The following is a 144179-nucleotide window of genomic DNA, read 5'->3' on the forward strand; positions in this document are numbered from 1 at the left end:
AACATAACTTAATGTAGAAAGATCAAGAGGAATCCCTTGAAGGTTGGACGTGGCATTTTGGAAAGGTAACAACGCCTCCCGACTCTAGTTACTCCCCAAGTGCCTCGCATATGTATCTACTAAGGTGAGCATGAGGTCGGCCAAGCTACCCAGGACATCAACCGCCAAAAATCACAATACTTCTGCATAATTAATCGGCGAAGTACCTTCAGCATAAAGGAGAAATGCTTTTTTCTGAGAATAGCATGGAACAGCAAAATGGAGGTCACTACTACCGTGGAATCACTGTATATTCTCGGTCATCCCTAGTAATCGGTAAGCTCATCCGCGTCCTATACATATACAGTTCGCATCACATCCTGGATAGACCATTGTTTTCAAGGGTGGTAAGTAGTTCACAGCCTATAGGAGGAAGCTAGAACATATGTATGGGAAGGGGAGATTTCCAAATTGATTACCTTTCTAGAAGGAGCTCGCCAAGGAGGAGTTCTGAGCACCGAGCTCTATAAAATCTTCACTAAGGAAATCCCCGAAAGGTAAGAATTGTCGACCATCGGTGACGGAGTCTCTATACGATCTCATACGGGCATTGTTAACCATTGAAACAGATTACGCAAAGTCACACCAAATACGAACTCAAACCAAAGAAACGTGTCATACTTCCTCCATGAATTGAAAGTATAGATACAGGAATGGGCCGTACATCTCTGTATTCTAAATCATATGAACGGAAACTGTTCCTCTGTCTAGTCTCGACTCTCCCTTTGGGAACTCCGTATAAATACAGTTAGCCTGTCGACAGATGGTGTCGAAGGGAATCGATACAAAGGACAGTGTTGGTTCTCCGGACCTCAAAACCTAGCGCTTCAGACAGACATATTGGAGCAAAATGCTTATATTTTTGGAAAAGTCTATGTAACCCTGGTAAATACTAGCCGCAATATACCGCTCGGCTAGAGAGATCTTCTCTTTAGCTCGATCGGTTGAGCGTAAGACTAGTAAGCCAGAGGTCCCGGGTTCGATCCCTAGCGGAGGCAGTGATTTAAATTTATATAATTCCTGCGCTCTGTTACATCTAGCTACATCTAGATACACAATTGTCAGAATTTAGAATTCATCACTTAGGGCTTCATATCCGCCGCATCATCTCGGGCTTCAAATTCATTTCAATCATTTCGGTTTACATAGTCACCCCCTATAATCTCTGTCTTGGCAGATTTTAAAGCCACAATATTGAGGACAAAATTTAAGCTGAAACGACAGCAATTTTGTTGCACCTTTTCCAAACTTTGACGTGACGTCATTTCCATATTCATCCCAATAATTTCGGGCTTCATATTTCACCTTCAACACCTCGGGCTTTATAGGTTTTAAAGTCAATATGTGGAGGGAAAAATCAAGCAGAGACAACAATTTTGTTGCGCCATTTCCAATCTATATATGACATGACGTCATTTTCGATATTATGACATCACAGATGATTTCTGACTGGTACAGACAATTAAAAACGATCCATGGTATATTACACTGGTGACATATACTGGAGAACAGATTGATTATATTATAAATGGTTTACTGTTCGACCCAATTCTATAGTTTATGACTTGGGGACTAAAACAAGTCTACATTTCAGGAGTACTCCGTAAACTTCCTTAGTGATCCCATGGCTTTTCCAACTGCCGGTATGGTTTACATACACGTGTAATGTAATCCAGATGTGGTTTTGAAAATATTCCAAGCAACACATACGAATTGTACTTGTCAGAAAACGGTTTTAATTATTCTTTACGTCAGAACTTTGTCTGCCAAGAAATGATTAGGTTATTTTACGACTTGCTGCATGGCCCAGATTTTTGAGGCTGCAAAGTACTTGACCCACAAAAATCGCTTCCCTGTGTCTCACTGACCAAATTCATAATTATTACGAGCAGCCCATGTGGCACATAGCGTGTGTTCATTATCTTGTCTGACTCAAGCTTTTCGTTAATTATAGGTTTTGTTTTACTGGTACATAGCAGGGTAATAAAACCAAGCTTGTCGAAATCCGCAACTATAACGGAACGATTGAAAACTTTACGAAACAGTCGCTTAAAGTGTGGTGCTTAATTGTATTGACCCATGCAATCCATAAGAGCTTAGGACCAACCCAGAAGAAAAAACCGATCACACATGATTATACATATTCTAAAAAGACCATTAGTTAAAAAACCATGATCATGATTTGTCTAGCCATTTGAATGGAGAAGTCTTTTAACCCTTCCCACCTCGTCACCGCAACATCACAGAACGGGATATTGGCTGTATGCATATAAATCTCAACCCTGTTTATCAATAATATGATTGCTATCTTCTGTATATTTTACATGTAATTCATATTCAAGAATAGTTTAAAATTGCTTTGCAAAATATCTTACATAAACCAATAGTAGGGAATCTTATATATATATAATTGTTATGTGTATAATTCTTAATTACTTTTTTAAAGAAAAATCATAGATTGAATTTTGCAATTGATTTTGTGTAAGCTGACGGGGCTTTCAAAAACAAAACCTTGTCCTACATGTACATGTATTGACCTAGATAGCTATCCTGGCATCAGCATTGATACTTTTACATATCAATTATTCGATCAGCATCTACCAGCATGTTAAGGTTGGGTTTGAGTTCGGGTTATGTACGGAGAAACCTTATAAGTTTATTGAGTTCTCCTGAAAATCTCGTTTGGCAAAACATGAACATTTTTTTTTTTTTTTTTTTGATTTTCGTAATAATTATATCATTTGAAAGAGTTGGTACATTTTGCATACCTTACGTTGTAAACATTCCCTATCTGATTGAGAACAGACATGTACTTTACTCTAGTAGGCCACTGTCTGGAATATGACCAACACATGATGTTTACTAGAAGAGATAGTCAACCTTTGCGTCGGTACACGTTGTTTTCCGCGATGAAAGGGAGGTCGGTGCATATTTTCTGTATTTCCCCGTGTCATAGGGAAATTCAAATAATTGCACAAAATCTTTATCCAATAGCTACGTTTTCATGCATGCTATAGTATAATGGAAGCTGTGCGAATTTCATTTGAAAAAAAAGATGGCGAATGAAACTAAAATGCAGAAATGGCCGAAAACATGAAAACTTCCGGGATAAACGAAGTCGTCTACAGATTTTCGAGATTAATGAATCTTAGAGATATGCATGTTTATTAATGGTTATTCAATAGTGTTTTGCTAATATCCAACAAGATGGCTTCCAGATACGAGGAAATTCTCCCGGATTTGTCGAATTAAGTAAACTAAAAACATCCACCGAATAAACTTGAAATTGAGTTATCCCCCCTGTTCGCTCAGTTTGATATTTTGTTAGTCCAGTTAACCCAATACGGTCATTTAAGAACAGTTATCTACTGATATTTCTCATATACGTGTAATTTTTTTTCGTTATTGCTATCGTTGGATACTATTGGAGTTATAAATGTACACATGTACGTCCCATGTTTCTGTGTAATTAGAGTTACTTCCCCTGAGTGATTTCGTTCGCAGCTCTGATTGATTACTGGGTGTACCAGTAAGGTTATACTCACACTCATGACCCGTTCAGTGTTTTCTTTCTGTGTTAATCACTAAGGATGCTACGTTACAGTGTCTGGTAACATTTTTTTTTATCTCTAGGCTAATGTCACCATCAATGTCAAAGTAGTATCCCTTCCGGTATACACAAGAGTTATGTCCCTTTCAATGTTAGGTCTCGGTGTCTGGTTTCTCTATCTATTAGTAGTCACATGACACAAGAAACGTAATCCGATACGACATATGCATGCTTATATTGAAGATGTGTTGGGTTTTGATGAATTAACACTATACGTTAATCATGTGTTACATGTATATATATCTATAACTTAATGTTAGTCCTTATATGACCATGCCCTGCAGGTAGGGCGTAAGAATTGTACCTGCTGCCCCCATTGCATGATCGTAAGAGGCGACTGAATTTGGGATCTTATCTTTTCTCTTCTTTCTTATCAGCTTTCTTCTTCCTAATGTCTCCCTTGACAATGCCTCACTTTTGGCCTGTAGTTGAGCGTTCGCCGCTGTGAGGAATGCTTTGGGTTCTGTCTCCTGGCCGAGACATACCAGAGTCATTAAAAATGGCAGTTGCTACTCCTGCTTAGCGCTCAGCATATTAGGAGTGAGACGACTGGTTCGCCCGTTGTCAGTATAATGTGACCGGGTGGGGTGTCCTGCTGGGCGTCTTCGGCAGTATGCTTCAGTGAGGTAGCACTTATAAATCGGCAAAAGTTCCGGCCTATCACAAGGAGACTTAACACGAACATACCGCAGCCTCCCAAAACACACATACGCACTCACCACACACATGCATATCGCACGCACGGGAGGCCGTCCTTAAATGACCTTAGCTAGGACGTTAAACAAAATAAACCAAACCAAACGTTATATGAGCCTGGCTGTTGCGAGGACGTTATACATAAACACCTGGAAAAAATACAATACGTTTTGTTAGGTTTCGGTATGGGATATTTAACTTTTCACTTGAGTTATGTCCCATTACTAGAGGTATGGCCCCTTCACTGCTAATTTTCTGTGTTAATCGCCAGCCTAATGTTCCGTAAACGGTTCACCACTCAAGTACCAATACCATTTTACGTATCATCCTTTGCTTCGCTGTAGAGCTTCCGACTAATGCCACTTCAGATATACATCTTAGGAAGCCGGCCATAATAATATTATCACTGACTGCCTCGTGCTGTCTTGGTTGTGTCTCCGAATGTTGTCCAGTGACCTAGCCAGCAGCTACTACAAGGATACCCCGCCTCAAACTGACATTAACAGGCATAAACTATAGTAGCTGATATTGAATGAAAACTATAACACAAAGAACAACAACAATAGTCAAAATATTAAAGATTTGGTAACAGTATTTTTATTTTCGGTCATTGCATCACATGGCGTATACATATACAGGTAGATACATTTTGTGCATACGGAGATGGTGGCGTACTGTGCTGACCCGACGATATCCTCAGGGGGTCGGGTTTCTTGTGCAGGAGGGTCGGGCCGGTGAGTACCACCCAACGGACGTATTTTGTTGCAGAATTGATTATTTTGCATAGGAATCATTATAAATTTAACCAGAAAATCTTAGCTCGTGTAGAACTGACACGTACGCATTAGTCATTAGAATGAAATTTGCTGATACAAAAAGTTTTCGCGATTTTTTAAGCATTGCCCTTAACTTTCTACCATAGCAATATTTGGTAAGCATTGTTAGTTTTAACAATAACTGATTTAGTTTTTATTATCTATATTACATACACACACCTACTAGTATAAGATTAGGATTAACCGCTTGTATGAGTATAGGTTGACACTAACACTGTACTAACTATTCACTTGTATACATGTTCCGACTAATACGCAATACATTTAAGTGGCTTCGCATTTTTGGAAAAATTCTTACCATTACTGTAAACGTACATATTTTTGCGGTAATCTTATTTTAGCGTTAATCTTATTTTATCATTTTTTTCGCGCTGGAAACATTCCGTTAATTAATATTGTGCGAATTGTAGTTTATCTCATTGATTTCTATGGCAACCATTGCTGTTGGGCTAATTCATCGTTCCGCTTATCTGTTTTAATACGAATTTGGGTGTGTCAAATTAAGTACGTTTGCAGTATTTTCTAATTAGTTTTATTTTCCCGCACGTAAATTGAAAATCTAGACAGATGAAATGGGGTTCTCGACCTAAATTTGAATTTAAAATAACAACGTTTCTGAAGTTTTTCACAAAAATTGATAAAATCACGGTTTCTGTATCTTTTCAAATATTATCTATAAACTAGCTAGATTCGAATATTGTAATATGGTAAGATTCATAAAAATGAAATGAAGAACTATGAATGTTTACTTGTCTCATGTTGGACATTCGAATCGGTAGACAGATATTTGTTTTCATCATAATTTCAGGCTTAATGGCACAAACAATATGCATCAATATTCTAGGTCAGGCACCTAAAATTTGGGACGGTCGGGTGTCAGTAAACAAACATACATATTTTCATAGCCTTAAAGGATATCTGGAGAACACTGCTGTACAGTCTTCGTAATTTTCTCATAGTTTAAGTTGAGTTATACACGTGAGAAATACAAAAAAAATTGCATTTTTATTACATATATGAAAAATTATCCATACAGCTAGCGAATACTATCAGTCTCCTTCAACTATGATGATATTGCAATTGATTCAAATCCGGAAAATGTTGAAGAAAATGTCAGCAATAAGTTGGTCAATTATCTTAAATTATTCCGTTAGAAAGTATTTTCTTAAATTTTTAAATGATTTTAAACCTGCTTTATTTCATTTGTAAAGAAATTAGTAACATTCAGATACCATTATTATTTTAAGCATTTCTCTATATAAGATTGTATGAACTGTGGTCAAGTAATCATTGAATTTAAACTACATCTTATACCTGTTTTCACATGATGTAAGTAAATTCAGCTGTTATAGATATCGTGTATCTCAAATGGTTGTCTCGTTTCAGTAGTTAATCCTCTACTTAAATCCACTACAAATTTGGTATAATAGCACTAAAAAATCCATATAATGCCGCTCAACACAATATCATGCCAATGAAACATAGATGTCACTAAATTGATTAAAAATACACAAATTCAACGTCACTTAAACCTATGTATTCCATAAATGATGCATTGATATAGAATACGATAAAGTACCACTAAAACCTCGATACAATGCCATTAAAATATCGACATAAAGCCACTAAAATATCGATATAATGCCACTTAAATATTGATATAATGACACTAATATATCGACATAATGCCAATTATATATCGATATAATTCCAATACAATTTTGACGTAATGCCACTAAAATATCGATACGATGCCACTAAAATATCGATATAATGCCACTAAAATATCGATATAATGCCACTAAAATATCGACGTAATGCCACTAAAATATCGACGTAATGCCACTAAAATATCGACGTAATGCACTCAAATATCGACGTAATGCCACTCAAATATCGATACATTGTCACTAAAATATCCACATAATGCCACTCAAATCTTGATATAACGCTACTAAAATATCGATACAATGCCATTGAGATATTGACATAATGACACTTAAAATATCGATATAAAGCTTTATATAACTCCACTTCAACCTAAACACAATGCCAATAACATATCGACATAATGCCACTTAATTTTCTCGGTATATTGCCATAAAAATCTCGATACATTGCCATTTAAACGCGATAAAATGATGCAAAACCTCGATATCTTGTCACTGAACATCGATCAAACATCACTTAAACCTTGATGTTACTGAATACTCCGTATAACGTCACTAAAGCTCGATATTTCAGCATTAATCATTAAAAACTCGAAACTTCTCAGCATCAATATAATGCCACTTTATCTTGATATCATGTTTTTGTGCTAGGCAATAGCTGCCACGTGCATTATATGGTATTTTTTGTAAAACTATTATGAAATACTCGTCTTTATCATAATACATTTGCCAACTCGCTTTACCGCAGATAAATGTATATCTATTTTCAAATGTTTTTTTTTCTTTTCTTCTGACAAAGGCTTGAACGTAATGGCAGTATAACAAGGTTTAAATACCTTATAAAACCTTTATTGTGGCACCAGGACAACGCCATGCTACAGGCATTCTTTATAAAATACTACAACATTAAAAAAATCAATTTTACCGTCAACAAGAACGAAGTCCGTATTTACCATAATGGGTATTGCAATATTACACATACAATGTACACAAGACTTTCTTATTTTCCATCATTTGTATACAAAAGTATAATCTATAGATTACTTTAACTATATTTTCTCTAAATTTGAATTACGTGTACGTTATTTATAACCACGGTATCTAAATTACTAATGATCCCACCTTGTACAATAAATGACGTCATGCAGTCGTGACTGACTCAATACAGACAAACTAAACGCATCAGCCAGACCCGAAACAGTGAAACTTCACAGCCTGTATGGAGCTTTGCTCTTCTTTCTTTATTCCAACGGAAATCCCAGAAGCAGAAAACATCACTTCCAGCGGTGGCGTGACGTCATGGGCAGATCGATGCGTTCGATAAGGAGCACGCTAGCTCATGGGATGATTGATAGTCATTGTACTTATGGCTGAAGTTTACACAATGTAGGTACACACTGCTGTTCGAACGCATCTGCTTGTCCTGTCAAAACTATTAAACCATATTGGACTGTCTATCGACGGAACAGCTTTCATAAAATATTACAGCGATATCGAAAACATGCCATAGTATATCAGTATTGCTAAGTTTACACGTATACGAGGTATGCAAAAGCTTGATTACCTACTAAACTACATATTATATGACACTAAATTATCTAATTAAGTACATATTTACATATACACAATCCGTAAATGTCACCAATCTGTCGCATCCGAAATAATAAGTTATAAAAAGGAATATATTAAATTTCATCAGGAATGACAATCAACTAATCATGTCACGTGACCTTTGCGACATTGCTGAGAATTTCATAGGAACAGGAATGATTATTTGTAGTAAAAAATGATAATAATTTTCGGTACAAATTATCAGTGGACGAGTATTACTTATGTCGTTCATAGTTTGCTGAGAACTAGATATCATGTACATTGAATATCCCACGGTCGCTTCAAGTTTTTTTCTGAAGAAACACATACACGCATGATGTTCCTCCTCGAACGCGCCCACACGCGCGTGACGTCACTACAATACCACACACTTGCGAGTCTCAGTCCAGGGATTTTTCTTCTTATCTGGAGTAACAACTAGACCGTCCTCCGGTGTATTCTCTTCAATGAAGGCTTGTAACCTAAAAAACAATAAGCAAATCAAAATGTTATTTAGATATGATTTTGTCTAAAACAACTACACGGCCGGTTCACGTTGTATCAGGTTAATAGGGGAAATTAATTTTAAAAAGGCGATACAAATGCCGACATGTATGTTTAAAACATGTGCTCTGTTTCTTCTACCAAACAACATCAAAACAAGCAATAAAAAAAAAAAAAAAAAAAAAAAGGCTGAAGGTTATATTTTGTAGGGACGAAAGCCATCTTGAAATCTCGCGTGGAGTTCAATTGCGTTCCATTGTATAAGACCGTATCGATTCGTTAGAAGAGGTGCGAACTCGGTTTAGAAACAAACGAAGCGAATTCATTAAACAGCACGTGTACAGGTACATGTAGTGAAGGGGTTAACGATTCTAACAGTCACATTGCACTTTTTTATGAAACGCACATCGTCGAAGAATAACGTTGAAATATATGCAATATCTGTAGCGCATGAAACTCTAAAAACGGTCAACACCCAAACACATGGCACGTGCTTGCACCAATACAGATACTTTTTTAATTGGTGAATCGATATCAAATACACTCAGAAAATGTGTTTGTCAAACTGTCATGAGAGTAAAACTAAACAAGAAATGTTTTGTAAAATTAGTTGGTCGGGGAAGAGTATATAGTAGTAACACATATTTCATCTAGGGAACCGGGGTTCGATTTCCAATCGAAAGGTATAGGGTTAATACCCGATCACGTGGGTTTCGGGTACTCCGGTTTCCTCTCACAGTAGGACCCTTGCGCGATCTTCCGAGGCAGCTAGAGAGATTAATATAAGTTTATATAACTTAAGTTGCTTCGCAATATTAATTGAATTAAATAAAGTTAGAGTTTCCTGTAAAATGACAAAGCAATGAGTAGATAAAACTCAAAGTAACATTTAAAACGTTGTAAAAAAAGACAAATTACAAAAAATGTACATCAGTAACGAACTAAAAAAAAATCAGTTATAGTCGAAGTTCGAACGCGCCTCATTGTTCTAGACTGATATCGACAGGGTATCTTTGGCATGGTGCTATCTAAGACACATTCGAACGCGCCGCCTCCTATATAGAGTCTAAGACAGGTCAATGGTCTCCATTTATGGGAACGCGAGTCAATACAGATACATTGAACAGGAAATTAAGGAGCATATTGCTAACATAACGAGACAACTCGTCCCAAGTGACTGCCCCCAGCCCTAACTCTGATATAAGTGTCCGCCATCAGACACAAGCTATGATTGGTCTACACATTAATGGAAGGAGCTTGTAGACAATTACTGCAGCACATGTCAGCTCTCGGGGGACCTTGATGCTTTGTTGGTAAACCTCTTAATGTATACACTGTTTACTGAACAGTGTAAAACTGGAAAAAAACATGACAAGATCCTAATTACATACCTATAATAGCTACTGCAAAACCTCGATACAATGCCACTCGTTCACAAATACGCTCAGTAAGGCATTGAATAATATGATTATGTTCCTCGTTTATTTTACGTCAAGACTCGATATAATGTCCCTCTTTATCCAAAGTATGGTCTTGATGTAATACGTACAGCCCAGTTTCCTAAATAACATCTAAATATAATGATTAATGTGTTAATATGATATGATATATGATAATGTTTATTAACTGCAAACTTTCTATATACAGCGTAATTCAATTCAATGCATATGATATATTTTAACAAAAAGGACTACTTTTGATCTGAAAACACATGCTAGGATTTTTTCTGTAACTTTAAAATTATATAACTATTGCATATGTGGACACGTACATTGTAATGTTCCGTCGATATTTATGGGTTAATAGAGAATTGGTGATATAGGCCTCGCAGGAGAGCTAGATATAGGCCTCACAGGAGAGCTAGATATAGGCCTCAAAGGAAAGCTAGATATAGGTCTCACAGGTGAGCTTGATATAGGTCTCACAGGTGAGCTTGATATAGGTCTCACATGAGAGCTTGATATAGGTCTCACAGGAGAGCGTGATATAGGTCTCACAGGAGATCTTGATATAGGTCTCACAGGAGAGCTTGATATAGGTCTCACAGGAGATCTTGATATAGGTCTCACAGAAGAGCTTGATATAGGTCTCACAGGAGATCTTGATATAAGCCTCACAGGAGAGCTTGATATAGGTCTCACAGGAGAGCGTGATATAGGTCTCACAGGAGATCTTGATATAGGTCTCACAGGAGAGCTTGATATAGGTCTCACAGGAGAGCTAGCTATTGGTCTCACAGGAGAGCTTGATAGAGGTCTCACAGGAGAGCTAGCTATTGGTCTCACAGGAGAGCTTGATATAGGTCTCACATGAGAGGTAGATATAGGCCTTAAGGGAGAGCTTGGTATAGGTCTCACAGGAGAGCTAGATATAGGTATCACAGGAGAGCTAGATATAGGTCTCACAGGAGAGCTTGATATAGGTCTCACAGGAGAGGTAGATACAGGTATCACAGGAGAGCTAGATATAGGTCTCACATGAGAGCTAGATATAGGTCTCACAGGAGATCTTGATATAGGCCTCACAGGAGATCTTGATATAGGTCTCACAGGAGAGCTTGATATAGGTCTCACAGGAGATCTTGATATAGGTCTCACAGAAGAGCTTGATATAGGTCTCACAGGAGATCTTGATATAGGTCTCACATGAGAGCTAGATATAGGTCTCACAGGGGAGCTAGATATAGGCGAGATGGATATAGGTCTCACAGGAGAGCTAGATATATGTCTCACAGGAGAGGTAGATATAGGTCTGACAGGGGGGTAGATATAGGTCTCACAGGAGAGCTAGATATATGTCTCACAGGAGAACTAGATATAGGTCTCACAGGAGAGCTAGATATAGGTCTCACAGGGGAGCTAGATATAGGTCTCACAGGAGAGCTAGATATAGGCCTCACAGGAGAGCTAGATATAGGCATTACTTTATACAAGAAGTATCATAAGACGTTTACGATAAGGTAAGCTAGCTATAAAGGCTATATATCGATGTTTTACTTGAATCAGAATTACCATGGCTATTCGTTCACACTTACGCCTGGCAATAATTGTTTCATGGAATTAGATATTTCAAAGCTAGCTACATAATTAAAATAGATTGGGTTTGAAATCAACTTTGCTTACAATTTACCGCTGTTCGTTTGGCCATCTCCGAACCCGGTCGATGGCAGCCATTTGCCCGCGATTGGCCAAAACGGTTCTTGGTGTGGTTGGTCACTCAGTCCATCGATTTTACCAAGTCTAGATTAATGTCCGTGCTCTGCCCCAGCTATAGCTTTCTGCCCTGGGAATTCGAAACTTAACTGAACCTTTTATATTGTGTTATGTCTCAGAGAAGAACCAAAGTTCTCGCTTCTAGCACACCAAGGAAGCTATAGGGAATTCACAGTTGGTCAACAATCAAGTGCGCCCCTTTATATCAACTGTCAGATTTGGTTAGGTGTTCGATTAGAAACTCTCAAGCTAGTACCTCTGACGTCACGTTGGACGTGTCTTTTATATTTAGAGTTAACCAGTCGCACGTGCTTCTACATCTCGCCTTACTTAGAACAGAGAGATGAATAGGTCTCTGAAATACTCTGTGAATAATTCCTAAATAAAAGTCGACCGCTTCCCAATAAATCAATGTCGGATCTTCTCTTGCTATTTGTAAACACTGCTTGTGAAATTCATTTCCTATAGTAAGAAGAAAAGATCATGGATATTCAAGTTCCCAACGGTTTAACTTAAAATCTTGAAGTCTGCGAATGGCGTATACGTGGAGAGGGGTTTTGGCGCCCGGACACAAAATCTCTGTAAAGCTAGATTGCCCAGGAAGCATGGCAACACACCGATCGGATTCTGGTATTGATTTCGTCAGAGAATAACACGTAGCTATCTGTTTGTAGGACTTATGTCCTATTTGAAAATAAATGAAACAAATTCATCATCCTTATTTCATATCTGTTCACACGAGAGAGAGAATCAACCGGTTCTCGTCAATCTGTTGGTATCGATCTCTCGAGTAACATTTTAAAACACCTTACACTAACATTTTTGGATACACTTGGTTAGCGTTGCTTAGCAACACAGACGCTATCGTATTTCGATCAAATCATATGCTTTAGATATTGTAGTTTGTTGTATTGATTGATGGAATACGTCACTGTTTTCCCCGTGAGGTGACCTCCAAATCTCTTACCTAAAACAATAAGCAGTTTGTATGTTACACCTATTGTGAACAACGTGAAATTTTATTCAACAACATTTCTCCATATTGTAATATCACAATCAATGTTGTTCTTTGTGGTTCTCCAAACCTGTCAGACGAGCAAAACGGATATATTTTTAAATCCGTACAGACCTATATTAAAAATAGTAATCGGTTCTAGGGTCACTTAAAAATAATTCACTTCAATAGACCCCCCCCCCCCCCCCCCCCCCCCCTTTTTTTTTTTTTGTTTGTTATTGTTTTCTTCTTCCTGGCTTTACAGCTCTCTTTTTCTTAACAAATATCTAACTCTAGAAAACTTAATTGGTGATAGTGTATATTATTGTAGATATGTTATAGATATACATGTACAATGTATTTTGGGAGAAGGCGTTTCTAAATTGAGATAACTTGTGCCTTATCCTTGTTGTTATATTGAACATTAAAAATATGGTTAAATCAACCTATTGTCTAGTGCTTTTAGGGTCCCTTTACATAAACCTAAAACATTGTATATCAAAACTTACACTTTTTTGTCTGGGAGCCTTCTACATAAAACAACATGCATGAGGGACGTATTGAATACATCACGTATTTGAGTAGAACATACTATTACTTACTATTATCCCAATACATACGGGTGACATAGTCATTTGATATCGCTTAAAAAGTTTTAAAACTGAATTGTTTATAATACTTGTATCACTAAATCTCTCCCAGAATGTGTTTATAAAACATTATTTTGAAGGAAACAGAGAGCTTATTGTTATCAGTTTCTGTGGAATTTTGCATGTTATAACACCAATTCAAAATTGGACACATTTTGAATAAAGGATTTGATTATGTTTACTTTTACGTCCGTATGTAGACTATGAGGAAAGGTGACATCACCCTTTAAAATAATTAGGATTGTCATATGAGAATAAATTGTATAAGGACACTAATAAGTATATCCTATAAATTGGAGTCCCTTTGTTCCCCACTCATTACAATGTGTGAGCATACCCCCCCCCCCCCCCCCCCCCCCCCCCCCCCCCCATTCCCGTACTAATTGTTTACGGGTCCCTCAGATCATATTTGTCTTTCCCTCCATTATACGCTGTACCTATCTTAAAAGGGGTTCCCTCTTTAGTACAGCACGCACTCGCACTTAGTAGTTGGTGACTACTTCACTGAGCATCATACGAATGGCCCGTCACATGCCACCCAATAGTAAGTAGGGTAACGTGTCTTGCCAACGGACACAACTACGACAACACGGCGACAGACCATCCCGTTCTCAGCTTCTCGAGAAGTACAACCCGACACGGGTGGAGACCGTCGAACAACGCACCTCGGATCTTCACCTGCATGAGGTCACAAGACCGGCGTATAACCGACTGAGCTACATGGAGTAGTTCATTTCTTCCAACTTAGGAAGAAAAGTTCCAGTTAGTTTAATTGTATGGTTTTCGTCTAACATGGAGTTGCTTTGACACTTATTAGAACTTATAGAATTAAACTTACAAAAGATGCGAAATCAATACATTTACAAGTTTTCACGAAAGAAATATATTAAGTATGGGTTTCATGAGGGAGTCATACTGTATTCACTACATATTGCACGGCGAAATATAATTGATATAAGTTTCTAAAATGAAATATAGGTTTCAGGAAATAAATATATTCTGAATCACTGAAACATTCACGAGTGAAATATATCCACTATAAGTTTCACTAGGGAAATGCTATTTAAAAAATATTCAAGATAGAGTTTACGAAAGAGATATATTTCACTTAAGGTTTCACACGTGAAATAAATTCAAGAAACGTTTCACCAGAGAAATAGATCATCGCTAGGTTTCAGGAAGCAAATATATTCATTTGAAATTTCACGAAAAAGAAATGCTCTATATGTTTTAGAGGGCAATATATTCGCTATAGGTTGCACGGGCAAAATTATATGTTTCGAAAGAGAAATATATTTGCTATCTATTTCATGTGAGAATATATTCGTTATACATGTAGATTAAAAAAAAACAAAAAAACAAAAACGAAAACAAACAATAAAAAAACATTACAAGTTTCGCGAGGGAATATATTCTTATACATATAACGAATAAAATACAACTGTACACTGACACGCTGTATATTCACTTAAAGTTTCACGAAAGAAAAATATTCACAATAGCCCTAGGTGTAACGAAAACCACATTTACTTAGAGGAATATATTCGCTTTATCTTTCGAAAGAGAAATGTATTCACTATATGTTTAAGGAGGGAAATGATTTCACGATATACATTACAAGTTTCTTCTTCCACAAAAACAACACGGCTACACTACGTACCTAACATCTGAAGTCACCCGTGCACTGAACCAATACTGCATGTATTGTCAGTGCACTCAGAGTTCATACTGGATATAAAAAAGTGATTAACTGAGTGTAACTTTGGGGCATTTGTGGTCAAGGCCTACGGGCATCACGCGGAAAACACATAGTAATGCTGATGGGATAGTCCGCATGGGATTCCTGATTAGCTGTCGATGATGAACGAGAATGGAAACATGTATAAACGCTTCAATAAGGGAGACAAATATTGCTTCATTTCCACAAGGGGGAGCATTAAAGACGACCCAGCCCAGCCAATCACCCTGTCTAATCCCATAAAAATATTTAATCTAACTCGAGCACGTGCTGGAAGCGCCGGATGGCCTGCTTACATTGTAGTATATCATGCTTGACAGAATACCTCGATCAGTGTCAGGCTTTAACAAACACTTTTAAGTATTGAAAGAACCAATATTTAAACTGTAAATTGGTCAATGTTTGCTATTACGCGAAAAGAGTACAGTGCATATATATAATAATAATAATACTCTGCGTTGTGTCAATGGTAAAAACCACATACGGGCGTTTCCGAATGGCCTGTTCCGAATATTGAGGGATTCGACTCGTTTTAATTTTGCTTGGCCACATGCACTGCGCTCACCAAAATCTTGATATAACGCCATTGCCCCTGTATTTTTCAAGTAAAACTTCCCTTCGATAGGATGGCCGTCTTTTTACACGGTAAAACCTCGATATAATGCCCGATGTTTGTTCACTCTACAGTAAAACCCTATTGTTATGGCCATATTGTTTCATTTAATATAAAAACCTCATTATAATTTTCCTCGTTTTTCACTACAGCGAAATCTCGATATAGGGTCACTCAATCCACTGACATCGCTTAAACATGTATATAATTATAAATTACCGAACACTTAATTAAATGTACCATTTCTATCGTATTTAAACTTTTTGTTTGTATTGTCTCGACAAACAAATATCGACAAACACATGGTATATACTATCAATATTTGACCGAGAAAATGGCGTGGCATGGATTTATTGCGACATATACGGCAGGGGATATTAATGATGTTTGGCAGGGTTTGATTAAAGATGTTTACGGTAGAACTTTAAGTATATTGTTTGTGGCAGTTTTTGTATTGTCCCGTGTTGGAGAATGAAGGGTCGAAATTGTTCTAGCACGCCTGATTCAATGACTAGGAAATCCGGATCAATACTCATCCCGGAATCGACAAGGGTAGACCACTGACCGTTGTTAACAGGACAATTCCGGACATTCCTGGACACAATCTGGTTTAGGTCGACATAAATTGAACCATGCAAGTCTATGGTACACTGTACAAACACGCCCTGGCCTATTTAGTGTAATGGAATGTGCCATAAATATTGTATACGGATACAGATCTATAGCGCCACCTAGCATATGGAGCGACAACTCTTGAAAGATATTGCCCTTTTGTGCATGTGTGTTAATCTTTGGAATACAGTTTTGCCTAGTCCCGGAGAAAAATTCTTCGTTAACGAGGAAGAATGACCACAAAGATTGTTTGGTTTTCTTGTTTTGTTAAATGTCCATAATCAAATGCGTAATACACTGTGTAATTGGTAATAATCGCGGACGAGTTAATTTTGCGAAATTCGCGGTCAATAAACATGGCGGGAAAATAAATACCCAGCGAATACTTATTCAATTACACAGAGGCATATATGCGTTTGCTGCAGAATATCTACAAAGGCGTTGTTGCAAGAAATGTAATTCCCGAGTACTAGGTCCGACTTGGACAACCGCGAAACATTATAAGCCTGTGAATTTTAACATCTGCGCAGTAAACTACCACCACGACACGAATGCCTTTACGAGCTACGTTGTAATGAGTTGGAGATTTATGTTGTGCTAGTCAATGACCGACCGGTCAGATATATAGCTGATAACCCTGTTTTTTAGAGAATAGAAAATGGCCAAATATATAGACACAACAGAAAAAAAAATAAATAAAAAATTAGAGACAGGGTATAAAAGCATATTTGTACGTGCATTTGATTTACATGTATTTTCATTGTTTTTAATACTGTTCATGCATGCGCAAACAATGATTATTATATGATAACAAAACATAAGGTTTGAGCCCTTGGGACTTGCACTGAACCCTGAAGGACAAATATGTTATCAACGCGACGTTTTTCATCATGGCGGGGCTGGATTTTCCCCAAATGACAACAGAGATTGTATTAGGTAATTAAGACATATGCTACAGTTCCCGAGACCTTGATTAAAATATGATTCATGGCACTGAACCCTGAAGGACAAGTATCTTCAGTTTTCCATATGTCATGGGAAGGTTGACCTGAAATGACTTCGAGGTGAACTGGCGCCGTTTGTCATTATCGCTACACCAAATCGACCTCTCTCCAAACTCCCAGACTAGGCCCGCCATCCTATATACAATCGTGCCACCGATTCTCGTAAATTCTTCAACCCACGGTATTCCTCTTATTGTGTTTAGGGCGATCTTGTTTCATATGGTATCGCTTACCATAAATACTTCTTCTTGTTCGATATTCAAGGTGGAGGTTTGTATTAAATGGATGTTTCCAGATCAATAAAAAAATATTAGCCGTGATAGAAAGCTATCTTTTCAGTAATTAGAGATGTAATACCTTTCGTATCATGTATATTTTATTAAACCAGGGCTTCATTTTCAATTTCCCGTACAAACGTCCTTCAAAATAGCTTTATGTATATGCAAAAATGTAACCCGAAAATGATGGCAGTCTATCAAGGTGCTGCTGCATTGTTTAATTGTTTACGCGTTTGGAGTTTGTTTTCATTTTAAAGCATACGTCGTTAATGACTTGTTCGGATGATAATTCAAGCAACAGAAACGTCAATCAAAAACACATTAAATGTTGGCAACTTACGTAACTCACAGGGGCTCGGCACCATTCTCTGTCCACGGTTAAAACTATATATTCAAACCGTTGGTCGGGATTTTGTGCCAACAGGCCAAGTCCCTGTGTCATAGAACTCGACAGATAATGTACCGAATCACACGAATGTATGACGTCACGCTGGATATCGGAAGAAATATGAGCGCAGTGACCTTGCATGGATCCAGGAATGTGTCGACTTGGATTGATTGTAATCAATTGAAGTGTCGTTGAGTCCAAAGAGCTTTACAAACCATACCTTACAATTGCTATTCACACCGTAAGCCTGATAAAACGTTCAGAAATGAAACTCAAGTCAGACATTTATCCATTTGATACGTGGAAACCAATAGTATGTATTAATTTTCCATCCGATAGAACCGCTACTCTTATTGGTTTGGTGTCTGCTAAAAATAGAGAAAGCTGATTCAGGTATTTACACAGGAATTTCATTTCCATTGTATTTCTTGCGTTAGATTTGCATATGACCTTGCCTGAAGCACCGCTTACAACATTGGTTAGGGCATAGCGTTTTGATTCTTTAAACTGTTCAATACTCACATCAATATGTCACTGTGTTTCAATCTTTAGTTTAGCGGAAGAATATAGCACCGTTCATGCGGATTTTGTCAAATCAAATTCAAGGCCTTTTCAATGCTTTTTCAATGTCTTAATTAAATATTCAAGGCCCATTTTACCCGTCATCTAAGTCATCTTGAGAGGGAACAAGAGAACAAAAAGGAAACTTATAACTATCCACCTTGATAAAAATACAACTTGACATGGAACATAATAATGTAATTATTAACGTCTGTAGGGGAGGCGACATGGACGAAGTGGAATCCAAATGATCAGTGGCCAGGGTTTCACTTATCCTATAATGAAACCTTAATATTCAATGCTTTTTCAAGGCTGTCAACAAATTTTCAAGGCTTTTCAAGGCCCGAGGTGAAATTCAAGGCTTTTCAAGGCCCAAGGTGAAATTCAAGACTTTCTCAAGGCCCGTGCTAACCCTGTATAGTATAAGCCGCATCTGTATTGTGTCCTCACGTAGAATATACAATTTATATATATATAGAGAGAGCAGAGTCAGAACTGTCCCAGGTGAATCAATTCTATAAAATCTAATGGATTTCATAATGGTAGATCTCGTAAATTTCAGACTATTATCTCAAGTGAATTTGTATTAAGGAGTCCGGTCCCGTAAATCAGACATGTCTAGCTACTCTGTCCGTCAGACAAGTTAATAAAGTGTGCTTATGAACCATTTAAAGAGTTGTAAGCATTACTGGAAAGGCCAATACGATTGGGTAGTGTGATTGTGGGGTTTGTTAATCGGAAGGTATCTGATGTTTCATCGGCCTTTCGAAAATCTGATATTGTCCGAATAACATCAGAACTCCTGCCTGATAAAGATGTAGAAAGTCAAGCCGCCATATACATCAGATCAGCACTTTAGCGTACAAATGTATGAATACGGTCGTGTAGAAAGAAAACACAAACATATACAAACATCTGTTATTTTTCGACATACCTGACCATGCAGACATGTCACCACACATAAACAGGTCTGTCGTCTGAGTTTCCAAACTTTTCTCCGCCATATTTGTAATGTGAATCACGTGATTATAAGTCTCACAGGAGACTGTTTTCAGCGGAAGGTGGTCCCGTGTCACGCGAGATCTCTTGAGGTCACATGAACCCGGTAATTACAAATATGACTGAGAAATGTTTGGAGACTCAGATTTGTATTATATGTGATGGCATGTATGTCTGATTAGTCTGGTATGTCGAAAAATAATCGATGTGTTTTTCTATACATACGACGGTATTAAAATCATTCCACGACACCCACGACTGTTTTTTTGTGATTTGGCAATGTCATGGTGGGGGTTTGTGTGACTGGGTAGTGTGACTGTGGGGCTTGTGTGACTGGGCAGTGAAATTGTGGGGGTTGTGTGACTTGGTAGTGTGACTGTGGGGTTCATGTGACTCGGCAATGTGTTTTTGGGGGTTTGTGTGACTAGGCAGTGTGACTGTGGGGTTTGTGTGACTAGGCAGTGTGACTGTGGGGTTTGTGTGACTAGGCAGTGTGACTGTGGGGTTTGTATGACTAGGCAGTGTGACTGGATATGTCAACGTGCTTCTGACTGTGAAAACAATCAATGTGACTTGATAGTTAGACTGTGGTGTCTGTTTTCGTAACTGTGAGAGTGACCAATGTGACTTGGAAGTCTGTGAGTATGACCAATGCGACTGGCCAGTGTGACTGTGTGATTATATGGCCTTGTTGAGTAATATTATTAATGCCAATTCAAATATCTACACCTTGTTTGAGGAAGAGGTAGCATTCATTTCAAAATGAATCAATGATTGAAATTATAGCGTACTTTGTGATAAGCCTTTAAGCATGATTTAAAGCATTTTATCTCGCGCGAGTGTAATACAATAGTTTCCTATCTCATTCTGGCCTAGAAACGTGCTTAATGAACCGTTTTACCCCTGAGATTTGGAGTTTAAAATCACTCCGCGCTATGACGCCACTATCCCTCCCCGGGGCCCTGAACCTGTTTACCGCTTATAGTAATATCAATATGTTCACAGTCCCGTCATCTATATGTAAATTCCTATCAATTTAGGTTTGATGAAAACGACAGTTCTGAAGTTTACAGAAATGGCAATTGTTTACACGCGGATCAATACTGTACCGACTTGGGATGATACAGTTGTGTACAAATTCTTCGCTATAACAACAATCTGCGGTTTCAGATGATCCGATTAACGACAACATGATGGAATGACCGGTCTGTCCTGGATAACGAAGTGTTTTAGGCAGCTTGTATCTTCTGCTTAACGCTATCTGCTGTTCTCGATTAGAGATTGCGTGCGTTACAGGGTGTGGACAAGGTTTGATGTGAATGGACTTTGAGGAATGGGTGCGCGTGCGGTTTGGTACTGTAGAGCACGGTTATAGATAGGAAATAAAGGTTTTACAAAGAATACTTCGTGTGAAAAAAGGCGACAAGTGGCGGAAGAGTGCTGTTAAATATTTACATTTATGTATATGGATCTTGGGTCAACATTCGATTAAAATGTCACCTCGAATCAAGGTGTCATTGCTTACCGAATGACTATTCGTACAAAATATTCATATCTGTGTTACGAATACCATTAATACAAATTCTTCGTGTTTTGGAAAACAAATTAAAAAACAAAAACAAAACGCGGACGGCATAATCACAAACCATAAAGATCCTTAGTTCCAAATATACGTAATAACTAAATAAATAAATAAGCTAATGAAAATGTTATAACCTTGTCTTAAACTAAAGATGTAATAATAAAATATTTTATCCCGATATTAATATTTGTTTATAAGTCAGATACTGCAGCAAGAGACCAATGCCGACTTTTGTGGTAAAAATACGACGCAACAAAATTTGTATCCATGGATACGTTAACAGGTGTCATTTAGACATCCACAGGCAACAAAACTTATCAAGATATCAGTACACTTTTTATCAAATGACGTCACTCTTTTAATTCTGATAAGGATGAGAACCTTACTAAACCATTTAACCACGTGACGTTTCTTTTCTGACACACAATGAACCGAGTGTCTTTACACAGTGACGTCCCTATCAACCACTGAAAACGTATGCCAAGTGACGTCATCATTACCAAAGTAATACATATATATAATATATATAGCCTATCACGTTTCCACTTAAGGTATAAGATTGACACGTTATGAATTCACTTTTTGGATTCTACATAGGAACGCCATAGGCATTAATATGTCGAAAACCGCCATTTTTGTTAAGACATTCTGATCTCTCTGACTCTTTCATAACTTTCATACTGTATGACTTTTGTAATATACAGTAGTATTAAGTAAATCATTATGATATTTGAACACTGATATTTTTTATGTTTATATATTTTTTCGTAAGGTAAATAGCTGAAACAAGTACAAATTGCTTCAAACCCAATGTTTAGGTAAAAAATCTACCACTAGGTTTTTGGCGTATATATATCAAATTCAATGGTAAGGTAGAAAAGCTACCACTAGGTTTTTGGCAAATATCCATCAAACCCAATGTTTAGGTAGAAAAACTACCACTATGTTTTTGGCAAATATCCATCAAACCCAATGTTTAGGTAGAAAATGTACCACTAGGTTTTGCGAACATCCTTCAAACCCAATGGTAAGGTAGAAAATCTACCACTAGGTTTTGGCGAACATCCATCAAACCCAATGGTAAGGTAGAAAATCTACCACTAGGTTTTGGCGAATATCCAGTTCTGTGACATCATATCCTGTGATGTCATGATACACTCAACAGTGACGTCACTATACTTACTGCCTGATCGCCTCGGACACCTTCAGCCGTTCCACGTCACGGTGGAACTTGAGACTCTCCACCTGTATCTTAAGCTCGTCTCGATCCATTTCGGACAATATCGGATTTTCACTGTAACGTATAGCTCACGCCCTCAGATGACCAGCGCTGTCCAGAGAGATGACCAACGGACATTCGGCGCTACAACCCAAACATTACTATACACGGCTGCTTCCTGTCCTAAACCACTAGCAAGTATTGTCTGAAGATCAATCCACTCCCGTCAAACTTTATGAAGTGGTACAGCAAAAATATCGGTCCTCTGCCTCGCGATTGTTGGTAGGTCTTGTTCTATGTCTGTGCAGTCTGGTTTACGTTCAACAATAACATTGTTTCTTCGTCATACAATCAATGGGATAAAAGCCGATTCGGCTAGGTTCATACAATCACTCCCAACGAAAGCATTAGCTGTAAGTATGTGGAGCACGCAGGCTGTTCCCTGGCTAGGCGCTCCAAGCACGCTTCGTGTTGGCTCGGATTTTATCTGCACATTGACGCACATCAGCTTCGGAAAATTAAGCAAAGTTAGTAATTGGGAATGAAATCGTGATTTTGATACTTGCCGGGGAGAGAGTGACGATGGCTGAGGTGGGCTGGCACACTGTCGTGGTCGTATGGCTTGTCAGGTTTAGGTGGGGCGGGACCACCCATCTGCGCAATATCTTCTATTGATTTTACACACATTTTGCCCTTTCTGGTGATTTTATAGGTCATCTAATACAATCGAAGTAGTATTCTTCACAATAAAATTTTCCAATAGGATTTTCCTCTCATCGCTAGTATAGAGGCGGGTTGTTTACCTTTTTTGTTTGTTTTTAATTGTTTACATCAACACCTGTGTGATCAGTATACGGTCACTATTTCTACGCTGAGGATAATGTGCTCTGTCTGGAAAGTTCCACTTACGTTATCTTAATTAATGCCATAACTTCATTAACTTGTGTATTCTTTTTCAACCATTTCGCTACGGTTTCAAATGATATATTTTAAGTAAATATATACACGTAAACAACTTTAAGTGAATCGGTTAAACGGTTTTTGATTTTGCCTCGTCTTTAATTTTTTTTTTTTATTTTATTTTATTTTTTTTATTTTTATTCATATTGAAACAAAAAAGCCAACAATTTCTGTTGGGGACTTGACAACGAGTGCCTTTGGCGCAAATTTTGATTCCAGCTAATTAGTCAAATCTTTGCCTTGACAATGCAATCTTAAGTATGTGACGTCATGAGGTTTTGATGTCTGAGACATTCTTAAATATGAGTGCAATCTGCTTATCACAGCTCTGCCTTGATTGATTAACTGTTTAAAAAACATTTGTATAGGACGTTATGGAATTGATGAAAGGGTAGTTATGTTATGGTTTTATTGTACTGATAACAGGATGATTATGTAACACGTGTTATGATACTGATAACAGGATAATTATGTACCACGTGTTATGATACTGATAACAGGATAATTATATAACACGTGTTATGATACTGATAACAGGATAATTATGTACCACGTGTTATGATACTGATAACAGGATAATTATATAACACGTGTTATGATACTGATAACATGATAATTATATAACAAGTGTTATGATACTGATAACATGATAATTATATAACACGTGTTATGGCTCTGATAACAGGATAATTATGTAACACGTGTTATGGTACTGATAACAGGATAATTATGTAACACGTGTTATGGTACTGCATGATAACAGGATAATTATGTAACACGTGTTATGGTACTGATAACAGGATAATTATGTAACACGTGTGCACTTATTGATAACAGGGTGGTGTTATGACTCTGATAACAGGGTAGTTATATACTGGGTATTATGACTCTGATAACAGGGTATTGGTGTACTGGTTGTTATGTAACTGATAACAGGGTAGTTATGTAACAAGTGTTATGACACTGATAACAGGATAGGTATGTCCTGGGTGTTATAACAATATATAAACAGGTATGAGTGATATGATAATATTAACGGGTGTTATGTCATGATAACAGGGATATTATGTACGGTGTTATGAACTGATAACAGGGTATTATATAAATGTTTGATACTGATAACACTGTAATTAAACAGGGTTATGGCTTGTACAGGTATTATATACTGGGTGTTATTACACTGATAACAGGGTAGTTATGTACTTGGTGTTATAACACTGATAACAGGGTAGTTATGTACTGGTTGTTATGACTGATGACAGGGTAGTTATGTGATGGGTGTTACAACACTTTGATAACAGGGTAGTTATGTACTGGTTGTTATGACTGATGACAGGGTAGTTATGTGATGGGTGTTATGATACTGATAACAGGGTAGTGATGTACCGGGTGTTATGACTCTGATAACAGGGTGGTTATGTGAGGGGTGTTATGATTCTGATAACAGGGTAGTTATGTGATGGGTGTTATGATACTGATAACAAGGTATTGATGTACTTGATGTTATGACACTGATAACAGGGTAGTTGTGTGATGGGTGTTATGACACCGATAACAGGGTAGTTATGTGAAGGGTGTTATAACACTGATAACAGGGTAGTTATGTGATGATTGTTATGTCACTGATACCAGGGTAGTTATGTACTATATAGTGTCATGATACTGATAACAGGGTAGTTAAGTACTTGATGTTATGACACTGATAACAGAGTATTTATATACTGGTTGTTATGACTCCGACAACAGGGTAGTTATGTGATGGGTGTTATGATACTGATAACAAGGTAGTTATGTACTGGGTGTTATGACTCTGATAACAGGGTAGTTATGTACTGGTTGTTATGACTCTGATAACAGGGAAGTTAAGTACTTGATGTTATGGCACTGATAACAGAGTATTTATATACTGGTTGTTATGACTCTGATAACAGGGTAGTTATGTACTAGGTGTCATGATACTGATAACAAGGTAGTTATGTACTGGGTGTTATGGCACTGATAACAGAGTATTTATATACTGGTTGTTATGACTCTGATAACAGGGTAGTTATGTACTAGGTGTCATGATACTGATAACAAGGTAGTTATGTACTGGGTGTTATGTCACTGATAACAGGGTAGTTATGTGATGGGTGTTATGATACTGATAACAGGGTATTGATGTACTGGTTGTTATGTCACTGATAACAGGGTAGTTATGTACTAGGTGTCATGATACTGATAACAGAGTATTTATATACTGGTGTTATGACTCTGATAACAGGGTAGTTATGTGATGAGTGTTATGATACTGATAACAAGGTAGTTTTGTACTGGGTGTTATGTCACTGATAACAGGGTAGTTATGTACTGGTTGTTATGACACTGATAACAAGGCAGTTATGTACTAGTATTTACGTCACTGGTAACAGGGTGGTCATGTAATTTTAAATGTCGGTACTGTTGTTTCCAAATTTTGTGAAAAAATAAAATAAAAATAAATTTTTATTATAATTTTTATGCATTTACTGTGAATCCTTTTCCCTGTCAATAACTAGCTTCTTCAATATAATATAACCCCTCCCCGTCCTGTGGGAAACTCATGAAAAATCTCAATCAATCTTTCTGTATCGATATTCTGGGCCAGAGCTGTACACGTATCTCCCATATTTCCTGAGAAAGAGGGATGTTTACGTATAAAATCCGCATTTCAATAGAAGCGAAGATTGGGTTTCAGCAGCTGATAAGTCCAGTGGTGTTCCTGTACCAGAGTGGGAGCTGGTGGACAATGTTAGCGCACTGGTCGGGCGATAAAGGAACGAAAAACACAGTCTTATAACCGGAAGGATCAATAGGATTAACACAGCACCGTAACATCTTAAACATATGAGGCCCATGTGGAGATGCTGCAAATTAACTCGAATATTCGATTTGGTCGAATGCCTATCATATCTAGAACATAACCATCCAAAATACGTGTGAACTTTCTTGCTCTTCATTTTAATGATATCAATTGTATTTGATTAATAAATTTATCGAAATCATTTTTGAAAAGTGTTTATTGTTATTGAAAATGTTCCATATTTAGTATTTAATTTTCGGTGTTTAGTAGTTAAAACGTAAATTAAGATGTGATGTTTTTTCCTACATGATGGAATGACGCACCTGTACACATGCACGCGACCCGAAATCTGCGCTCACGTAGTGCTCGCTGTATGGTATTGAGGGGACATAACCGATATTTTGCCAATCAAATAACTTTGTATGCTGAATGTTAAAGTATGCTAAGAGCGAACAGGTGCGCCATAAATTACCCATTCTATCGTAACTCTCGTGCAGACTTATGGTACTGTAGTCAGCCACATGAAATACTTATTTTATCGCTCCATGAGAGCTGAAGATACAGAATTGCAAGATTCCTGTTAAATGTACCAGTCGGACCTAGTTGATGGGTAATAAATTTCGCGCAACCACGCCTGCAGTAAACACTTCTTTACATTTGTTTGTATAAATATATATTCGACGTGCATTTATTCTCGCGATATATCTAATGACGGCGAATATAGCTAAATGAATTCGCCCGCGAATATTACCAACTGTTCATTAAGCAATTAAAGTTCTTTTTTAGGCTTTTGAGATGTTGCAACAGATGGATTGATACCATTTGATAAGGTTAATATTCATTTTAAAACTATAAAAAAGCGTGTGAGACCGCGGGTGACAACCAGAGGCCAGTTATATGGCTCAAATCTAGGTATGAAATACGTGTAAAATATTCTATGTAGTAGCGAAACGAAACGAAATCCCGATATCGTCAGCTATAAGATTGGCACAATTCTCTACTCATATTTGCATGCATTTACATTGTACATTGAACGATCGGAGACATACAGCATATAACTATTACTGGGTTTGTGTCATCAGTAATTTAACAATAGGGACCGTGAGTATTTTATGGTATTTTGAATTGACCAATGACCCTCAACCATTGTCCCCGATGTTTGACAACAGATTCAACGAATACAGCAAATGTTTATGTGCTCACTTTATCATAAGGTACTGTAGTAGTCCTACTTTGGGAAAGCTTTTAATTCTGGTTAGGTTTGAGCTTAGCTCCGTTATCGACAATGAGGTGTCGAGGTGTACTTATTCCGCAGCCATGTTGCAGTTTCCATCCTACGTAAAGATCAACTTGAAGCCTTCCTCTTCACGATAAACCCTTTTTAGCTTTACAACAAAAGGTCGTGTTGTAAAGGTAAAACAAATCGACATAAATTCTAACTAAATTCGATTAAAATAAGTGCAAAATATCATAAGAAATACAGATTTGCATGGACATCCTTGACAAGTACAAGAATAGTAAGACGTAGTGTTCCGGAAGGACAAGCGTCCTCTGCTTTTCGACGACATCCGCCATACAGACTTCTCAAAATGAGAACCAGGGTGACGATAACGGAACTTCTAGGCATATCAATAAGATCAGAACACGTCTGACGTCATATCTCACAAGGAAATAGAATATTTCCAAATGAAATAAACAAAACTTAACACTTTTTAATGGTCTTCATCCACCTCATCTCTTGAGCAATACATTGCATGTTGTTTCTAAAGGGACAATTAGCAAGAGACGTTTAAATAAACGAAACGTGCGCTTTTATTCAAACTTTTGCCATATGGATCATTTGAGGATGACTTCATGATAATTACAACATTTTCACTATACAAAAGGATTTTTTTTTCAAAAATGTTTGCCATCAGCTTTCTTCTGCTGCTTTTTATGTAACATATCATAAGTGTAATTAGAAATACATCCATGCGCATAAAATATATTCAGTTTTTGATGGAACAACCATTATAGTACGTACATGTATAATTATAATATTATAGCTAGAGTCATATCTCAAAATTACATGGACATTTGACGGAATCTCCGTTATGATGGACTTATGGTAACTATTTATCAACCAATCAAATAAGCGGTACCATGTGTCAGAATATAGAATTCAGAAGTCTCGGCATGACATATTATTTGAACGCTCTCTACGGTTGTTGCAAAACGGACAATTCTTACGAAACCAATATGGCCGCGGCTATGCCCATACTTTAGGAAGTTCTTTGATGAAATATATATAATTTTCACTTCCTAAAGTATTTGTTAAAATCACTTTCAAATCAGCTATTTCATAGAAACAAACAACTTTATTTATTTACGGAATAATTCGAAACAATATGATTGTTGTCTAATAGTGTATGTAGTCTTTACTTCTATAAGTACCTAGCTAATTCTTGACGTCAAACCTGGTTCGTTACCTTTCTCGAAAAGTGTACGGTGAGATTAGTTAATATAAATTGTTTGAGCCAAGACACCGGTCGACAGTCTCTAATCATCAATGCGTCTGCTGACTCTCGCTCCAGTTCAAATGTCTGGTGATATAGCTTCATGCCTTATCCGCTAGAGGTCACTGACAGTTCATCACTTCCGGTGACTGCCTCACGTTTAACCCAATGCTGTCAGGTGACTGTCATGTGACTCTGTGGGAGCTCGATGAATCTATTTTGATATGTTACCGGTTGGGGTAACAAAGGACGTAGATGTACGTATTTGTCTTTGACAAAACTAATGGTACTAATTACGGAGGGCATAGCTGACTGGCATTCAACTAAATGAAGTTTAACGAAAAGCTGATTGAATGGCCCGGATTGTTTCTGGAGTATTGATCTCAGTCAGAGTTCTATAAATCACCTTCCGCTCGCCGCCGTACTGGAATGGTGCTTGGATGAAGTACACTTCTCGGTCTGTCTGGAAGAGATGGCTGATCGTCCGATAAATGTCTGACTTGATTCAAGCCCATCCGTTTGTTGGTTCCGATAGTTTCTAACCTGACCCCACTATCTGTGGTAATTGACCAGAGTCGTACTTCATTGAATCCGCTATTGGTTGGTTGGTTGCTATATGACGAGTTTTTTGGTTGCCAACGTCAACGCTGCTATTATTTTGCTGTATTTTACCAACGATAGCCAGTTTTATGTCGGTCTGTGATATGTTCGTCCATTTGCAACGGAGAATACCGGCAAATTCACGAAACCATCATTCTCAAAACTCGATAAAACGAGAGAAAACTATGATAAAAATGTAGATTTGTATGGAGACCATAAAAATAAAGATAATGTGACCAGATGTTTCGGACGGTAAGCGTCTTGTGCCTCATCGATGACACCCGCCATGCAAATCTAGGTCACGACGACACCCGCCATACAAATCTAGGTCACGCCGACACCCGCAATACAAATTTAGGTCACGCCGACACCCGCAATACAGATTTAGGTCATGACGACAACCGCAATACAAATACTTCTCAAACTTAGAACTAGTGTGTGAACGCCTGAATCACTGGGTATATCAAGAAGAATCGACCACATCTGACTTTATATTGCACAAGCATTTTCCCCCAAAATTAGACCATGATTCAGTTTTTAATTTTATGCCATTATGTATTTTGAACGACTGGAGGGCAGCTTTCTTAATATTAAATTATTGTCGTGAATTGTACATTTGTAGATTGATTAATTTCTCCGTTTGTGTCTACCTTGCTCTCTCATTCTAATGTTGACAGTCTGAACTGATGTACATATCATCTGGGTTCCGTCTGTCTAGTACTGGATCTAGATCAGGTTGACCGGCCCCACTGTCGCTGAATACACCATTTCTGGCTTAAAGATAATTTTCAACGACATTTCTGCCATTCTTAGAGTCGCCGATGCAGCAACATTAAAAAGTCTACAAAAAAACGCATCGCGCTTCAAAGTCACCAACCACAACCGCCTTGTCCTAAGACAGCGAACAGGTGCGTACTCTATCAACCCAAGCTACAGTACTGCACATGGAAAGCCGTTTAACAACAAAGGGTATGTTTATGTGTTCCACAATGTCTTACAGCTTCTGAAGCCACGAACCGAGATAACCGTGACTACCAGTTATGTGCAGTTTTGCCTATAAAACCCCACATGCCGCGAAAACGCTTTTGTAAGATGTGCATTCTTGTATACCAAACATAACATACTTTATTGAAGAATCTCTGTCTTCCTACTTCTGAAAGGAACAAATCCCCCATCTTTTTTATTTGATATCCGAGCCTGCCATGCACAACTGTAATGCATTCTTGTTGTATTTCGTTCTTTGGAATTTTAAGCAGGGGCCGACGGTAATGCTCTCTTTCGTGCAGCCCATGAATTTACATGTAACATGAGTATAGCGTTTCACAGACTAATTCAGTAGAAAAATTGTAGTCTTTTCTTTCTTTATTAATCTTTCTGTTATTGTTCCTTGCTGTAAAAAAAAAACAAGAAAATCTATCTTCGTATCATGTCTCGAGTCTTGTACAATTGTAAATGCGCCATATCGCTGGAGATTGGTTTGCCTGTTTGTCTGCCATTACCGAATACTGCAGGTTGATGGCCGCCACGTCTCGGACCTCGGTCACGGAAAGTGTGAGCCGAGTTGGATCAGGTTGCAGACTCGGCGATCGTGCATGCACGACAGATCCGGGCCAAGTGGGACCGAATACGGAAGGCAAATGGGACGTTTAAACATGTCTAAACAATACTGGAACATCCCGCCACTACTTAAAGTACACGGACAAGACTGGAAAATCTATCGACTTCATGAACATAACCGGTGACATGTTCCGCCGTTAACGTCTGTGATTAATCCAATCGGTCTCGGCGTCATGGAGTCAACAATTGATTACATATTTTACATGATATGCTTCCGCTCAGCTTCCCGACCTCGTTATCTTTCTTTTAAACCTTATTGATTAAACCGGAATGGAACTTCAAAATTAATCAGAAAATGGCTATCCCTTGTAGCTGTTTTACTCGGGGTGATTTTTAATCATCTGTTACAATAAAACTGCAAACAATTCGTTTGTATATCATAACACTGCAAAATCAATCAATTAGGAAAAGAATTGGAATTTGATGAAATACGTTTGCATCGCATAATTTGACGATTGACAGGTCGATACAACAATAAATAGCCTTACATTAGTTAATGACGAAATATGAGAAATATCTATTGTCGAAGCTTATACCGCGTTTGTGTGGATCCTTCAAAGAGACGAAGTGCTCTTTAAGCAATACTTTGTAGCAGAGATCCGCCACTTAAGGTGTCCCGTGACATAGACGTAAAGAGCTCTAGCAAATGACATCAAAATTAATACATTGCAAATGAGGTCGATGAGGACAATAACCACATCTTAGATTTAACCCGATCGCAGAATGTATACTGACGTTTTAGCGATATTTTATAAAGGGTCACGAGAAAACTTCATGAATATAGACTTTAGAGATTTTTGATGTATAAAGACCATTAAACGGGCATTATTAACAAAGATCAGCACGCAGACATAATGCATGTACAGAACGAAATATAATATATATAGTGGAAACTGATGCATTGTAGGATTTACTTGTTTACTAATTTACTTGTGAACAGGTAATATGGGATGGGTGGGTTGAGGTTGGGGTTGGATTAGATTTGGGGAAAAAACTCCACAAACATGATATAGACATGTATGTAACATAAAGTCTTATGGGTCCAGGTAAAAACGTTAATTACAAAGTCTAAAAGACAAAAATGTAAACCGATAATTAGTTAATCGATTCTAGATCAAAGCAATCAGATAAACAGTGGGGACAATACCAATAACAACAGGACAAAAACCAAGCGACAAACATTGGGAAAAAAAGACAAACGACAATGTTGGGGACAAGAACCAGACGACAAACATTTGGGACAAAAACAGACGACATATATTGGGGACCAAACAGAGACGACGAATATTGGGGACAAACACAAGACGTCAAACTTTGGGGACAAAAACTAGACGACAAACATCAGGGACAAAAACTAGACGACAAACATTTGGGACAAAAAACTAGACGACAAACATTGGGGACAAAAAAGACGACAAACATTGGGGACAAAAACCAGACGACAATAATTGGGGACAAAAACTAGACGACAAACATTGGGGACAAAAACCAGACGACAAACATTGGGGACAAAACAAGACGACAAACACTGAAGACGAAAAACAGACGACAAACATTGGGGTCAAAAACCAGACGACAAACATTGGGGACAAAAACCAGACGACAAACACTGGGGACAAAAAACTAGACGACAAACACTGAAGACGAAAAACAGACGACAAACATTGGGGTCAAAAACCAGACGACAAACATTGGGGACAAAAACCTGACGACAATCATTGGGGACAAAACAAGACGACAAACACTGAAGACGAAAAACAGACGACAAACATTGGGGTCAAAAACCAGACGACAAACATTGGGGACAAAAACCTGACAACAATAATTGGGGACAAAACAAGACGACAAACACTGAAGACGAAAAACAGACGACAAACATTTAGGACAAAAACAAGACGACAAACATTGGGGACAAAAACTAGACGACAAACATTGGGGACAAAACAAGACGATAAACAATTTGGACAATATTACACGACAAACATTGGCGACAATATCAGACGACAAACAATGGGGACAATATCAGATGACGAACATTGGAAATCAAATTAGACAACGCAGATTGGGGATAATATCAGACGACGAACATTGGATATAATATTAGACGACAAACATTGGCGACAATATCAGACGACGAATATCGGAGACAATATCAGCCGACACACATTGGAGACAATATCAGACTACGAACATTGGAGACAATATCAGACGACAAACATTGGGGACAATATCAGACTACAAACATTGGAGACAATATCAGACGACAAACATTGGAGACAATATCAGACGACAAACATTGGAGACAATATTAGACGACAGACATTGGAGACAATATCAGACGACAAACATTGGGGACAATATCAGACTACAAACATTGGTGACAATATCAGACGACAAACATTGGAGACAATATCAGACGACAAACATTGGGGACAATATCAGACGACAAACATTGGAGACAATATCAGATGACAAACATTAGAGACAATATCAGACGACACACATTAGAGGCAATATCAAACGACAAACATTGAAGACAATATCAGATGACAAACATTAGAGACAATATCAGACGACAAACATTGGAGACAATATCAGACGACAAACATTGGAGACAATATCAGATGACAAGCATTAGAGACAATATTAGACGACAAACATTGGAGACAATATTAGACGACAGACATTGGAGACAATATCAGACGAGAAACATTGGAGACAATATCAGACGACGAAAATTGGAAACAATATTAGACGACAAACATTGGGGACAAAACCAGACGACAAACATTAGTGACAAAAACCAGACGACAAACACTGAAGACAAAGAACCAGACGACAAATATTTAGACAAAAACCAGACGACAAACATTGGTGACAATATGTGAACGACAAACATTGGTGACAATATCAGACGACGAACGTTTGGGACAAACATCATACCACGAACATTAGTGACAAAAATCAGAAGATGAACATTTACGACAAAAAAGTGAAATGATCAATTTAGTTAAAAAACAACAAGACACAGGCAGTTGACGTAATTGTAAGCTAAGATCATAAAGCAAAACAAAACTGAAGAAAGACAAAGCACATTGTCTGAAATGGTTTAGCACTGTCATTGATACATGTACAGTTGTGTAGGTCACATAAGCTTAATTAGCCCCGCCTAGCTATGCCAATCTGTTCGTGAGATGCAAATTAATTACCACACACCTGGCCACGCTGTTGGCTCTTATATATATCGGTGTGTGTGTATATATATATAGCTGTATTTTGTTGCCACGGTATTTTCCCTCGTAATTAACTGATTGATCCAAGGTTTAAATCAATACTACATCGAACGCGCCTTATGAAGTTTTACCGCTCGGATCCGAACATATATGAACTAGGATATGTTAATTGTATGACGTTTTAAAGGTCAGCACGTGCGACTGGGTGAAGAAAATCTTGACAATTTTAACGAGCCGACAACAGCTTTGAGTAGGTTTAGTGAGAAATAGTGAGGTGGGGCTCTGGGTGAGTTCCGGCTCTCGCGAAATTTATTTCCTACAACCCCCCCTGGTGGAGGCGCATGTATACCGACTGTATGTCAAGGTCAACGCCGTAAAGCCTAATCAGTACAATCAGTAAAAAAACGAAAGAGGCTTATGGAATGGATGTGGACATTGTCAACACGTGCGGACTATTGTAAGCATGACTAGTTCAACTAGAGCTTATTCCCTATAATTGCACAAACAATAACACAATGCAATAACTTTTAACCATATCACAAAACAACAACACGAAACAATGACATAAAACAATGACACAAACAATAACACAAAACAATAACACAAACAATGACACTAAACAAGGACACAAAACAATAACACGAAACAATAACATAAAACAATGACACAAACCATGAAACGAAACAATGACACAAAACAATGACAAAACACAGTAACACAAAACAATAACACAAACAATGACATAAAACAATGACACAAACCATGAAACGAAACAATGACACAAAACAATGACAAAACACAGTAACACAAAACAATAACACAAACAATGACACAAAACAATAACACAAAACAATAACACGAAACAATAACACAAAACAATGACACAAACAATGACACAAAACAATGACACAAAACAATAACACGAAACAATGACACAAACAACAACACGAAACAATGACACAAAACAAGGACTCAAAACAGTGACTCACACAATAACACAAAACAATGACACAAAACAATGACACAAATCAATAGCACAAAACAATAACACAAACAATTACACAAAACAATAAGGAAAAAATTACGCAAAGCCATAAGCAGGAACAATTATAAATATGAAACGGTAGAGAGGAAAATATTGCATGTTAATTTAGACTTATTCCGTGTTAACTAATCATAAAACTTTACACCTAGTCTGAGAAATAAGAATGAGCATTTTGTTTTATGGTTTACATAGTAACTAACTAGGCTTCAACACCATCAAACGACACGTTTAATTAGTTTGGTTTGGTTTGGTTTATTTTGTTTAACGTCCTATTAACAGCTAAGGTCATTTAAGGACGGCCTCCCGTGCGTGCGACATGTATGCGTGTGGTGAGTGCGTATGGGTGTTTTGGGAGGCTTCGGTATGTTCGTGTTAAGTCTCCTTGTGATAGGCCGGAACTTTTGCCGATTTATAGTGCTATCTCACTGAAGCATACTGCCGAAGACACCCAGCAGCACACCCCACCCGGTCACATTATACTGACAACGGGCGAACCAGTCGTTCCACTCCAACTATGCTGAGCGCTAAGCAGGAGTAACGTTTAATTAACTTAATCTCTCCGGAATTCAAGTTGATAGGCTGCAACCTCCTCAAAATAAAAAGAATCATCAAATGCATGTAGCTCGCACTAAATGGAAACCGTCCTTAAATGGCCATGTAGGTGCTGTTAGGACATTAAATACTATCAAACAAAAATAAACCTACGGCCTTGGATGTGCCTGGAATATATCGGCTCCGTTTGAAACGATTTATTTACATAATTTTAAAAAATCAATTTTATGAAATGATACTGATGAATTGGATCTGGGTTTTTTTTATCTTTTGCACCGTATTATCATACAAATCGCATGAGCTGTGTCATTTTTCAGTTACAGTGTCAAATTTCATGATACAGCAAGCTGCTCTTGGAAAGTACATTAGAGTTTAAAGTTAGAAATATATTCCATGACAACACAATACATCTGTAAATGCAATAAAGGTTACGTACCAAAACAATTTATGTTTTCCACCATATATTCAAATGTATCAGATTGTAATTATATACGTCCTTTCATGTCCGTTCCCAGCCACTGTGAAAATAATTAGAAAAAAAATATACAAAAACAAATAAACAAATAATGATAATAATAAAACGTTAAATTTGATGTAATGTGAAAATACATGTTAAACTTCATAAGTGGGAAAGTCTGGTATGCTACTACTGAGGAATGGAAAATTAATGATAATAAAATTAATACTAAACCTAACAAAAATGACCTATAAAAGACAAGCAAAAGACGATATGACTATAGTCATTAACGATAATTCATCTGGTATAATTTCCCCATGTTTTTCATGGCTTGGTATCCGCGTTGTGTGTCTGGCCTAGGCAAGACCACACAATGCATATTGTATTTCAAAAGTTACCAATGGAGGGGTTTGTGTCCCACTAAATATAGTTATAAAATGGTTAGTAGTAGTTCTCTTTAAACAAAATGCTTGTCACCTCACGTTCCCTTTTCACATGTGTAGAAATTAAATCAAGATGTCACAGTTCTATTTTTAGTTATGTGTTGCTAATATGCGTGAGAACAATACTGGGATTAAATGGGACAAGCAGAGCCAGTCAAAATGCGTTTTATGCACGGCTGCCTATCAACATTAAGGCTTTTTACTACATACATCAGGATCGTGAATAAAAACCGGGCGCTCGCCGACATACAACACCGAGTTACTGATAACGCTCAGTGGAATCACGATGACGTCACGCTGATTTGTAAATATAATGAGGTCAGAGGGCAATAAAATGTAGATTTACCAATAGTATTGAATAGTTTTGTCTAATTGTTATGTGTCTGTTTTGATGGGAGTTTTATCGCCAAGAAGTAATTACCGACACGTTTTCCCAGTTGAAGTGCGGCTGTAATGGGCAAACCCTCTAACTTTTTTGAGTTTACCATTTCCAACATGGTTTTTGGTCAGAAGTGAAGCGGTATATAGGTGTTTGGTTTTCCTCTACAACGACAAACATCGTCAGGCCCTGGTTAGAAATCACTTCGGGCCTAATCATTAGGGACGTCATGCTTTCATCAACCTGGTATTCATTATCCTTCCAAAAGGACGATGTCCAAATTCTGCGACTGGTCATAACGCTGTGCTTCAGTTTGAAGGTAAGATATAACACAACCAATTTTACATAATAATATCTTTTCACCTCAAGATATATGGCGATTTCCCCCTGGTGCATTTAACATTATTTTAGGTCATATGGTATGAAATATATCGATAATGTACTATATCTACATTAAGGGAGACATGTATTGTAATTATGCATAATTGACACCAGGTTATAAAACAAAAACACTTTTGAAGATTTCTTTTATTATTTTTTTTTGTCATGCTATCTATGAAGACTTTTCCACTTTCTGTTCCTTTCTGATAACACTACAAATTAGTGTATGGTAGGCAGTACTGCTATACTCAATTTATTAAATCATAATACTTAATTTGACTTAGCCGAACTTCGTAAAAGCGTCAATGTAGGCAGTTTCTGTTATCTCTTCATTCTAATCGTTTTGGAGTGTTTTACGACCCTCCACAGAAGCCACGAGTACACTTCTACGGTGTTTGGGGGTATAAAGTTACTGTGTGCACTTTGTGGCCCGTTCTACAGATCGTACAATAACCCTTGTTCTGTTTCTTTGTCCTGTTACATGTGCGTGCATCAGCACATCCATAGAACACAAATATAAACACTTCTCTGGTAGACTGGCAGTCTTAATCACCTGGTTGTGTTCTTCTTCTCTTGTTTTTATTGTCTTTATGTTCATCATAAAAATAACTTCCTTTGTTCAAGTTTAGCTTCAGTGTCATTAATTTGAGCTATGATCACAATTTTGAAAACGATATTTTGCTTACTTATATTTTGAAAACATTCACTTTTTTTTTAAATTTTTCAACGAATATGATTAACATACAATAACACTCAGATAAAAGTTAAACCGATTGATCTATTTTCATTTATACCCATCAAATATGTTTATTTCTAAAAATTGTCAAATGTTTTCAACTGAAGTTCTTCTGCATACTTTAAAAAAGAATAGAGTTTGACGTTGTTTTCTTTTACAAAATTCGTTTCCTTTTCCTTGGTGGTAATGCCCTGCAATGTACCTTAATTGAAGAAACACAATAAAAACCAACTAAGAAAACTGGAATTAAAATCAAACAGTTTAGATATCTTTATCAACACCTTTATCCTAATGTATTCTCAGGCACAAAAAGCTCCCCACAGATATCAGAAATTACTTAATTGAAAAATTTCCTCTTTCAGGTCGCCACTTCTGCTAGTATTAACAGCTCCAGTAAGTATTAATCATATTTTCATTTTGTTTGTGAACCTATCTGTAAAAAAAATTGTTTATGATGCTTATTCACACATTCTAGATAATATGGAACCTGCTAAAATATTTAGACTGAAGACAGTAAGAGGAAAATGACTAGATAGTGTAAATGTCAAAGGTCGGGCAGCCCAGACAGTGCAGTAACATTATCACAACACTGTTAATGAAGACAACGTCTGTCGGTAAACATCTTTAGGTCGTAAACAAGAGTAAAGGGAAACTGTGTTGTTTCCAAGTGAAGACATTTGATACCAATCAAGGTTGTTCGGTGTATGGCATATCATTATAGAGGGGAATCTCGTGGATTCTTCTGATACCTACGTCATAACAACACGTGTGCATATGACACGTGGCTTGAGTAGGCCTAAAACCCACAGTTTAAAATGGCATTATTTTTCTAATTTCTCTTGAAATGAACTAACATAAGTAATGGTAAATTAATTCTGCCATGTTTTTCGGATTATTTTTGTTGTACATATTTAAATACCCCGAGAAAGATATCAATACCGAAGTGTATTCATAAATGTAAAGGCTTTTATTTAATAGCGAAATGTACATGTTCCTGCGAGACATTTTCCCCCATACTTACTGGTAATGTCTAAAATTAAGAAATGTACATTTAACTTTCAGTCAGTCTTCGTATGGCGATTACTGTTGATATGAATTAATGACATCGCTATACAGACAAGTACAAGACTTAACACGCTAGGTTAATATAATGTGTGCCTGCTAATCAAAGCTGATAATATTATATATTTACATCAGCCGTGAATTTCAATATCAAGCCAGTGCAAAAATAAAAGACAGAGCTTGCTGCGCCGCTTTCGTAATATTTTGTACCTAAAGTGTTTTTTGGGTTTTATTTTCAGCAATTCACATATATGTACGCCGATGTACTGTCGTGCATCTGCCATCTATATCCTTATCTATAACTAAACGATAGGTATACACGATATATTATTGACATATATGAGTTCAAGGTAACATTTAATCCGAATGTCAATTAAAGAGAAATGTTAAAAACTGACATTATTGATTCAATTGTACATTTATAGATATTCTTTCATAAAATATATCACTAAGGTGTTATCAATTCTAGATCAATGTGTGGAAAGTGAGTAATCAAGTGGGTCGATCAGCTTCTCCAAACTGAACCCTCTGTGAACCGAAACAAATATCCATGTCCCGTGCATGTTCTGTTTAAAGAGGTTCCACTGTATATTGTAACTCTGAACACATTAGTTACTGTACAACATGAACTGTTTGCTGTATATACTGTTCGCGGTTTTCAAGTTGTTTTTAAGGAAACCATTTATGTTTTTACCACAAAATTATTTGAATATATTGAAACAGCTCAATATGTAAGTACATAAATAAATAAATAAACAGATAAATGAAGATAAATAAACTCGAATATCTCGTGCTAAACAATGATTTATGCTCTCATCTTGTTATATGGTCAGATACAAAGACGTCAATTACTTAATTACTGTGACACATTTTCAGCCATTTTCATTGGTTCTGATAGACTCAGACAATAAAACATGCGCGTGCGATGAGTTCACCGTGCGGATGACTCAACAAATCCAAACACGTGCGTCGATCTTATAACTTCTTTCCTCTTTTGAAAGTGAGAACGCAATGAACTCTCGTAGGAACTAAGGCAATATATGCATGTTCCAAAACGTACTAGCAATATCATCGCCATGTGTCTATGAAAATGAATAACTTTTTTGTTTTTCATTAAACAAGAGGCAACACTTTAAGTATATAGTAAGTCTAGAACACAGAAGAAAGTGTTGTCATTGACGCAATTCACTCTCAAATATAAGATTTTTCATTTGTAGTTTACTCGAAAACGCCTCATTTTGATGAGCTACTTTAGAAAATGAACAAAACACGTAATCGGGTAGGTTACTCAATCATTTTTCATTATTAGGTCGGGCTATTAAGATAATGTCTGAGATATCTTGGTGAAAGTAGAATAAGCGCCTATCCATTGCGCCATCAATATACCTACCATTTGGTGCTGCGTGTTAAGTTGTCTTTATATCGAAATGTCGTATGTCATCAAACATCAACCCGCTTTACTTTTAAACATATGGACATAAGTAATCCTCTACCATCATTTGGTGTCACGCGAAAATATACACGCACGTGTAACAATTATAAAAAAGAACTAGTGACATTGACAGATAAAAAATGCCTAACCAACATAAAAATAATAATATTTTTTGTTTAGATGAAATATCAGTTGTTTTGGATGTTATGACTTATGTTTTAGATTTTCTATTGACTATATATCGATCATTATTGCACGTCTAACATTATATACGATTTTAGATGGCTGTTCTAGTACAGTATATGTAGGTCATATCCTATATACTACATGTTACTGGAAATATAATGTAAACCCCAATAACAATTTTCTTTATTTGGAAGTTTTAACATAATTATACCCCGTACGTCTTTCCTAGGTAACAAATTATATATTTAAATTAATGATATAAACAATCGCGTAGAGCTAGCATATAATAAACAATAAAAAAGTTTCGCCAACAAGAAAAAATGAGACAGGTATCATACTGTATAGTTACATTTCACGAGGGTATTTATTTTGCGGTTGTCCCAGTAGACCTAGTTTGCGGGTATTAAAGTGCGCGTAACACTGCTTTACAAACATTTTGCAGCTAACATTTTACACGTTTATATATATATAAATATTCGTCGGGTATTTATTTTCGCACTATGTGTAATGGCCGTGAAATTAATTCCTCGCGAATATTACCAACTTTACAGTATTTGAAGCCCATGTACCACCAAGAAATCACTTTCCAAACTAGTTTCTTACTACCCGCTATAAATAATGTATTTATTTGGTAGTACTGATATCAAAAGAGAATGTATCAGTAGATGCATTTAATGCTTGGAATAAAATATTAACTTGAAATTGTACTTCGTTTCTTCATCTCAATCTGATGACTCAATCACGCAACCACACTAGTAAGTATTGTATCAGTTACATCTTTTGATGATGACGCCCTTTTGAAGCTAAAACTATATACATTTGTAATTTTGATATACAAATAATAGGTAATACCTACATAATAACAAAATTGTAATTTTAAGGCCCCTGAGAAAGTACAAAGAAAAAAAGATAATTTGTTGCTTAGAAGACCGAGTGTCCTCTGGCCCTCACACCATGTCTGGTATATATGGCCAGAGCGCACATCTATATGAAAACATGAAATTCTCCGACATCGTTTGATATCGCTAAGATTTTGATGCAAATACAATAAAAACGGGCGTGACATAACACCTACCTTACATATATGGATGAATAAGATATTTATTTACCCCTAAAACATCCATTTTGCCTCATATAGGTGTTCTATTCCATGTTCCAAATTGCATGGTGTAAACATCAGATGCATGAGCAATAAACAAACTTCAGACATTTCAAAAGGAATGTTTTAGTCTTATTCTTAAGCATATAAAGCACGATTTCTTTATCTAACTCTTCACTTATCAATGGATTAAGTAAATACTTGGCTGCTCTAGATGTAGAATTATGCAATACAACAGTCAGTTCCCTGTATTCTGATGTTTGCAAATATGCATTATGATTCAAACTGATTCCAGAGAGATTTGAAACATTTTCGCTATCGATTTCACAGCAACACGCGGCTATTTATCTTTGCATCATGCCTGCGGGAACACAGAATCTGTCGTATGATTATCAGAGTTGTCTTTCTTCCAATCTCCTTCTTCACATATTTATTGGAGGGTGTAATAGCTGATAATGAATTTCCACATTTTTGCTGTTTGTCAGGTTTTAATTAATTTAGATAATGACACGGTTCATAATATATTTTAGTACATGATGTTCTTCCGAATTAAAATCTTTGAAAATGATGCAATTTATTGAGTGATGGGGCTATTGAATCGCCCTAGATCTTGTCATTTCTTTTGAAAATTTGTATGTATCAACACTCTAGGCATGTGTCATCAAATATGAATCCTAGAAGGACGAAGCAATTGTATGATACAGTTATTTTGTTTTACTGTATTTAACGCATCTCAATTTGTATGCAAAGGTGCTAACATCTTGTAGGTCTTTTGCTCAATCTATATAAATTTACCAATATCTTGTTTTATGATTTACAGGTACTGGGACCAGCTCGTTTTGCCCGGACGCACAGACAGATCAGGTGTTTCCTTACCTAAGTGATTCCAATGGTGAATTTTTATCCTCCATATGGCGTCCTGAGGACCTAGCAGATAATATGTTTATCACGTTACCAAGGAAACGACACCTGACAATATTAGACATATCTCGAAGAGTCATTTACCCTAATTCTGGAAGTCTGTTATGGACAGAAGGAAATGAAACTTATTCAGAGGAATTGTCTGAAAGATGTCTTTTTCAAGGCAGTGTTGTTGGACACCTTGACAGCAGTGTGGCGGTCTCCCTTTGTAACGGTCTAGTAAGTTTCTTTTTATTCAAAGACTTATATCCTCAATATGTTTTAATAGATAATCTATGTTGATTATATATACTGTTGTATTAATGACGGTCTACGTTTCTTTTATTAAAAAAATAAAGATAATTTTAATAAAGGTGAATTTCTTCATTTTATTTTTGCATGCAAAATATGAGTCAATACGATCCTGCATTGTTCTCTCTTATGATCAGAATGGCTACATCATGACCGACCAAGAGGAGATAATGGTAGAAAAGCCAGCAGACGATATATACCACTCATTGACTGTATGTAATATAGAAAACGGTAGGTAATAAAATATACAATATGCCTGTCTACGTTTACGTCAATAACATAGCATGGTGCCTCACTAAATCTGGTATAGAAAAAATATCGATACGCGAACAAAGGTTCCCTAGCATAAAATCAGAAAATAAATTATCAAAATATTTCAGAAGTTCTTGATTTATTTATTCATTTGTTGTTTGTGTTTTGTTTGTTTTTATTTTTTTATATTATTAATTTCAAATTGGATGGTTTTTCATTATTTCATAAAGTAGTCTTCAACACTAGTCTAATTTCTACTTAAATAATAGAAATAAGGATAAAAGATCGTTTTTATTACACATTATGCATAAGTCGTTTATCTCTTAAAAATCTTTCTTTATTTCGTAACTATGCAAACTGAGGGAGGGGGTATAAAAATATGTGATACAAAATTCAACTCGCCTTTCAATGGTTCTTTATCATTGTGTTTGAAGTATCACTTCTACAATTCTGAAGGTAGATGTTTTATACATATCTAAATCCTAACGATATGCTCTTTGTCATATCTACAAGATGAAAAACGACAGGAGGAAAAGAGATCTCGCAGGCGCAGAGCTGCCCCTAGAAGCCGGAAGTACATGGAAGTGCTCGTGGTTGTTGATTCCAAGACAGTGGCCCTTGTAAGCAATGAGGCTGTTAAAACATACGTCCTTACCATTATGAATATAGTAAGTTGCTTACATCATAAAATCCAACGCAATGTTTTATTTTTCTCATATCGTAGGGAGTATCTACTTTAAATTGTATTTCTTCTTAATTCCGCTTCTTTCAAAAAATAATTGAAGTTGAAATTGAAGTTGCTAATATTATAAAATACAACAAATTGCCCTTTTGGCATTTATATTTAAAAACAATTCTTTTGAATCATTTTTTTTTTGTATTTATCTTCTGAATTAATTTGGTTTCAAAGATAAAATTAAACTTGGTAACCAGTTGCGTAAAAAAGTTAATATGATTTAAACACTGAACCATGACATTTTAATAAAAAATATCTCGTTTTTTTTGTCAGGTTAATTTGATATATCAACATGACTCACTTACTTCAGACATCGAAATTATCACATCTAAGATCATAATGATGGACAAGGATACGGTAGGTAGCATGAGTTTTACTGCAATGCATGCCTAGCAAGTAATGTAGCATAAACTTCCCTACAAAATAACGTATCTTTATTTTGGACATGCTTGAAAACCTAACTGTTGCTCGAAGACATATAACTATTGCTATCTACTTTGTGATATTTAAGTAACGTGATGTTTTGATTTGGCGTCAAAGTTAATATGTTCAGGCATACAAATTAAGGTTACAACCATATATAAACCTTCTCATCAATGCGTTAATATAAAAAGATACTGAAAGAGAATGTAAATAAAGCATGCTTAAAATATTTCATATTTGCTCCCTTTATGAATGAAAATACACACAATTATCTACGCTGTAAGTTTTAAAGATAAAACACCGGGGATAAATGAAACTCTATTGCAAAGATGAACGTGCGTTACTATCATGTATTGGGGAATTCTTTTCAAAACCATGGCACGAGTTTCTATTCTGTCCAGACAGTCCGGGCATATGTTCATTGTAATTAACAAAGACATGATAAACCATTTACGTCGAAGTGAAATCGGGATTTTTGTCCATGGGTATGCATCATTGGCCATCTAAATAAGTAAGAGTTTCGTGTTTATAAACAGCAGAGGACACCGACATAGTAACGAAACCGTATTTCTAACTCAAAATCGAAATCGAAAAAGCGATGGGGAACTATTTTTAAAAAAAATTACAGATTTTTTATGGCGTCCCTTGAAAAATTACAAGGAGAGTAACTACTTCTTGATATTTACTATAAAGGACTGCAATTGTAGAAAGGGAAGCTATCACGTGATTTCTTCCATTCATACAAATTGAGATTGATGGACTTTGTTGAGATCATGTGTTTTTCAGTAGAAGAAAATTGTTGATAACTGACATTGATTTATAGCTAATGCTAACGCGTTTAATATGTTGACATCAACATGAGCGTGGGTGTCTCAAGGTTTATTGATCAAAATCAACTTGACAACATTAATGCTTCAACAGATCGCGAATTCCCCTTGAGATATGGCATGGACATTTTCACTAAATAAAGATTAAGCGAATCGCGGTATCGAAAGGGATTCAAGGACATTTTGATTTTCTTTTACTTCCCTTATCATATTTTAATTTTCCCTGCGCAACTGATGAGTACAAGCAGGACGACGCCGCATTTTGATATTTATATACTCATATACTTTGTTTATAACCTGATTTGGATTTGAAGGTGTTTTTTCTTGTATGTTTTTAAAGACAAACTGCATTAAAAACCACAAATGCAATCATTTTATTGCAAGTATATGGAGCATGTCGGCACTAGATATAGGTGATTATGAAAATATATGAAAACATCACCGTAAAATCAGTTGAATGTTTGCTGTCTTTGACAAACGACCTTTTTTTGGAAATGTACCATTCTTAATACAAAAAACTTATATGTACATTTCCTTCATTAAGTGTTTACGTAAATACACACACAAATATTATATGCATGGATATTGGTAGTGGAATGATATTTGATTACTTGTGTGATATTGTAATATATTTGATTTGAGGGAATAATGCATATTGTTTGAGTACTGACACTGCCTATCACTGTAAACATATTGCATTTTTTGTGGAGTGAGATGGAATGTCTGATTATTCATCACTTCCTTCAGTATTGTTTTAACCTGAGCTTTAGCACGAGCAAAACCAAAAGACTTTGACAATTAGTTCATTTGTTCTTTGATTGAATACTTGGTACCTCGGATTCTTAATCCAACAAATCATAGCAGAATATGTCTCGATTGATGGACCTATCTCTAAGACTATTGAATTCCATTCTCAGGAAAAGAATGTAGTACGGGCGTCGGACGCAAGACGGACAGTAGATAACTTCTGTAGATGGACAACGGTTCAAGCCTACAACAACCGTTACTATGGCGGAGGAATTAATTTTGACGTCGCTGTCCTCCTCACGCGGACGGTCATGGGACCAGCAGGTGAGACGCACATACAGGATCGTTGCCTTATTGGTGCTTTAAATAGCATTTGAGACAAAATTATTTTAGGTATATCCAAATATACATTTTTAGGTGTTTTTGATACATTATTGTATGCATCATATTATCATTGATGATCACCTAAATAAGTATAGCATTCTTCAATATCTGGTTTGAGTAAGTGTGAAGAAATCTAGAACGCCAAACATGATACATTTGAGTGATCTATATAACTACACTGTAGCGACTCATTTGAAAAAGCGGACAAAAGTTGCAAAATCCGGAAAATTAGCTACATTTTATCTATATACAAATACTTGTAGATTGTTTATGTTACGGTATAATCTTAAGTATTGTCAGGAAACTCTAAAAAGATATATTGTATCGGCTTATATATATCTTTTATATTGCTAATATAGTATGTAAAACACAGAACAGGTAAAAAAAGTATTAACTGTTGCTTGGTTGGAAATATTCACTGGCGATATAATTTCACTATATTCGCGGTCATATATATAGCGTAAAAATGAATGTCCAGTGAAAATAAATACTATACAAACAAACGTACGAAAGTGTTGAATGCAAGGCATGATTACACGAAATTTAATACCCGCACACTATTTCCTACTGGTCAACCATGGACTATTAACCCCAACTATACCATATTAACCTTTTTTTCATATTCTCTAAATGAAATTGATTAAAATGAATGCACACGACACATGTTTCATAATTGTTTCCTTTTCATTGAACAGGTTATGCTCCTATCACGGGAATGTGTAACCCTGCTAGAAGCTGCGCGGTTGTCAAGGACGATGGGTTTACATCTGCCTTTATCGTCGCCCACGAAGTGGCCCACGTGTATGTTAACAAAAACAACAACGGGGGAATACCCTTTTATGTATAAAGTAATAAATAAAGCTAAAAATCGATAAAATGAAGACAAACACGTGTGAAAAGAAGATTTTGTTACCACAGGGACACAATTAACAATATAAGAGGAATGCCATAATACGTCGAGAAGAATCTGTGTCAAATATTTCATACGAAACCAACCACTTTTTTTCAAATAGATAATGATGCAGTTAGAAAACAAATGTTTGTATCAAAGTTAGATACGTCAATTAACCAAGCTTTCAAAACGCGACAATTGTGAATCTTCCTGACAATGATATTCCTAGTCTTGCTCCAGATTTCGGATGACAAATCATGATCTAATTATAATGTGTGATAAATGAATACCCAGAAGTAGTTTGTCTTGTTGCAATGGTCTTGCCCTGCTCTGACATTGAGAACGTGTCATTCTTTGCATTTGATCTAGAATTGTTATATGGTATATATGTCACAGAACTATATATGACGATATTCAATGTTGTATTCCACTTTCCACCAACGAATATATCTGACAAATCTTCTTTCCAGTGGTCAAATATTGAGACATCAAAGAAACAATACATAATACCGGAAAGTAACGTCCACAGCAGAAACTTGTCTGCAATGAAGGATTTTTGGTAAAGTCTCACTGGCCATACACAAAAATAACACAACCGCAAAAAAAATTTGATATACAGTATATAGTTCCTACGTTATGTACATGCACTGCTACCCACATTTTCCCATTACAGCATAGGTTTGTATCATGACGGGCATGGAAACACGTGTCATGGACGGCAGTATTCTACAGCCATCATGGCGCCAATGGTCCAGTCCAACCTCCAACATTATTGGTGGTCTACATGTAGCAACGACCGCATGAATCAAATGTTGCTGTGAGTATGAGCTAACAATTTCCCAATGTGATTACTTTTCTTTTTCGATTATTATAACTCAACAAATGCAATTCGTATTACTAGCTTTCGACAACGATCGCAGTACATCAATCGTGGTTGAGTACATATAACTTATATGCTGGATAACTGGCATTCTAGGTACTGAAACAAGCGTAAAGTTACTGAAACAAACACGTTAACACATTTCAGGTTTCAACGGAGGAAAGAAGGAAACTATTTCTTTTTTTGAAAAAGGCTTAAAGTAAAATACTTAAACCATAAAAGCAAATTTGTCTAAAATGTTGTATAAGCTCCCTAACAGACTGCCAACCCGCCGATATTTAAAAAAGGGTCGCGATATTCCCAAGATTTTTAATCATTTGTGAACCTAGATACATTGTACATGTCTGAATTACGCATCCCCCTAAATGTTTGAAATTTGCTCCTTAGCAAGCATAAAGCTCATATGTATATGTTGATTTTTTACAAAGTGTCCACGTGTCATACTTCTCTGAATAACACATTCTTCGATACGTTATCAGTATATTAAAACCAGACTTCCAATGATACACATATTGAACTGAAAGAACTTTGTAAATATCAACACGAGTCTGCGTAGGCTACACGGACGTCAATGCTCGTACAGTTAAAGATTCCACGCTGATTTCAGAACGATGGCTAAATAATTAAAAGATATCAGTCTCATTGTTATTTATAGCATATCACATATATCTGTATTTCGTCATATCAATCTCATCTTTTGCGTTTAAACGAGTCGTTACTCACACCTAAACAGTAATATGAATAGATATGGATATCGCGTTCACACGTTGAGCATAGGTAAAATGTTAAAACCCTCGCTTTTTAAAGTTGACTTGTCTTATTTCTTCTAAGAGCTTAAAGACGCTTCGACGATGTCAGAATTAAGTGCAATTATGCCACACAAGACAATGCGTGCTGCTTGTTGGCTAGATGACATTTGGGGACGGACTTTAGTAGCCTATGAAAATGCAATAAGATTGCGTCAAAATAGTGGTTCGAAGAAAATATACACTGTTTTATTGTAAAACAGGGACATTTATGTCAGTATTGATAACAATCATCCGGTACAAATGTTTATCTATGTAACTTTGTACCCGTGTGTGGCCCCTTCGACTTCAAATAGATTACCTTCCATGCCAAACAAACAGGTTAAACGCCAACACACTCCAAAAATAAACGAAAACGCACGGCAAACATTTGTGCTGTTGATCCGTAAAGGAAATATTCTGTCCCTTGTCGGAATTATATTACACTGACAAATTGTGTTACGGAGTTAACAATCAATATGACGTACATAGATAACATGTATACGCCGCACGCGCGCTGTGACGCACCTGCCTCGTCCCGGCATCTAATTGGATCAGACGTTCGTGAGAGGGACACACTCGAAGTCTAATTCGATTCCAAAAAATTCTGCCCTGACATCCTCGACCTCCTTCAGAGCGTCCTTCATATCGTGAAGCTATGTGGTCGATACCAATCGGACAAAACGCCAGTAAACAGTAAAATCCATCTGATGTCTGGATTGTCAGTCTGTCAGCACTTAATTTCAGATCAATTTTCTTTAATATGTTTGAACGTTTGAAGCAGTTAAAACGGCCATAGCCTCGGATTTACTTGACGTAGCTGACGTGGATCGTTCTGGGTTTGTACCCAGCAGTTATCCTTGTAGAAACAGGTTTAAACAGCCTCCAGAATGGTTAATTAAAGAGCTATAAATATTTATAAAACGGAGAGAACATAAAGGCAAACGCTGATGTGCTGTTATCTGTTTAACTGCTGAAATGAGAACGTTTTAATATTTTGACACGGTCCACAGCGAACCATGCATTAAACTTCAAAAGCTATTCGTCGTCTGTTCTGATTTGCGTAGATGGTCAAAGAATTGTACAAAACGCACGATATGTTTACATATCAATAACAATTATTTAAATCAGAGCTAAAATTTGAATTTGAATTTATCATACAACTTATTCGTCCTTCTATTTCTATTCAGTATTTCAAAGGGTCTTAAGTGATGATAAAAGGATATAGGAGTCAACGAAATAGATGTCTTTTTCGCAGCACATCAATACAAAAGTAACTGCTTGATTTATCTGTTTTTGTTTCTTTATAGGGGTTTGACATGTTTAAACAACAACCCACTGACCCGAGAAAATACGGGTCACGTGACAGATCCTATTGGCGACCTTTGGTCTTTTGACCAGCAGTGTCGGTATGAGTTCGGCGGCAGGCACACGGCTTGCAGAGCGGTATATAATTTCATACACGCAAATTTTCATTGTCTCCCCTACCTGTTACTCTCCTGTCAATCTTGGTTTTTGATGCTACCCTTAACCCTTTTCGGACAATCTCTCTTGTTTTTATTTGTAGTTACATATTTGTCCTGTTGATATATTTGCGACAATAGTTGTCACACTAAAAAAACCTAAAATTGAAATAATAAGAAAATTGTTATCATTATGTCACTATGTATGATATTGTATTATATTCATTGTGTAATTTCATAAACGACGATGTGACCTTCCCCTTCTGCATATGAATACCGGTATGCTACTCGAATTAAGCAATATTAGTTTATGTACTGTTCATGTGATTGGTCTTTTGTTTAACCAACAATAGTATTACGGTGACCTTTGCGCCCAGCTATGGTGCGGTGACCGCAGTGGACGCCGAGTTTGCAAGACCAAGAGGGCAAGAGCACTAGAGGGTACATCATGTGGCACGGATAAGGTAAAGGACATTGCAACCTATCATATAGACTATATTTAGTCCAGTTACACAACCATTAGCAGGTTAATGAATATTTGAACATACTATGTGGAAGATGATGCCAATATGAGGGTTTGGGGCCTGGGGTAAGGTGTTGAAATGAGAAAAAGATTTAACAAATAAAAAAAAAATTCTAATAAAAGATACTAGACGTTTTTTTTTTTAGTTTTCAAATCTCTCTAAAGCCGCCAGTGTCCTATCACAGCGCATGTGGTAGCGGTTTAGGGATATCTTTATACAACAATTATTACAAACTAATTAATCACTTGAGATTGCAGGTGGTAGCTACTGCTGTCGGTATTTATCACTCAAGGTTTACAGTAACCTGCATGACATAGCTCAGACAAAACACATTTGCTTGAGGGGTTTCATCCGATAGTGTAAATTATGAAACTTGCTAAAAACTGCCAGAATTTCACCTATCAATCCAGATTTTGAAATTTATGTCAATTTATTTTCAACTCACTCCATCACCTAGCAGTATCTACATATTAGTCCTTAGCATCTGCTTGGAATCATAGAAGAAGGAATGGCTGTACTATTGTATCGAAATCGCAATCTATATTGAGTAATGGTAATATTTTGTCCCTTTTGTACAATCCTTTAACCCGTGTATTTTCAGTCTTGTAAGGAAGGAGTTTGCACTTACCATGGGCGGAAGGATCCGGTCAATGGAGGCTGGGGTGAATGGGCAGCTTGGGGGTCGTGTTCAAACGACTGTGGAGTTGGTCTCAAACAAAGAGCCCGTAGTTGTAACAACCCTATGTAAGTTTAGCTAAATACATGTCTTAGTAGAGAATAGGATTTTTCGCCATATTAGGTTACATGTATCTGCCATGTTTGAAATCAGATTTATACTTTTGAATAACTTTTGTAAATGAAATATGAAATATATACCAACATCTATTTTAAAACAATACTAAGTATAAAACAATAACTGGTATATATATATATATATATATGGTATGTTGGTATGTAATTTCCAACATGCCAAAATAGTGGACAGATTTGCATGCATTTTTTAGGATATCTGACACGATCACGATGGTATCACACAGCATGAATTTTCACCGAACCGTCAATACTGTGTGTTCTTGAAAAGTTAGGGTATTCTGAAAAGTTTAACCGATTAAATTGGGATCTGTGTATCTTAAAGACATTGCGAGCTTAATATTCTGTCTTGTGGTACAATCAGTGTATGCAATATATGTTTATATTCTTCGGACCAGATTATAATATATCATTAAGACCGTTAAAGACAAGAATGGTTTTATGGATGATAGTTCATTTGTCAAACCATTCGGCTGGAGTGTTATCACGAAGGTGATTTTCGAAACAGATGCATTGTAGGTCTAGTACTTTGATTTGGGATAATGAGGCAATACATGCGTTCCTGTACCGATGATGCATAGCAATACCGATTTGTACAGGTCATCGGTTGGTCCTTTTGATGATGTGATTAAACCCAGATTTGACCTAGATTTCTATAACCGATGTCGTCGTTGAAATAGAGGACGCTTACCCTGCCGGAGCAGTGGGTCTTCTTCCTTCTTTTGTTTTTAAAAGTTTCTCTATGAAAATCATTATTTGTTTTTTTTTTGCCTATATCGTGCCCTTGTTTTATCGATTTGTTTTGTTATTATGTAGGTATGATGTATACTAAATTTTTTTAGAACTTTCTAAAATTTTAACAGACGTATCATTATCTGACATGTTCTCACGCAAAACCTTGTTACATGTACCCAAGGGCTACATACGGATTACATGTTTATATGTATAGACACGGCATTTAACGGTATTTATGTACCTAGTAATATCATTGCATCTAACATTCTGGATAAATCAGAAATATTTTGTCTGGCCATATGACAGCTGTCGTGTAAACCAGTAATTTATCACTTCTTCCTTGCCTACTTCGGACTATATAAGAACACGTATATATCTTACGAATCCCTCAGTTTCTTAGAACTGAACACTTCAGTCCTACGCCTGAATACAAGCTGGAGATGCACTCTACTTCGGAGTCCATAGCCCTTCTATAGTCTACGGCAACAACAACAGCAATACACATATAAAGATAAATTATATCATAGGTCGTCTTTAGTAGTTCCAAAATTTGACAAGGCAAATTCGTTAAATAGTAATGTTATTTCAAAAACATCACTTTTTTATTTCCTTCGCCTTTAAGCCTTTAACTCTAATTGTACGGATATTTCAGCCCTTAACGATTTAATGGAAAAGGAATTCGTAAGCTTAAAAATTGCATGAATAAACCATTAATTTAAATGGCATTATTTTCAGTTTTGATAACTTTGTGTGTCATATTTCTTAACATGCGTAATATTTTTTGTCGTGGTTTATGTTCAGACCTCTGTATGGCGGCCGTTTATGTACTGGTGAAGATGAACAGATAGAGACTTGTACAAGTGAGGTAGTATCGAGTTGTTGATTTTATATTCAAAAATAAAATATTTGTACACGAATCATTTCTCTGTAATTTTCTACTGTCTTATCTGATAATTTCGCATGGAGTTCGATTGTATGGTAATTAACTCATCATTATTTGTTTACAATAGAAAATCGTCGTTGCATTTGTATCCTAATATCATTTCACCGAAGTCATTCTTCCTTGATATTAACTGCAATAATTCTTTAAACGAGAAGACATGGATTTGTAAGGTGTTCGCAAATATTTCTTAATAAGGGTAAATACCCGTCAATGATACGATTTTTATTTCTACTCAAGATATATTTGTAACGCGTGGGTGTGTTATGGAAACAGGAAAAAAAGTACCTTCGTTAGATTCGTCCGTTTCTTTAACCTTTTTTTTTATCCCTCTGTATGACGTAAACATGTCACATCTGCTTTGCAACTCTAAAGTCTAATTGTGTATCGGGAATTTATTCGAAGTTGTATCAGTTAAGACATAAATTATAGTAGCCAGTGCTTCCTATCAGAGACGATCCAATGAACAAATGATTTCATACTTTCACCTACAGGTCTGTACGTCCTATTCTGACATCCGGGCGTTACAGTGTACAGTTCTAGATGCCCTGCCAGTTCGCTCGTCCCGGAATACCTGGCTCCCCTATCAGACGGACAAAGGTAAGACATTTGTCAGTAACCAATACAAATGATACAAAGGCGTTAAGCTACATTGTAAACGTGGAATACTTGGAATGAGCGATTTCAACTAATTCTTCCGAAATGTCGTCTATTCATTGTTAACGGTATGTGCTACAAAATCAGTGTTCATTTTATGAGTTTTGAACTTCAGATAAACATATCCCTTCTATATGAATGATTATTTCATTGATATCAACATAGTAATTGACACTAAACACAACTTACATGTACCGATAATAACAATGCCAAAATTGCAAATACATGATGTTCAGGCACAACACCATATATGTCAGAGGTAGAGGTACATATACAGGTAAAGTCGGTATATATGTAATAAGTGCAGATGTGTCAGTGCAAACCAACGCTGCTTATATCACATCCGGTACAAATAATCAGAAAAACCAACACATGCTACATAACATCCAGTACAGATAGCCAGAACAAACCAACACAGCTAACATCAAATCTAGTACAGATAGTCAGAACACCAAACACAGCTAACATCACATCTAGTACAGATAGTCATACAAACCAACACAGTTAACATCACATCTAGTACAGATAGTCAGAACAAACTAACACAGCTAACATCACATCTAGTACAGATAGTCAAAACAAACCAACACAGCTAACATCACATCTAGTACAGATAGTCAAAACAAACCAACACAGCTAACATCACATCTAGTACAGATAGTCAAAACAAACCAACACAGCTAACATCACATCTAGTACAGATAGTCAAAACAAACCAACACAGCTAACATCACATCTAGTACAGATAGTCAGAACAACCAACACAGCTAACATAGCATCTGGTACAGATAGTCAGAACAAACTAACACAGTTAACATCACATCTAGTACAGATAGTCAGAACAACCAACACAGTTAACATCACATCTAGTACAGATAGTCAGAATAAACCAACACAGCTAACATCACATCTAGTAGAGATAGTCAGACCAACAAAGACAGTTAACATCACATCTAGTACAGATAGTCAGAACAAACCAACACAGCTAACATCACATCTAGTACCGATAGTCAGAACAAACCAACACAGCTAACATCACATCTAGTACAGATAGTCAGAACAAACCAACACAGCTAACATCACATCTAGTACAGATAGTCAGAACACACCAACACAGCTAACATCACATCTAGTACAGATAGTCAGAACAAACCAACACGGCTAACATCACATCTAGTACAGATAGTCAGAACAAACCAAAACAGCTAACATCACATCTAGTACAGATAGCCAGAACAAACCATCACAGCTAACATCACATCTAGTCAAGCTAGTCAGAACAAACAAACACAGCTAACATCACATCTCGTACAGATATTCAGAACAACCAACACAGCTAACATCACATCTAGTACAGATAGCCAGAACAAACCAACACAGCTAACATAGCATCTGGTACAGATAGTCAGAACAACCAACACAGTTAACATCACATCTAGTACAGATAGTCAGAATAAACCAACACAGCTTACATCACATCTAGTACATATAGTCAGAACAAACCAACAGAGTTAACATCACATCTAGTACAGATAGTCAGAACAACCAACACAGCTAAGATCACAACTAGTACAGATAGTCAGAACAACCAACACAGCTAACACCACATCTAGTACAGATAGTCAGACAAACAACACAGCTAACATCACAACTAGTACAGATAGTCAGAACAAACCAACACAGCTAACTTCACATCTAGTACAGATAGTCAGAACAAACCAACACAGCTAACATCACATCTAGTACAGATAGTCAGAACACACCAACACAGTTAACATCACATCTAGTACAGATAGTCAGAACAAACTAACACAGCTAACATCGCATCTAGTACAGATAGTCAGAACAAACTAACACAGCTAACATCACATCTAGTACAGATAGTCAGATAAACCAACACAGCTAACATCACAACTAGTACAGATAGTCAGAACAAATAGTCAGACAAACCAACACAGCTAACACCACATCTAGTACAGATAGTCAGAACAACCAACACAGTTAACATCACATCTAGTACAGATAGTCAGACAAACCAACACAGTTAACATCACATCTAGTACAGATAGTCAGAACAAACCAGCACAGCTAACATCACATCTAGTACAGATAGTCAGAACAAACCAACACAGCTAACATCACATCTAGTACAGATAGTCAGAACAACCAACACAGTTAACATCACATCTAGTACAGATAGTCAGACAAACCAACACAGTTAACATCACATCTAGTACAGATAGTCAGACAAACCAACACAGTTAACATCACATCTAGTACAGATAGTCAGACAAACCAACACAGTTAACATCACATCTAGTACAGATAGTCAGACAAACCAACACAGTTAACATCACATCTAGTACAGATAGTCAGACAAACCAACACAGCTAACACCACATCTAGTACAGATAGTCAGAACAACCAACACAGTTAACATCACATCTAGTACAGATAGTCAGACAAACCAACACAGTTAACATCACATCTAGTACAGATAGTCAGAACAAACCAGCACAGCTAACATCACATCTAGTACAGATAGTCAGAACAATCCAACACAGCTAACATCACATCTAATACAGATAGTCAGAACAACCAACACAGTTAACATCACATCTAGTACAGATAGTCATAACAAACCAGCACAGCTAACATCACATCTAGTACAGATAGTCAGAACAAACCAGCACAGCTAACATCACATCTAGTACAGATAGTCAGAACAAACCAGCACAGCTAACATCACATCTAGTACAGATAGTCAGAACAAACTAACACAGTTAACATCACACCTAGTACAGATAGTCAGAACAAAACAACACAGCTAACATAGCATCTGGTACAGATAGTCAGAACATACCAACACAGCTAACATCACATCTAGTACAGACAGTCAGAACACACCAACACAGCTAACATCACATCTAGTACAGATAGTCAGAACAAACTAACACAGCAAACATCACATCTAGTACAGATAGTCAGAACAAACCAACACAGCTAACATCACATCTAGTACAGATAGTCAGACAAACCAACACAGCTAACATCACATCTAGTACAGATAGTCAGAACAAACTAACACAGTTAACATCACATCTAGTACAGATAGTCAGAACAAAACAACACAGCTAACATAGCATCTGGTACAGATAGTCAGAACATACCAACACAGCTAACATCACATCTAGTACAGATAGTCAGAACAAACTAACACAGCTAACATCACATCTAGTACAGATAGTCAGAACAAACTAACACAGCTAACATCACATCTAGTACAGATAGTCAGAATAAACTAACACAGCAAACATCACATCTAGTAGAGATAGTCAAAACAACAAACACAGCTAACATCACATCTAGTACAGAAAGTCAGAACACATTAACACAGCTAACATCACATCTAGTACAGATAGTCAGAACAAACTAACACAGCAAACATCACATCTAATACAGATAGTCAGACAAACCAACACAGCTAACATCACATCTAATACAGATAGTCAGAACAAACCAACACAGCTAACATCAAATGTAGTACAGACAGTCAGAACAAACAAACACAGCTAACATCACATCTAGTACAGATAGTCAGAACACATTAACACAGTAAACATCACATCTAGTACAGATAGTCAGACAAACCAACACAGCTAACATCACATCTAGTACAGATAGTCGGAACATCCAACACAGCTAACATCACATCTAGTACAGATAGTCAGAACAAACCAACACAGCTAACATCACATCTAGTACAGATAGTCAGAACAAACTAACACAGCTAACATCACATCTAGTACATATAGTCAGAACAAACAAACCCAGCTAACATCATATCTAGTACAGATAGTAATACAAACCAACACAGCTAACATCACATCTAGTACAGAGAGTCAGAACAACCAACACAGCTAACATCACGTCTAGTACAGATAGTCAGAACAAACCAACACAGCTAACATCACATCTAATACAGATAGTCAGAATTCATTAACACAGCTAACATCACATCTAGTACAGAAAGTCGGAACATCCAACACAGCTAACATCACATCTAGTACAGATAGTCAGAACAAACCAATACAGCTAACATCATATCTAGTACAGATAGTCGGAACATCCAACACAGCTAACATCACATCTAGTACAGATAGTCAGAACAAACCAACACAGCTAACATCACATCTAGTACAGATAGTCAGAACAACCAACACAGCTAACATCACATCTAGTACATATAATCAGAACAAACTAACACAGCTAACATCGCATCTAGTACAGATAGTCATAACAAACCAACACAGCTAACATCACATCTAGTACAGACAATCAGAACAACCAACACAGCTAACATCACATCTAGTACAGATAGTCAAAACAACCAACACAGCTAACATCACATCTAGTACAGATAGTCAGACAAACCAACACAGCTAACATCACATCTAGTACAGATAGTCAGACAAACAACACAGCTAACATCACATCTAGTACAGATAGTCAGACAAACAACACAGCTAACATCACATCTAGTACAGATAGTCAGAACAAACCAACACAGCTAACATCACATCTAGTACAGATAGTCAGAACAAACTAACACAGCAAACATCACATCTAGTAGAGATAGTCAAAACAACAAACACAGCTCACATCACATCTAGTACAGATAGTCGGAACAAACCAACACAGTTAACATCACATCTAGTACAGATAGTCAGAACAAACCAACACAGCTAACATCACATCTAGTACAGATAGTCAGAACAAACCAACACAGCTAACATCACATCTAATACAGATAGTCAGACAAACCAACACAGCTAACATCACATCTAATACAGATAGTCAGACAAACCAACACAGCTAACATCACATCTAGTACAGATAGTCAGAACAAACCAACACAGCTAACATCAAATGTAGTACAGACAGTCAGAACAAACAAACACAGCTAACATCACATCTAGTACAGATAGTCAGAACACATTAACACAGTAAACATCACATCTAGTACAGATAGTCAGACAAACCAACACAGCTAACATCACATCTAGTACAGATAGTCGGAACATCCAACACAGCTAACATCACATCTAGTACAGATAGTCAGAACAAACCAACACAGCTAACATCACATCTAGTACAGATAGTCAGAACAAACTAACACAGCTAACATCACATCTAGTACATATAGTCAGAACAAACAAACCCAGCTAACATCATATCTAGTACAGATAGTAATACAAACCAACACAGCTAACATCACATCTAGTACAGAGAGTCAGAACAACCAACACAGCTAACATCACATCTAGTACAGACAGTCAGACAAACAAACACAGCTAACATCACGTCTAGTACAGATAGTCGGAACATCCAACACAGCTAACATCACATCTAGTACAGATAGTCAGAACAAACCAATACAGCTAACATCATATCTAGTACAGATAGTCAGAACACATTAACACAGCTAACATCACATCTAGTACAGATAGTCAGAACAAACCAACACAGCTAACATCACATCTAGTACAGATAGTCAGAACAAACCAACACAGCTAACATCACATCTAGTACAGATAGTCAGAACAAACCAACACAGCTAACATCACATCTAGTACAGATAGTCAGAACAACCTAACACAGCTAACATCACATCTAGTACAGATAGTCAGAACAACCAACACAGCTAACATCACATCTAGTACAGATAGTCAGAACAAACCAACACAGCTAACATCACATCTAGTACAGATAGTCAGAACAAACCAACACAGCTAACATCACATCTAGTACAGACAGTCAGAACAAACCAACACAGCTAACATCACATCTAGTACAGATAGTCAGAACAAACCAACACAGCTAACATCACATCTAGTACAGATAGTCAGACAAACCAACACAGCTAACATCACATCTAGTACAGATAGTCAGACAAACAACACAGCTAACATCACATCTAGTACAGATAGTCAGAACAAACCAACACAGCTAACATCACATCTAGTACAGATAGTCAGACAAACCAACACAGCTAACATCACATCTAGTACAGATAGTCAGACAAACAACACAGCTAACATCACATCTAGTACAGATAGTCAGAACAACCAACACAGCTAACATCACATCTAGTACAGATAGTCAGAACAACCAACACAGCTAACATCACATCTAGTAGAGATAGTCAGACAAACCAACACAGATAACATCACATCTAGTAGAGATAGTCAGACAAACCAACACAGCTAACATCACATCTAGTACAGAAAGTCAGAACAAACCAGCACAGCTAACATCACATCTAGTACAGAAAGTCAGAACAAACTAACATAACAAACATCACATCTAGTACAGAGAGTCAGAACAAACCAACACAACTAACATCACATCTAGTACAGATAGTCAGACAAACAACACAGCTAACATCATTATCTAGTACAGATAGTCAGACAAACCAACACAGCTAACATCACATCTAGTACAGATAGTCAGACAAACAACACAGCTAACATCACATCTAGTACAGATAGTCAGACAAACAACACAGCTAACATCACATCTAGTACAGATAGTCAGAACAAACTAACACAGCTAACATCACATCTAGTACAGATAGTCAGAACAAACTAACACAGCTAACATCACATTTAGTACAGATAGTCAGAACAACAAACACAGCTAACATCACATCTAGTACAGATAGTCAGAACACATTAACACAGTTAACATCACATCTAGTACAGATAGTCAGACAAACCAACACAGCTAACATCACATCTAGTACAGATAGTCGGAACATCCAACACAGCTAACATCACATCTAGTACAGAGAGTCAGAACAAACCAACACAGCTAACATCACATCTAGTACAGATAGTCAGAACAACCAACACAGCTAACATCACATCTAGTACATATAGTCAGAACAAACTAACACAGCTAACATCGCATCTAGTACAGATAGTCAGAACAAACCAACACAGCTAACATCACATCTAGTACAGACAATCAGAACAACCAACACAGCTAACATCACATCTAGTACAGATAGTCAAAACAACCAACACAGCTAACATCACATCTAGTACAGATAGTCAGACAAACCAACACAGCTAACATCACATCTAGTACAGATAGTCAGACAAACAACACAGCTAACATCACATCTAGTACAGATAGTCAGACAAACAACACAGCTAACATCACATCTAGTACAGATAGTCAGAACAACCAACACAGCTAACATCACATCTAGTACAGATAGTCAGACAAACCAACACAGCTAACATCACATCTAGTACAGATAGTCAGACAAACCAACACAGCTAACATCACATCTAGTACAGATAGTCAGACAAACCAATACAGCTAACATCACATCTAGTACAGATAGTCAGAACAAACTAACACAGTTAACATCACATCTAGTATAGATAGTCAGAACAAACTAACACAGCTAACATCACATCTAGTACAGATAGTCAGAATAAACTAACACAGCAAACATCACATCTAGTAGAGATAGTCAAAACAACAACACAGCTAACATCACATCTAGTACAGATAGTCAGAACACATTAACACAGCTAACATCACATCTAGTACAGATAGTCAGAACAAACTAACACAGCAAACATCACATCTAGTAGAGATAGTCAAAACAACAAACACAGCTCACATCACATCTAGTACAGATAGTCGGAACAAACCAACACAGCTAACATCACATCTAGTACAGATAGTCAGACAAAACAACACAGCTAACATCACATCTAGTACAGATAGTCAGACAAACCAACACAGCTAACATCACATCTAGTACAGATAGTCAGAACAAACCAACACAGCTAACATCACATCTAGTACAGACAGTCAGAACAACACATTAACACAGCTAACATCACATCTAGTACAGATAGTCAGAACACATTAACACAGCTAACATCACATCTAGTACAGATAGTCAGACAAACCAACACAGCTAACATCACATCTAGTACAGATAGTCAGAACAATCCAACACAGCTACATCACATCTAGTACAGATAGTCAGAACAAACCAACACAGCTAACATCACATCTAGTACAGATAGTCAGACAAACCAACACAGCTAACATCACATCTAATACAGATAGTCAGAACAAACTAACACAGCTAACATCACATCTAGTACAGATAGTCAGAACAAACTAACACAGCTAACATCACATCTAGTACAGATAGTCAGAACAAACAAACCCAGCTAACATCACATCTAGTGCAGATAGTAATACAAACCAACACAGCTAACATCACATCTAGTACAGAGAGTCAGAACAACCAACACAGCTAACATCACATCTAGTACAGACAGTCAGACAAACCAACACAGCTAACATCACATCTAATACAGATAGTCAGAACAAACCAACACAGTTAACATCACATCTAGTACAGATAGTCAGAACAAACTAACACAGCTAACATCACATCTAGTACAGATAGTCAGAACAAACCAACACAGCTAACATCACATCTAATACAGATAGTCAGAACAACCAACACAGCTAACATCACATCTAGTACAGATAGTCAGAACAAACCAACACAGCTAACATCACATCTAGTAGAGATAGTCAGAACAACAAACACAGCTAACATCACATCTAGTACAGATAGTCAGAACAAACCAACACAGCTAACATCACATCTAGTAGAGATAGTCAGACAAACCAACACAGCTAACATCACGTCTAGTACAGATAGTCAGAACAAACCAGCACAGCTAACATCACATCTAATACAGATAGTCAGAACAACCAGCACAGCTAACATCACATCTCGTACAGATAGTCAGAACAACCAACACAGCTAACATCACATCTAGTACAGATAGTCAGACAAACAACACAGCTAACATTACATCTAGTACAGATAGTCAGGACAAACCAACACAGCTAACATCACATCTAGTACAGACAGTCAGACAAACCAGCACAGCTAACATCACATCTAGTACAGATAGTCAGAACAAACCAACACAGCTAACATCACATCTAGTACAGATAGTCAGAACAAACTAACACAGCAAACATCACATCTAGTAGAGATAGTCAGACAACCAACACAGCTAACATCACATCTAGTACAGACAGTCAGAACAAACTAACACAGCTAACATCACATCTAGTACAGATAGTCAGAACAAACTAACACAGCTAACATCACATCTAGTACAGATAGTCAGAACAAACTAACACAGCTAACATCACATCTAGTACAGATAGTCAGAACAAACTAACACAGTTAACATCACATCTAGTACAGATAGTCAGAACAAACCAACACAGCTAACATCACATCTAGTACAGATAGTCAGAACACATTAACACAGCTAACATCACATCTAGTACAGATAGTCGGAACATCCAACACAGCTAACATCACATCTAGTACAGATAGTCAGAACAAACCAATACAGCTAACATCACATCTAGTACAGATAGTCAGAACAAACCAACACAGCTAACATCACATCTAGTACAGATAGTCAGAACAAACTAACACAGCTAACATCACATCTAGTACAGATAGTCAGAACAAACTAACACAGCTAACATCACATTTAGTACAGATAGTCAGAACAACAAACACAGCTAACATCACATCTAGTACAGATAGTCAGAACACATTAACACAGTTAACATCACATCTAGTACAGATAGTCAGACAAACCAACACAGCTAACATCACATCTAGTACAGATAGTCGGAACATCCAACACAGCTAACATCACATCTAGTACAGATAGTCAGAACAAACCAACACAGCTAACATCACATCTAGTACAGATAGTCAGAACAACCAACACAGCTAACATCACATCTAGTACATATAGTCAGAACAAACTAACACAGCTAACATCGCATCTAGTACAGATAGTCATAACAAACCAACACAGCTAACATCACATCTAGTACAGACAATCAGAACAACCAACACAGCTAACATCACATCTAGTACAGATAGTCAGAACACCAAACACAGCTAACATCACATCTAGTACAGATAGTCAGACAAACCAACACAGCTAACATCACATCTAGTACAGATAGTCAGACAAACAACACAGCTAACATCACATCTAGTACAGATAGTCAGAACAACCAACACAGCTAACATCACATCTAGTACAGATAGTCAGAACAACCAACACAGCTAACATCACATCTAGTACAGATAGTCAGACAAACAACACAGCTAACATCACATCTAGTACAGATAGTCAGAACAAACCAACACAGCTAACATCACATCTAGTACAGATAGTCAGACAAACCAACACAGCTAACATCACATCTAGTACAGATAGTCAGACAAACCAACACAGCTAACATCACATCTAGTACAGATAGTCAGAACAACCAACACAGCTAACATCACATCTAGTACAGATAGTCAGAACAACCAACACAGCTAACATCACATCTAGTAGAGATAGTCAGACAAACCAACACAGATAAGATCACATCTAGTAGAGATAGTCAGACAAACCAACACAGCTAACATCACATCTAGTACAGAAAGTCAGAACAAACCAGCACAGCTAACATCACATCTAGTACAGAAAGTCAGAACAAACTAACATAACAAACATCACATCTAGTACAGATAGTCAGAACAACCAACACAGCTAACATCACATCTAGTACAGATAGTCAGAACAAACTAACACAGCTAACATCACATCTAGTACAGACAGTCAGAACAAATCAACACAGCTAACATCACATCTAGTACAGATAGTCAGACAAACCAACACAGCTAACATCACATCTAGTACAGATAGTCAGAACAAACTAACACAGTTAACATCACATCTAGTACAGATAGTCAGAACAAACTAACACAGCTAACATCACATCTAGTACAGATAGTCAGAACAAACCAACACAGTTAACATCACATCTAGTACAGATAGTCAGAACAACAAACACAGCTAACATCACATCTAGTACAGATAGTCAGAACACACCAACACAGCTAACATCACATCTAGTACAGATAGTCAGACCAACCAACACAGCTAAAATAACATCTAGTACACACAGTCAGAACAAATCAACACAGCTAACATCACATCTAGTACAGATAGTCAGACAAACCAACACAGCTTACATCACATCTAGTACAGATAGTCAGAACAAATCAACACAGCTAACATCACATCTAGTACAGATATTCAGACCAACCAACACAGCTAAAAAAAACATCTAGTATAGATAGTCAGAACAAACGAACACAGCTAACATCACATCTAGTACAGATAGTCAGAACAAACCAACACAGCTAACATCACATCTAGTACAGATAGTCAGAACAAACCAACACAGCTAACATCACATCTAGTACAGATAGTCAGAACAAATTAACACAGCTAACATCACATCTAGTACAGATAGTCAGACAAACTAATACAGCTAACATCACATCTAGTACAGATAGTCAGAACAACCAACACAGCTAACATCACATCTAGTAGAGATAGTCAGAACAAACTAACACAGCTAACATCACATCTAGTACAGATAGTCAGACCAACCAACACAGCTAACATCACATCTAGTACAGATAGTCAGAACAAACCAACACAGCTAACATCACATCTAGTACAGATAGTCAGAACAAACCAACACAGCTAACATCACATCTAGTACAGATAGTCAGAACAAACCAACACAGCTAACATCACATCTAGTACAGATAGTCAGAACAAACCAACACAGCTAACATCACATCTAGTACAGATAGTCAGAACAATCCAATACGGCTAACATCACATCTAGTACAGATAGTCAGAACAAACCAACACAGCTAACATCACATCTAGTACAGATAGTCAGAACAAACCAACACAGCTAACATCACATCTAGTACAGATAGTCAGAACAACCAACACAGCTAACATCACATCTAGTACAGATAGTCAGAACAAACCAACACAGCTAACATCACATCTAGTACAGATAGTCAGAACAAACCAACACAGCTAACATCACATCTAGTACAGATAGTCAGAACAAACCAACACAGTTAACATCACATCTAGTACAGATAGTCAGAACAACCAACACAGTTAACATCACATCTAGTACCGATAGTCAGAACAAATAAACACGGCTAACATCACATCTAGTACAGATAGTCAGAACAAACAAACACAGCTAACATCACATCTAGTACCGATAGTCAAAACAACTAACACGGCTAACATCACAGATAGTACAGATAGTCAGAGCAAACTACCACATGTAAGCCAAGTCACAAAACAACACATACGTAAGCACCGAACAACACAAACACAACCAACACAAACAAGTAGGAACAAAGCAACCGACCCTTAAATATCACAAACAGCAAAGGTAACGGTAAAGCATGAAGGAATGCCGTCGCGAGTCTTCAACAAACCTTGTTGTAAGTTCACATTACAATTAATGCAAAATTCAGACGTTTTCTTGTATGTAACCGAAATAAAACAAAGATTAATAATATTTCACTTAGATATATGATATGTAACTCAGATATATAATTTATACCTCAAATGTATAATATGTTACTCATATATTTGATATACTGTATGATTAAGATATATAATTTGTAACTCGGATGTACAAATGTATAATATGTAACTCTGATATATCATATGTAACTCAGATATATAATTTGTAACTCGGATATTTAATATGTAACTCTGATATATCATTTGTAACTCAGATATATAATTTGTAACTCGGATGTTTAATATGTAACTCTGATATATAATTTGTAACTCAGATATATAATTTGTAACTCGGATATTTAATATGTAACTCTGATATATCATGTGTAACTCAGATATATAATTTGTAACTCGGATGTTTAATATGTAACTCTGATATATAATTTGTAACTCAGATGTATAATATGTAACTCAGATCAATAGTTTGTAACTCAGATACATCATATATAATTAAGATATATAATTGGTAACTCGGATGTATAATATGTAACTCTGATATATCAGCCGTAACTCGGATGTAAACTATGTTACTCAGATATATCATATGTAACTAAGATATAGTATTTAACTCATATATATATATAATCAAATTACAATAAACAAGTACAATGCAATGTTTTCCATCTCATTCGTTTATCTGCGGTTGGGCTTGACGTGTGACAGAGGAACTTCTTTGTTCTCTAACCTGTATATCTAACACTACCGGGGAAATAGCAACATTCAGGGACATCCCCATGGATAACGGCACGCCCTGCAAATACGACCCACCTTACGGGATCTGCATGGATGGAAAATGTGTGGTACGTGACAAAATGTGTGTTTTATGTCACTACAAATTGTGTGCAGTACGCTTAGAAAGTTTGCAAAATGCTCCAAAGTATGTGTGTGTCGTAACTAAACACTGTGCTGCATGTCACATGGTATGTACGGCGTCAAAATTGCGCGAGTCATTTGAAATGTTCTTATCAATTGCAGAATGACAGCTTACAATTTTGACAATGATAAATTGATGTTTGTAGAGCAATCTGCTTAAGAAATTACAAAAATGTTATGAACCTGGTTTCCCCAAGACTGGTTGTATTTATCAACATCGGCCCATATTGTAATGGTTCGTCCCTGGCTTTTTATCAGTAGATATTTCCCGAGGACTTCTGTCAATCCTTTCAGCCAAGCGCTTAAAAAGAAATATAATTTAACTTGCTTCACATGATTTGTATAACAGGGCCTTTAATGATTCCCATTTTGTTTTTGTTAAGATTTTTTGTTGAATTTATAACCATTGTTTACATCTGGTGTGAAGCTAAGTACCCTTTAATCCAAAATGCGTGTGTTCATGCGATTGATTGATTTTTTTCCAATATCCCACTATAAATCATGTTTGGATTACTGCATTGTCCTTCCTTATCCATTACCTATCTATTATATAATGTGGTATTTTTTGCACCCTTTTCTATAACTGTTGATAGAAGAACAGACATAGGATAGCATGTCGCTTAAATTTATGCTTTAACAAGTTTTATAATTGACTAGGCATAATACATTTCTTTGTTTGGAATCACCCATTTGTTTGTGTAAGGCCATTTCGAACAATAGACTAATCCAACAAATAGTAAAAACTTACATATCTCAGACATGCCATTCATGGTAGAAATGATTTATAGTTCACAGGTATGATATATATTGATACTGGAGTGTGTAGCTTTGCAGTATATGTACATTCATGCACAACATCGAGGAAAATGAACAGGCAGTTCTCGGGGAAATATAACGCAATTACATTAAGGAAAGTGATAAAGTTTGGTATTATCATATATACATTCTCATTCATGCATTTTCTATGGTGACATTTGCAGTATGTACGGCATGAGAAGAAATACAATGATGTAATATTAAATTGATAAAAAAAAAATATCAAATTCAAAATATAATCAATCACTGATATTAATTTGATATATTCCGGGAAATATAATTTGTTTTATATATAATCAATATAATTCAATTCAATACAGATGTTGTAATGGAGTAAATGTTATTCCTTTGCCAGGCAGTCGGATGTGATGGAGTCATCAACTCTACTATAACTGAGGATGATTGTGGTGTGTGTGGCGGTAACGGTTCCGACTGTAAAACGGTCAAAGGTCAATTCCGCCGGAAGTTGGCATATGCCGGACGTACGTATCGCAGCGAATACGTAATTCTATTCAATCATATTATTTGTAATTTCCCTTATGTGTTAATTAGGACGTTATGTTTCTTGTGAAACAAAATAAAAATAACGTTCTTGTGACGGACATAAGTAATTTACACATGACAGAAAAGAGTAACGTCATATCATTTGACCGTATAATACGATGCCTCTCACATGGATGCAGTGCGTGGAAGTAGGTGTCATTCAAGAATCGACAAGACTAAAATCGCTGCTGCCTACTAATATAATAAGTAACATGTTCAAATGAATATTCAAATAAATTATTAAATTATTTCCAGGCAATGACGTGTACGAGAAAATCCTTGTCCTCCCAAAGGGATCACGCGGGATCAACGTGACCGAATCAAAACGGTCCCCACACTTCCTCGGTAAGATACAACAATGTAACCATGGTAACCTCACTCTATTGTTTAAATTATGTTTCAATGTAAATAACGCAAACGTATTAAAATCTAGCATGATACATTTGCATAAGTGATGGTAATAGGAAACCGTAACCTGGCACTGTATTCCTCATAAGACATAAATCTTAGACTGGAGTTGATAAACTAAACAATTCTTAACAAACCAGGAAAAATATTGAAGTATTCCGAAATCTCTGGAATATTCATTGTACTAATACTATGGCATTTGCTAGATAGGTTTAGACCGTATATAAACTAAACCATTCTTAACAAACCAGAGAAAATGTTAAAGTATTCCGAAATCTCTGGGATATTCATTGTACTAATGCCATAGCATTGCTAGATAGGTTTAGATCGTATATAAACTAAACTCTGAATAATTTTAGCGATTCTGGACATTAAATGAAATAAATTATTGAAGTATTCCCGATAACCCATATACTCGCCTTTCATATCCGTTTAGCTTCATCATGGTCATTCTATTTTACGAGTTTATGTAGTTTTGAATATGTCTTCAATGTATATTTCTCAACTGGTCAGAACACCTTACTCATAAACAGTTGAGATATCTATACCACTATAGTGCCAAGTCTATACCCCCATGGGGTCAACGAAACCATCGCCAGTCTATGAAAATCCACTTCATGGTCCTCCGATGATACCTTGCGTATAATACATACCATTATTTTTCACAGCTTTAAAAGACCCATATTACGGTTCGTATCCATTAAATGGATATGGAAAGCCAGGGTCATCCAAAAAGTTCGTCGCTAATGGCGCATGGTTTGTATATACGTCAAAATGGAATTTGGAGAGTTTGGAGTCCATTGGTCCACTGAGGAAGGAACTCCACTTGCTGGTAAGTTTAACTTAATGCTAAATATAACTACATAGCATAAACATTGTTAAATAATGTTTGGTGAGGGTAGGACAGTCTTGTAGGTTTAACTTACTTCTAAAGATATATGCAAAGTTAAAAAAAGTGGTTAAATAATGACTGGTTGGCACAATCTGCTAAGTCGAACTTACTGCTAAATATATGTGCATAGTCATAGACATTGTTCAATATGGTGAGCTACAGCTACAGCTACATTTATTAAAGGATTGGAAAAAAGCGGCGTAATGAAGACTATTTAAGAAAGGAGATCAATGGAATTTTATAGAGATATAGATCTCAACATACATATCGAAATTATCCCCTCTTCTCTATAAGGTATATCTGTTCTAACGTGGGCGTTGTATCAAGGTTTCGCTGGGTAAAACGGCGAACGTTACACAGAGGTGTTACTATGCAAAACGAGGAACGTTATATTAACGTTTTCATATGTTAAATGATGTGCGACATTTGTTTTTTGTATTTTGCCTGTGGAAAATGATAGACCTTGCATTAACGTTTAGCTGTATAACATTTTCAGAAGTGTTATAACAAGTATGTTGTGACAGCAACTTGATGACAATGATTTACTGGATAATGACAAAGCTAGACGCAGAGATTAATCGAGATCGGTCATTTTACTGACCCTTTACTATGTACTATACTCTTCTTTGATATCGTTCAATATAACAATCATACGTGTGAAAACACACAAATGCTCCAATATCAACATTGACATTTCTGTTTCGAATTTTTTGAGCCGGTATTATATTGTGAAATACAAGCTTCGTAGACGAGCATTTTACATCGACCCTGTAATATTCCAGTGCCTCGTTAAATATAGTATAGTATTATCATCCCCTTTTAAATGAATTTGCTTTGTTAAGGGTCATCTATATAGCAGAATAGTGTTGAATTTCAAACACGAATAAATACCTTAAGATTTGCACAAAAAATGTCATGTAATATACCAAAATGTTTGTTTGGACATGTAGCTTCTTACAATCACAAATATTATGCTATAGATGCTACCAGTTTCTTCTATAGAGTAACTTTGTGGTCAGATTTGGCATGGAATAATTCTAAGTCACGCAAATGATCAAACCTGAAAAATAGCCATGCTGTTATGTTCACAAGTGTCTATAGCACAGGATAGGAGCATTTGTTAGACCAGATTTTACTTTATGTACGTATAAATACTTATTTTGTTTTGACCTTGAAATGCAAATGGCGGCTGAGAATAATATTACACAAATATGGCTTACAGGAGGCATTTCAGTCAATAACAAAACTCCTATATCGTACTTTTAAGACATCTCATCAAAGTAACATGAACATTTTAATGTCAATTTGTTAAACTGGTGAGTTTGCAGCCTTTTTCAGAAATGGGCATATTTTACCCAAAACTCAGCGGTTGAACATTTTTTCATAAAAGCAGTCTTCTTGCCACTTCAAGAATACTTTATAATGTCTAATAAGAGCATTTTTGATGTTTTAAATACCTTCTTATATGCCATATTTGTGTGATATCATTCACGACCGCCATTTGCAATTCAAGGTCAAAATAAAAACAGCGTTTATACATATGATAACGTAAAAGCTGGTCAAACCAATGCTCCTATATTGTGCTTTAGATACTTGTGAGCAAAACGACATGGCAAGTTTGCGTAATATATGGGATACAAATTAGTTAATTATGTCCCCCTGAAACATGCATTTTTCTGACGTTTTGTTGAAATTTACAAACAGCTTAACAAATTACATGTCAACAGCAAGTCCCAGGGTTTACCATGATACATACTAAACGTTCATCATGCTACTTCTGTGACATTGCACCATAATAGGGATTTATAGGCCTGTAAAATATCAATGTTTTGACTGGATTTGCTGTTTAGATGCCCCTTAAGTTGGATAATCTGTAAAAACTTAGCAATTTGTCAAGAGAGTCTGAACTTATACGTCCTTAACCGTACGAATGATACATTTAAGTCGGAGATATCCTGATTTTCAGGTTTATCCACAAAATGCCAAAGAAGAGGCCGATATCCATTATTCGTACACTGTCATGAAAGACGATTATACTTACGAGAAAAACATTTTTGAATGGAAGTACGAGGGTTGGACGGACTGCAGTGTAACTTGTGGTACAGGTAAGGCTTTAGAGGTCACTACTAAAACGTTATACACCACATGATTTAGTATTCTGTATATCTGGTTACCTAGCGGGTGTATTCTTAAGGTTTGCTTTTTTCGCTTTGAAAACAGCTATTATGTATTTGTGTCTATTTGAAATCTATGCAAAAAAACTTATGTACGGTGGTTACATAATTTAACGCATATTTTAAAATGTCATTTATAACTACCTCATTAAAGAGTATTGTTATTAATGTAAAACAAAAACTGAAACATGTTTTAATGTAATCGCCTTACAGAGGTGTTACAAACTGGTAATGTTTCATTCCCATTGCGTTTTTTCACGCTTTTTGCATAACCCTGCTGTTAAATACTATTTGCGTGAAGCCATGTAACTGGGCTATATTGTAGAATATGCATTTGAGATTGTTTGGTTACATATTTAAACCAAATTAGGATATTGTTCCATTTGTATTTGTACATTTTAGCGAACAATTTGAAATTTAAGATATGTACATTGAACATAACATATCGTGCAATAAGATGTATACATTGAATAGAACATATTGTAATAAAAGATATTTACATTGAACTGAACATATCGTAATTGAGGATATTTACATTGAAACCACATTGCTGTTAATTGGGTATTGATGAATATTTCTTATATTTATTCCTGCTATTTAAAAGCCGCTTTCAACTAGTGTTTGTTATATAAAGTTGATACAATACGTTGAACACATAAACTCAAAGCTTATTACACAACACAACAAAGGTTGATCTCCTTCGGACATTGTTTTCTGCAGGTGTTCAGAGCCTGGTATACGGCTGTTACAGTAAAGAAAATGCAACCAAAGTTGACGATGAACAATGCAAATATTTAGAAGGAAAAGACAGCGAACCCGTTAAATGCGAAAGGATGCAATGCAGTGCATTCACGTAAGTCATTGTTATATAATTAACCATTGTTTTTTGAAATCATGTATTTCTAGCTCCCCCGTAAACTGTTTAGAACCTGTATCGTTTTACAATTTACAACCAATTCTTGCGACAGTGTTATGCATTAAATATGGATAGCAAGATATGACATTCAAGATACAGCACAGATAATAAAGGGCAAATATGGTTTATTCCTATTTTTAATCAAAGAAGAAGATTTACTGTTTAGTTCTCTGTGTTAACGACCTCGCCTCGCAACATGTACAGTCGTTCAAAGCCGGATACTTGGAGTGGCATGGCGGTAAAGAAAGGGCAAATGTAGAAAACAGAGATATTTCAAATATGACAATGCGAGCAGCGGTTAGGTTCTGATTTTGTTTCCAATCCGCAAATGTCTTTGGACAGAAAATGCAGATGATCATACCAAATAAATGGTAGGAATGGAGAAAGTAATGCCATTTGCCTCCTGACGTCTGGCAGGAGTAAGAATAAAACGCTGTAAGCCGGTATAAAAAAACCTTTATTGTCATCCTTACGTATAGTTACCGACTGTTACTAACTGTAGATAGGGATTCCACTGTTACCGATTTAATGTCGTGTACAAGTGTATTTACATAATATTAATAATGAATAAAGTAATTCTATGGAATTGCCTACCGCTTTATCAACTAAATTGTAACTCAACAATACATTTGTCTATGTGAGACGAGAATATTAAGTCCTATGTTCATCAGGAAAAACTCGTCCAGTATGTTTTCCGTGGTCATATCCCTTGATTTAACATTTGTTTACATGACGTGTGTCGTCGTTAGAGAAGAATGTGTTTACCATTCCGGATCACCTGGTCATAGTATCCTGGGAATTCGCCAAGGTTGTTCTTGGATATTTATATATTACAACAAGGCTGACATGTCGGTATCCCAATATTATTATTTTTTTTACGTTGTAAGTTCTATTTTTTAATTTGTTTATGCGTTTACTTGTAGATACTACTGGACGATGTTGGTTGAATGGAGTGAGTGTTCTGCCACCTGTGGAGACAATGGTACTCAGACACAGATGTATACGTGTGAAATGCGCAACTCTGACGGTACCGGAGATGAGGTAGATCTTTCAATGTGTAGTGGTCTGCCACATCCGAACTACACACGTGCTTGTAATCGGATACCTTGTGTGAACCCCACAGTTCCCGACATTTTTAAGTGGATCGTTTACAACTGGAGCGAGTGTAGCACCACGTGCGGTGACCATGGTGTCCAGATGGCCACAGTCGAATGCATCAGACTTGCCGTTGACAATATAACAGAGGTAGTTGATGATGGTTTCTGTTTGAATGAGTCGGAACCGAATAGGACACGATCGTGCTCCCTGGAACAATGTGTTGAATATACATATCAATGGATTTTGTCAGATTGGAGTGGATGTAGTGTTAGTTGTGGGGAAGGGGTGGAGAGATTGTGGTATGTATGTGAGAGGGAATCAGTAGGGGCCTTTGAGGCTGTATCAGGGACGTTCTGTGATAGTTTACCGAGTCCAAATTCAACTCGTCCTTGTGCAAGGGACCCATGCTATCACTACCAATGGAGTGCTTATCAATGGAGCGAGTGTTCCACCACGTGTGGTGATGACGGTGTGCTTGAAGTTATGTTTGTATGTGACCAAATATCACCTGACAATGAAAGTATCACTGTTACTGTAAATAATAGATATTGCAACAACATTCCAAGACCAAAGTCTACAAAAACTTGCAACCGAATACCTTGTTACACTCATGAATGGGTCGTAAACAGCACGGAGTGCAGCGAAAGTTGTGGTGACGAAGGAATTTTAGACATGGTGTACGCATGTCAGAAAATACATGGAAATGGTACGCTTCTAGAATACGTAGACAATGAAAATTGCTATGAAAATGAGCGACCGGAAGTAGAAACTGCTTGCAACAGAATTCCATGTCCGGTGCAGACATACACCTGGAAGACATTTGATTGGGTGCCGTGTTCACATTTATGTGGGTCCGACGGCATTCAGATCCCGATACTTAGCTGTCAGACATCAGAAGCTGAAGAGGTTGACCCTACACTGTGTGGACCTGTGACGTCACCACCGACAGCATTAGAGTGCAACAGATTTCCATGCCCTAGGGAATGGCAGTCTAGCGAATGGTCAAAGGTACGTAAGCTGTTTGCCTGTCGTCTCGGTCTAGATCTTGGGAGTTAATACTGTACTGTTAGTCCTTTATCTGTCCCACAGGGGTTTGACACGTTCCCATGACCTAGAATACAAAAAAAAAAAATAAAACTCTTGAACCCGACCCCTTGATCATATATTATTGACAAGGACAGGAACATCGTCTTTCAAAATTCAAGGCATGTTATTTTGTTTAAGTTCAATATTGACCACAAATGAAGTCCGACTTTTTCCATCTATGAGTGACTTGAACAATAGTATACGCCCTTCCAGTGAAACAAGACATGACATAAGTTTGAGTCAGAATTTTATATTTACGAGATTCTAGGTTGACATATGCTATACATAGGGCACCGGTGCAAAGTCCCTAATGAAAACACCTGTTTTTTTTTTTGTTTTTTTTTTTTGCACTTTGTCACACCAAATGAAGCTTGATATAGGAAAGTGTCAAGTCCCTGTGGTTTTACTGACTCATCAAATTTTGGCGCTAACTTCTTAACAATTTTCTGTTATTATTAGACGTCAAAGGGGCCTACGTAATAAGTAATTTGTCTGTCTATGGTGAGTGATAAGTTTGTGTACAAGAAATATCCTTCCAATAAGTTTAGTTCATAATCACACCAAGCCGTTAAACCATCAATTTCTTCATCTTTTATTAGGATTTGGCGGTCGTCGGTAAAGATAAGCGGTCAAACGCCACACTTGACTACTTTTAAGAGGGTTTTGGGATGTATCTACATGTAAATGAGCTCGCATTCACTTTAATGTTACAATGACCGTATAGGGATAAGTGGGATTTTACACCATGTATCTTCCGTCACAATTAGAGAATTTTTTTGTGACGTCACTCAACCTAAAAAGGATGACATGTATAGACTATAGACGCACATAGACACGTATATACACGTATTGATACTCATAGACACGTATACACACATATAGACACATATATACACTTATAGACACATATAGACACTTATAGACACATATAGACACATATAAACACTTATAGACACATATAGACACATATAGACACTTATAGACACATATAGACACATATAGACACTTATAGACACGTATAGACACTTATAGACACTTATAGACACATATAGACACTTATAGACACATATAGACACATATAGACACATATAGACACATATACACACATATAGACACATATATACACTTATAGACACTTATAGACACGTATAGACACTTATAGACACATATAGACACATATAGACACTTATAGACACATATAGACACATATAGACACATATAGACACATATAGACACGTATAGACACGTATAGACACATATAGACACATATAGACACATACAGACACATATAGACACATATAGACACTTATAGACACATATAGACACTTATAGACACATATAGACACATATAAACACTTATAGACACATATAGACACATACAGACACATATAGACACATATAGACACTTATAGACACTTATAGACACATATAGACACTTATAGACACATATAGACACATATAGACACATCATACAGACACTCATAGACACATATAGACACTTATAGACACATATAGACACGTGTAGACACGTGTGGACACATATAGACACTCATAGACACGTTTAGACACGTGTAGACACGTATACACACATATAGACACACATATACACATATAGACACGTATATATATACATATAGACACATGTAGACACGTATAGACACATATAGACACATATAGACACATATAGACAATCATAGACACGTATTGACACTCATATACACGTGTAGACACGTGTGGACACTTATAGACACATATAGACACATATAGACACTTATGGACACATATAGACATGTATAGACACATATAAACACATATAGACACATAAAGACACGTATAGACACGTGTAGACACATATAGACACATATAATTACCTATAAACACATATATACACGTATTGACACTTATATACACGTATAGGCACCTATAGACATGTTAAGACACGTAGAAACACATATCGACATATATAGACACATGGAGTACCATTATGTTTAACAATAAGGACAATGTATTATTATCTTAGTTAAGGCCTAATTGACAATAAAAATGATGTTTAGTTTGTACCTGATATGATGGCAATAAAAACAAAAAATATTTATGAATTATACAGTATCGAAAACAATTTAGAATTCAATGGCGAAATTTAAAGAAAAAAATAACGTTCTTGTGCAATTTCATTTTGGTTAATCTTAAGATTTTCCGATGTATTAATAGACCAAAAGCTCATTTCTTAGATAATCAGATTTTCTGGAATCCATACATAGTGAAACGTTATTGTTTTAGAACAAAATGCAACTGTGTATCTGTCTGATAACAGTACCCCAGTTAACTTGTCATGTTGTAGTGTTCCGTATCCTGTGGTGGTGGGGTTCGGACTCGCAATGTATTCTGCACTCAACCTGAGCCCGAAAATGATGACGTCAGTCAGTGTCCAGGAGATCGCCCCAGTAGAGAGCAGAAGTGTAACACTGGCTCATGTTCTAGAGGTAAGGTTGCTTACTTATCTATTCTATGTTGTTTAGTTTCATCAAACTTTTATTTATCTGTTTATTTATTTAATCAAAATATTACTTGATGGTATTTCATTGGCATCTCGTTTGTTTTGTGTCGTCTGTGACTTAGTTCATGAAGCTATTTAGCGTACTCTCTACTGTGCAGTTGCAAATTGTTTATGAACAAACTTACATCACTACAAAAAAACATTTAAACTAATGTCAACTTCCATTAATGCATACATCACAAGAAGCCCACCAAATACAATAATAATCCCAAATAGCTACCTTATTAAAGCTCATAGATAGTTTAAGGCACCAGCAGAAGATGAACCACAAGAGGTTGACCTGATCAACCGGTGAACAGTAAAAATTACTACATGTAAAAAAAGTTCCGTTTGTTTCACTCTAACTGTGATTGATGATTGTAACGTTTTTGCGATTTATCATGTGTCCCCTTCGAATGAACGTGGACATATTGAATTAGTACCGGTTCTTCTTCTTCTTCTTCTTCTTCTTCTTCTTCTTCTTCTTCTTCAAGGTCAAAGGCTAAATAAGTACCAATCTTACAATACTATTTTGTCCGGGCCATAACTTCTGAACTGTTGAAGATATGTTAATGAAAATTGAAGGACACTTGCATAACTGAAAAGCGATTTGTAGTAAACCACTGTTTATTCACTGTGACCTTGACTTCATAAACCGTTATAGACATGTTTATGAAACTTTGAGGATATTTGCACCACCTAAAGCTGGCATGCAGTGCACTGAATTTTAATCGCTGTGACTTCAAGGTCAAAGGTCACATGATAGCGAATTTTACAATTATTTGTTGGTTGTGCCTAAAGGTCAAATGTCAATTGGGTGCAAAGTAAAGGCAATGACTAGTAAAAACAATATCTAGTTATTTATATAATGAATTGCCTTTCGTTGCCGTATGGACATCGCTGACAAGCTTTAACAGCTGTAATTATGATAGTCGGTCTTCTATTATCTCTAGGGAGTGTCGCCTTTTGACATCAGTTATAATATGATTCACATTGTTTTGGTATTGTTAATCGAACAAAAATTGTCGAAAATATTTTTTTTTTAGTATTAAATTCATTTTATTGATACTGAAAAATTGAGATTAATAGCATTGTGCGAAACACATAAATTCCTCATTGCTTGACAAGCATCGTATTGAATGGTTTCTATTCAAATTTGTTATTCTAATTGAATGTATCGTTAGCAGTGGCGAAGCTTGTGCACCGGAAAAAGTGTCAGTATGACGTCATTTCCGTTTTGTCTTTTTCGGAGAGGTTACTCATTAGATAGCTTTTACGAAAAGTATCGTCATCACAAAGATCTCCTATTGATGGTTAACCAATTCCTGACGCCCAATATACACCGAATAAGAGGCTGCCATAGCGAATTACTCTGATGTTAAAATGAGGAAGTGAAAGTTTATTTGAATTAAAACTGTTCATAATTGGCATTACTGTGCATTGATATCAATATTTATCGAAACAGCACTAAACATTAATTCGGCCAGCCTTAAATTACGCCAGTCAGGTCTCCATGACATTATTCGATGAAGTTGTATCACTAATTGCTTAAGGCAAGAAACACTAAACGACGGGATTATATTGCCAATGTTCTTGATTACTTTTTCGCTGCAGATACCGCTGTAATTCAAGGCAATAATCGCAAAGAACATTCGTAAATACCTATACAGGTAGCAGCTACCAGTTGAAGAATGATTATGCTTATCAATTAAGGCAATAGTTAATGAGAAATTATAACATAATAGTAATCAATTTCAAGTAAGGAAATGAAATACTACGAAAGATGTTTCATTTTACGGTAAAGTTATGCAATATTAATTTTAATAGCACAATCAATATTAAATGATAAATAGATTAATAAATTTTCTGTTAACGACTAACATTTGTATTGACCTTTCATAGGTAACACAGATTAACACTGTGTGTAGCCTCTAATCTGTCACCTACCCGTATATCATATGTGTGTAGCCTCCGTGTCGGCGGATGCCCAGTATTGACGCCCAGTCTCATCTCCCACTATGTACAGGATTATAGCTCAGGGTGCATTAGTTTGTCCGAGACAGCTCAAATATTCTTCAATCGACAAAATGTTGTTTTTTTTTACTGGTATCTTATTTACTTTTAAAATAAACACCTTTATGATCCATTGTCTCTTTGATTATTTAGAAAGGCAACTGATGGTCTATTGTTGGCAATGCTTTATATATCTGCCTTTTAAGGTCAAAGCTTCATGTGAATTCACTTTTTAAATTTATATGACGCTCACTTATTCCGGAACACCTGATCTCGATTTCAAATTTGGGAACACCTGGTCACGGTTTCCCATTCGGGAACACCTGGTCACGGCTTCCCATTCGGGAACACCTGGTCACGGCTTCCCATTCGAGAACACCTGGTCATGGTTTCCGATTCCGGAACACCTGGTCACGGTTTCCCATTCCGGAAAACCTGATCACGGTTTCCAATTCCGGAACACCTGATCACGGTTTCCCATTCGAGAACATCTAGTCACGGTTTCCCATTCGGGAACACCTGGTCTTATTATCCTTATGTTTTTTCAAGGAACATCATTCTGTTATACTTTCATACATATTATTTCCTCATTCTTTCGATTTTTTAAAGTTCGAATTACGATTTTGATATTGTATATCGGTATTCTCTTTTGTTCTTGTAATTCAATGACCACACTGTCTAGTTTACAATAATAAAATCTTGACAATTTTCTTCTTTTACACACCATTTGTACTATTGTCTTGAACATTTTGTATAGATGCAAAATAATATTTCTTCTACTGTGATTAAGTTTTAAGATAAATCCGTACGACATTCGAATATTAAGATTATTTACGAATCGATCGATGGGTCATTACATTTTTTTTTCAAATTCGTAAAACAGTGTCAGTTGTAACGTGAATTATTACATGTACATCTACAATCTAGCTAGTGATGACCAGCATATATGTGTATGTCTTACTTACCACGTTTCCTAACGTAATTTCGTTTCTTAACATATTTCCAAGAAAAAAAATATTTGAAGATTTAAAGGGTTTACAGTGCACAGCTCCTCTTTGTATACGGGTTTAATGGTCAATCATTGTAGTAGTCTTACAGCGATTTTTCTCATCACTAATTACAGAGATAGAGACCTCCTCCGCTACCACTACCACAATCGCGTATTTTTCATGAAACTGAACGAGAAAGGTCATGTGAATTAGAGGTCTAATTATAGTTCTAGTGTTATTGATGGTGTCATTTCAGGTCGCCGGTGTGTACAAGATCGAATACGTTCATGTCCACGACGCGCCTCAAGGGCCAAGTGTTCCTACGCGAGCTACAGAAAAATGTGTTGTAGGACATGTCAGCGATTACTACGGCTCGGCTAGACATCAACAGACACCTAACAGTAGCTGCCAACGTAAGTGTTAGGTTTTTTTTTGGCAAAGGCTGTGTTTGAAAAGCTGTCAACGTTATTGTAAACATTTTGGCAGACAGTGGTTGAATGGCTGTCAACGTTAGGGTGAAAATTGCGATAAATGCAATAGGTGAATGTCATCGAATGTGAGTGTGAACATTTGGGTCATAGCTTGTAGTGTTAGGGAAGAATTTTGGGTAAGGCCAAAGTTTGACAGCCACCAATGATAGGCTTGACATTTGAGCAAAGACTATGGTTACATAGCTGTCAATGTAAGAGTTGGCATTTTGGCAAAAAAACCTGTGACAAAATAGGGGTTCCTATAAACGATAAGCTGGGCATATGGGCAAATGCAGATGATGACTACTGAGAATTATTTGCCTACGTTTCGATGGAACTTTCAGCAAACAGATGACTCTTGTGGAATAAACACCAGTGTTAAAGTAATTTAACAAAATCAGATTATAATTGCTGGACAAAAGGTGAACGTTAGGGGTTGATCTATATTCGGACGAAGACAGAGAGGTTTGGAATCGGTAACAATATATTAGAACAATTACCAAGAGAATTTTTGTCGATACAGGAATAATTATTGATGTTATTTATCTTTATTGTTTAAAGTGTTTCAAATATCATTAGATAAACAGGAAAAAATGACCCTGGTACTGTTTATTGAAAAATCAAAATGTTGCTTTGCTTTTTTTTTATTAATGACGCGCCTTTGCAGGCTGACAACGTCCTGTTTGCTAGTACAATGCGTTTTTTCTATCTGCAAAAGTGTACAATTTATTTGAGGAATAAATGTCATACCGGTATATTTAAATATGTGTTACTGTAGTTATGATTTCCAACGCTTTGCTTTAAACGTAAATTCTAACTCGATTTAAGCTCAAAGAAGTCGTTACCGAAAGTGTAATCCATTACATGGAGAAACCATTTGACTGATGTACTCCCGCCGTTCCAATGGTGGTAATTATAGCATGGCCATTTCTACGTCCATCAAGGAGGTTGATATATACAAAGCTGTCTTTTTCCTGTGTTTATGTGGGGTTATATATACTGTGTACATGGTTTGGTATGATATATTTATAGAGTCAATGTATACATATATACAGTGTGTGGTGCTATGTAAAATCCATATACATTTTTAAGGTTATACATTTTGTTGATGTTCACAGGAAAATAAATACACAGATACCAAACGAAACATGAAAATAAGGAATTGATTATCGGGTTTTATATAAAGGATAGAAAATATATAGATAATAAAGGAAATGCCCACACATCGCAAACATCAGCGTTAATTGTGAAATAATATCCTTGAAAATTGAAAACATTGACAGTATAATATATATCATGGTAATGCTTTATAACTCGATCAAGCATTTTCATTACATTATGTAGCTTAAAAATTATGTTATCAGTCCATAGCGTAAAATGACGTCACCAATTGTAACGTCGGCTTTGGCTGTCTGAAACAATGGCGTACTAATTTCTGGGGGAAAATGAGACATCATAAAAGTAGATTTCTACATAGATTGTGTAAAGTATATTAAATTATAAGGCCTAACTTGAATATATTTTGTTTTCATTTTATGGAAGTACAAAAAGGGGAGTACTCTCATCATTAATCACATCACGGTTTGTCGACACTAAACAATATCCAATCTGATCCTTAAATTACGATACATGGAGTATATTAATTGATTATCATTTTCTTATTAATTAACAAAAGTAAAAAAATATTGTCATCAATTGAGGCCTGATCCGGTATGAAGTGATTGGCAGACGTACCTGTATTTATTCTGTGATCAGAAAAAAAACGTTCATTAATTTCAATATATCGCGATCGTAAGTTTTCCATTGTATTACCTTGAAATTAGTTCCCATCGTCTTCTTAAATGTAATTCAATGTGAACGAGTTAGAATTTGTTTGACGATATATTACTTGGATTCGGGTAATTTGCGTTAGAAAGGTCATATATTCAAAATTTTGATACATTTAACATATATATCATGCAAAAATATCACAGGAAGGGCAAGATAACAAATAAAAAGACTACAAAAATAGGGTAGTGGTTTGTATAGACAAAGTGCTAGGGCCTTGAGCTTTGGGCAATATTTGTATACACATATTGACAGAACTACTGTTTTTAGGTTTTAAGACACAACTAGCATAGTCTTTATAGAGGAAATGGTTTTTCTTTAATTTTTGAGGTTCAAGTCGCATTGGAAAGACAAAGTCGTGCAGTTAAATATGATAGGGATACGCGTGGTATCATTACTGTCATACCGGCGACAATAAGAATGAATAAAACAATTAGCACGTTTCATACATATTTGAAATGTTTTGATGAAATCTGTTGGAAAACCGTGCTGAACACAAAATAGTGAACATATCTAACAAGATTTTATATTTGTTAGAATCCCTTAAAAATTGATGACGATATTGCATTGATTTTGTAAATTTTGTTTGTTATATTGAACATTTCGTGTACATTTTTATACGTTTTGTAGTAGAAGTTTACAATTCAACTATTTGTATGAAGTGTGGTGCTAAAGGGATTTTTGGTCTCGTGAAAGAGACAATATGTGTATATTTTGTAAATATTGATCAAATTTGAAATGATGCAATTAAAATTACTGAAATAAAACCGTGTTTCCATTATTATTAAGTAAATACAAAATCATATAAACCAACGACGGCATAAATTGTAATGGCAAAATAAGAAACAAAACTTTTTGTATTTTTGTTAATTTTAATGGCATTCATAATCGTAACAATCTTATAAAAATCAAAAAGGAAATTACATGTGTAATCATTAAAAGAATTGAGCAACTGGCCACCACCCTCTTGCTATCCCTTTCCCTGAAAAAGATTCCATTCTTCTTACCATCATATTCCTTTTTTTCTTTATTCTGTCTTTTTCTATCCTCTATCCGCCTTACTACAGTTGCATACTATCTCTATCCCTCACTCCCTCTCTCCATCATTTACACTTCAGTTAAATGAATGCATAGCTTTGGTAGTTGATGAGCGATGTTTACCGACATTACGCATAACCAGGTTATGTTATATATAACAAGTTTCCAAAATCAGAGTCCCGCGCGGCCCCATTAGCGGATATGGTTTTGTCTATATGAAACATGTACAAGAAATATAAGCGCAACACAGACCAGGAATACGCTATATAATGTTGTGCAATGGAGTCTGGTACGGCACGGCACCACGGATACATGTACAGTAACAATCGCTCGATGAGGCCAAGAACTTTTATGAGTTGTAGACACGAGGATAATAGGCCCAGTATCATTGATACGGTAACACCCGCTCGAAGAAGTCAGGGATTGTATTGTCTATGAATACAAGTACATAACACTGGACAATTGATATCACGGCCCAGTAGCATGTATACGATAACGACCGCTTAAATTAGTACCCGCCTATGATAGGCAAGGGTTCGTTTTGTAGACTCTTTGCTAGCGACGATGAGGGCATCAGTAATGCTCCCCGGAGATATCCCTTGCAAAATCGAAGACATATAACAAGCTACTTGATAAGTGTCAGGGAAAAAACCTTGACCAATCGTGAAGCTTATACGTTTCTTTTGAAGATCACAGAGGAGTAACACCCACGTTCAAAGTCAGCCATTTTGATCCTCGCAATAGTATTTTTCTTTCACTTCTCACGTGACTGTGACACATTCCGGAGGTGAAGAGAGCGAACGAAAACGTAACCTTCGGAATAGCGAGGATGAGATGAGAAGTGCGTATAGTCTACTATGAAATATGGCCAAGTACCATGGATATGTTAAAACATCTGATCCAGGATGTTAAGTACTTCCTTAAAACAATTATAAATTCTTGCTTGACCCTTTACTGGAATAAATTGACACCGTGCTACAAATTTATATCAAATTCCAATCGGTCCGTACCAAGTTTACTTTGACTCATTTAGTACGTGGCTACGTTTAACGATATGAAATGTACACATGGTCTCACATTGTCATGTACCGTCGACATGGCGAATCAACTTTGACTTGTTAGTGTAGGCGACGTAGCAAGGAGGCATTGAACATGTTCCTGTGACTGAACACCAAAGATACCGTAACATAGGTGTACATAGAAAATATTGTGATATAACCGTGGTTTTATGAGAACAAATGATAATGTACTTAATTTTTTCTTGCCTTTACCAGCTTTATGGCAATCCATTTGTATGATTTTCTTTCACGCAGCACGTTAACATTTTTTTTACGACTAAGTCTCATCCTCGATACTCAATAAGTTCAATTTCACTCCCTGCGCCATTTGAAATTGTGAGGGTAAAATTGAAGGCTCAGTCAGCGCCAACTGGTGGTAAAACAAAAAGACTAGTTTGATAATTTGATGTATGACAAACGACTATGATCTTGTTTGCCGCGCCTCTGTGCTCTTCAAAAGAAATACATCAGTTTAGTGATTGGTTAGGATATATTTCCAGACACCAATCAAATATGCCTTCGATTTGGTCAGGAACAATTCCAGAAGAACAGAGATCCTAAGTGAAGATATCCAATAGATGTATCTTAGAAGAAGCTGCTATTGCTGAAAATGTGTTTTTAGGACTAGCAGAAGTGCATATAAATACTGTGTCTTACATTATTTCTATGCGACGTCAAAATAATAAAATGATTTGTTATTACATGTGAATGCAACACTCTGAAGAACCGACTTTTTAGAGACATATAGCATTATGGGATGTATTACTCCCGGTTGCTTCCGGTAGAGACCACTACGAAACTGTTTTCCATGGAAATAGTTATACAGTAATAGTAAAGAAAAAAGATTTCTGTACTGTTTGACTGGGGCAAGGTAAACACATACATAAGGGTATCTAGATTTCTAGATGTTAAGTGGTCAAAATTTAATAAGTTAATTTTTTTAATAACTTATAACATTTGAGCTTTAAAAAATCGGAACAAAGAAAGAAAAAAAGACTTGCTGAAAAAAATCTACATTTTGTCTGCTTTCTGAATGTATTGCTCCTGGTATACTGTTTATATGATTGGGAAGCGGTTTTTTTCGCGAACGTAGCAACGCCGGCGAGCATTATACGGGAATACTGGAAACCCACCTTCATAATTATATATAATGCAAGAAAGATGCTTTTGATTATTCTCAATTCAATCATACAAAATGATTTTTTAACAAAAGTTAATGTAGATATGTACAAGAGTTGTTTTTGATTTCTCACAACATTCATTAGTTTATATACAAAGTGTATGATAAAATAGTTATTCATATTCATATGTAAGCATCATTGTCAATATAATGATATTGTGTCTATATTTGTTGGGCAATGAGACTCAATATTGCTGTTATACACAAATTATAACCTTAATATTGCAATTTAGATTTAAATATGTGTCTGTAAATACATACATATATATTATATACCATTTATATATATATATGTAATAGAAAACAAATGTTTGCTTCATTTTGGTATATTTTCTACAGTGCAAAGCGGAATATAGTAAGAATGTATTGCATTAAATATAATTTATAAAAAAAATCTCACACAGTTCACATGCGCGAAATTTCTTTAGATATTCATAAAAAGGAATAAAAATGTTGTTTTTTTTTCTCCATAAAAAAGGGAAAAAAGGTAGACTTTTCATTCAAAAATATCATTTTCGTCCATATATGTGACGTAATCAGGACTTGTGTAGGTTCTATGTCTAACGTAGTTTGAACCCGGGCTACGGGAGTGACGAGGATCTTGTGCCTTGTACAACCACACAAATGATGACGTAAAACACAGAAATACACAAATCCAGGCAAGCCCAAACGACCAGCCGAAGCTGTAAGTCCGGGATTCGTTGATGACCTTTTTGTGAGGTATGAGGTAGCCTGCCAGTATTTCCGTCCGACGAAGGATGTGACATTTACCATGGAACAGGGCTATCGCTAGTGTCAAAAGTAGACCTGCAAAAGAAGTCATCAGCATCATTTTAGCCAGTGCCTATGAATGTAGAGTTCAAAACATTAATCGAAACACAATATGCATGGAATTAGAATATTTCTCATTGTATTAGACACGCGTGGGCCCCCGTAGTGCATTGTTAAATCTAACTACAAATTAATCTTTGTCTATCCAATTTGAACACAACATTTATATAACTTCATTCATTACAGTACCGGTTTTTGTAACATTACCGGTGGCAGTTTCGCAGTTCGTTTATGTGAAGCCGTGGTTGGAGTACTCATTGAGAAATGAAAAAGTCGCAGCTTTGAACAGAATGAAGAGGATGTTAAACAATTTAAATTGTTCGTTTCGGGCTCGACGCCCTCACAATTGTCACTGCCATATGAAAGCTGGTGTCTAGGGGACAAGAGAATATACTACAAGATATAAATGAGAGGAAAGATCAAACTTAGGAACAAATGTGTTGTAATGAGGGCGCAGATTAGCATTCGTCTCTTAAATGTCCCCAAAATGTAGACACAACAGACGAGTCCGATTTTGCAGAGAGCCTCACATTAGTCGCCTCCTACATCGCACGCAGACGCTGTTATAGTGGTTACATGTGAACCTGCGTTTATATTGTTTTGTAGTGTTAACGTCCTATCAGTTACTAAGGTCATTTAAGGATGGTTTCCCCTGTTTGTCAGGTACAGGTGTGTGATGAGTTGGATGTTTTGCGGGCAGCTGCATGTGCGTGTTTCCCTGCAACAACACGGGCCCGATGCTGATTTGATAGTGCTATCTCACTGAAGCTGCATGCATATGGTGGGTGTGTGTGTGTTTTGGACGCTGTGGTATGTTTGTGTTTGATGTCGATTCTATAGTGTCACATCACTCAAGCACCCTGCCTGGTCACATTATACTGATAAGCAAGTGTCCTACTCCAAAATGCTGAGCGTGAAGCAGTAACACAAGACTTCAACGTCATCGCAAAAGTAGTCATCTGAGGACAAGTGTTAAAAAGATACTCTGTTTAAATCTTAAGATCAATTGGACTAACCCCTGGGTGTTAATTCAAGCAGAAGTCAATTGGCCTTCATATGTATTATATGAAATCTAAATTTAATTGCCCCAAATCCCTGTGTTGATCTCAAAGATAGTCTTGGCATCAACCTTAGCACAATGACCTATTCCCTGTGTTATAAACAACTCTCCTATTCACCGTGTTAAAATATCTACAAGATATATACCGCCTATGCACTAGTTTAATTTTATCTTATCTCCTTTTTGATCTAAGTCAACGTTTCTATAATTATAATTCCTGTGCGATGGTATCTAATAATGATTTCGCGATCCGTTCTGCACAGCTGCCAGTGTGAAACGGGAAAAATTCACGGCTGACAAGAAGATAGATTTTTCTATGCTTACTTTGCGGTTGAGGGAGTATGCTTTATATCGACCAGGGTCAAAACAGGTTTGACTATTTAAGGTAAAATTGCCTGCCATATATAGACTTTGATTAGTACAGTTGACTGACAGCGTATAACCGTGACGACTATCTGGAGATCTAAAGTACACTCGTACCGGCACTGTTCGCTATATATGGAGGTGACAGACTATGGACAAAAAACAATTAAAAAGGTTCAAGAGAACAAAGGTTTAGATCAATAACAGACACAAAAGAAAGATTAAACAAAGAAAAATGTTACAAAAAAAAAATTCAAAGAAATTAACAAAGACAGAAGAATAAACCGTAACTAAATGAAAGCAAGGAATCTAGTCCTGGTTTGCGTCATAGAACTAGCTAAGGTCATATAAACCATATATGCGTAAAACGACATTGGCGTAAACACTTTTCTTAGAACGTGCATGTCTGGTAAAGCCCGTTTCTTGTCAGATGTGTAATTTAAACACGAACAGACTGACAAATGATGAAACAAACCACACTCGGGTCGGATCGAAATGTCTCCCCAATTACGCCTGCATATTAAGCTCTTCTAGAAAAGGTAGAACAGAACTCCGACAAACTCTGCAATTGGTGATTGTAAAATATATTACACGAGGGAACGTTTCAAAAACATTTATGATGCACAAGCTCTTGCCAAGGGTCGTCTCCATGTGTATTTCTTCTGTGAAGAAGCAGATGTCAATGACTTTGATCACACGCCGATACATAGTCAGTCATGTATGTCTATTTTTATGTTTAATCCTCCTTCTAAATTCTCTTTGATTAAAAAGTTACAAATATCGACTGGGGTATTGTTATTCAGAATGTAAACTGCGTCATTTTGAAATTCAGGAATAACGGTGTATGTGCCAAGCGAATGAATTATGTATAACGCTGAGCCTGTACATAATATGCCAGACCTTAACAATCTGCCTGGATTCAGAAACTCGGTTGGCAATGACACTTTTTATTGAAGTTATCTGAAAGGAAACAATGCCCTCTGTTTCTAAGGACATCTGTGTTGGTAGCGTATGTACAATGTATACAATACAAACGAGAAGTTCTTCCTTTGTGCAAATTATAAGGAAAAGGCTTTCCCTTAGCCGTGTATCAATATCTGATACGATTACAGTAGTGATGTGCTCCCTACCTAGGACTTAATTTATTCTGTCTACCGATATAAAGTCAAATAATGCATCTCGGATGGGTGAAGATATGAATATTCGGTTTGGCCCATACCGTGAGTGATTTGGTCCTTACCTGGTGTGATTTAAATCCTACCCGAGGCGGTTTTGTGCCTACCTGAGGTGGATTTGTGCCTACCTGAGGTGGTTTTGTGCCTACCCGAGGTGGTTTGTGCCTACCCGAAGGGTTTTGTGCCTACCCGAGGTGGTTTTGTGCCTACCCGTTGTGGTTTTGTGCCTACCCGAGGTGGTTTTGTGCCTACCCGAGGTGGTTTTGTGCCTACCCGAGGTGGTTTCGTGCCTACCCGTTGTGGTTTTGTGCCTACCCGAGGTGGTTTTGTGCCTACCCGTTGTGGTTTTGTGCCTACCCGAGGTGGTTTTGTGCCTACCCGAGGTGGTTTTGTGCCTACCCGAGGTGGTTTTGTGCCTACCCGAGGTGGTTTTGTGCCTACCCGTTGTGGTTTTGTGCCTACCCGAAGGGTTTTGTGCCTACCCGAGGTGGTTTTGTGCCTACCCGAGGTGGTTTTGTGCCTACCCGTTGTGGTTTTGTGCCTACCCGAAGGGTTTTGTGCCTACCCGAGGTGGTTTTGTGCCTACCCGTTGTGGTTTTGTGCCTACCCGAGGTGGTTTTGTGCCTACCCGAGGTGGTTTTGTGCCTACCCGTTGTGGTTTTGTGCCTACCCGAGGTGGTTTTGTGCCTACCTGTTGTGGTTTTGTGCCTACCCGAGGTGGTTTTGTGCCTACCCGAAGGGTTTTGTGCCTACCCGAGGTGGTTTTGTGCCTACCCGTTGTGGTTTTGTGCCTACCCGAGGTGGTTATGTGCCTACCCGTTGTGGTTTTGTGCCTACCCGTTGTGGTTTTGTGCCTACCCGAGGTGGTTTTGTGCCTACCCGTTGTGGTTTTGTGCCTACCCGTTGTGGTTTTGTGCCTACCCGTTGTGGTTTTGTGCCTACCCGAGGTGGTTTCGTGCCTACCCGTTGTGGTTTTGTGCCTACCCGAGGTGGTTTTGTGCCTACCCGTTGTGGTTTTGTGCCTACCCGAGGTGGTTTTGTGCCTACCCGATGTGGTTTTGTGCCTACCCGAAGGGTTTTGTGCCTACCCGAAGAGTTTTGTGCCTACCCGAGGTGGTTTTGTGCCTACCTGAGGCGGTTTGGTACATACCTGAGATGATTTGGTCCCTACCTGGGGGAGGGGGGTTGTGGTCCCTAGTTGTTATGGTTTGGTCCCTACTGGGGTAGTTTGGTCCCTACCTGAGGCGATATTGTCCCTTACCTGAGTTAATCTGGTCCCTACCTAGAGTGGTTTGGTCTATAACTAAGGAGGTTTGCGATTCTCAGGAAGCTGACAACAACCGCCGTCCTTTGATTTGCTGGATGTTTGCAAGATACTCTACCCAATTGTCTATCAACATCATGGGAAGAGCCATTGTTGTTTAATGAGGAAGTCACTACCCTGTGCAAACAAACATCTCTTTATACGGCGGTGTATCTATTAGATCCATCTAGATGTATTATATTAGACAGTAAGTGTAAGTGAATGCATCTATTTTTTCAATATGGATTTTCTTCTTCTAAGCTGATAATATGCATTATATTCTACCAAGCAATAAATGTAAATTGTATTCTACCAAGCAGTATATGTACACTGTATTCTATCTAACAGTATATGTAGACTACATTCTACCTAGCAGTAGAATACAATATATTCTACCTAGCAGTAAATTTCACTATATTCTACCTAGCAGTAGATGTACACTATTCTACCTAGCAGTAGAATACACTATATTCTACCTAGCAGTAGATGTAGATTATATTCTACCTAACAGTAGATGTACACTATATTCTACCTAGCAGTAGATGTACACTATATTCTACATAGCAGTAGATGTACACTATATTCTACATAGCAGTAGATGTACACTATACTCTACCTAGCAGTAGATGTACACTATATTCTACCTAGCAGTAAATGTACACTGTACTCTACCTAGCAGTAGATGTACACTATATTCTACCTAGCAGTAAATGTACACTATACTCTACCTAGCAGTAGATGTACACTATATTCTACCTAGCAGTAAATGTACACTATATTCTACCTAGCATTAGATGTACACTATATTCTACCTAGCAGTAAATGTACACTGTACTCTACCTAGCAGTAGATGTACACTATATTCTACCTAGCATTAGATGTACACTATATTCTACCTAGCAGTAGATTTGTACACTATACTCTACCTAGCAGTAGATTTACACTATATTCTACCTAGCATTAGATGCACACTATATTCTACCTAGCAGTAGATTTGTACACTATATTCTACCTAGCAGTAAATGTACACTATATTCTACCTAGCAGTAAATGTACACTATATTCTACCTAGCATTAGATGTACACTATATTCTACCTAGCAGTAGATGTACACTATATTCTACCTAGCAGTGAATGTACACTATATTCTACTTAGCAGTAGATGTACACTATATTCTACCTAGCATTAGATGTACACTATATTCTACCTAGCAGTAGATGTACACTATATTCTACCTAGCAGTAAATGTACACTATATTCTACCTAGCAGTAAATGTACACTATATTCTACTTAGCAGTAGATGTACACTATATTCTACCTAGCAGTAGATGTACACTATATTCTACCTAGCATTAGATGTACACTATATTCTACCTAGCAGTAAATGTACACTATATTCTACCTAGCAGTAAATGTACACTATATTCTACTTAGCAGTAGATGTACACTGTATTCTACCAAGCAGTAGATGTACACTATATTCTACATAGCAGTAGATGTACACTGTATTCTACCAAGCAGTAGATGTACACTATATTCTACCTAGCAGTAGATGTACACTATATTCTACCTAGCAGTAGATGTACAATATATTCTACATAACAGTAGATGTACACTATATTCTACCTAGCAGTAGATGTACACTATATTCTACCTAGCAGTAGATGTACAATATATTCTACCTAACAGTAGATGTACACTATATTCTACCTAGCAGTAGATGTACACTATATTCTACCTAGCATTAGATGTACACTATATTCTACCTAGCAGTAGATGTACACTGTATTCTACCAAGCAGTAGATGTACACTGTATTCTACCAAGCAGTAGATGTACACTATATTCTACATAGCAGTAGATGTACACTGTATTCTACCAAGCAGTAGATGTACACTGTATTCTACCTAGCAGTAGATGTACACTATATTCTACATAGCAGTAGATGTACATTATATTCTACCTAGCAGTAGATGTACAATATATTCTACCTAGCAGTAGATGTACACTGTATTCTACCTAGCAGTAGATGTACACTATATTCTACATAGCAGTAGATGTACACTATATTCTACCTAGCAGTGAATGTACACTATATTCTACTTAGCAGTAGATGTACACTATATTCTACCTAGCATTAGATGTACACTATATTCTACCTAGCAGTAGATGTACACTATATTCTACCTAGCAGTAAATGTACACTATATTCTACCTAGCAGTAAATGTACACTATATTCTACTTAGCAGTAGATGTACACTATATTCTACCTAGCAGTAGATGTACACTATATTCTACCTAGCATTAGATGTACACTATATTCTACCTAGCAGTAAATGTACACTATATTCTACCTAGCAGTAAATGTACACTATATTCTACTTAGCAGTAGATGTACACTGTATTCTACCAAGCAGTAGATGTACACTATATTCTACATAGCAGTAGATGTACACTGTATTCTACCAAGCAGTAGATGTACACTATATTCTACCTAGCAGTAGATGTACACTATATTCTACCTAGCAGTAGATGTACATTATATTCTACATAACAGTAGATGTACACTATATTCTACTTAGCAGTAGATGTACACTATATTCTACCTAGCAGTAGATGTACATTATATTCTACCTAACAGTAGATGTACACTATATTCTACCTAGCAGTAGATGTACACTATATTCTACCTAGCATTAGATGTACACTATATTCTACCTAGCAGTAGATGTACACTGTATTCTACCAAGCAGTAGATGTACACTGTATTCTACCAAGCAGTAGATGTACACTATATTCTACATAGCAGTAGATGTACACTGTATTCTACCAAGCAGTAGATGTACACTGTATTCTACCTAGCAGTAGATGTACACTATATTCTACATAGCAGTAGATGTACATTATATTCTACCTAGCAGTAGATGTACAATATATTCTACCTAGCAGTAGATGTACACTGTATTCTACCTAGCAGTAGATGTACACTATATTCTACATAGCAGTAGATGTACATTATATTCTACCTAGCAGTAGATGTACATTATATTCTACCTAGCAGTAGATGTACACTATATTCTACCTAGCAGTAGATGTATATTATATTCTACCTAGCAGTAGATGTACAATATATTCTACCTAACAGTAGATGTACATTATATTCTACCTAGAAGTAGATGTATATTATATTCTACCTAACAGTATATGTACACTATATTCTACCTAGCAGTAGATGTACATTATATTCTACCTAGCAGTAGATGTACACTATATTCTACCTAGCAGTATATGTACACTATATTCTACCTAGCAGTAGATGTACACTATATTCTACCTAGCAGTAGATGTACACTATATTCTACCTAACAGTAGATGTACACTGTATTCTACCTAGCAGTAGATGTACACTATATTCTACATAGCAGTAGATGTACATTATATTCTACCTAGCAGTAGATGTACAATATATTCTACCTAGCAGTAGATGTACACTGTATTCTACCTAGCAGTAGATGTACACTATATTCTACATAGCAGTAGATGTACATTATATTCTACCTAGCAGTAGATGTACATTATATTCTACCTAGCAGTAGATGTACACTATATTCTACCTAGCAGTAGATGTATATTATATTCTACCTAGCAGTAGATGTACAATATATTCTACCTAACAGTAGATGTACATTATATTCTACCTAGAAGTAGATGTATATTATATTCTACCTAACAGTATATGTACACTATATTCTACCTAGCAGTAGATGTACATTATATTCTACCTAGCAGTAGATGTACACTATATTCTACCTAGCAGTATATGTACACTATATTCTACCTAGCAGTAGATGTACACTATATTCTACCTAGCAGTAGATGTACACTATATTCTACCTAACAGTAGATGTACACTGTATTCTACCTAGCAGTAGATGTACACTATATTCTACCTAACAGTAGATGTACACTATATTCTACCTAGCAGTAGAACGACACTATATTCCATCTAGCAGTAGATGTACACTATATTCTACCTAACAGTAGAACGACACTATATTCCATCTAAAAGTAGATGTATATTATATTCTACCTAACAGTAGAACGACACTATATTCCATCTAGCAGTAGATGTACACTATATTCTACCTAACAGTATATGTACACTATATTCTACCTAGCAGTAGAACGACACTATATTCCATCTAGCAGTAGAATAACTATATTCTACCTAACAGTAGATGTACACTATATTCTACCTAGCAGTAGATGTACACTATATTCTACCTAGCAGTAGATGTACACTATATTCTACCTAGCAGTAGATGTACACTATATACTACCTAGCAGTAGAACGACACTATATTCTACCTAGCAGTAGATGTACACTATATACTACCTAGCAGTAGATGTACACTGCTTTTCTCCAAGCAGTAGAGTACATTGTATTACAGTGTAAATACGCAGTTCATTGTTAATTTTACAAAGGGTTTTTATTAGTTTGTGCACTGGACCATGAGAGAAATAGATTGACGATATTAATCTATATGGTTGAGGTTGGATAAGAGAGGTTGAATCTAAGTGCTTGTCAGACCATGCAGTGAATTTTCCCTGTGATCAAAAATGTGCAAACACAAAAATGCATTGTGTGTGCTATACTGTGTATACATATAGCTATGTAACCTGCTTGCCCCCTGTCGCTTCTTTTACAAACATACAAGAACCATTGATGTCGTTTAGCGACTGTAAAATCTGTAGCTTTGTATTTGTAGCGGGTTCTGATTTCCACAATCTACATTTGGCGCACTACTGCGTTTCATGACAGATACTGGGGATACTAGTGAAAAAGAAGTTGGGAAGTGTCACTGAAAACATTCCAGTACATTTCAGGCGTTATTTGAACGGTGATACTGTTATTTGACCCGCTGGCATTAATAACATCAGATTCCGTACACGACGTCAAATCCAGCTACTCACCGGCGACAAGAGAGCAGCACGAGGCCAGAACAAGCACCCGGGTCTGTCGTCCTAGTAACCCGTATCCCCCCGTCACGAGACCCGTTACCATGGACAACATGCATAGCAACGCGAAAGCACTTGCAGCTCTCTCCAAATCTGAAACAGCAAAGTGTATAAATTACGAAAGTTAGTAACAAATAGGTGTCATGGCAAGATATTGCAATTGCAGACGATAGCATTGGTTCTGTACTCGCCTTTGTGTAGTCTATTTAACCAGAACGTGAATTGAATCGAGATGATCGTTATAGCTATTATTCGATAGTTTAACACGTGACACGATTGTCATTGTGACATACAGAACACGTGATCCAAACGTAATTGTATATCTGTAGACATCTTTCCTTAACTCATAATTATTGAACTTATAGAAAAGATACTTAGAGGACATTCTGAAGACACGGGACATATGTCCCAGATTAAAAGGTCAGTTTTAACACGTGACCTGTTATAGGTCATTGTTCACCGAAAAAAAAATGTGACGAAGTGGTCATCATGAATGTGCAGAACTTATTACCTAATTTTGATCCTAGAGAAAAAATCGTCAGATGGTAAAGGAAAAATATTACCGTTGGTCACTGTGGATAAAGGTAAAAGCGTACATAGTTTGAGGGGAAGTGTGTAACCCCCTTTTTTTTGACCAGGAACGTGACCGTTTCACACAAGTTCGAGCGGTAACTTACGTGGTACAGCGTACAGATGTGTCGTGTCCAACGCGGTCAGTCCGTCCCGGCCGCTCAGGTACTCGCATTTTGTCTTCCGCTCTTGCATCAAGTTAAGTCGGAGACGAACACCCTCTGTAAGTAATCATACATGTTCACGTTCGGCAAGATGAACTGACATTTTCTACAGTTTAGTTAAGAAATGGAATGGTATTGTAATCATATATAAAGGTAAACATTAAACCCGAAGTCGTACAAACAGTGTACCAATATGGAACGTAATTGTCATTCTGACTCAACATTTGATGAAGCAGATTTACAAATCGGTCATTGAAAATCACATTTGATACTAGCATACTGGGTATTTCTAAAGCAATGCATATCCCTGATCGCCCACAACTAAAAATACAATGTAATACCAATGACCTTGATCTAAAAAATTAAACTAGGACTTGTCGGAGATAGTATGATCCTTCATCACTGTGTAAAGGTTGATCAAAATCCCTCAAGGAATGAAACCGCTAGAGCTCGTCACGTTTATACATGTACATGTACGTACAAGACGGATGGAGAGGAAATAAATTGTCTCCCCGGGTTCACCGATAGGGAACCAAAACGAACAGCTATTCCGGAAGTATCACTGATTCCCATTTTAACAATTGTTTTACAAAATTTTTGACAAAATCAAACGTCTAAATATACATGTAGGTTAAATCCGGGGAATTTTGATCAGAACCTAATGGGTGACAAAGAAGAAGAAAAATAATAATCAGACAAATCTATGTATCAAGAGCATTCGACTCGTCTAAAAGAAAGGGACGCCATGTTACTTGGTTTAAAATATAATTGTTGGTTTCACTTATTATTTTTGTTGTCTTTTATTTGTAAGCTTTATTGTTCTTGCTGTAGCTTAGAGGAACAACCATTTCGGCAAGGAGCAAAGCTGTCGTTTCAAATTGTATGGTTGCTATTTTCGTCTAGCGAAAACCATTCCATTCTTTAACAATATTTCCATGTAAGAGATCTTGATTTTTCAAAGCAACATGATCACTTCCTGATTTTTGTATCAGAAACAACGGAAAGATCAGAAAAGGTCTGTCCCCAGCGTTTATAAAAAATCTTTGTTTAAATTTGTAATAGAAAATCAGTATTTTAACTATGGGGGAAAAAAACCTTATTCAAGACCCTTCCCTTAATCATTTAACTCCGCAATTCTTTTCAAGGTGAACTTTTAAGATAAGGAATTTCCTTAAGTTGATGGCCATTCGTGAAACTGGAACATAATACTTTCTCAGCACTACTTGTAGAAGGGTTATTTGTCGTCTTAAGTTTAAATGGCGCTTTGGTATGTCATACAGGAATTCGCTAATGATGTATCATCTATACATGCATATGATGTTTTCTAAAGCATGTAAGACTGCACGGGTACTGTGGGAAAACAATATTGGTTTTGTGATTTAATAAATGCTACATTTCTGCATGCTAGATTAAATATTTTGGAATCGCAATAATATTTAGTTAATGTAGTAATGTTTAGAATCGCTAAAATAACAAAATCGTAAATGTCTTGATGATTGATGTAATAATATGTTTTTATTCAAAATGAGTCCTGAATATGCGAGACAAAGTGATAAAAACTGACAGCGACAGCAAGCAATGACAAAGTATAGGCTGGCGTAAATATGCAGTCGCAAAAAAAAACTCACTCCCTTTGCTTGCAATGTTTAATAGACGAAATTGAAGGACATTGATATTTCTCTGTCATGAAAATCGCCTCAATAATTTTTTTTTTAAATATGGCTTCTACCGTGTCAAAACAAACGGAAAAAATGAATTATTTAGAGTCAATACACATCGACAAATGAATACGACAGTGTCAATACACATCGACAAATGAATACTGCAGTGTCAATACACATCGACAAATGAATACTAGAGACAATACACATCGACAAATGAATACTAGAGACAATACACATCGACAATTGAATACTAGAGACAATACACATCGACAAATGAATTACTACAGTGTCAATACACATCGACAAATAAATACTACAGTGTCAACACACACCGACAAATGAATACTAGAGTCAATACACATCGACAAATGAATACTAGAGTCAATACACATCGACAAATGAATACTACAGTGTCAATACACATTTACAAATGAATACTACAATGTCAATACACATCGACAAATGAATACTACAGTGTCAATACACACCGACAAATGAATACTACAGTGTCAACACACATCGACAAATGAATACTACAGTGCCAATACACACCGACAAATGAATATTGCAGTGTCAATACACATCGACAAATGAATACTAGAGACAATACACATCGACAAATGAATACTAGAGACAATACACATCGACAAATGAATACTACAGTGTCAATACACATCGACAGATGAATACTACAGTGTCAACACACATCGACAAATGAATACTACAGTGTCAATACACACCGACAAATGAATACTAGAGTCAACACACATCGACAAATGAATACTACAGTGTCAATACACATCGACAGATGAATACTACAGTGTCAACACACATCGACAAATAAATACTAGAGACAATACACACCGACAAATGAATACTAGAGTCAATACACATCGACAAATGAATACTACAGTGTCAATACACATCGACAAATGATTACTATAGTGTCAATACACACCGACAAATGAATACTAGAGTCAATACACATCGACAAATGAATACTACAGTGTCAACACACATCGACAATTGAATCCTACAGTGTCAATACACACCGACAAATGAATACTAGAGTCAATACACATCGACAAATGAATACTAGAGACAATACACATCGACAAATGAATACTAGTGTCAAGACACATCGACAGATGATTACTACAGTGTCAATACACATCGACAAATGAATACTACAGTGTCAATACACATCGACAAATGAATACTACAGTGTCAATACACATCGACAAATGAATACTACAGAGTCAATACACATCGACAAATGAATACTACAGTGTCCATACACATCGACAGATGAACACTACAGTGTCAATACACATCGACAAATGAATACTACAGTGTTAACACACATCGACAAATGAATACTACAGTGTCAATACACATCGACAAATGAATACTACAGTGTCCATACACATCGACAGATGAACACTACAGTGTCAATACACATCGACAAATGAATACTACAGTGTCAATACACATCGACACATGATTACTATAGTGTGAATACACACCGACAAATGAATACTAGAGTCAATACACATCGACAAATGAATACTACAGTGTCAACACACATCGACAATTGAATCATACAGTGTCAATACACACCGACAAATGAATACTAGAGTCAATACACATCGACAAATGAATACTAGAGACAATACACATCGACAAATGAATACTAGTGTCAAGACACATCGACAGATGATTACTACAGTGTCAATACACATCGACAAATGAATACTACAGTGTCAATACACATCGACAAATGAATACTACAGTGTCAATACACATCGACAAATGAATACTACAGAGTCAATACACATCGACAAATGAATACTACAGTGTCCATACACATCGACAGATGAACACTACAGTGTCAATACACATCGACAAATGAATACTACAGTGTTAACACACATCGACAAATGAATACTACAGTGTCAATACACATCGACAAATGATTACTATAGTGTCAATACACACCGACAAATGAATACTAGAGTCAATACACATCGACAAATGAATACTACAGTGTCAACACACATCGACAATTGAATCCTACAGTGTCAATACACACCGACAAATGAATACTAGAGTCAATACACATCGACAAATGAATACTAGAGACAATACACATCGACAAATGAATACTACAGTATCAAGACACATCGACAGATGATTACTACAGTGTCAATACACATCGAAAAATGAATACTACAGTGTCAGTACACATCGACAAATGAATACTACAGAGTCAATACACATCGACAAATGAATACTACAGTGTCCATACACATCGACAGATGAACACTACAGTGTCAATACACATCGACAAATGAATACTACAGTGTTAACACACATCGACAAATGAATACTACAGTGTCAATACACATCGACAAATGAATACTACAGTGTCCATACACATCGACAGATGAACACTACAGTGTCAATACACACCGACAAATGAATACTAGAGTCAATACACATCGACAAATGAATACTAGTGTCAACACACATCGACAATTGAAACCTACAGTGTCAATACACACCGACAAATGAATACTAGAGTCAATACACATCGACAAATGAATACTAGAGACAATACACATCGACAAATGAATACTAGTGTCAAGACACATCGACAGATGATTACTACAGTGTCAATACACATCGACAAATGAATACTACAGTGTCAATACACATCGACAAATGAATACTACAGTGTCAATACACATCGACAAATGAATACTACAGAGTCAATACACATCGACAAATGAATACTACAGTGTCAACACACATCGACAAATGAATACTACAGTGTCAATACACATCGACAAATGAATACTACAGTGTCAATACACATCGACAAATGAATACTACAGTGTCAATACACATCGACAAATGAATACTACAGTGTCCATACACATCGACAGATGAACACTACAGTGTCAATACACATCGACAAATGAATACTACAGTGTCAATACACATCGACACATGATTACAACAGAGTCAATACACATCGACAAATGAATACTAGAGACAATACACATCGACAAATGAATACTACAGTGTCAATACACATCGACAGATGAATACTAGAGTCAATACACATCGACAAAGGAATACTACAGTGTCAACACCCATCGACAAATGAATACTAGAGACAATACACATCGACAAATGAATACTACAGAGTCAATACACATCGACAGATGAATACTAGAGTCAATACACATCGACAAAGGAATACTACAGTGTCAACACCCATCGACAAATGAATATTTTAGACAAAACAAAATTGTCAGTTAGTCTATATGAGATCTCCAATAGCTAAGCCACTTCTGATTCAACCAGTGATAATTCCTCTCCTCTGAAGTAAAGAGCATGGCTGATGAATATGATAAAATTTAAAAGAATCGAATACTTTCTTCTGTCGAATAACTTTTGGTTATCAATTTTGGCATAATGTGTTTATATTATATCACATGACTTACTAGGGTCGAGTTGATATTTGGAAAATATGTAATCTACCCGGCATGTTATAACATGTTAGTAAAAGACTGAGATATATGGATTTGATATGGGCATTGGTCAAAACACAATTGAATATTACGTCATTTTAAGAATGACGTCATATCGTGCCGTAAATGTTTATAAAGTTAACTTAGACTAGTTGTCGGTTCTAATTACTCTACTCTTCACCAGGGCAGCGCTTTACTATGCAAAAAACGATCGATCATTTTCTAAAGATTCTCGTCACTTCCCGTTTTCAACAAGCAAATTTTAAAGAATAACAAACATAGAGAAATTGAGTTTTGTAGATCAACTAGATATTGTTTACACTGGTATCACTTACATTTACACTGGTATCACTTACATTTACACTGGTACCATTTACATTAACACTGGTATCACTTACATTTACACTGGAACCATTTACATTAACACTGGTATCACTTACATTTACACTGGAACCATTTACACTGGTATCACTTACATTTACACTGGTATCACTTACATTTACACCGGTATCACTTACATTTACACTGGTACCACTTACATTTACACTGGTATCACTTACATTAACACTGGTATCACTTACATTTACACTGATATCACTTACATTTACATTGGTATCACTTACATTTACATTGGCATCACTTACATTTACACTGGTACCAGTACTTACATTTACACTGGTATCACTTACATTTACACTGGTATCGCTTACATTTACACTGGTACCCCTTACAGTAACACTGGTATCACTTACATTTACACTGGTATCACTTACATTTACACTGGTATCACTTACATTTACACTGGTACCACTTACATTTACACTGGTATCACTTACATTTACACTGGTATCACTTACATTTACACTGGTACCACCACTTACATTTACACTGGTATCACTTACATTTACACTGGTATCACTTACATTAACACTGGTATCACTTACATTTACACTGATATCACTTACATTTACATTGGTATCACTTACATTTACACTGATATCATTTACATTTACACTGGTACCACTTACATAATGAATCCCGTACTTGCAAAATATGCATACAGATACATGTAACAGTGCAGTTTGAGACTGAGAAACAGCAAAAAAGATTCCAGACAGACAGAACGTGAAGGATAGATTGAGCACATGGTAGCGCGTGATTTTTCATTGTCTCGTATGCGAGAACATGAATCGCTGAACCTCGTTGTGCCGCCCCCATTCGACCATACAGTTCAATCTTGGCGACATAAAGGGTTTAATTATATAAAGAGAGATAGATACACAGGGATTGCTTAAAATAAACTGGGACACTGACAAATCAATGCTAAGACGTTATATCGAGGTTTCTCTGTATTCATGTACTGTACAATGTCACAGGATACACTAAATCCTTTTCAAACATCCTTGTTCGACACTCTTATGAAAACCTTCAATATAACGCCCTTTATCTGTCGCTCAGCATGATACCCTCGATATAACGTCATTAGGTGGTTATTCTAGGATAAATTATCAATATAACGCCTGTCCCCTAGAGATTTATTTGCCACTTTGTGTAACCCTAAAGATGCCAATAAATTTATTATTATTCACTAACAAATATTTTTCCATACAGCGTTATACATTTTATACTTACTGTATAATACCAACGTGTTAATGGACAAATGGTAGTTGATTAACAGGTTTTCTACCACAATACCCTGTGTTATTCAACTCTCAGACCATCAGTTAATCATTACAGCTGTTGATTAACAATCTGTATAAACTCTGTACGCATTTTGATTGGCTAACACGGTGAACTTTGACCCAAGCTGCAATTGTTATTGACTTCATCAATAATCTAATGACGTCACATCACCGGGTCCCGGACGTCACCGGTACACTTTATTTGCATACGCGAAATTATACTTGGCCACGTTTCCCTTTGATTCAAGCCGATATTATTGTGGTAGAAACAGGTCACACGACTCGAAATTGTTGGATATGGAATTTATTTCACACTCGTAAGTTATTTTTTAAAAGTTGCAAAAAACACTCGCTAAAGCTCGTGTCTTTTGTAACTTTTAAAAAATAACTTACTCGTGTGAAATAAATTCCATATCCAACAACCACTCGTTGTGTAACCTCTATTTCTACCACAATACCCTGTGCTATTCAACTCTCAGGCCATCAGTTAATCATTACAGCTGTTAATTAACAATCTGTTTATACCACACGTGGTATTAACTCTGTACGCATTACGATTGGCTAACACGGTGAACTTTGACCCAAGCTGCAATTGTTATTGACGTCATCAATAATCTAATGACGTCACATCACCGGGTCCCGGACGTCACCGGTACACTTTATTTGCATACGCGAAATTATACTTGGCCACGTTTCCCTTTGATTCAAGCCGATATTATTGTGGTAGAAACAGGTCACACGACTCGAAATTGTTAGACATGGAATTTATTTCACACTCGTAAGTTATTTTTTAAAAGTTGCAAAAAACACTCGCTAAAGCTCGTGTCTTTTGTAACTTTTAAAAAATAACTTACTCGTGTGAAATAAATTCCATATCCAACAACCACTCGTTGTGTAACCTCTATTTATTTAGACACATATTTGTGTAATCGTATGCTAGATAAATATAATGTCAGCTGAATATATATCACTCCATATTTCATCATGTACATGTATTATGTAGTGTGTTATTTCCATAGCAAACACCTTACTCATACATAAGTCTCTGTTTTCATACACTGCTAGTCCACGCAGACAGCCAATGCATAATTAAGGATGTTTAGATTTGTAACACTTGTTCCGTTGTACATGTATTTGTGTTTCCCGTTTTGTCGCCGCCGATTCGTATCTAAACGATGACGTTCTACGCATCTTGAAAGATCTCACTACTGACGAAATTCAGTTCGTTAGTTCCAAGGGACCATATTTGCTATCGATGCGAGTGAGTGGAAATTCACTAAAGGATCTACATATCTTCTAGGAATTCTCCTGCCCTACTGTTGGCCAAAATCAAGACACAGCATGGATTGTTTTGTAAACAACGCAATTTACCTCAGGTGTAGTGTCACACCAGCCCATAAATGTTTAAGTTGGAGAAGTTAAAAAAGCTTCACATTATAACTCCCGAAGGTGCTGTTAATACTATATTGAGATAAAGTGATGATTTATTTATGTGATCAGGTGCTTTTAAACCCACCGGTGCAGAGATGAAGGCAGGGCGTTCCGAGACTCTGTGGGACATGTACAGTTACCGGTAGTAAGACTGTCACGGGCCAACTAATGACAGGTGTAAAATATAATCGACCTGTGTGCCCTCTGGCGATACCTGAATTCTCCAGTTCCAATAGATACATATGATGCAATAAGCCTACAATACACACTTTATGTGTTGCGGGACTAGCTCATTTCGATCACAGTGGCATGGCCACTACTTTGACGTCATCAATACGGACCTTCGACGTCATCAGTCTGTGTATACTTGTGTCACAGGCAGGACCAGACCAGTAATTAAACCTGGGACCTTCAAAATCGACACTAAGCATTTGGCTATTTGGCTACCGAATTAAAGTTCACCCAAGTCCAGTTCTCATAGATTCCCCTCTCCTTCAACAAAGTCTTCGACCACACACGAGACACAATGACATCTTCCATGGGTGTTCAATTTGGTACCAAATGTAACAAGGGAGGGACATGCAGCGATCAGACCGGGACTCGAACCCGGGACATCCAAATTCGAGACGGATGCTCCGATCATTAGATCTACCTGGCCATCGGCGTTCAGCCCAGTCCAGTTCCGCTACACACTTGTGACAAAAACTTTAAAGAGAATCAAATATGTTGATTTGCCGATTATTGGCAGTCTTGTAGCCGGAACAATTATATTTCGTTGTTATTTTGCGCAACACCGTTAGTTTAACGTGTAGCATTTCGCACGAAAATGTAGTATACATTTCGTATTTTCATACGACCTATTTATAGGAATAAATGAAATATTCATGATTTCACTTTGAACAGAGTAACTCATCTATTACTTTCCTAACCAGGACATCCCGGAATCTTCACATCGGATCTTCAGCTATCAATATGTTCTTTTCGGACCCCTGGAGCGAAGCTCACAACCCAGGAATTACATATGTCATCATCTATAGTGAAAACCGGATACCCCGGAAGTAAACGTATTCTTGCACAAAGACCCGGATGTGAGAATGCTCATTGAATGTTTTTGTTGTCGTGTGTGACCCTGTCGTGAATAAGAGGAAAAATTTTAGAAGTATTTCAAATTAATTGACAGGTGATAAAGATCATAGAGGCGATAATCAATATTTCAAATGTTTTGGATGAAGTCTCGGAAAACAAGTTTTATTTTTCCCTATGTGACATTTCCCACGAGAGCTGCTCACCAACAGCGACAGACATACAATGTAGATGTATTATGCCTGGCTGGTTTGACCGAACGGCAGCATGATAGATTTTAATGTTTCATGTCATGTATGTAGCTGTTTTAAATCATTGATACATCACATGGATATAAATCAATTGCAACATTCTTCAATACAAACATTAACAAAACTCAAACTTTCATTAAAAAAATACAACTAGAAACAATAGCTATATAAAGGCAGTTTCATACGCAGTGAAATAGTTCCGAATAAATCTAAAATACCCAACGGACTCGCTTTTGAATTATTTCAATACAGAAATATTTGAAATATATTCTACCTGACAGAAATATTTGTCTCTTGAGATACCGAGATATCTGTGTTTTGTTTGACTGCAGATGGAGCTGTAGGGCGGGACATTGTAATGTTTTGATAGTTTGGTGCAGACGGTCGGAACTCGGTAGGCGCGTTCGATTGTACTCGTCTCTACAATTACGTAAGGGGCGAACGCACCGCTATTCATTACTCAACAATCAAGTAAAGTAACGGACTGGAAACAAGGGACCAACCATGGAGGATAATTCGACATGTCTAGAAAATGTCTTTCTTCCAAACTGAAGAGAAACATTTCCTAAGAACGCAAATAACTTTGGACATGCAATTTGGCTGTTGAAATAATTTACTGTCGTTTTGAAACCTGACAGACAGAATTATTCCCACTCCTAGCTCTCGATGGTATAGCTCGCTGTCCTTCTACCATAGTATAAAACACGTGGAAAGCATGGAAATAAAGCATCCATCTTTTGTAGATAGATATATGTATGATAGAAATTACATAACATAGCTATTATCTTGGCTCTGTGTTATTTTATTTCGGTATTCATCATGCCAGAACATAATGATGAACCATATACTAACCCCCCCCCCCCCCCCCCCCCCCCCCCCAACCCACACGTGTTGTGTATCGCGTGCACGTGCTACGTTATAAACACTATCGATATTGTTGGCAACAGTGATAGCTTAATGGCTCTACCGACAAAATTCATAAAAAAGATTGATACTAGTTTTAAGATCAAATAGTTTAATTATGAATGAATATGATCATATCTTTTCGCAGGAATATGAACAAAACTGATAGTGGAGACTATTTTTTGAAAATGCCGTTCACACATGTGAAATATAACAATATAACGCAGGAAAGGGATGAAGATAAAAGTAAATAACAGTGTTACAATATTCGACCGATACAAGGTACAGAAAACGCCGACATGATTTCATTCTATACATTTGTGACCTCGCCTAAAACCAATACATCAATGCAATAAAAAACAATTTATTTTAATGTCATTTTTTCCCATAATTCGTTTTCAAATTCCGTTTGCTTCATCCGATATATGGTGAAAATCCTATAATAATGTTATCATTTAACGGATTAAGTCAGTGTGTCATTACAACGATAAATCGTGTGAAAATCTCCCACAATCATATGATGATTTTATTGTATCATAACAATAATAAATGGAGTGTCATTATACCAAAAATTAATTTGTCATTAAAACGACAAATCAGGTTGGATTCCAATTAGGACTCAATTGTCGTTATAATGATACATAGGATGGCATTAAACAAGATCTAAAGAGCAATTACATACAGCTAGGAACCAGATATCATTATAAGGAGAGAGCATGTGTCATTGTAAAGAACAAGTAGTGTATCATAATGATAACTCATGCGTTAATATGTCAAAGTCTCATGTGTCCTTATAATGAGAAAGCAGATAACAATATAATGGAAACGTGTGCCATTATACTGAGAAACCAAGTACATGTATCACTGTAAATAATACTCAGTTGCTGTGATAACATGAATTCATTTGAAACAATATAAAAATCTTGTTTGTCATTATAAGGAAAACCGAAATGGCAATGTAACGACTTTTATGGTTAATTTATAATGCCAGTAATGTTGGAACGAGTGACACGTTTACAAATATTCCTGAGAGTAATATAATATGTCGTATACTTGATAACCTCGACCGTTCGAGAAGCCTCTCTATAGAGAAGGAGCATTGCTCTAATTAGATGCAATATGGGCCAATTATCCACGTACTTCTAATGGACCCGTATAATTATTAATATTTCACAGAGCCTTATGCCATTATCGACCCCACCTCCTCCCTACATCGCCGAGCATGACTTGCATTTTTTTAACTAAAAAAAAACTTAAATAAGTTGGCAGGCAGCCACTTGAAGAACACAGCCATTTTAGCTGTACGGTAGCTGGCCTATTGAATGATGAATTGAAGTGTGGCAGAATTAAGCGCCTCATGTCACCATAATCTCACTTAGGTTTTAAAGGCGAACACCAAGACAGACAATACCCAACGAATTAACACGTTGAACTCAAACGATTTTTTTAGTTAATCGTTTTGTTATATTAATGAACATCACCGCTAAACGATTCCTTCCCAATTGTTGTCGTCACAGGTTAATTTATTAGCACCGCGTCTCCCAGCACTGCTAGCTGGGAAACAATTGATCATTAGTTTTGAAACAGTATTGAAATTTGATAATGACGGCGTCCACGAGCGATAAAACTTCTTCACGAATGACTCCAGCAGATACAGTTGTAGATGTTCATAAAAACATCAAACCTCGTGCTTATATCCCAAAGTGGCAATTTTCACAGCTTTGAGTGTAGATGTGTGCTGGAATGTGGCGTTTTAGCACCACTGTCATACATCATATTGACAAAAAACCTGTAAGTTCCGTTAGAGTCAGCATATCTCTCTCCTCAGATGTCGATACACTTGGGTGGCTTTGCCATGGCTATATCGATTTGCGCGTGCTCATGTATTTGCACGTGTGTACCATTACAAACGGCACGTGGCACCAATATAATTATATCCCATTGTTTTTGTTAGAGTTGTAATGCTCACGCAACATAAGAGGTTATTTGAAGACGAATGTCTTACGAGACCCAAGCGGAACGGTAGTAGCAGGCACACGTTCCTATGTATAACTGGGTTTCATTAGAGCTATCCTTTATTATAATAAAGTCATATTATTAACCTCGGAGCTCGCCCTTAGTTAATATTTGATTCTTCCAGGTTAATGTAACACCATATTAACCTCACTAAAGGCCCATAACTGATGAGGACCTTCTCCAATATCTCGTATATCCAACAAAACCATGTCATATATCTTAACGTGTGATTCTGAACAGACCAGACCAGGGCAGACACTGAGTATCCCTTCAGGGGATGGAGAGCTAACGGATGTTCGGTGATGTTTCCTTCGACAACAATGTCAAAAACTTTAACCAAACAATAAACATAAGAAAAATCTGCGGTGGCCAAAAAGGGGTGTCAAGTATCATTGCAAAAAGGCGTACCAAGGCCTGGGGGACAGAACCCATGGGTTCCCTATAACAGGGGCGAGAGCGGAACGTGAGATTGTGGTAAGGAAGACATTAGAATGAAGTTGTTGTTGTTGTTTTGTTTTTTTTGGAGGGGGGGGGGGGGGGGGGGGGGGGGGGGGTTGTTGTTGTTGTTGTTGTTGTTGTTGTTGTTTTTTTTTGTTTTTTTTTGTGCGGGGGGGGGGGGGGGGGGGGATGAGAAGGGATGAGTATATCAAATTAAGTCATTTTATTTAAATCATGTAATGGGGTCGGTAGGTACACTTCTTGTGAATTATTTTGAAGTACATCAGAGATTGGTACCATACGTTTCAAAACCCACCTGAATTATGCTAAAAGCAAAGATAAATAATGTTTCATGATTGCATTGATAGGATGATCGAATATTTCTAATAATTCCCTTTTGTAGTCGAGTAGGTTTTGAATTAATACAACATAGATAAACAAATAGCGAAAACACAATGGTTATAGTTCAATGTTAACGTCACAAATCATTCTACTCACTTAATATAATGAGTAATTCAGAACAGATTCACTAGGGAATACATAGCCGTCCCAGAACATCAGTCTCATTCATACGAATGTTTACTTTACGAACTGATGTATTTCCTCTCCTACTTAATAACGATGTTTAAGCTACTACAAAGTCGTTGAAAATTCATTGTGACAAGAAAGCGTGGGTGGATATTTATTTGCACAAATCATATTTGATGAATTTTCAAAAACCAGTTGATAAATCAGGTAATACCCGTAAAGACATAATTAGACTTTTTTTTAGAATGGACGCAATTTGATAATGGGAAAATAACGACCAGATAATCATCGAATTACAGGCCATATACTGTTATTAATGGAAGATTAGAATTTACAGTCAGGAAACCAAGATGGCCGCGATTATGATCGTTAAAAATCATTTTTGAATAATATTCCAAAGAAAATTTGTCTATATCACCAAATCATCCATCGTGTTCTGGGGTCTTTTAAGGCGGTATCCACAAGTGACAAAACCCATGTGACATTAGACCGCTGAACTGTTTTTCAATGTAATTTTAATTTACAACAACTGCAGAAAAAAAAAGATTTATCAAGTTATATCAATCAAACTAGTTCGTCCTATATGGAAGACCTTTTCACGGCCGGTCGTTAAATCGAGAACCACCCGACCACCCGACCAGCTTATGATATATCATGCCCTGATAAAATAATACTACATTATATCCGGTCATAGCATGAACACGGTAACACATTATTATATCCGGTCATAGCCTGGATACAGTAACAAAGCATTATATCTGGTCATAAACTGGATACAGTAACAAAGCATTATATTCAGTCATAGCCTGGAGACAGTAACACAACATTATATTCAGTCATAGCCTGGATACAGTAACACAACATTATATCCGGTCACAGCCTGGATACAGTAACAAAGCATTATATCCGGTCATAGCCTGGATACAGTAACACAGCATCATATCTAGTTATAGCCTGGATAACGTAGCACATTATTATATCCGGTCATAGTCTGGATACGGTTACACATTATCATATCCGGTCATAGCCTGGATACAGCAACAAAGCATTATATTCAGTCATAGCCTGAAGACAGTAACAAAGCATTATATCCGGTCATAGCCTGGATACAGTAACACAACATTATATTCAGTCATTGACTGGATACAGTAACACAACATTATATCCGGTCATAGTCTGGATACAGTAAAAAACATTATATCCAGTCATAGCCTGGATACAGTAACACATTATTGTATCCGGTCATAGTCCGGTCATAGTCTGGATAGGGTAACACATTATCATATCTGGATAGACACAGTTCACACCGGATAGGGTACAAAAAACTAAACACAGGGGTGTAATTAGACTAGGCCCTTGTCTCAAGAATATTACAATCAAATAAAAGACCTTTAAGATTTTGGTTTCTAGGATATGTCTGATTCTAGGATATAGTGTACACAGAAAGAAAGAAAGTTTAAAGTCAGCGTCTCTAGTAGAAACATGAAATAGATACTTAAACTTTCGCGATAATTGTGTCCTTTCTACCAAAAGAGGCTGTGGAGGAGCTAGGAATGTGTGTACGTATTGTAGCTCGCCGGTTGCACCCGATAAAAACACCTAATGGTACCCTCCCCCCTCGCTTGCAGGATTGGACAGTGTTTTTTTTTCATCCGAAGTGTTTCGCTAAAGGCATTGGGCTACCCAAAAATAAGGTCTGCTGACTGTGAGAATGTTCTTCAGTGTCTTCTCCTGTGAAATCTCGCGAGAGTTTTCCTTTCAAAACGCCTACTGTTATAACACTATCCACAACGCTTTTGAAACAAATTATATGTTAAATGACTACAGCGTTCGAAATCGACACCATCCACATTTATCCAAATTGAGCGGAACCCGAGTTGAACCACACCGCTTCCTTGCAAGGAATACAATATATGATGTGATCTTGCGAAATACCACAGTAACTTCATCACCGAACAGGATCACAAATACATAATGATGTCCCTGAAATAGTGTTCAACTAAAAGCAAATACAATATCATCAAAGGAAATAGATATCAAAAATTGAAAAGTTAAAAACCTTTATATTAATACATGTTGGTACCATGTCCCCAAAGAGCCATTATAAACACCGACTATCTCTTCATTAAAAGTCTCCATATCATTCGCAATGGAATTTTTTGTTTCCGAACGGGAATATTTTCAATACACGTAAATAATGGATCCACACTTTAACGTTTTAGATACAATAAACGAGTTGTACAGGAACCCGGACGAAATTGTTTACACATGAGATTTATCATATATACTGTTATACATGTAAAGTGTCTTCAATGACGATCATGCGAAATGGAACGCTATGCTTTATTTCATTAAGACATTATGCGAATATATAGGCAACTATCAAATTGAACCTTTTATTTTTCGTCTTTTTTAACAGCTTTTCAATTTAGGTATCCCTTGTCACTACTTAACATTTAGACTTCAGTTGAGCGATCGGCCATGTGTTGAATGGTATGGGTTATTGTCCTTTTGCCATATCATTTATCAAAGTCCATGAAAACAGGGAATACCGACGTAATAACGAAACCGTATTTCTAACCCAAAATCGTTAAAACTAGAGAAACAGATGATTAAAAAGAATCCCAAGATTTGCATGGATATCCTTGAACAAGAGCAATGAGTAGACCACGTGATCCGGATTTTTTTTTTCTACTTTCCGTTTGGCGTTTAGCTTGAAAGTTTTCGGTAAGAATTAGTTCTCCCGATTTCAGTATAAAGTGTCCAGGTGTGACATTTCAGTGTGAATAAAAAGTTAAAATCAGAAAAAGGAGAGACGATATTTTTATATTCAATTTAGTCGCCTCTTACGAACCGTGCTAATGGGACAGGGGGTCCATTCACGACGCACTACCTGAAGGATACTACACAGACATGTCTACATATGATTTGGCTACTTATTGACCACTTCTCGTCGTTCTTAACTCATTTTAGATATATAATTGCCTAATGAAGAAAAGTCGGTAAAATTGATAAACAAGTTTTTTTTCTGCTTCCCACAATGCAGCATTTTGAGTTGAACCCTATATATTCGGTGTTGTCTTATTTGATACATTCGAGTAGAGCGTTGCTTACCCAATGTGACAGTACATGTAAAATGTAAAATGTAAAATGTAAACTTAGTTTATGACAACTTATTTAATCACTCTCGTTTGGCTGGATGGAAGCGGTCGAGGGGTGTTACTATGGAAGGAAATCGGAGTACCCGGAGAAAGCCCACGTGGTTGGGCGAGTGACTTGGTAAATGGCAAGTACGATACCATTGTGCAACTGGACAATCAGACAATGCATGACTTTACATGTCAGTGTCTGTCAAGGATACGATATATCACTGAAATGACAGTCTGCAATTTTATTTGCTCTTTTTTTTTTTGCAGACTCGGTCGTCATATTTACTTTGACTATGAAGAGGACGTCGAATATTCATTCAAATCGGTTCATCATTCTAAACCAATCAGAAAATCAACTGGCGCATTGGGACCAGAATGTAAACTGCACGAAACAGGGAAGATCATATCAAATAATAAACATTAGTACATTTCTATTTACACCAATAAATACAAGATAGCTATCAAACTACCGTTTGATGAATCAAGCGCACTTCCGGTCTCTCGATCACGTGACTTAAAAAGACCAATTATTTCCTTCGTGCTGTTTGCGTTCATGGACACATATTTTCCCTTGTCAGTACGTCTACATGTTCCAACAAATACAACCAACATGCCTACTAATCATTCATTCTATCCCGTAACTTCCCATGGGATCAATGCAATTATTGAATACCGTGTCCCCATTTCTTGATGAATGCCATCGTTTATATGCCACAGCGGGGCACTGTCCCATAGAGACTTTGGTGTGTGTGATACCATTGTCAGTCTTCGAAAGTCTGCTTCCATCATCAGCATCCGATATACTTCTACAAATGCTGCATATATATCGCGATTTCCTTGTCTTCGAGTGAAGCATTCCCATTTTTTATGACTCTATACATGTATATTCCATTTACGTTGTAGAAGTGTGCGTTCAAATTACGAAGTCTTTTGTATGGCTTAAAATCCTAGCAACAATTTGGTTATCAGATAGACGGGCATCTACTACATGTAACTATGGAAAAATGCTAGCAGGCAAGAGTAGGAATAGAGAAAGAAAATAGTCGGAAATGTAGTTTTTAAATTTGATTGAGGTTACAATTTTTTCGTAAAGGAGAATGCATCCATTCAGTTTTACTTGAATGCCACCGAAGCAGGATGGATTTGAATCGTTTTATAAATCATGAGACATTCTATAATCATTCAGACTGTACATAGCAATGGAGCGAACTGTTCTGTATCGTCGAAATAATTCTCCATCACAAAAAAATGTAAACAAGTTATTTCTTTATGTTAGAGTGTTACAAGAAAAATGTACATTTCATTAGCATAACTGACATGTATACAACTTTAAGTGCAATTTAATAATTTATCACACAAAAAAAAAAAAAAAAAAATCTACGGCTATAAATGTATTATCTTAAGTTTAAGGTTGGCGGAAACAGTAAAAATATAACTGCAACATTTATTATCACCTGCGTTGCATACACCGTATTGACGTCGGCGTCCGTTTTGTCGTTAGCAACGCCATGGTTCAAACTATAGATACATATCAAAATATGTGATGAGCAGATTTCGCTCCGAGATTAAGTAAATTTGTATTCTTGTATATAAGTATATCAGTAAATTCTTATTGAAAAAATACCTTGTTTTAATTGAAGTCAAAAGAATTCAATCCCGTTATAGTTAGACGTTACAATTCGCCAATGGAACTACGAGACAAGGTTTCCAGGAATCTTAAATCATGACAATGGATCGTTGAATGAATTACTTTGAAGAATGGGAACAAAGCCATAGTCTACTAGTTATTTGGATTTTATTAAACCTAGTTCGCGAATCAATGAAAATTTCCGTTTCCGAGATACAGCCATTTCTTTTTAAACAAATGATACATGCAATTAATTCTCTGTTTTTCATCAATATACATTCCATGTCTGTGTATGTTGGCTGTTTTTAGTTACAGTGTCTATACATGTTGATTAACGTAAAGTGATGCGTGTTCGCTAGTAATGGCTGAGCAGAAAATACGTACATTGTTTTATACGGAAGAGGTTCAATAACAAATAATGGAAAACAGACTACGTTTTTTTTCTTCTGGAAATTAAAGTACAATGTAAATATTAAGAGAAATATTTTCCTTTGGCAAATTCTTAAATAAGGAAATACACGTACTTCAGTTTGTACTTTAACCCCCAAATCAATTCTTTAAGATCGTAATGATGATTAGTTACATATAATTATGGTAAAAAAGTAGGTCATTAGGTCATTGTAACTGTAAGAATATCTTGGATACACATTTATTGCACGAAGCGATTGATGAAAAAAAAATTACAACTAACCCATCCCAAAATATTATTGAATGTTGTTTGAAGATATTTTCCCACAAGTTAGTCGATCTGCAAATATTGCATACGTTTAAAGTACCATTCAAAATGTATTGTCTGTACAATATTGTTCTTCTGATGTACAGATAGACGACGGCATGAAAACACACACATAGTCAAAGTTGAATGCCAATGGGTGTACAAGTTTAACCGATATATTTAAAGATTAGCTTGAGCAGTGTGGCATGTGCTAATCTTATAGACTCCAGTGAAACGGAACCCGTAGCCTTCATCACAGGGGTGAATACTCAACTGAAGGCCAAAAGTGTCAAGGGAGACAGAACCCAAAAACTTCATTAAAGGGGCGAAGGTTCATCTGAAGGCCAAAAGTATCAAGGGAGACAGAATCCAAAAACTTCATCAAAGGGGCGAATGTTCATCTGAAGGCCAAAAGTGTCAAAGGAGACAGAACCCAAAAACTTCATCAAAGGGGCGAAGGTTCATCTGAAGGCCAAAAGTATCAAGGGAGACAGAATCCAAAAACTTCATCAAAGGGGCGAAGGTTCATCTGAAAGCCAAAAGTATCAAGGGAGACAGAACCCAAAAACTTCATCAAAGGGGCGAATGTTCATCTGAAGGCCAAAAGTGTCAAAGGAGACAGAATCCAAAAACTTCATCAAAGGGGCGAATGCTCATCTGAAGGCCAAAAGTAGGGTATTGGCAAGAGAAAGACATCAATAAGAAAACACATTTTTGGAATTACGGGAAAGATAACAAATTTAGCTGTCTCGCACGAATCATGCAATAGAGAAGCAAGGTACAATTCTGACGCGTGTGGTCAGTGACACAGTGTTAGCTGGTTGAAGTATATGTGTTTAGCTTTTGATTTATAGTCGTAGAACAGTTACTGTTCATGTTTGTGTGCATATGAACTTGGGAAAAAACGTAATGAATAAGGGTTAGGGTCCATTCCGTTTACAACAGCTTTTGTTTACGGTTACCCCAATCCATAAATGTTATTTTAAAGTGTTCTTAATCTTTATATACACGCAGAAAGTAAAAAATAGAGTTTAAAATCCACAGCTTGCTTACTGTGTGTGTAGTTTTCGCAGCACGTGGTAAAAATGATTGAATGTTGCGAGTTATTCTGGGAAAAAAGAAGATTAAAACAAATCAACTCAACGGGAGTCAGCATTCCTTTCATGCATGTATAGAACAATTATGTGCCTTTAAATCCCTATTTTTCTTGAAATTAATTTAATCCTTAAATTGCAATCCCTACTTTGCCTCGGTTGATTTGAGGATCGCTAATCATGTTAAACCTGCTTTAAATGTATTTTTGATACTATTTTAAGACACACACGGTTCAATACAAAAGCCATGATGAAATACACCAAGAACTGTTTTAGATGTATCTCACCATAAATTTTAAAGACATGCGCGTTCTATATATATAGGCCGTTATAGAATACAAGAAATCAGCAGACACTGCGTGTTTGAATTGATTTGTAATGGTACATAAACGTCAAACGCTTTTGGGACTATGAGCTGATTTATCGGAGCTTACTATTGTTTGGACTTATCCTCTGTAGGTATGCTCAGTCCAGAGAACAGATACATCGTGACACAAGCTGATATCGATCTCCATAAGGAACTGATCCCAAGAAGGACAGTAAACTAGATTAATATTCAACAGTGTGCTCTCAAGCCGGCATCAAAATGGCAAATATTTTACTTGTTGTCAAGTCGAGTTCTATGAATGTTCTCTTGTTGATGAACTGTTGTGTCATGTTTATAATCTCGAATCCCACGAGAACGAATTCCGTTGCTAATAATATCGTCACAAAGCTCTCGGGAGCTCATAAAGAACTCAAATTGCTTTGCCAAAGATATGATGCAACGAATGAATCAATTTTTGTTTATTTTTTTCTCTCTCTTTTCGTTTCCAAACCCTGTCTATGACGCAAGGCTATATAAGAATACAAGAAAGACCAGCTGGCTGTGTTGGTAATACAAAATTACAGAGTATATATTTAGTCGACAATAAGCTATTGACGGGCAAGTGAATTGTCGAGTGCCTCGCTGGACACGCCAATTCGTTAACTGAATGTCAGTGTGCAGAGACTGTGAGATCTGACCCTGGGGGAAGAGGGTAACACCTAGACAGGCTCAACTCCGGCAGAATCACTCAAACATATATACAGATCAATTACTCGCCCACCTTCTATCAGGGCGCTATTGTCTAAGAAATGCCTAGGGATTATTTTCAGTAGAAAGCCAAACACTGCCACTACCCATTGTTATAAGACTTTCAGAAAGCATTCTCTTCAATTATATGCAAATAGAAAACAGAATAGTCTACTCCTCGCAATAGTTTACGACTCTGACAACGTTCTTTTAATTTGTAGCATTGATTCTTTCCTCAAATGAAAAAAAAGAACTTTACCTTCTAGTGCATCGCAATCCCTGAACAGATTCCCGTATTGTTGAAATAGTATGACAACTCCTGCCTTCATGTGCTCATGGATATTCCCAGACCTCCGGGGTCCATGCTGGACCGCTCTCGGCCCCGAAATATTTGTCCGGTCCTGAGGATGTTTATGGAAAAAGTTCCGGGCAAATATCGGGGGTTCATACAGAGTCTCGTTATGGTAGTGAGCCATGGTATTGTACACATACTTCCGTTTGTACCAAAGCTCCATGTACGAGTTTGTGTCAGCTGGGCGCATTAATTCGGTGTTATTAGCTCCAAATAAACTCATGTTTAATCTGGTCGAATTAAATCCACGATATTCCCAATAATCAGTTGTCATGGATACGATCAACAACACTGTTACATTACCTGCGAAAATCAAGCTACTATAGTTGCAAATCTGTACCATTCCCGATTGTTACCTGTACAGGTAAGTGGGTCCCATCATCAAGTGTCACATGTCATTTCAAACTAGCACCACCATCATTGGCCTATACATAACTCAGGCTCCAACAGAACGTAGTGCTCCGTTTGTTTATAGAAATCTTCAGTACCTGTACTTTGCACGGTTGTAACAGAGAATACCGCCTGGCGCCATCGCCAATCGTTACCTGTGTATGGTCATACCTGAAGACAATAAACTCTAGTGCTATTATATTAAAATATACTTTGTCAATATTCTAAACCGAGTCACACCTTCCTCTTAGCATGGCTCAGGTCTAAATCCAAGCAAAACAAAACGCCCGAAAATCAATAACGTCCCACAATTTCAAACATCCAACTTTCGCTCTGTATAACATGGTTTCCCCTCCCTCCTCGATAACTTGGTCCGATCCAGTCTGTAGCTTTGTTCATGTAACCATCCAGCATAACACAATGTGAGTATCAACACATGGATATCAATTTGAAATAAAGCATCTTACGTTAATTTGAATATGTCCCTCCGTGAGCTGTAGTGCACAGAGTCGTTGACAGATCCCAGCAGTAATGCTATATCCTGGTATATGTTGCGACCCCGACTTCCATCCAGTCTCATTCATTTGTTTAAAATTTCCACGCGCATTCTCTCTCATCTAATATTAATAGCACGTGCGACGCGTTTCAAGTTAAATTGTCTTTATGGTATGCGCATGAATATTCTTTGAAAATTAAACATCTGAGCATTTTACCGTGAAATAGTAAAACCGATTATCACCTCCTCGCAGAATTTAACATCTTAATATATCTAATAACGGCAGTCACCGAGGCTTACAGTCGGTGACAATACCATCGACGAATCCAGAGTTCTGTTCTGAATCTCAAATATAGTATGATACACGCGCGCACTTGTCAGACAGGTTCACGTTTAAAATCATAGTGAATTATTGTGCTAATTGGCACCAAATTACCGCGGTGGCTGATGTGAGGTGTTAAATCAGAGCGTGACACGACCGCACCACGTTTCCTCCTTCCTCTGTACCACCCGTCAATTGTGTCCCTCTGCTCCGTGGCATACAACTCAACTTTGACAATTGTACGACAAAGAATTGTGAATTATTTACGCCCAAACGTTAATATTTGCTACATTGGAACTGTCGTGCTGTCATTATTCCTTGCCAAGTGTCGGCGGCACGAACCCGTAGGGAAATTTACTGGTACCGTCCGTTCTACGTCATGAATGATTCCAGAAACGCAGAGAGAGAGAGAGCGAGAGAGGGAGACAAGGAACAGTATATTATGGGATACATACAAGCTAATTGTATGAAACAATTGGTCCAATAGGGGGTAGGATATACACATAGCTTCCATAGTTCTTCAGCGGCCTCGGGGTTCAGATTACAACATGATGAGTGTTATTTTACCAATAAATCCCTTGTTTATCAGGCTATTTACTAAATGTACTATTCTCGTGATATCATTTGCAGGAATTGATCCTCGACACCGCAGCTTAATGAAATTTCCAATAATCATTTATTCTCTTGATACCATTTTCAACTTGATAATCTTGTCCAAATTATTTGACACTCGGAAAGATAACACACATGCGCCATCTGGCGGGAGCTTGACCCTGTGGTTTGTATATAAATATATATACATCGATTCCACTGGGATGCTTTTGATGCAATCCATTGGCATGAAAACCAGAAAAGACAATGTCGGAATCGGCCGAGTATGGACGCGATATGAATGCGGTTACCAAGTTAAAGGATACTTAAGAATTCCCAGGTTAGGACATCGGATAGGCAGAGTTCCCAGAATATAGATATACATGATTTGCGTAAAGGCTTCCTTGTGTTTATATGTGTGTACGAGTTTGATAAGCCAGTGATTATATCTCGGTCTATGCTTCTTAATATCGAACGGAATATGTATTTCGGGGGAATTAACACTTCGTCGCATATCGTTGCAGATCGTTCATAGTGTATTCCAGAACTGGTTTAACGGTCATATCCGATATGTGGATAGTAGATTTAAAACAAGAAAATATTATAACTGGATGTCACACAACAATACAGACTTTATATAGGTCTACATCTTCATTGATTTATGGACTGTGTATTATTACGTTAGAATATGGCGGAGGGATTTAATGTTTTGATACACAATTTCATCACATTGATACATTATGTAGGTTGTTTGTGTGTGTGGTTGGTGTTGGTTACGACATTATATGTGCCTGTCAATCTGATTTTATAAAGGGAATGGATTTCATGAGATTTTATTTTCACCCGTTTCACATATTTGGCTTGTAATGTTGGGGATATCTTTGAGTCATATTTTAATTTACATGAATGATACTTTATTGCAAAATATCAAGTTTCACTAAATATATAGAAAAATAATATTTTTTTAATTGCAATGAGCGAGATGACCCAGGCTTTATCTCCCCCTTATACCATATATGGACACTCTGATGACCTATGCCCCGAATGTGCAGTGCCCCCCCCCCCCTTATATTGTGTCGGCAATCTTATCACTAATGTCCCTATTACATGCATACTCTGATCGCCCCCTTATTCGTAGACAGATTACACCTCTTAACGTATGGACACTCTGATCGCTAATGCCCCTTATTCGTAGACACATATATAGTGTACCCCCTAATGTATGGACACTGGTCGTTTATGCCCCCTTTTTCGTAAACGCAGATTGCACCCCCTAATGTATGGACACTCTGATCGTTTATGCCCCCATATTTCTGGACACTGATCGGTTATACCCCCTTATTTCTGGACCCTGATCGCTTATACCCCCTTATTTCTGGAAAATGATCACTTATACCCCCTTATTTCTGGAAAATGATCACTTATACCCCCTTATTTCTGGACACTGATCGCTTATACCCCCTTATTTCTGGACACTGATCACTTATACCCCCTTATTTCTGGACACTGATCACTTATACCCCCTTATTTCTGGACACTGATCACTTATACCCCCTTATTTCTGGACACTGATCACTTATACCCCCTTATTTCTGGACACTGATCACTTATACCCCCTTATTTCTGGACCCTGATCGCTTATACCCCCTTATTTCTGGAAAATGATCACTTATACCCCCTTATTTCTGGACACTGATCACTTATACCCCCTTATTTCTGGAAAATGATCACTTATACCCCCTTATTTCTGGAAAATGATCACTTATACCCCCTTATTTCTGGAAAATGATCACTTATACCCCTTATTTCTGGAAAATGATCACTTATACCCCCTTATTTCTGGACACTGCTCACTTATACCCCCTTATTTCTGGAAAATGATCACTTATACCCCCTTATTTCTGGAAAATGATCACTTATACCCCCTTATTTCTGGACACTGATCACTTATACCCCCTTATTTCTGGACACTGATCACTTATACCCCCTTGTGGACACTCTTCACTCAAGCCTGCTTTTGTGTGGACGCAGATGATTATTTCCTAATAATATATAGATTGTCTGACTTTTTTGCCCTCGACAAAAGGTCATTGTGACCATTATTGTCACCGATATATTGTCGACTAAAAGCTGGAATCCCCAAGGCCCCTTTTCCATGAAATACTGTCTTACCATTTGATCACCTAATGTAAGAAATGTCTGATAATCTTTATTCTACTAAATGTAGTATTTTTTTGTCCATCGATGACAATGGTCATTGAAAAAGTGACTGTTTGCGTGACTGCAATCGTTTTAAAACTCTGCTCATATATAAGAGATACGTTAGAGCTAAAATACATATTTTTTTGTAAGTTGTCAGGAATATTTCAGCAAGGTCAGGAATACAAGTTGAAGTTACCTAAATTTTTAATGAAGGGAACTAGCTATGATGATAGTAGCAGGGAGTTGGTTCCGTCCTCATTATCGTTTAAATGATTAAAAATATGCTTGTAGCTGTCTTTGGATTATGGAATTTGGGTATATAAGTAAGTGAAAATGTCTGATTTCTTCTGTCTGAATAGTTCAATAGTTTATTCCACTTGAAGCCTTAAGGCTCATAAGCATGTACGTAGAAAAATCAATTTCAACAATATAATACTTATATACAATATATAAGTTAAGAGATGGACAAAACAGTGGGCGTAACTGGTGATAGGAACATAGAAACATTCATTTCAACAGGATATAGGCCTAGTATATAATTTGTAAGAGTGTTCAGAGGATTGACATACCATTAGGTATATATATATAGATATATAAATAGATAAGTACCCAAAGAAATATTATTTCCAGCAGCAAATACTCAATTTGTAAGAATAGTTAGGGATGGACCAAACAATAGGTATAACTGGAGATAAATACATAGAGAGATATTATTGATCTACAAAAATGTATACCAAAGGTCGGAATCTCAACCGTATTAACCAGCTTGATTACAAATACTTTCAAAGATTACACAGCACTTTTATTTTATCATGTACATATACATATGTAGTAGTTGGATAAAGAATGAAGAAAAACGGTTCCTGTAATACCTTTTAAGATTAGCTGTCGGTCGGATGTATAGGGACCAAGTTAGTTTAAACAGTATTTTATTTAATCCATAGACATTGCATACAAAAAAGATATTAAACATCAGTTCATAATTTGCAAAAGGATCTGGAATTTGGATTTTCTTATCACATTTTTCGACTGTTTTTTTCTCTTCTGATTATTAACAGAAAAAAGCGTTACTTATCATAGAGTAAGTTAAAGTATCTTCCCTCTCGCGATTAAAATAGCTTTAATTAAATTAATATGTATCATGTTGACCCCAATAGCTGTCTGAACCTGATCTAGCCTTCTTGATGTCCAGACATATATACAATGTATGTAGTTCTATTGCGATACAAGTATGATACTGTATTAACAACACAAACGCACATCGACATATATATATGTACATGTAATTACCGAAAAAAATGCTTCAGATCTCCAACACCTTTGTCAGGAAAATCAAGTCTATAATTACGGTCTTAATGTCCAGTTGGTCAGTTTACATGGTCAATTCCCTCTATCAGTAAATAAAACGCTACCACGACAATGGAACTTATCGCTTGAAGGTATTTATTTTATTTGTGCAATAACAGACACGTCGAGTACATTTTTTTTCAGTTTGATTTCAAGTTATATTTTTATATATATTGTGAAATGACTTTTTAATGAGTACATGTAATTTGATTAACTTAATTGTGTATATAGATATATGGCTCTAATTGATAACAGCTATAGTTACAGTGTGTAGCATGTGATTCTGAGAGCACGAGATTGACTTTCCTTTAGATTTACGTGTTACAAAATATAGGTTGGTTAACCTGCTGCCGAAAGCGTGATCACGTCAGCCAAGTCCTACATGTCAATGATCTTGCGGTTACACGACAGTGCTGACTATTGTCGCCAATATCAGTATTTTACCGAGAGACATCGCGACCAAGTGTTGTGACTATCGTCCTCACTAAATATCTATATTATACCGAGGGACATCACGATCAAGTGTTGTGACTATTGTCCCCACTAAATATATGTATTATACCGAAGGGACATCGCGACCAAGTGTTGTGACTATCGTCCCCTCTACATATCTGTTTATACCGAGGGACATCACGACTAAGTGTTGTGACTATCGTCCCCACTAAATGTCTGTATTATACCGAGGGACATCACGACCAAGTGTTGTGACTGTCGTCCACACTCAATATTTGTATTATACCGAGGGACATCACGACCAAGTGTTGTGACTGTCGTCCACACTAAATATTTGTATTATACCGAGGGACATCACGACCAAGTGTTGTGACTGTCGTCCACACTAAATGTCTGTATTCTACCGAGGGACATCACAAACAAGTGTTGTGACTATCGTCCCCACTAAATATTTGTATTATACCGAGGGACATCACGACCAAGTGTTGTGACTATTGTCCTCACTAAATATCTGTATTATACCGAGGGACATCACGACCAAGTGTTGTGACTATCGTCCCCACTAAATGTCTTTATTATACCGAGGGACATCACGACCAAGTGTTGTGACTATCGTCCCCACTAATTATCTGTATTATACCGAGGGACATCACGACCAATTGTTATGACTATCGTCCCCACTAAATATATGTATTATACCGAGGGACAGCACAGTCAAGTGTTGTGACTATCGTCCTCACTAAATATCTGTATTATACCGAGGGACATCACGGCCAAGTGTTATGACTATCGCCCCAACTAGATATCTGTTTAATACCGAAGGACATCATGACCAAGTGTTGTGACTATCGTCCCCACTAAATATTTGTTTTATACCGAGGGACATCGCGACAAAGTGTTGTGACTATCCTCCCTACTAAATATCAGTATTATACCGAGGGACATCGCGACAAAGTGTTGTGACTATCCTCCCTACTAAATATCAGTATTATACCGAGGGACATCGCGACAAAGTGTTGTGACTATCGTCCCCACTAAATATTTGTATTATACCGAGGGACAGCACAGTAAAGTGTTGTGACTATCGTCCACACTAATTATCTGTATTATACCGAGGGGCATCACGACCAAGTGTTGTGACTATCTTCCCGACTAAATATTTGTATTATACCGAGGGACATCACGACCAAGTGTTATGACTATCGTTCCCACTAAATGTCTGTATGATACCGAGGGACATCGCGACCAAGTGTTGTGACTATCGTCCCCACTAAATATCTGTATTATACCGAGGGACATCACGACCAAGTGTTGTGACTGTTGTCCCCACTAAATGTCTGTATTATACCGAGGGACATCACGACCAAGTGTTGTGACTGTTGTCCCCACTAAATGTCTGTATGATACCGAGGGACATCGCGACCAAGTGGTGTGACTATTGTCCCCACTAAATGTCTGTATTATACCGAGGGACATCACGACCAAGTGTTGTGACTATTGTCCCCACTAAATATCTGTATTATACCGAGGGACATCACGACCAAGTGTTGTGACTGTCGTCCACACTAAATATTTGTATTATACCGAGGGACATCACGACCAAGTGTTGTGACTATCGTCCCCACTAAATATCTGTATTATACCGAGGGACATCACGACCAAGTGTTGTGACTATCGTCCCCACTAAATATTTGTATTATACCGAGGGACATCACGACCAAGTGTTGTGACTATTGTCCCCACTAAATGTCTGTATTATACCGAGGGACATCACGACCAAGTGTTGTGATTATCGTCCCCACTAAATGTCTGTATTATACCGAGGGACATCACGACCAAGTGTTGTGACTATCGTCCCCACTAAATGTCTGTATTATACCGAGGGACATTTCGACCAAGTGTTGTGACTATCGTCCCCACTAAATATCTGTATTATACCGAGGGACATCACGACTAAGTGTTGTGACTATTGTCCCCACTAAATATCTGTATTATACCGAGGGACATCACGACCAAGTGTTATGACTATCGTCCCCACTAAATATCTGTATTATACCGAGGGACATCACGATTAAGTGCTGTGACTATCGTCCCCACTAAATGTCTGTATTATACCGAGGGACATCACGACCAAGTGTTGTGTACCGAGGGACATCACGACCAAGTGTTGTGACTATCGTCCCCACTAAATGTCTGTATTATACCGAGGGACATCACGATTAAGTGCTGTGACTATCGTCCCCACTAAATGTCTGTATTATACCGAGGGACATCACGATCAAGTGTTGTGATTATTGCCCCAACTAAATATCTGTATTATACCGAGGGACATCACGACCAAGTGTTATGACTATCGTCCCCACTAAATATTTGTATTATACCGAGGGACATCACGACCAAGTGTTATGACTATCGTCCCCACTAAATGTCTGTATTATACCGAGGGACATCACGACCAAGTGTTGTGACTATTGTCCCCACTATATGTCTGTATTATACTGAGGGACATCACGACCAAGTGTTGTGACTATCGCCCCAACTAAATATCTGTATTATACCGAGGGACATCACGATCAAATGTTGTGACTGTCGTCCCCACTAAATGTCTTTATTATACCGAGGGACATCACGACCAAGTGTTGTGACTATCGTCCCCACTATATATCTGTATTATACCGAGGGACATCACGATCAAGTGTTGTGACTGTTGTCCCGACTAAATATCTGTATTATACCGAGGTACATCACGACCAAGTGTTGTGACTGTTGTCCACACTAAATATCTGTATTATACCGAGGGACATCACGACCAGGTGTTGTGACTGTCGTCCACACTAAATATTTGTATTATACCGAGGGACATCACGACCAAGTGTTGTGACTGTCGTCCACACTAAATATTTGTATTATACCGAGGGACATCACGACCAAGTGTTGTGACTATTGTCCACACTAAATATCTGTATTATACCGAGGGACATCACGACCAAGTGTTGTGACTATCGTCCCCACTAAATATCTGTATTATACCGAGGGACATCACGACCAAGTGTTGTGACTATCGTCCCCTCTAAATGTCTGTATCATACTTAGGGACATCACGACCAAGTGTTGTGACTATCGTCCCCACTAAATGTCTGTATTTTACCGAGGGACATCATGACCAAGTGTTGTGACTATTGTCCCCACTAAATATCTGTATTATACCGAGGGACATCACGACCAAGTGTTGTGACTATCGTCCCCTCTACATATCTGTATTATACCGAGGGACATCACGACCAAGTGTTGTGACTATCGTCCCCACTAAATGTCTGTATTATACCGAGGGACATCACGACCAAGTGTTGTAACTATCGTCCCAAGTAAATATATATATTATACCGAGGTACATCATGTCAAGTGTTGTGACTATCGTCCCAACTAAATATATGTATTATACCGAGGGACATCACGATCAAGAGTTGTGACTATTATGCCCTCTACATATCTGTATTATACTTAGGGACATCACGGTCAAGTGTTGTGACTATTATCCTCACTTAATATATGTTTATATCGAGGGACATCACGACCAAGTGTTGTGTACCGAGGGACATCACGACCAAGTGTTGTGACTATCGTCCCCACTAAATGTCTGTATTATACCGAGGGACATCACGATCAAGTGTTGTGACTATCGTCCCCACTAAATGTCTTTATTATACCGAGGGACATCACAACCAAGTGTTGTGACTATCGCCCCAACCAAATATCTGTATTATACCGAGGGACATCACGATCAAATGTTGTGACTGTCTTTCCACTAAATGTCTTTATTATACCGAGGGACATCACGACCAAGTGTTGTGACTGTCGTCCCCACTAAATATCTGTATTATACCGAGGGACATCACGGTCAAGTGTTGTGACTATCGTCCCAACTGGATATCTGTGTTATACCGAGTGACATCACGGTCAAGTGTTGTGTACCGAGGGACATCACGACCAAGTGTTGTGACTATCGTCCCCACTAAATATCTGTATTATACCGAGGGACATCACGACCAAGTGTTGTGACTGTTGTCCCCACTAAATGTCTGTATTATACCGAGGGACTTCACGACCAAGTGTTGTGACTATCGTCCCCACTAAATATCTGTATTATACCGAGGGACATCACGGTCAAGTGTTGTGACTTTATATATATATATTGTCTCCACTAAATATCTGTATTATACCGAGGGACATCACGGTCAAGTGTTGTAACTATATATATATATATATATATATATATATTGTCCTCACTAAATGTCTGTATTATACCGAGGGACATCACGACCAAGTGTTGTGACTATCGTCCCCACTAAATATCAGTATTATACCGAGGGACATCATGACCAAGTGTTGTGACTATCGTCTTCACTAAATATCTGTAATGTATCAAGGAATATCACGGCAAATTATCCTGACCATTATCAAAACTAAATATCTGTATTATACCGAGGGACATTACGACCAAGTGTTGTGACTATCGTCCTCACTAAATGTCTGTATTATACCAAGGGACGTCACGACCAAGTGTTGTGACTATTGTCCCCTCTAAATGTCTGTATTATACCGAGGGACATCACGACCAAGTGTTGTGACTATTGTCCCCACTAGATATCTGTATTATACCGAGGGACATCACGACCAAGTGTTGTGACTATCGTCCCCTCTAAATATTTGTATTATACCGAGGGACATTTAAGTTGAGTGTTGTTCGTTTCTGCACAGAAACAGTTAATATCTGTATTATACGGGGTCAGTTGAGCTTCAACCATTAATGATATTATAGGCCCTTATTAAGTTTTACATTCTCATCACGGTTACGTGAGCATTGCCCTCCCTGATGAAAACGAATCAGCCATTGTTCGCAGTCTTTCAGTTAAACCATATACGCCAATATATTTTTTTCTTTTGTGATCATCCCGATATTCATTGGACGCATTTTCATATCAAGAATGAATAAATCGGTATTATTGCAGAAACACAGCATCCGAGGTCTAGCGTGGCACGGCGAGAGGGTCTGTGTGTCGGTAACTTACGACTCTGGGACTGACACCGGAGATTTCCACACTGGCGATATTCCATAAACCTGTCATAGGTCCGCAAGCGCAAATTGATTATCCTTCGTTTTATGATCTTATGAAGGGTGTTCATCGTCCGCCTTGCGCCTACCCCCTGGCCAGAACGATGGGGGAATCAGTTGCCATCTTCCGAGAACAAACCAGTATTATATGCAATAAATCCAGATTTGTTTGAGTCAGTTTCGACTGTGTATGGATATTATGGAAAAGCAACATGACGTCATTCTATTTCACGACCGGAGCTTATTCTGCAGAATATCAGTTGTTTCATCTGGAGTGTGTATCAATCTTTATTTATTGAAATGAAAACATATTTTTATCTAATAATTTACATTCGTATATAGTCTTAATTTCAGAAAAGGCCATATCACTGCAGGCGAGGAGTGAGTAGATTAAATACAAGCAATGTAAATAAATAAATGATCGTTGGGAGAAGAGAGATATTCTTTGTCAATGTGTTATAGGAAATATTTCGATTTTGAAATGTTTTTGCATACAAAGAGCATAGAGTGAAAGATATTTACATTTTTATAACTTTACTTGCTCTATATTCAAGTTCCTGTTAAAATCAATTATATCCCTGAATTCTCGCAGCTCTTTTTTAGTCCTGTGTGTTAGTTTGGGAACTAAAACACCCTTGCACTCGAGTATTTCCGTCGAACCAATCAGGCAAGAGGTGGGCGGAGCTTGTTACTGAGCTTGCTGGCAATTGGCAGGCGACGTGAAATGTGGGCGGAGCCTGTTAACGAACTCGCTGTCATTTTCCAGTCGACGCGAGAAGTGGGCGGAGCTTGTTACCGAACGCACCTCCTGTGTGGAGATGACAGCTTCTCAATATTATTATTTTTTTTTTTGGCACTGTCACGCTTTTATGTTTAAGAGAAAAGGTGATCCAAAATATATTAGATTATAAAGACTTTCACATCATTTGGAGTTGAAGGGGAAGAGTATAGACGAGATTGACAGCTGTCAGGTCGATCAATGCCATCTCTGTCTGTATCAGTATGATAAAGCGACCAATCGGAGGCTTTGAAAGTGGTTACACGTTGTGAAATAAAAAAAAATATAACACAATGTTACTGGATTTATCAGATGGTGTATCAGTTGTGAAACAGACGTAGTATTATTTTATATACATATATGATTATTTTTCAGTGTCGTAGATACAGTACTTATTTCATTGTTTGTCTTATTGTTCCCGGCAAGATGGCCGCCATCTTGAAAAGAAAGGGAAAAGGGAAAAAAAGAAGTAACTATTTTCAAGATGCTTCTATAACTAAATCAAGTAAACCTTTTTTTCAGCTATCCTTTTTTATTTGGTGTAATATATAGAATATAAAATATGATATAGATAATAGAAGATCTTTAATAAATGCTGTTAAGACTTATTTAACACTTATTTCTATTGTTCAGTGTCTAGCTTAATGCTGCGGCGATATATTAACTTTGTCAGTATTGATATTGTAAACGAACCTAACACAATTTGCTAGCACACTAACAGCTGAAGCAAGAAGACAATAGTTTATATTTCAACAATATTATATAATGGATATATAATTTAAATCGGAAAGCTATTTACAGTCCAAGGTTATTTTCAGTAACCCATTTAGGGCCGGTATTTCATATCCCAATCCGATCACAAACATATTTAAGACGAAATTTGGATCTGAGAATATAATCAATAATTTTCTATGAAATATTTTTTTTTTCTTAAGCTAGACTACCTGAAAAAAAAAAAATAAAAAATAAATAAACGAATTAGGATGAGAATTGTCAGCCCTTCAAAATAAAAGAGTCATTACTTGTCGAAGCATCTCTATTCCCTGCTTCGGCTCACATGCACTCAGGTCTCTATCCAGGCAGATACCAATTAAATTTACGAGCGAATTAAAATGTCGGATTATGAGCTAGCTGAAATTGATACGGTGACAATAAGATTATAATTGGCCAATGTAACGCCCACTTCTTGAAAACCATTATTGATATTTTTGCATGTTATGGCGTTGGGTTAATTAGCTGAAGTATAAATTTCACGAGACTGGAATTTTGCATAGTCTCGGGAGATCAATAATGATGAAATAAAATTAATGATTAAATTACTGTTTATTGTGCTTTGGTCTGAAAAGAGCAATGTTTTCTTTTCTTTTTTTCTTTTTTCTGCGTTTTCCCTCATTTTGTTTGTTTGTTTGCTTTTTCTTCTTTATATTTAATTAAGTTATGTTGTACTTTTGTTTTTATTTAGTTTTTCAAAATTAATAACTTATTATGTTACATTCTTATCGAAGTTTGTTTATTTGTTTGTAGATTTATATATTCATATCTTAACAATATTTTATTGTCTTGAATGTGTTTTAACTGTATTGTTTTTTGTTTTTGTTTTCATTTTTTAAATATTTTTATTTCTAAGCAGAGAGAAATTGATTACAATGTATCACTGTGAATATTTATTGTATTAAACATTTCCACTTGATAAAGTCAGCAAGGGAAGACAGCAGGGGACCCTTTCTGATCCGTACACATACACAGTACTAATACAATACCATAACACCGAGAAGGACCACTTCGCCGCCCCCACATCCATCCCATATCCGCCCGGCCCCGTGGGCCCGCCAGAGGGCATCTAGGCCTCCGGTGGACTAGTCTCGTCCACCGACCCCTTCTATGGCCGTGAAAGGAAGGGATCGATGTGGATATTTGGTTTGTTTTTGTTTAACGTCCTATTAACAGCCAGGGTCATTTAAGGACGTGCCAGGTTTTGGAGGTGGAGGAGAGCCGGAGTATCCGGAGAAAAACCACCGGCTTACGGTCAGTACCTGGCAACTGCCCCACGTAGGTTTCGAACTCGCAACCCAGTGGTGGAGGGCTAGTGATAAAGTGTCGGTACACCTTAACCACTCGGCCACCGCGGCCCCTCGATATAGGGAGACAGACACGTATCGTTCTAAAGGTATACTACTTACTCTATATATACCACCCTATCCCTCCCTTACTACAACCATGGCCCGGCTGATCAAAACTATCGTTATTTAACTGATATATTTTTCGAAAAAAAAAACATTTGGCCGTGGTTATAAACACACAAATGACCTCAATGTATTTATCTGTTTAGTCCCAAATCTCTTTGTTACGTATTTTTAGAATTTTGGGCATTTTTTCAAACGCGTTATTACGCCCTTTTTCTGCGTTATAACGCAAATATACGGTTTTATTTCCGTAATGATGTGTTGTTTTTTTTTGCGTTATAACGTGTATCACAATTAAATGTATTTAATCTAATTGACACTTAATTGGCTTTCGTAGCAGACATAATTATCAAACTATAAGCAGTTAATTAAGTTATGCAGATATAATTTAATTTTGTATGAAACACGCATTTTCATTGACTGAAATAATGTTGTTATACCTCCATAACAAAATTTTTGACGTTGCGAAATGTAACGTCATTTTTGATTGGCTGATGACGTCGACGTTGCGTAATAATTTATCACAGAAAAGAGTTCGCCAAAGAAAGTGAAATATCTTGGTGTGTATAAGACGAAATTAAATTATAAGGATTAACATTAATTATTTTTTCTGTTATACAGTCATAACAGAAAAAAATGGAGTGTACTCTAAATAAACCGCGAAGCGGTTTATGAAGAGAGTACACTCCAGTTTTTTCTGTTATGACTGTATAACAGAAAAAATAATTGATGTTAATCCTTAAATAGAAAGCATCACAGACATGTAAAGTTTGTTGAACTGCATATTTGTTGTGTTTAAGGTTCACAACGAAACGATAACCTCGCTATAAGTAAAACATCATACTTCAGAACGGGATCAATATTGTATTAGCGAATATAACATCCGTCAAAAACGGATATTCTTTTGGGAGATATAAAACGAAATGAATTTGACACATTCTGGTTCTTTATGTGTTCAGTAAACATAGCGGTTTGCTGCTGTAGGATTTAGGGGGCTCAGCGCAGGTACATGTAGGTAGAATTCTAGTTCACAATTAGTGCATAAAGGTTTTAGCAGAAATTGCGATTGTTGTAGATATGCGATATCAGGGATAAACAAAGAGAAATATCATGTAGTAATGATTTTATCAAAAATCAAAGCACTTTGTATAATGAATAGTTCCTTTCCAGACGAGTTGGAACATCACAGATTAACATATTCGTACACATTTACATACACATTAAGGTTTGATTGATAGCTCAAATGAGTGTACATGTACTTATAACGATTCAGTTGGCACGTCCGGTCGAGGTAAAAATCGGAACAATTCGGCAAATTCCGTCTATGCTCGGAAGCGAAACTCAAATGTATGCCATATTCTTTAATATTAAATATCTGGGCTGTCAGCGAATTTGAGATGTATTGATGGATCGAGGAATCCACGAAGACGCCACGATAATCAGTCACATGCATATACATGTCTTATGTTATTAAGGGGAAAACAAAAAATGCTATAGTCTATTTTTCCTTCATTGATGATAATTGAAGAACTCTTTTCATCTTTATTATTTTCTTTTTCTCTTATTGTTTGCAGGTTAAACGCTGATGCATATTGAATGTGAAGTGATTTCTGTATCAATGCGCTGTCGTACATCGAGGTTTGATTCCAAGCCTGCACGGAATCTACCGAGATGGCCCGATAGGATTCTGGATATTCAGGCACGAAATAGACATTGACATTTAACACGTGGAGAATGTGTAGCAACTAGGAAGCATTGCACATGAGGAGGGAGGGTAGAATCTGAGGAACAAAGTGTGTTAAAAAGGATGTATCTATCGAACCAGATCAATTTGACTGGCACACGAGGAAGCTGATTCTGGGAAACGACGCGGAGGCGGAAATGCCAAAGAATGAATTAGGGAGGGACACTAGAGCGAACCATCACACGAGAAAATTGGCACGTGAAAAGGGCGAACAGTAAATATGTTACATTTTGTACTTAAGGAAATAATTTGGCACGTGAGGGACATGAGCTCGAGTTTTGCAACTTTTAGTGTTGTCAAACAGCAGGAGCTATGTCAATTCGAAAATCGAATGAAATAAAGATACAATGTCGCTTACTCGACATATTCTAAATACGTATTAAACTGAACATCTGTAAAATCAAACGGAAACAAATATACTAATTATATTGATACTCCTGTCATTTCACCACCTACAATAGTATGCTCGACGATAAGGAAGACACTTCGAGATATATTAATTTGTTACGAATTAAAATCTAAAGTACACTTCAACTGGGATATTTCCAATTTTTAGCCGTAATGCGATTTTTTCACTTGTTTCTATCGAACATTAGTGTCTGTACAACAGAGCCAAATGGTGGTAGGTGGCGCCACTTGGCTTCCTGTATGGCCGGTACTCCAGTATCCCCGAATCAACCAGCCAATTTACGCATTTATCTGTCTATAGGATAACCTCTATACAAGAACAGTGTAATGGTACCGATAACAGGTCCTCCGAGGACAGTTTTCATGTCCTTCATAAACTTTTTCTCCATCACTCTCTGAAGCCATTCTCCACGGGATACCAATAACGGCCAAATTTATGACTGTAGCGGCGTTCTGATTGCCCGTAGTGTCGCGATCACAGCTTAATCATTTTCCTTTACTATTATTTGATTTATCTTCGCTGTTTTTGGTTTTTAACAAGGACAATCGAATTGGTGTGGTCTTTTGAGAAATATAAAGATAATGAACACGTGTGTAATTGACAAAAAGAAATGTTATTCCCTGATTCGGTCGCTGCATCACAAAGTTATCGGTGGCGTAGGAATACAAGAAATTGCTCGAGCGAGACGGACGTACTCTCAAAGCAATTGAGCAAGGAGCTCACATATATATTAAGTAAATACTACTTTCAGCATGAAATGGAAATCATATATGTTATTTAAATTAAGAAATACACATTTTAATACAATGTAATTAAGGTCTTGCCAAAATTGAAAACGTGCAAATCCTCATTGGTACTGTGTATGCTGGAAGGAAATGAGGAGTTTTATTAAGTTAGTTTTGTTGAGAAATTGAGTAGCTGGAGTTAGCTTTCGCTGTGCATTTAACATGCAGTTTAAAGGACTACGTTTATATCTTCACTATAGGAATGTTCTATATATATGACTTTAATTTGTCTTCAGTGTGGTAATTATGTTTAAATAGTACGACAAACGAGTTTAGTTTTAATGACTTCAGTATAATGTCTTCTTAACAACATTATGAGGTCAAAAACCTATACAATTGTTCGATTAGTTGACTCGGCTACGAATTAAACTCTTAAACACCTACCTATCAACAAAGTACGAGTTAATAAACACATCGACGAGTGAATTCGGCAAGGGGTTCAGCTTATGTACATGTATCTTTTCCTATTATCAAAGTGCGTCAAGACAACCGATTATGTAAGTATCTAAAGAAACGGTTTTTTATAAGGTCCTGGTTTTATATGAGAGAAACTCTATGGCCCCCTTATCTCGATTTCTCGATTAATAAGTGTATTATTTTGTCTCACGTTTAAACGGGCTATTCTCCTTGTCCACCATCTTGTATCGTCACTGGTCGTGTGAAATGATGTGACTGATTGATTGATTGATTATCAAATCTTATTCTGTGTGAACCCGTTCAGATTCAGTGTTTTTTTTTTGTTTTTTGTTTTTTTTTACATGAATTCTGCCTTTTTTGATGTCAGTATCAGTGGCACTCACGAAACATCTTTATTATAGGTAAGTTATAATTACCTATGTTAATATATCAATAGTGTTTATTTTTATGCTTACCGTTATTTCATGCTCTGGGCTACAGCTTGCATTTAACTCATTCGGAATAATAACGTCACATCAATGACGTCACATTAAAGATGACCCAATAGTCCTCTCCTAATCAAATGGTGTTGTAGCAATTTCATTTTCGTTTTTGATATAATGCATTTTAAGCAAGCAGAAGAACAATTATTTGCATTATTTAGCCGCTCAAGAACATGAACATGTCTCAAAAACATTTCTTTTACATTACTATAACAAAACCAATCAAATTAACAGAATTTTCTGTCTTATTGCCATCTCCCTCCGCTGTGTTGTATTTTTCTAATCTTAACCAAAAGTTGATTAGAAAACACCTGCGACAGGAAACCCAGTCTTTTAATCAAGGTATATACATGTACAAAAATGTACTTTAAATACCAGCCCTTAATAAACCTCCTGGTCTACATAAAGTCCGAATAATGACACATATTGGCCTGACATTGCTCTCCAACTAGATTAAAAAGTACACGTGTAGTTATAAAATGCATGAAAAAAAAAAGAGTATAATTTGGATCTTTATATACATTTATATACTATTTTTTTGCAATTTTTTATGTTATGTTATAAAGTGATGACAGTAAACTTCATCCCTAAGCCTTTTACAAATTCAATATTAAATTTGCGACCAATTATCCATTGTTCTTTCCTGCTGATATTGGGAGGATAACTCCTAAAATTGCAGTCATTAAGTGATATATCTCTGTACATTGTATTCCATATTATAGATTCGGGACGGTATGATCATGGCCATAAAGCCTGAAAATAGCGTGTTAGCTCTTGTGGAATATGAAATTACTTGCTACATTAGAAAATGACCATTGGTAGACTTGTTTGAGTATTTATCCCAAAAGAGCGTTACGGCAAAAGCCAAATCACAGTAATCAATACAAATGTACATCTTTTACATCCGTCGATACACAATAAACATCAGGTTTAATTTGTTTTGATTCAACAGTATCATATTTTCATATATTACAACAATGACTTAATTGTGAATAATTACACCATTTTAGAAAATATATAGCATACAGTGTATTTCTAGTTCTATAAGAAAACAATAATTTGGGGGTAAGTGATACCCCCGTGTACCTGTCATCATTAAATGTTAAATTGACATTCGGTCGTTGATATGAGTTGATGCCCATTTTCAATTTCTTTTAAATGCTGTTTTTGATTTTACAATTTAGATTTCTAGCATCTCCGACTGAATGGTTAGGAGTTTTCACAAGGAACTCCGTTTTACTCTCATACTAAGACCCCTCGTTTCCATCCGGGCCACGAAGGGTGATTGGCATAAGTTGATACAACTTGATGATGGAGGTTTTCATTATTTGCTTTGTCTATTGCTTGATTCCTATTTGAAGGTTCTGTTTGCTTGTGTCTCTTAAGGAGAAACCTTACCCAACGAGTATTTATGTAAATGGTGTTTATAAGATGATACGAGTTCATGATTGTTTGTCAATAAAAACGTCGTGTCATAGAACGATGCTATTATATATATCTGTGTAATCATTTACATTGTTTCGTAAAATGGTAATGCTTTTTATTATCAACAATAATCTTACACTTATAAAGTCAGTTTATGAAGCTCTTTGACGAGTCAAGTCAAGGCTGTATCTTCTCAACTGTTCCAAATTCTTCTGATGTTACACATATGAACCTGTATAAGAAAAAATAATGTAAACACGATGTTAAACATTGGATTTGGTTTGGTTTGGTTTGATTTGTTCAACGTCCTATTAACAGCTAAGGTCATTTAAGGACGGCCTCCGGTTTTTGCGATATGCATGCGTGTGGTGAGTGCGTATGTGTGTTTTGGAACTTTGCCTTTTCCCGCAGTGCAAGTGTGATTTAGGCTCCCATTTTAGCGTCCACATAAATAACTTCGTGGTATATATGGAATAATTCATTTCTCGTTTTTCTACGTTTTTTCAGGTATGTATGACCAATGTTTATTTTGTATATCCCTTTTTCTCTCTGTATGTCTCAAGTTTGTTACTTAAATACAATACAATTCAAACCACACAAAATTCATCAAAAGGAACCAAGGTATAATATTACCAATTGGTTGGGAGCCGAGCCACGCTAATGTATCAAGGTGCCGCATTTCAATTTGTTAGAACTTCATGAGCGTTCGCCAGTTGCCTCTTGATTTTGTTGACACGTTCCTTAAATAGTCTAATTGTTTTAAAATTACGGAAAACAATAACAATAAAGACACGTAGCGGGCTAAAATGCTCGAAGTTTATTGTTTCCAACGGCCGACAGTTGGTGCTGACAGATATGTTATGCATAGCAACTAACACCAGACCTAAACCAAAATAGTCTGTTCGTTTGCAGTCTGACTGCAGACTGAGCACTGCCCTGGTTCGTCTTGGGTCTGAAGAGTTAATCATTATCTTCTTGCAGTGTAATAAAGACTCACTTTTTAAGCTGCTACGTCGTCGATTAAAACAAGAATAGGTTGTGTCAGATCTTTATGCGACAGCAAACGTCATTACAATGACCGGTGCAATCATCTACAAATTAGACTACCTCTATTTCTGTTTGAAATTCAAAGTGAAAAATCTATCGTACTCCGTCTCTATACTTGACAGTACAGTTTAGAAAGCTGTTATTAAGTTGTTCTTTCATCATTTTTAATGTTATTTGAATATGTGTTTATACCAGGGGTGTCATGTTATGCATTTTTGTGACTAGCAATGTCTACTCTGTAACATCTTTAACTTATTATCTTTAACACTGTTGAAAAATCTCTTCTTGGTGTCTCATGATGGTAAATCCTCCATCGTTGCTCCTTAAATATTCATGCTTTGTAGCTTTAACACATGCTAAGTAAATAATACACTAATACAATGGGCAACACATACTGTTTTACGTTTTATCAATACAATAATGTCAAGGACATGTAGCATGATTGACGGGACCACTTAAAGAAAGTGCCATTGCATTGAGATAACACTTTTGAAATGGTAACTTCATTTTCTATCCGGGTGAACAAGACCTTGCTGCCAGCTCAAGCCTGAGCACCAAGCACAGGACGACAAGTACCAGGTGTATAGGTCAAGTTCACTCAGTCAGGAGACCGAACCCATAGCCATGTCAAAGTCATACGTACGTTTAAACTATTGTGGAACATAGGTTACTAGCCCTTATCATATTACTACAATGGGAACTTATCACAATATGTTAAATGAAAATGATCAAATGCAGTTACGACATTCAAGCATAGAGTTAAAAGCATTCGCGATATTCGAGCAGTACACAATATGTAATATAATTTTCTCTACAAAGTAGGTTTGTGTCATAACGTTTTTATTATCAATTACAACTCAATTTTTGATATTCATAGTAACCTGCATTCAAATCAAAAGTAATTTTAGCCTAGCCCCAAAGTGTACTTAAGACATTCTAGTTGTTTAAAAGATGAATTAGTATCTTAGATGCCCTTCAAAAATGCCAACTAGCTATCAGCATCCTATAGATTTGTCTTCCGACTCATTTTTATTTTTAACCAATGGATTTAAACACAGAGTGGAACTTCGTTAACTCGAAGTCGACGGGACCACGAGAAAACTTCGAGTTATCCAAGTGTTCGAATTAAGCGAGTTGTAATTTTTGATGAAAAGTTTGGTCAATATTTGTCAACATTATATAATCATTTTAACTCCGCTCTGTCGCTTATTAGTTTAGTGTGAAGACTGGTTAATACATGTACATGTACATATGTAATGCTTCGTTCTGTCACTCGTAGTTTGGTTTAGTTTTGCCGATAGACACTCACGATAGAGTTTACTTTCACTTAGTTACTTCAATAACGATCTGATGTTCATGTCATGATTGCAAAAGGTATAACGATAAAACGGAATTTTACAGAATAACAATTGATTAATGTTATATCAAATAACCGCGTTTACATTTAACACAGATTATATGTAAAACGTAACAGAACCATTACCTTATATTGGACATATAAAATACTTATTGGTAGTTCAACTTACGTTTTACCGATAACCGATAACCACGCCATTTCCATGTTTATTAGTACAGGAAGTTGGGCTGAGCATGTGCGTATAAAATGTTACTGTTACTGAGTTGGCGTGTTATCCGATTTAATATACAGAAGTGACCGTTACAGTCGTACTCTGAACACCTCGGCAGTAATTACGCTATTGTTTCAGCTGTTTAAAGATTTAATAGGCACCGGTGACTGTTTCATTTCTACACCTGTAAAAACATCAGCCGAGTACCGGTGTATCTTATCTGGTTTACTTTTAAACCAAACGGGTTTAACATACAATGTACTACTTTGCTTTGACAGGTTCATATATCACTCAACAGCATTGCCTGTTACACTTCCGTTAATTAAAAGAGCTGCGAAAGTGACTTTAATAAATGTATTACTTTTATCAAAGCTTAAAAAAAACATTTTTTATTACTTCACAATCAAATTATAATTTTCTTCGCCGACCATATAAATATAATATCAGAATTTCTCTTATTCAAGTTTGAAGATCAACCTTAACACTTTGAGCTATCTACAGGACAATATTACGGGGAATATTTTTATAGGAAAATGAATTCCCTCCATAGACTAAAGTAAATGTGGCAGATATTTATTTATCAACGTATATTCGTACTTATGCGAGTGTGTGCTCACCTAGGATCAGAAATGTTATCTATTGATTTAAGCAGCATTGACGCACAAGTAAAAAGAGAGGTAACCCAAACAAGTCAATGGCTCTCGTATTGGTGATATTGTTCGCTTGCTTCTTCAGTTTGATCTTTATTAAATGTCATTGCTACTTAAGTTTAGACATTTTTCTGTTTGTTGACTAGACAAATTATATTTTAATAACATTATATTTTCAAATAAAAAACAAAACAAAACAGAACAACTTACTAATTAATTCATAATTCTGAGGTTTAACTTCCTTTGGAAATACTATAGAAACATGCCAAAAAGAAAAGAATGAATATTAGAGAAAGAGTATGAAAAGGAAAAAAAAAGGAAAGAATGTGTAGGAGAGAAATAGTATGAAAAGGAAAAAGAAAAAAAGATAGGGTCACAGGTGTTGCAATATAGTTAGCCGATCAGCAGATTAGGTGAAAATACAATAGCAAATGCAGTTTCTGCAGACTAAACTACACTGCTTGAATGTTTGTTTGTTTGTTTTTAGGAATTTAACATCCTCGCAATACCCAGGGTCATATGAGGAGTTATGAGGAAAGAAAGGTGATATTCAAGATCCCAAGTATTGCAATCGGGACAGAAGATCTTTTAAGTCTCTACAATGTCCATTAGATAGAAGACAGGGAAGAATATCACCCATTTTTTAGGGGGTTTCATTTAAGTCGCCTCTCACGACATACAATGAGTTCCAGCAGTCATAGTATTTACCGGCTTCTGCCCTGGCACTGTATACATGTAATAGTCTCTGACGATATGCATTCCATTGGACTTTAAATTCTTACCAAATATATCTGTAAACCACCTCACGATATCGCCATAATTTATCGGGTGAATGGAACACACAATATCTTCTTTTAATTTTTGGTTTGTTCGACTGTTTTGAAAACGTATTTCAATTTATCAAACTTAATTCCATATGTCTCCTTTATCATCACTCATCATTATTTTGGGATTTTTTTTTTTGATTTTTTGGTTTTGTTTTGTTTTTTTTTTAATTTTTTTTTTTAAATTCATATTTGTATCAATGCATCGTCTTAATTGTTTGATTCAGCCTTACATTATTCCACGGTGATTTTTCATAATAATCATATAATCATTTAATCTTAGTGATGTTGGAGTAGCTTCCCTTTAGGTAAAATTGCTTGGTTTTGTAATGTACAACATGCTATCAGCAGCTCAAGCTCATTTATATACGGCCTCCCCTATGGTTGGGGGGGGGGGGGGGGGGGGGGGGGGGGGGGGTGAAACAAGCAGAACAGTCTTGCATGCATAATCTGGGGGTATACTGACATTCGTGTTATCATTTTTTTTTTATATTCTTACGCTGGAAATTGATACTAAGGAGATGAAGAATGAACGATATACAAGGTCAGTTTTGCTAATATTTTATGCATTTACACAATAAAAAGTAATTTCCCCTTTCAATCATATTATATAATCTATCCATATATGATTCTTAGACCCATTGTTTTAGTCATATAACAAACATTGATATACACATGCATGTCCAATATTTGGGTTCTACAGTTCACATAATTGGATTGAAAAGGACAATAACTACATATTGTGTAAATGCAAATTATATTGTAAACCTTTTCAATATGTATCTATGTGCTGTTCTTTTTCACTTCCTTAGTACCAATTTCCGGTGTGCAAGTATACCAAGTGGTAATACACTTCCGGGATATTGAACTTATGCTATCCTAGTCAAGGATTATGTTGTCCATATACTGTACTTTCCTGAGCTCTTGCTAGTTTGTAATGACCAATCGTGTCTGTCTGTCTGTCTGTCTGTCTGTCTATTGTAACTGGATGCCGCTGTAAGGAATCCGTGTCTTCTGTGTAGTTGCATTTTAAGGTTGTTTATATACAAATTAACATAATGCATCATGTCTGCATTGCAACCGCAGTCATATGACCTTGTACTTTTTAAGGAGTCTTCATGCAAATGTATATTTTTTATTTGTATTTTGCCATCGCTTAATCGATTTCGAGTTTGAATTATGGTTTCGTTATTATGTCGGTATTTTTTTTATCTTATAAGCCGCGACCGTAATCCATCAAAATTTAAAACAGTATACGGTATGAGGGAATAACGGTTATGTTAAACTCTACAAGGGGAGTTTGACGCCCATGCATCTAAAATGACACACACGATATTAGCACCTTCTAATACAAATTGAGAGTTAAGATACAGTAGAGTGAAATAATTTAAACTACATTATAGAGTCGTTTAGTCCTTCATGCATTCGTCTGTAATGCTAGTAAATTGATATCGGATAGGCGACCGAGGACACGCAATATAGATTTTTATGCAAATGAATGATATACTTTTTAAAATTCTACGACTGACGTTGGCTTGTGAAAAAAATGTATCTTTCATTATTTTTTTTTTCTTTCCGTTCGGAGCCATTCAAAATTTTGATAGGTTGCTTGCCACTTCCTTCGATTTAATGATTATTAGCATTATCTGCAAATAAAACGGCTGAGCCTTTGCATCTCTGTTTATCTCTATCGTGGGTTGAAATTCCTTTTTGGTAAATTTAGAGTACTTTCTAACATCATATTAATCATAGACTGTAAGTAGATTGCTTCCATCAAGAGCTGTTCTACTTCATGATATCTATATCTCCATAGAGCATCAATTTCTATGAACGAGCATATGCAGTATAATTAGACACAATGAGTTATTTTCCATAGTGTGCTTCGGATGGGAAGGATGGAAGT

General features: G+C 36.7%; 2 protein-coding genes and 1 long non-coding RNA gene across 3 annotated transcripts; 1 reads left to right on the plus strand and 2 right to left on the minus strand.

Annotated features, from left to right (window-relative positions):
- Positions 1-4917: 4917 nt before the first annotated feature.
- Positions 4918-23501, minus strand: LOC117337010. The gene is made up of 2 exons (XR_004534738.1): positions 22760-23501; positions 4918-8923 (listed from the first exon to the last, which is right to left on the minus strand). It is a non-coding gene; the product is annotated as an uncharacterized LOC117337010 (long non-coding RNA).
- Positions 23502-37469: 13968 nt separating this feature from the next.
- On the plus strand, positions 37470-84528 carry LOC117316268 (A disintegrin and metalloproteinase with thrombospondin motifs 3-like). The gene is made up of 23 exons (XM_033870841.1): positions 37470-37716; positions 38877-38907; positions 43114-43433; positions 43643-43736; positions 44271-44425; positions 44767-44850; positions 46661-46814; positions 47570-47675; positions 48440-48583; positions 50742-50877; positions 51248-51358; positions 52020-52162; positions 53765-53828; positions 54398-54503; positions 67784-67920; positions 69165-69291; positions 69608-69697; positions 70429-70592; positions 72619-72757; positions 73547-73679; positions 74666-75848; positions 78268-78409; positions 81721-84528. Exons 1-23 carry the CDS (start codon positions 37627-37629, stop codon positions 81843-81845), a joined length of 3978 nt encoding a protein of 1325 aa, XP_033726732.1. The 5' UTR covers positions 37470-37626; the 3' UTR covers positions 81846-84528.
- Positions 84529-84619: 91 nt separating this feature from the next.
- On the minus strand, positions 84620-120518 carry LOC117337019. Its single transcript, XM_033897768.1, has 4 exons — positions 118958-120518; positions 97468-97581; positions 96746-96883; positions 84620-87844 (listed from the first exon to the last, which is right to left on the minus strand). Exons 1-4 carry the CDS (start codon positions 119391-119393, stop codon positions 87534-87536), a joined length of 999 nt encoding a protein of 332 aa, XP_033753659.1. The 5' UTR covers positions 119394-120518; the 3' UTR covers positions 84620-87533.
- Positions 120519-144179: the final 23661 nt, after the last annotated feature.

The sequence above is a fragment of the Pecten maximus genome, chromosome 1 (assembly GCF_902652985.1).
Source record: "Pecten maximus chromosome 1, xPecMax1.1, whole genome shotgun sequence".
In the NCBI taxonomy this organism is placed as follows: Eukaryota; Metazoa; Mollusca; class Bivalvia; order Pectinida; family Pectinidae; genus Pecten; species Pecten maximus.

Bases quoted from the DNA above. Each gene is read 5' to 3' on its own strand.
- LOC117316268 (XM_033870841.1), top strand. From the start codon at position 37,627: ATGCTTTCATCAACCTGGTATTCATTATCCTTCCAAAAGGACGATGTC. The intron at 72,758-73,546 runs GTAAGGCTTTAG...TGTTTTCTGCAG, and splicing joins CAGTGTAACTTGTGGTACAG to GTGTTCAGAGCCTGGTATAC. The intron at 75,849-78,267 runs GTACGTAAGCTG...GTCATGTTGTAG, and splicing joins AGTCTAGCGAATGGTCAAAG to TGTTCCGTATCCTGTGGTGG.
- LOC117337019 (XM_033897768.1), bottom strand. From the start codon at position 119,393: ATGGTACAGATTTGCAACTATAGTAGCTTGATTTTCGCAGGTAATGTA. The intron at 96,884-97,467 runs GTAAGTTACCGC...TTGCTGTTTCAG, and splicing joins ACATCTGTACGCTGTACCAC to ATTTGGAGAGAGCTGCAAGT. The intron at 87,845-96,745 runs GTGAGTAGCTGG...CTTCTTTTGCAG, and splicing joins GTGCTGCTCTCTTGTCGCCG to GTCTACTTTTGACACTAGCG.